General features: G+C 38.0%; 3 protein-coding genes across 3 annotated transcripts; 1 reads left to right on the plus strand and 2 right to left on the minus strand.

The window, feature by feature from the left end:
* Positions 1-11718: 11718 nt before the first annotated feature.
* Positions 11719-71793, minus strand: LOC145984949 (uncharacterized). The gene is made up of 11 exons (XM_083118379.1): positions 71687-71793; positions 69604-69720; positions 64613-64765; positions 63708-63843; positions 61580-61692; positions 59764-59977; positions 42811-42944; positions 31639-31802; positions 28758-28867; positions 16953-18233; positions 11719-12161 (listed from the first exon to the last, which is right to left on the minus strand). Exons 1-11 carry the CDS (start codon positions 71756-71758, stop codon positions 11944-11946), a joined length of 2712 nt encoding a protein of 903 aa, XP_082974505.1. The 5' UTR covers positions 71759-71793; the 3' UTR covers positions 11719-11943.
* A 2501-nt stretch (positions 71794-74294) lies between these two features.
* Positions 74295-102578, minus strand: LOC145985502 (von Willebrand factor A domain-containing protein 5A-like). Its single transcript, XM_083119570.1, has 4 exons — positions 102451-102578; positions 82843-83250; positions 74890-75075; positions 74295-74498 (listed from the first exon to the last, which is right to left on the minus strand). Exons 2-4 carry the CDS (start codon positions 83206-83208, stop codon positions 74295-74297), a joined length of 756 nt encoding a protein of 251 aa, XP_082975696.1. The 5' UTR covers positions 83209-83250; positions 102451-102578.
* An 18862-nt stretch (positions 102579-121440) lies between these two features.
* TfIIB (transcription factor IIB) lies at positions 121441-123271 on the plus strand. The gene has a single exon (XM_083118380.1). It carries the CDS (start codon positions 121536-121538, stop codon positions 122481-122483), a length of 948 nt encoding a protein of 315 aa, XP_082974506.1. The 5' UTR covers positions 121441-121535; the 3' UTR covers positions 122484-123271.
* Positions 123272-144179: the final 20908 nt, after the last annotated feature.

The raw sequence follows: 144179 nt of genomic DNA on the forward strand, positions 1-144179 counted from the left end.
CTTATAATTTGTACAAAATTAAACCCTTTTCTTACACATATAACATTCTTTAAAATTACAAAATTGAAATAAATTTAACTATCAACTATGAACATTTTGTATATAAATTTAAACAGTTATAAATTATCTTTACAACTTTTTTTTACCTATCCATTTACATAATGCTTGAAATTTAAGCAGTTACCTTCCAGGGTAACAGAGGACAAACCAACAATGCCAGAGGGGGAGGGGGGTACATACATTTTCCTATATTTTCCCCAATATGAGTATTACCTTACCCTAAAACACTAAACACCAAAAAAAACTATGAGGGGCCAACCAATCCAAGAAGGAAGGAGGCGGCCACGCAGAGCGGCCAGTGCGAGGGCAGATGCATCCAGATAGTTCCACCAACTGATGCTAGATGGCAGCATGGCTGAGAAGTGAAATGAATATTAACCCTTTCGGCAGGTATGGATATAATTGGAAAGTTCACAGCCAACATATCATTTTTGATCCTTTTGTGAAAATTAATTGCTCTGTTACTATTTGCTATATAGACATGAAATTTTGTACACTGATTCAAAATACTAAGGGATAGAAGTTATCGTACAGAAACGTTATGTATATTTCCTCAAACATCAGTGTTGCCATCCAAAAATATATTTCAAAATCTCAACAAAAAAAAAAATGTTCCTACATATCTCTTTATTTTTCCAAGTATCCAGTGGATTATGGATATTCATTACAGTAAGGTAACATTTTTATTTATTATTTATCAATTACTATTGATTATTAAGTACGGTTACATTGACATCGAACACGTTAAGCAGTTTCAACATCACGAGAAATAGTAAATTTACCATTCATCTGGGAAAAGAAAGATGGCATGAAGCATACATGAAATAAAGTTGACATTGGCATACAAATACATCTTCAGACCATCAATTTTGTGTTTGAATACTAAAGTTTACAAAATAATTTTAAAAAAGTATGAAATTTTCTTCAAGCAGTGTTGCCATCTCATAATAATAAAAATTTCTACAAATTTTCATTATCATTTATTTTTTAAAAATATTCAACCAATGATACATATTCATCCAAATAAGGTAATTTTTTATATTTTTATGTGGTATAATTTCGTCAGTGTTGCAAACCAAAAACAATTACAATATGAGTAAGAAATGTAAAAATCAGCACATCATAAAACAAATACGTGGTATAAAGAAATGAGGAGTTGTTTACTATGGCATCCAAACATATGCAACGTTATAGTTTTTGGAGTCTTGATAACGTGAAATCAAAAGAAGTTCATTTTCGTGTGATAGTCTTCAAAGCATCTCATGAGGCACAAAGTAACTAGTACTTAGGTAAATGATTTGTAAAATTTCAGAAGAAGAGATGTAAATAGTGTAAATTGTCAAAATATTATGTTGGTAAATAGTGGTACCATAGTGTATGAAGTTTCTGATGTCTAATGTAAGTGTCTAGATGTTTGATATACACTAGCGTCTAAAATTAAAGCAACAAACAGAAATCCTTTCCTCGTGAGATTTTTTTTTTATATACATTTGCCAAGTTTAACCTGTTGCTATCGTGATTTTTTTGTTGATAAATCCTGCACATTAAGGTTAGTTTATTTTCTATCTTTAACCAGTTGTCTATGACATCATAAATATTACTATCACCTGATCGTATTGTGTGGTCAAATGGACACACAGGAAAGAATTTCCGTTTATTGCTTTAATTTTGGACATTAGTATGTATTCCGAAAGGTGGTGTACGTATATGTGAATGGGTTCAGCCCTTGTTGGGTGCCATTAGGTGGCATACACTTAAGGCTGATTAGTTTTAGCTGGGTTTTTTTAATGAAAATCACGGCTGTTTTTTTTTCTTTTAATGAAAATCACGCTAGATGTCTCTTTGGCAGAATACCTTTGCTTTGTATCAATCAAATTAAATTTTTTACAATATATCCTCTGTGAACAACCTGGGACAGCATTGTCAGCCATTGTGCAAACTCAACAAAAAGCACAGAACAGGCGTCACTCGTAAACAAATAAGAAAAACAAAGAAACCATACTTGTGCTGAACCTACCGGTCAAGTTATGTACTAAAATATCCAGGCTTTGCAGCGAAACAATCTCCGAGGCACACAGAAACAAGCAAGAATTTTCATAAGCACTCAAAAATGAAGAATGTATATATACGTTATCTGCGATTTGAGCGCAAAAGGGGAAAACTTATATATACATTCTCCACGCTGAAAGGGTTAACCTTTATGAAATATAAAACAAGGACGGAGACAAGTGCCTAATTGGAAAAATGTATATCAATGTGTTCGACAAATAGACAACAGCAAGTGAAATGTAAAGAACCACAGAAGTAAAATATTAAGGTGAGAAACTTTGGCTGTCGTGAACAACCGCCGGCAGAGTCCAGAAAGAAACTGGCTTACAGCATGTACCTAATGGTGGTTCCAGGTGTCGAAAGCACGTTATGTAAAATTACTTAAGTCTTTGAAATTAATAGTATTTAACCATTAAATTGCAATGCGGAAATTGAAATTTCAAAATTTCACGTAAGTCATTTTAAAACTCGTTTACCATATACATCATGAACCTTATGTAAGTTATTGTTGTTCAGCAATATTTTTCTAAGAGAATAAATTTGTTATTTCAGTTAATCAAGTGTTCATTTGTTGTGATAAATCGTGATTTAGCAGTATCAGCCCATTGGGACTACCCTCTGGTGGCCAGTGGAGAAAGATAAATCATATGATATATGCCCCGAGATTAACCCCAAATACCATGAGGCTGAACCCAGATGAGCCTAGCAGTCCATCCAGTGGAGAAGCGTCGAGACGACCGAGGCAAACCATCCACCAGGGAAGAAGCTGCCGAGATGAATGAGCCAAGCAGTACACCAGGGAAAAAGCTGCCGAGATGACCAAACCAAGGAGTCGTATCCTTTTTCTTGCCACCTTACCTTACCTTTGGGATGACCCATACAGTAGACATACTAAAGACAACGAGCAGGTGGCAGCACAACTGAGGATTCATTGTGATTGAAAGACTGTGTGAACTTGAAATGGCCACTCACTAAATTTGTAACATTACAGTAGATACCTACACAGCATGACGGTAAGTAATACTTCTTTTTAAAAAAGGTTTCAATTTAACAAACCTAAATATGTGCAATCCCCATGGGTGTATTTAAGGGGAGGGGGGTTCAATGGGTCCAACCCCTCCCCCTTTCGGTTCAGTAAAGTTACCAGATTACCTGTAATATTAGCTTGTTCATAAAAATTTCTTCGGACTTATTTTATTTTCCTACATTGGAGACGTATAGGACAAAATACAGATGGGAAGGAAATTACGTAATTCCACACCAATGGAATTTTGTTTTTAAAAATGCAGTGCAAAGAAACCAGGGAAACACCGTAACAACCTCAAGTTGTTTGACACAAGATGGACACAAAAGTATCAATACTAAGTAGCGTGACGCGATATTTTATTCACTAATTGTAGAAACTTTACAGAATTTAAAATTTACTAGTAGAAAAGAAATATTGCAGCAACCTGTGGGGAGTTGGAAATATCTCCACTTGTTCTAACCAAATTGTTTTCATGCAGTGCAAGATATGTTGGGCACGTTAAAAGGTGGACTGTTCATTACTGTGAACATGTCAGTATTCTAATAGATATATTTAAAAAAAAACGGAGAGAATTCTGAGAAGTTTAATGAAAATTATTTCAAAGCAGAGGAAGTACAAAGAGACTATGATGAAGCGACCTAGAACACCCAGGCGTCAAATAGGAAAGAACAAATGAATATTTCAAAGTAAACAATTATCGTCCATTTTTTTAACCATTTTGTAGTAGAATTGAATTCACGTTTCTCTTAACACAGTCAACACATTGCAAAATTGCAACAAATTATTCCAAAAATGTGAAATGGCTATATCTGATTCATTGGAACAGTGTGTCAAAATGTTGTATGGCCTGGTTGATAGATTGGATTTTGAAAGCCTGATCATACCTAGGCCTGCTATACATCACAAATTTTCCAGGACAATCCCGGAATGATATAATTCGTTCTGGTGTCCCGAATAGTATCTTCGGGATGCACAAATATCCTGGAATCGGGTGGGAAAGAAGAAATGATTATAACTATACTTTCCTGAACGTTAGCTATTAATATTTAAATGCGTAATATTAAAATGCTCATTTTACTAAACAATCTAACTGTACATTGAACCACTCCCTCGATAATACAAGAGTTATCGAGTTACAAGAATATGATGCAAAGATAGAGGAAGTGTACCAAATGTGGGCCCTATCCTTAAAGCGACCTCCTGCATTTCTGTGTTCTCCAATCAGCTCGTGAGTGATTTTGGGGAAGTGGAAAGTTTTATTACTCCCACGTTCAATTGCTGTACTTCGGTCATTTGAGAGGCAAATGCGTAAACTCTTCTACATACTTAATCCTATGTATAGTAGCTATCTTTGTATGCAATTGGTAAATAATGGATGGCAATACGCGAGAAATAATTATCATGAAAAAATAACCCCTAGTGGTCCTAAAGTGGTCCCCTTGTGTTGTTGTACAACAAGAACAGAATGCATTTTCGCCCACATTCTAATCATGCAATTCTGGTACAGATTCCAAGAAAATAGATGTGACGAGAACAGGGAAGAAACTAAGAACCTGGAATGAAGATAAGATGACCATGTAGATTCTACATGAAGAGAAACGACGATATTTGAAGAAAGCTTGTAATACTGTCTGTTTAACATTTCAGAAAATGTTTTATTTTATTCCACAGTATTTCATGTATCGTATTTAAGCTTATTTCACTATAATTTATGCTGTCGCTGTACTAAATATAAGAGGACCCATTTTAGAAACGTTTTTTTCCAATCTTCAAACTTGCATCTCTTCGAAAAAATAAAATTTTGACAATGCAGCCATTTTTCTCTCACTACGTGAGGAGACATGCTGAATAAGTACATAATGTACTATTTCAGGCTCTAGCATCGCTTATTTTGGATTCATGCTTTCCTTGATATGCGTTGAAAACAAAATGGGGGCCTACATTTGGTACACTTCCTCTATTTGACTTCACGACAGCGCTGCCGCCTGCTAGCAGCACTGAATTTCAGTTGCAAATCTCTTCCATTGTATAGTAAGCTATTTACTGTAAGCAGTCAGTGCTTGGGTGCCCGCACTGTTCAGTCCGCAGTTTTCAAATAAAGTTTGGACATTGTGAGATAGTAGCTTAGTTCATTATGGTACCGAAAAGAAATTGCAAGATTAATGATATACTTCAAAGTAGATTTCTTTTTTTTTTTTTTTTTTTTTAAGAAGTGTAAAGGATATGATAATGGATATGTACGTACATACACACAACTAACTTTAAGCTTTATAATTAAGGCTCAGTCATACATATATTATTTAATTTTTTAGTGCCTAAAATCCTTTAATTTAATGAATGTTTCATTGGACTCTTAAGAAGGTGGAGTGTAACATTGCTTCCTTGTACAGGAAAATCTTGATAATACGAAGTTCAAGGGACCAAAAAATGTCAACTTGGAATTAAGTGACTACGAGTTATCCAAACTTTTGAAGATGGCACCTGTTTTTCAGGTGTAAATAAAGTAGAGTATAAATTACACCCACAATGGATGTTTTATACTTGGTGGTAGCTCAGAAAATAAGCTTTATATGTACTATATAATAATATTGTAAGTTTTAAAGAAAGTGTAAAAAATGTCACACAAAATGAGGACACGGAGTTTATGCAGACACAAAGATTCTAAGGAGATGGTAACACCATTTATCCTGCATAGTTATTCAACCTGTTACGCACAGGATGCATGATGTTGGAAGGAAAATAGAACATTAAATAGTTTTCACCAGTCTTTAAAAAACTGTATTTACATTTTTAATAAGTCTACTTGTCAAATGTATTTCTAATTGTCTTTCGTCTTGCAGTTTCTTCATTTCACAGTTCGACACGTGGTTCATTTAGTATTGTAAAGTGGCTGTTTTTTGTGTAAATTTAGTCTTAAAAATTTTTCTTATTCGGAAAAACACCTTCACCAAATTTTATTATTATGTTGAGCCTGAGGTGTTCTCACTGTGGTGCAAATTTCAGATTTTTCGTCCGTCCCCCATTTGGGGATACAGAGGGTCAAACATTTGATTTTTTTTTCAAATTTTTCAATTTTTGGGAGCTTATAGAAAAAAGGGGGCAACAGGCACCTCATGTATTTAATAATTTTCGGACTTACCTGGCACTGCACAGTAAACAAGAAATATGGTTAAGGTGTTTTGTCCCATTCATGTTTATTTTGTGTCCAAAAGATGAGAAATTATGAAAAAAATTATCCCAGATTTATTGTAGTATAGCATGGAAACTACTAATTTGGAAGCAAAAATTATAATAAACACAAAGAAAGAGCCTTTATTTTTGAAGAAAATGTTTTTTTTTAATCATTACATTTGGAATTACAGAACAGAAGTTACAGCGATTTTTGTAAAGGTCTGAAAATGCTAAAATCACCACACGCCGCTGATTGAAAATGGCTGCCAGATAAAAATGCAAGCATGAAAAAAAATTTCAATGTCAGTTTGAACACATGAAAGATGTCGAAATAAGTGGAGAAAATATTAATAATTTTAAAAATGATGATGCGACATGGATTGGTTGAAATGGTATGGAATGACTCATTCAGAACTGGTTGCTTCATTTTAGATGCCAAGGGAAAGGAGAAGGAATCCACCCTGGCCCGGAAAAAGCCCGTGTATGCACACAAGCAAGAAAATCGTGGCCGAAACAATTAGCATCTACCCCTCCGCCCCCCATGTTTGCTGATAGGAAAAGAGGGAGAAGTCACTCAGCCAACAGAACACCTTTTGGGCAAATTTCATGACCGGTACAGTTGGGAAATGGGAGTTACAACATACGTAAGATCGAGGTAAATTTTTGCAGAAACCTAGATGACAACCCATTAAGCGGGTTGACGATCTTTAGTTGCCTATGTGGCTTTGATTGTCTGTAACAGTTTCCCCTTTTTTATGAAGCCTACAGGGCACAAAAAACTTGTTTTTAATGGAAGTTTTTGCTGGAAGTTGTCAGCTACCAGGCCAAGAGTTGCTCATTCCCGGGAAACTGCTGTATCTCTCCATGCATCTTGTATTTTGGAACATTCCTGCGATCATATATCACATTTCTCATCTGGCACTGGCACTGATGAATATTTCCAAGGTTGTGCATTCAGCGGTGAAAGAGCTTGACCTGCCATGCACATTCACAAAGAATGCAAGTCCAACGGGCATTTCTGGCTGCTTCCCTCGAGTTGGCAGGAGCTCTTAGGAGAAGGATACATCAAGGTCAAGTTATAATAACTTCCAACTCATTCGATCTTCTCTTGTTTACGCAGGTGTCTACTTCAAATTAAGCGAAACCAGTTTTGCCAAAGGGTCTTGTACAACTTCGTATTAAAAATTATCCGTATTTTGATTTATCCATACTGAAATACATTATAAACCCTATATTATCGGCTGGGAAATGGCAGGAACTTCGGATTAAAGGGTAATTCGTATTAACCAATATCATATTAACGAGGTTTTCCTGTAATCAATAGGTCCAGGTTTCAATCCCTGGTGGAGGCATAGTATTTTGGATCCCACTTTAAATTCTAGATCCAGTCCCAATTACATAAAACACAAAGAAAGATCGAAAAATTGCTCAGATTTAAGAATTTTTACCACTAAAGAAACAAAAGTTTTTATTAATCCAGGGCGTGGCAAACTGAGGCAATTTAAATTTGCAAAATCTACATTCCACTTCAGAATAACAATGAAAAAACTCATGTGATGCCTATGTTTATGAAAATAATGTCACTCAAACAAATCTCTGCACAGTAAAGCTTCCTGACCTTCCCCACAGCTTCTGAAGTTTGCATGTTTCATGGATGTCATGGGCATTCTTGTTTGTGGCTGTTGCAGTGGTTCTGTCATTGTGCCCCATCTGTATGGAGATTCTGGCGGTGCAATTTTTAAATTGTATGCATATTTCTGCTGCAGTATTATTATTTATAGGATGAGTTGGGTTACATGGCCCATTTGTAAAGATTTAGAGCAGAGTTGAAAATCAAACTAAACACAGTAGCAATTGTAAAATTGTTCACTGGTGGAGCATTGGCATGGAATAGAGTACTGCAATAACCGTTTTTCTCTTGAGGGGCAAATAGTTTGCACGGTCAATGCTAGATGGCATACAGAATTGATAATTCTTCAGCTCGATTGAAAAATGCTCGAACGAGCGAAATACACTCGAACTCTATTAGTACATGTAATTCATTTGTCTATGGTAGTGAACCCTCAAATATGGATTGCGAAGTAAAAGACGAAGTGTAATTGATAAATAAGTAAACATAGTCATCATCTCCATGCTAAAATGCAGTTCTGAATATCTTTCAGAGATATGTGAAAATGAAATAGATGATTATGGGCTGAAACTACCACGGCTGACATTTTATGTTTCTACGATTATTCTCACATTAAAATGGCGTTTGGTTGAATGTTATAACTGCATTTTAGTATTTCACAGAATATGATTATCCCTTTCGGTAAGTGAACAATGATGTACACGTACTTGTTCTACTGTGATATGATATTTGTAATTGCTTAGGCAGGTCTGTCAGCATGTGTATCCATTTTACGTTTCGGTCTGTAGATATTGCATACTTTCATATATATTGTATTTCAGCCTTACATAATAATATACAGAATTATTATTTAGAATTGTAATTGCATAGTAGTTTCCTTCCCTCAGTGGGCTTTAGATTGACAGTGTTGCTGTCTACGAGTGCAGTATGATTGAGTGGTCCGTCCAATGCAGTACTCTAGAATAGAACATCCAGACCCAGATTCTATCGCTGGTTGGGCCACAATATGTTCAAACTTTCCAGTAAGTTATAATTTGGACTTGGATGACCTTAAAAATTACAAAAAAATATTTTTAATATTAATTTGTAATCTGCAATTTTTTTTTTTCATAATTGGTATGAGTGATGTACTTGACTGCACTGGGATAATTCAACACACTGGATGTTTTGTGGTGTAAACTGTTGAAGCTAAGGGGAAAAATAAATGCAGTTGTATTTCATTTACATCTGCCTACAATGGAAAGTGTTCAATGTATTCCTTTATTTGTTAATGAATTGATAAGACACCTGCTCTTTTATCCTTTGCACTTAAACAGTAATAAATATTTGATTTCCACAGAATTTTAGGGCAAAATTTTAGGAAACTAATTCTTGAAGCTTTCCTAGCAACGAATAATAAAAAGAGTTTCTTGGGATATCAACCAGGTGATTTCTGGAAGGCTTCCATGGTTTCAAGAGCTAATGTCTATCTCATCTTCAGGGATTGCAGTGCAGAGATGCACCAGAGAAGTTTTTATGTATTTTGTGTGGGAGGAGTTTGGTACAGGTGGTGGTCAATCAGGTATCGTCTCTCTGATGTCTGTGCTCCCAGGAAATTTTGAAAATTGGAACTTTCCTGCTGGACCCCTAATTGTAATTGTTGCACATTACGAACAAGTCTTTATTACATACAAAAGTAAAACATATCAACAAAATCTAGTTAAAGAGTAATAGTCCATTTATAAATTCTATTCCATAATACTTGGAAGGAGGGCCTCTCTGGTGGCATAGTGGTTCAGATTCAAACCTTAAACAATAGGTCCAGTACCAATTAGTCTATCTGTGCATAAAAGTGGACTTAAAACCCAATAATAATACTCAGATGGGAAAAACTGACATTTTCAAACTGCATTTGTTAATAATAGTAAGAATGAATATATTGCTAGCCTTAAATTAATGTTAATACAAAAATTACAGAAATTTCTGACCTCAAAGCTGTAATCTATGATTACAAGAGATAAAACTGACAAAACAGTCTGTAATACAAAACTTGTAAACAAGATAAGTATTCACCTGTTCTTTCTACATTGGTAGGAATCTTTCTCAGGTCATCAAATGACCAGTTCTTTCATTTCAGATTTTGATTAATACCCAAAAAATGTACCCCCTTACATAATTACCTTGAAATTTAGAGAGCTGATATAATCCATACTAATTTTAAGAACTACATTTTAGTTTCAAAATTTGAAATGTACAATTAATATCACAGTAAATTGCAAAACACAGTGCATGTTGCAGTTAAATACTGCAAATTACACACGGCTATGAGTGTTAACTACAGTGCCTTGAATACGTAACGTGGAAAACAGCACCGTTCTTGGCTCTCTGGCATGTTTTACTTGAATATGATACTGACGCTGGTGTAGGCCCTGCTACGTGGTATTCGTCTGCTTATAATGGAAGTAAATATAGTTTTCGCTGCAACGTCTGATTCTTTTACATGAAGCATTTCTATGAATGTGATAAATGCTATGATATTTGGTACAGTGGTCGCAAAGACATTAACAAACATTCTAGACAGTTAACCACGTCCTGTTATCGTTACTTTCATTAATAATATGGGAGAAAATATACACGTGGAATGCTCTTGGTAACTTAATTTTTGTATGAATTAGGTTCATTATTATCATTATTATCATCATCATCATAATTGCTTTTAAAGATATACATACTGAAGCATTTGTATCTTTTATATTTACTGTCTTTTCTTCCACTTGAAACTAATCACGGCGATGATGACAATAATGATGATTGCATTAAACGACAAGGGGAAACCCACAAAACGTCCTTAGTGCCATCGACATAAGTGTAAGGAAACTTTCAGACCAATGGGACAAGCGACACGGGAGGTTCACACTGATGTAACTAGTGATACACACACTTCCAGACTGTAAAAATAGCATTCCTTGCGCATGAAGGTCGAAACAGAAAATGACACGTTCATGTGTCGTATTTGAATGCTACTTGTTACTTCGGTCGGGAAGCTCCTTAAAGGAAGGGTGCTCAGACCGAAGCAACGTGATACAGGGGGAGTTCTCAACTAAGTGACAAGCGACATGGCACCTTCAGTCTATTAGCAAGCGTTTGCTGATAATTGTGCGAACAACAGATATAGGCAACACAATAAACCGCACGTTACAACAATAGATCTAGGTGACACGATAAGCCACACGTGTTGCTTTGTTGTTTGCATGTTGCTCAAACTGGGCCATTTCCTCAATAGCTTGTAACGTGTTGCTTTGGTTTGTTGTTTGCGCATGCGCAATACAATGAGTGTCTTGCTTTAAGGAAATTGCGCACCAAAGTGGCACGCGACACTCATAGCTTGAGGATTTCACCAACCGAACGCTGGCCTGTGCTGCTCGTCATGCCGCTACGATGTGAAATGTTGCTCTTAATTGGCTCGTTTCCAAGTGACATGTGATGCATGTCGCTTCTGTATGAAAGTTGACTTGGACAGAAGGACCTGTGTCGCTTTGGTGTGAAATCCTCATATCATTTGTCGCATGTCGCTTTGGTCTAAAATCTCCTTGAGGAAATGGGTTTGTTGCCTTGGTATGAAATATTTCTCAGGGTACTATATTCTAATAACACACAAAAATATAATATAGTACCCAATCCAACACCTGACGTCTGGAATCACATTGCGATTTTTCTTCTTGTGTTACGCATGCTACTTATTTATTAATTTTATTTTATTTTTCTTTCCAAATTAATGTCATTTTGTGACTGCAAATCCACAAATATAACTGTTTTCTGCGATTCACGTACCACCTTTCAAGACAAACAAATCTACACAATATATTCCAAAAACTAGCAATACTAATCGCACTGCCATCTATGTTGTCATCAGTCTTGGGAACCAGTTTCTTGATGTTTTCCACACTACGTGTTCAAGGCACTGTAGTGTTAACCCATTAAAAGTTATCCATATTTCTTTGAAAAGCTAATACTAAACGCTTTTACTTTATCCAGTTTTGGAACAAGAATCATTCAAACATTTCTTCACAAACATATCTGCTTTACACAATACAGCTTCATGATCACCAGTTGATTGCATCCATTTCTTACCCTTCTCTGCAATTAATTCCCATAATTCTTTCTTCTTTGGAAGTTTCACTTCTAAATACATGATGGCTATTGCTGTAGCCCATATATTTTCTTGTATGTTTTCATGAATAGCACCTAGAAAAAAATATTAAACTCAAATAACAGCAAAATTATACAGAGTGATTCAAAAGTTATGCAAAAAATGTGCAATTACAATAGATAAATACATACAAGTACATAAATACACACATACATACATACATACATACATACATGTGGTATCACTATCTGAAAGTATTCACCAATACTGGTGAACACGTTTCAAAGTTTGAGAATTTAAACATCATCCGAAACATTTTTGTGGAGTCTACTTATCCTGGAAATTATGCAAAATTCAAAAGTTTCCTTTAATTCGCACCAGCACTGTCTGAACAATGGATTTTGTGAAGAATGACACCCATTAGAAAATTCTGATACAATTCTTTAATAGTTTGAAACTATAATACTCTCATAAAGTGATGCATGTTAATAAGTATTTGAACAATTTTATTCGTTGCAATTTTCAGGCCTCGGTATTAGTGAGAATCATTATTTGTATTGAAATCTGCTCCCTACCAATTTTAACCCTTAACTACTATGGACTGTCTCTCGGAGCATGATGAATTTATTTTTTACTATATTTTTCGCACTCCTTCAACCACAGAAATTTAAGAATTTGTTGCAATTTTCATCGATTCTCTCCTCCTTGCATAAATTACGTTCAATTTCTTTAGCTAACAATAAAAATGAAAGCTGCTTTACAATAGTCTTCTATAAACATGTCATGTGAAACGCATCAGAAATTAAAAATAGTAAAGCAGATAGTTCACAGGACTAACAGACCCCTCCATAATGTTGTATGATTATTAACGTCTATGGTACTCGAGGGTTAAGTAATTTGAAAAAGTTGAGTAGTGCATTTTCCTACCACATTTTGTCACAAAATAATGCAATAAACTTTTTAAAAATGAAATTCTTAGTTCGTCTGCTAACAACTCTTTCCTTAATTGGATGAGAAGTAGATCTTTAGAAAGGAATGAACTTTATATCTCATACTTTTCACATGCATGATAGAAGATGAATATTATGGATATGTCTGTTAGAATGGAAATGTTTATTTTTTGTAATAAGTACAGTAAAACCTCGTTAATCCAGACTAATGGGGTGGGTAAGTTGACCGGTTTTACGAAAGTCCGGATTAACTGAAATAACCTAAAACAACAGTAGAAAGTGCATTAAAACTCCGTTTATAGCAACAAAACACATTTATTATGGTGTATTTAAAGGGCATAGGCCTAAATACACTATACAGTACAGTAAAATATAAAGCAATACTGTACATACAATGCAGTATATACGGCAAATGCGATTGTTGACTTCTAGCCACATTTAAAACATTACATTCTGCTTTTTTTCTTCTCTCTTTTGCCTGTCCGGATTAAGCAAAGTCCGGCTTATCGCGGTCCAGATTAACAAGGTTTTACTGTATAAAGTTTCCAAAGCAAATTTCAAACTCTGTCCATTTTTGTGCATGCTTTTTCTTTTTTAGTTACCACAAATATGTATGTCTGGTCATATGATATTTATATATTATTAAGATTTTTTCCATAATTCTTTGCAGCAGAATTAGCTTAGCTGTCTTTGTGGTTGGGACTTGCATAAATGTTATTTTCTTACAAGGCACTTTAGCATATCCAACAGTGACTGGCAATTCCCTGGTGAAAATATTTTTCCAGAACTTCCCTAATTTACTGTTGCGAGACTTGTGCCTGGATAGGCAGACATCCCATGAATTAAAATAATATGAATGCTCTTTAGTGTGGTAAGTCAGATGCACTTCTGATGTTTCATTGCCTCACTGGATTTAATTACTATTTCTTATACTAGTTTTAAGATAATTTATTAACTTTCAAAATGAAGACATATGTACATCACAAAACTCAAAATTTGGCAGTTTATAGTTAGACCCAGTACTTGTTCTTCACTCCATATCAAAGCAGGATAAGAACTACTTTTAATTAGTTACATCTGAGAAAGTAGATTTCTGCTTTGATATGTGGTAGTGGAGAGTATTTAGCATCAGAAATTGCCCTTAACACTGCCAATTTTGAGATGCAACCAGACAAGGTAGCAAAAGTTGAAATCGAGATTCCTTACCACATTAAAATATGTAACTATTCTTTTAATTGTTGCTATAAGACTTGTCTGTTGAGAAATTCTCTCATTCTCAAATTTGGTACGCAACATCAAACAGAATAGTCTAGAAATTAGTTGTGATCATATTCAATACACAATAAAATTATTCACCCAACCTTTCATACAATTACATGTTACTTTCTCAGTTTCTAATGAAATAGTTTTTATTAATGTTAGTCAGTGTAATTATTTTCCAAATTATTATTACTGTTGTAAATCAAGCAGAGCGAGTGAGTGTTGAAATAGTGGCAACATGAAAAAGATTCACTTTGGTAGAAGTATATAGGGTTATTCAAAAAAGAAGGAGCAGATTACAGATCATTATTGTGGACACAGGGATGAGAGCCATGGTGGTCTAGTCAGTACGGCATCTGACTACCACGTGGGAGACTCGATTTCCAGGGTGGGTGATCAAAGGTTAGAATTTTTCTGACCTTATCCCTGCATGAGGGGCTCAGCCAGGGGCAAGTCTGGGGAGCAAAGGTTCCCGGAGCATGGTGCTGATCATTTAAATGCACGGGAAACTTTACCTTTAAGCTTTACGCTGTAAAAGATACAGACATGTGCTATGTATCAACACAGAGAGTATACACAGTATACACAGATACATAAACAGTATCTTTTATGTAACACCATAGACAAAAATTGCAGGGGGTGATGTTGGGAGACCTGGGCAGTCACCAACATTGCACAACATCATGGTGTCCACCTCTTTCAATCCAGCATCCGGGAATGCAGGACTTTTCCTTTGGAGTTGCCTTATCACTTTCACCACCTCCAGCGCTGCCATGTGGGATCCAATAATACTTTGATTCTTACTCTCTCCCTTGACACATACACATAGTTGTATCTTTTCCCATGTGTCTGTCCATGATCGAGAATTGCTCATTTGTTAATAATGCTGTATACATGGGGCAATACAAAATTATTTTTAGGTACTCTCACATGGTGCAAGGCTACTCAAAAGTGATGCTGGTGCTCCTAAATTTCATACCTTCTGGGAACTGCACGTGTTTCATATGAATCTTCAACAGTATTGAGTATCATCCTTGTTTGAGCAAGGACTACAGAAAAGGCAATGCTGCTTTCATAACAAGAATACACAGAGTGTAAGAGAACTTTGAGAAGTAGCTTGGCATGGCTTTTGATTTCTTTGCATTCAAAGCTTTCGTAATAACCCTTGAAATCCATGCTGAGAGTCTTTAAATTTGTCTGCAGGTGCATGTACCATATTGGCAATTACGTACATGTGCATGACAAATTGTATCTTATATATTTGCTTTAAAATGAAACTTCAACCGACTTCTCCCCCCCCCCCCCCCAGCTACACCTGTTCTAAGTGCTCCTAAGAGACTAAGTCATTCATAGGTTGCCAGTGGCAATTATATTTGCATGTAACATCAAAAATTGGGAGTAATTTTTCATGTTCATTTAAGGCTTCTTCATTTCTGGAAAGAGGAAGAAGTCGCTGGGTGTGAGGTCCAGGAAATATGGAGGGTAAGGGAGAATTTCGAAACCCAAAATTGCTGCATACGTTACTGTCTCCTAAGCAGAATGGATGGGGTCATTGTTGTGAAGAAGCCAAACTCCTTTTCTCAGCATTCTCATGTTCCTTCTTGATTGCATCCTGTAACTTGGTTAGGAAGTCCCAATAGTACACCTCCCAGTGTGGTTTGCCAGTTGTGGGCGTAATCTCTCAGGATCACACCGCAGCAGTCCCAAAAGACACTCAGCATCACCTTCCCTCACGGTCACGATCTTGACTTTTTGAGGAGTTGGTGACCCGGAGTGCTTCTTCCACTGCTTGCTTTGTCTTCATCTCTGAGTTATAATGGTGCACCCAACACTCATCCACAGTGATCAATCTTCAAAAAAAGGCCACCTGATCGGCACTGCAGAGCTGAAACATTTCCGCTGTGGCCTTCTTTCTGTGCTGTATTTGGACTGGCGTCAGCAAGCGCGGGATCCAGTGGGCAGAAATCTTCGTCATGTGCAGCTCATTGTGTATTATGCTAAATCCTGACTCCTGACTAATAATGTTCACCTCCCTTACAATGTCTGCAATGGTAATACGACGGTCTGCGAGCATGAGGGACTCCACTTTCTTCACAACTCCAGCTTCCTCTGAAAGAGGAGGCTGTACCCGCTGCATGCTTCATCTTGCAGACTTGTTGCACCACACCGAAACCTTCTATGCCACCTTACCAGTGTGTCACATGATGAAGCATTGCCTCCGTACACTGCCACAAGTTCATTGTGGATTTCTTTTGCTATTTTTTACTTTCAAAACCAAAAAGCACATCACACGTCGAACTTCAGCTGACTCCACAGGCTGCGCCATCTTCATTTTCTGGCACACTAGCGGTGTTCCGCAAAACTACTACATGTGTGATGTGTACAGATCTGATAGCTTAAGAATCAAAGGCTTCCCCAGAGTGCAAATTCTTGAAACAAGCATGCAAATAAAAAGGAAAAATTATTACTTTATGAACGTCCCTCGTACATTACACTTCCTTTAAGCAAAATACTACCTTGTAAAAGACAGTACTTCTATCCACCCTTGCGATCATTCTTGTCAAATTTTCTAATAGTGTGTCAAACGAAACTAGTTCATGCCTTAATGCTTATGAAACATTTACCACATGCACATATATATACACACACACACACACAGCGTACATAAATATTTACCTTCTTTAAGCCTTTCCATTTCTATCCCAAGCAGAGAAGCAAGCAAGGGATCTAGATGAAACTGACCATCATACTTCTGCAGATTTATTATTGCACCAAGAATAGAAGACTCATCATTGTTGCTAACTGCCTCCACAGACTCAGTTTTGGCAAAAGCATCAAATCCACAAGCTGGTGACGCAGTTGAAGATCCAAATGTGAATGCACTACACTTGTTACCTGTGGATCTAAATCCACTAGATAGCGGTGTTGCTGGTGTTCCAAATGTAAAACCACCAAATCCACTAGCAGTCGATGCAGTTGAGCCAAATGTGAATGCACTAAGTGTGTTAGCTGTGGATCCAAATCCACTAGATTGTGTTGTTGCAGCTCCACATGAAGAAACACTAGATTCAGTAACAGTGGCACCAAATCCACTAGATTGTGATGCTGCTGGTGCACCAAACGTAAAACCACCATATCCAGCAGTGGAACCAAATCTAGTAGCAGTTGATCCAAATGTGAATGCACTACGTGTGTTAGTTGTGGATCCAAATCCACTAGATTGTGTTGTTGCAGCTCCAAATGAAGGAACACTAGATTTAGTAACTGTCGCATCAAATACACTAGATTGTGATGTTGCTGGTGCTCCAAACGTAAAACTACCAGATCCAGTAGTGGCTCCACATCTACTAGCAGCTGAGCCAAATGTGGATGCATTCAGCTGGTTAGCTGTAGATCCAAATCCTCTTGTTTGTAGTGGATTTGATGCTCCAAATGAAGAACCACTATGCAGGTTATATGGAGATTCAAATTCACTAAATGGCGATGCACTTGGTGCTTCAAATGAAGAACCACTATGCAGGTTATATGGAGATTGAAATTCACTCCGTGGCGATGCACTTGGTGCTCCAAATGAAGAACCACTATGCAGGTTACGTGAAGATTGAAATTCACTCCGTGGCGATGCACTTGGTGCTCCAAATGAAGAACCACTATGCAGGTTATATAAAGATTGAAATTCACTCCGTGGCAATGCACTTGGTGATCCAAATGAAGGACCACCACTATGCAGCTTTTGTGAAGATACGTGTACAAATCCACTCCATGGCGATGCACTTGGTGCTCCAAATGTGAACCGAGGTTTAGCTTTGGCACCAAAGTTATCAAAATATCTCCATGTATTTCGAAAGACAGGGTATGGGCTGGGAATTTCAACTGTTGAAATAGCATATTCTTGACCTGCTTGCTTGTTACTACCTTTGTCCACTGCAACAAATGTTGTATATGTTGACAGTATACCTGAAAACAATGTAAAAAATAATAATAATAAGTTCAATTAATGTAAGGCCATGCATATTTAGTTTGACAGGCACACACAATTTGGTACTATGTACTGCAATGCTAATTTTCAGTAATATGAAAGGGTGAGAATTTTATTTACCTACAATGGTGTGTTATGAAATGTGAAATTACAGTGGAACCTTGATTTTACATTTTTTCTATGAAACTGTGCCTTAGAAATGTGGGAAAATGTATTCATCTGGGTCAAATTACATTGCTTGATTGATCCATGGTAATTCTCATACAAAATTAGTTTTTCCTTTCCTCTACCTAACACTCTATTTTATTTAAAAGTTCAATAGGTGATGTAATAATACAGAGTGTGCCGCACCATGACTGTGTGGCGTTAAGGTGCAAGCTTTGGGCTCCGGCAGCAGGATGAGAACAGGTTTGAGTTTCCGGGGGAAGCGTATCAACTTTTCTCCTGAGATTTCAGTCAGTGGATGGGCATCCACCATTCTGAGGGAATTGGGGATCTACGAATGAGTGGCGTAACCTTGCTATGAAAACCTACGACAACAATTGGGAGTTGATCGTGCTGACCACACATCACCCCGTAACTGGTTGAATGACCTCCCACCTCTGGTGGAAGTGAGGCTAGCAGTCGGTAGTTAGGCACTGGCCCTCACAGACTGTTACACCACTGGTTATTATATTACAAATCAACATAGTGCAATCCTATGGTGGAGTCCATGGTGGAATGACAAACAGGTGGATGCATGCGCATGGCTCTCGGCCATACGTCAGAGCCCTGATGTTAACATAGTGGCCACAGACAGGAGACGGGGTGCTTTTCAGAGGGTGACAAGTGGAGTTTCTGGTTTTGTTCTTTTCTGTAGACCATTGAACTGAGTGTTTCTTTCTTTTTTTGTTGTCTTCGTTTCACTTCTAGTGAGAAGAATCTAGGTGCATTGCGAAAGAAAATATGCATAACTGTGCTATTTACGACTGAAGCAATCATTACAAAAAGACGAAAGGAATGAATATCAAGTATTTTGGATTTCCTGTTAAAGAAGAAGAATTTTGTCACAAATGGGTATTGGCTTGCAGGCAGAAGAACAAAATAAACCTCAGAAATGGTAGTGTTTATCTCTATATTGATGAAGGAATTGGGAGCATAAAAGTCGAAACATTAATTTGCCTCAAACATCGCTCTGAAGCTCGCAAATTGAACGCTCATTCACCCCACATTCCACCGGATGCAGAGCCGAGCAACAAGAATTTTCCACTCGGCTCTGCACAGTCAGCAAGGCAACGGCCCTCGCCAGCGGTGAGTGCACCTCTACTGCAAATTTCCATCTGCATCCAGGGATACCCCAGGTGCATAGTGGAGGTGCAAAGTCCACCAACCTATGACTCAAATCCAATGTATAAAACCGCTGGAGACAGTAAATCGATCTCTCACTTCGCTCCAATATCACCACCAAACTGATCGACGAGAAGAGGACGACGGCCTGCTGAGAGATCGCGACACTACGAGGCGGCAACAAGCGAGAAGTCCACAAGCAGTCCGGATTAAGCCTACTGAAGAATCTGCAAGAATAAAACAAGTCGCCGAATTGCCTGCCGTCTCTTATCGTCATCTTCGATCTCTCCAGCGGACACCTGTCACCATCGCCGATGCCAGAAACCGAGGGCCAGACCAACAGCAAGGAGTGAGTAGCGTTCAACAACACAGGCTCCCAACAATCCTTCATCAGCCTCCTTAAGGGTAGAGGTGGTTAGCCAAGTCAAACTTAAGACCTATTGTATTTATCTGAGCTACGTCCCGGCGTGACTCGATCCCGTACCTTACCCGATGTCACGCTACAATATATACACACACACATATACAGGGTGACCTGTAATTAGATGTATTCCCTGAAAGGGGTTAAAGTAGAGGCAATTTGCAATAAATTTGACCATATGATACCCTGTCTGAAAATTAGCCAGTAACAAACAATCCTCTTTCGCGTAATTGTTATATCAATGGGGGAAATAGACGACGTGATTGGTCACTTGCAGGGTTGCCTTTTCTATCCGCCACAGGAGGCACTCGAAACAGCCAATCAGACGGAGGTATTCTTCAAATCTTCCCGCACTCTTACACCGTTGGGGGCCAGGAATAATGCCGGCCCTGTTTTAACAACGGAATGATTTTGTAGCTAGGTTTCCGGCCCAAAACAGCCTGCATTTTTGATTGGTATGTTGCATCTACGACCCATTTAATTGGCTGGGAAGCACATAATTTAACAACGCAGAACGCCTCATCCAGTCAGTTCACTTGCCTTTTTAATTTCGTGACGCAGGCTGGAAGATGGCTGAAATTTGCACAGACCGCTGACACCACTTGTTGTTTCATTGCATCTTTGCTGCTTGGATTGGTTCTTAAGGGTCGTTCTTAATAAAAGTTATTTTTAAAGTAACACGAAAGGTTTAAAAGGCGTTTTTCAGGTCAAAATAGGGCTTTTAGGCATTTGTATGAACTTACAGTTCATATAGGCATTTTATGTGTCCTGCACAATTTCAGTAGAGGGATGCTGTTTCATGAAACGGAAAGAGCTGTAAAGTGTATATATCTAGAACGTAAAAGAAAAAGGAAAGTGTGTGGATCTAGAAATCTGTTCCCTACTCATGAGTCTATCCTGAAGGTCAACTCTTGCAACAAACTCGAATTTATTTAAATATATCTTGCCTAATTTAGTGATGTATTGTAAGGTAAGCTGCTAATGTAAGTACCATGTATGTTTTGTGTATGGATTTACCTTTTAATGCATTTAGACGTGTTTTGACAAGTATGTTAGTGTTATTTTCATGCAATATCATCAGGAGCAGCGGAATGGTCTTGCACACCAGGCAACCGCCAGGGCGTTGGCCACTGGAGGTCACCACAAATCAAAAATTTTGAATTGGTTATGTAATGACAGCCATGACAAAAAAAAAATCACTTCCCCCTATTAAAAATGGGGGAATGAAATAAAAATTTTCAGTTTCGGCTTGTTGTCAAGGGTCCTAACGTTTTCTTGTACAGAGTGGCGCAAAAAGAACTCATGTTTTTGGAATAAGCTTGAGGTAACCCCACGTAAAGAAGTCGCAGACAGACAAATCTGGGGAGCGTGGAGGCCACGAGACATCGATTGTTGTCATGCTTTTATTTAGAAACTGGGGAGAGAGCCAGGTCTTAAATTTTTGATGAAAAAAAGGAGCAATAATGCTTATATTTTACACAGCAGTTTTGAGATAAACTCTCTTAAAAAACGTGGGTGTCGCCGCCTACCTAAAATAAAGTTAAAATTTCCCCAGTAAGATTTTCTTTAATACTCCCTCCCCAAAACACACACAGCGAGGACATAATTTTCTTATTGGCATTTAAAAAAGAAAAACAGCAATTGTAAACCTTACATATGTTAATTTGACGGCCCCTGTGGCGGAGTGGTTAGCACATCGAGCTAGGAAGCATGCCAGGTTCGAATCCTGGCCTGTGCATGGTTGTTTGTGAGTGTCCATTCATCAATTTCATCTCATCATCACTCATCCCCATCTTCGCCAATTAGCCAAAAGTAGCACAAAAAGCAAAGTAAAATAAAGCAGATCAATCAAAACATATGTTATTTTTCTATTAATATTTTTATTAATATATTGAAAGTTTTTCTGAAATGGGAGGCGACAAAGTGACTCTCTCTGCAGAGTCATTTATCTCCTTCCGCCGCCCCTGAAGATGTTTTATGGACACCAACGTATCAATTTGTATCTTATCTTTAAATATCTCTGTGGTATTTCATTGTAGTCTGTTTTAATTTGTGTTTAATGTATTAATCTAGCATGTCATCAGTGGATATTCAATCAAACATAATCTAGTAAGTATTTCAATAATTTAGAGTGTCCACAATTCATATAATTTGTAGCTATAGTTCAGCGGTACATGCGGTGTCACCATGCCGTGTCAGGTGTTCCGCGAAGGCTTGAAGAAATGTTACTAACTTTCATGTCAGTGGCGAAGGTTCGAGGTGGGCAATTATTAAATTTATCCTAGTTGTGCATAAGACAAGAGCAGAGACAATTTTTCCATTTCTAGATTCCTTTTAAATATCTCGTTTAAAGAAGAACATGTTTTGTTGAACAAAACTCCGCTTTTCAATGTGACTTAGATCTGGGTTTAACCGGCCATTCTGGTTGGGGACTTTTCCTTAGAGATATATAAATTTATTAACTGACGTTCACATAACATCTCGGACTTGAGATAAGGTTCTTGACTTGCGATATTGCCACGGAAGTTACCGGTTTCGAATCCTGAACTGGGTAAGAGTATTTGTGTTTGTCCCTTGATCAAATTTCTCGATATTCATTAGTAACATCACTTAATGCTTATGGTTGGTATACTGCTTAATTTAAAGCAGGTGCATCATTTGGAACAAAAATATATCGAATCCGCATTTCTAACTTCTTATCACAGGAAAATTTTACTTTAACAAGTTAAATTTGCACTGAAGATAAAATCCACGTAATTATTGTTATTGGTTACTAATATAAATATATTTACCCCAAGAAAACAGGGGGCGGGGGGGATGGGTGAGTTCTTTGAAAGAGGAACCGTATTATATTATCTCCCTGAGCTTTACTTTGCGAGGATTACTACACTCTCAATTTTCCATAAAATTCCTGCACTTCATTTGTTCGAACAAGCAGCAAATGTAACAATAACAAATTCTTCTGAAAAATAAATTTATAGGCTTAATTTTCCATTTACATATTGCTTTTGTGTTGTAATTTCTAATACTTTCCTTCGATTCTACTCATGTGGTTGCAATTGTGTACCGAATATTTTGGGGAAGCTGAAGCTGGAGACTCTTTTACCTGTAGGAAATGCTTGTAAAATTATCAAGTACGAATGAATTTCCCCATCCTTTCTCTCTCTTCCTGTGTTTTCTAGCCCTTAGAAAATCAAAACAACTGTAATGGGATTCAATACGCTAATATGAAAGAATTAAAACTACTTTTCAAATGTAAGAGAGGTAGACAGAATTGTGACAGTGTATGGTTAAAACTTGAATTTGCATTTTCCAAAAACGAAGAAGAAGAAATAAAGGTAAGAATATCATGATGATGAGAATTAATTATGATACATGAAATGCACGAGAGAAAACACTGAATGGAGTGCCCAAGTCTGGACTGGATGTCGAAGCCTTGACAAAGTCTGACACTCAACATGCTTGGACACTAAGGTTCTTGTGTGTGTAAGACTAATAGAAAACACAGAAGAAAGCTATGCACTAGGCTCATGCTGACCAGTAAGGCTGAAAAGAGATTTATTACTTAACCACACTTTTTCACAACATTGATATTTGCAAGATACCCACATTCTTAACTATTCCCTTAATTCTTTCTCATTTTTTTGGCTTGTGCATTTGGGGGGGTACAAACCCCAACATGCCCTCCACTTGGTACACTATTATATGGTTATTCCGCCTGTTTTGAAGTTATATTAAGTCTGTAGTTGAAATTTGTTTCACGAAGAACGCTTCACTGTAGAGCGAACGGAATGGCATCGTTAGATCCAGACTGCATAGAGGATTCCGCCTCAGAGTTTGAAGTTAGCGACGATTTTGATGATGCAGATGAATTTGAAGATTTGGAAGGTAGGTTATATTCGTAATAATTATTGTCGACAATATAAACAGTGTTGCAAACTCTAGTATTTTATGAATGAAGTGAGAACAGGTAATTTTTTTGGGTCTACTCATCTTGCCTCTTGCTTGATTCTCCTACATGCACTGATGTATTTTTAGTTTTTACATTTATTATTTTGTATAGTGTATGTCAAATGAAAATTTATTTTATTTATTTAGATTATTTATTTATTTGTTTAATTTTTACAGATGACGCAGAACCAACTGATACATCGTCTGGTCCTGTCCTGCAGCCACTTTTCCATACAAAAGATAATTACTTGTAATTTGTAATTATTTTTTATGTGCACATAAGAAGTATTCTTATGCAAGATTCAAAAGATGTATTGATAGTTTATGTAGTTAATTATTGAAATTTCCACATTACGAACTTAAAATATCTCTATATTAACATTTGTTACAATGTTGTACTTTTTTCTTCTTCACAAAACATTGCTGAAAACAATATTAAAAAACATCTGAAAATGAAAATAAAATTTAACAAATTTTTGTTCATTGAAAAGAGGAAGTTTTGTAGATTTAAGAAAAATGTTATAAATAAAAACAATTAAAAACAAATTAAAAATATTTTTTTCTATGATTTTTTGAAAAGCAACGCAAAATCGCAGACCAGAGGTAACAATGCTGTATTATGAGGCCAGACCCGAATGTGTTAAGTATACTACAGCACCTTGAATAACGTACTGTGGAAAACGACCCAAGAAACTGGTTCCCGCGACCGATGAGAACATAGATGGAAGTGAAATCAGAATCGGTGCTAATTTTCTTATGAAAGTAATGCGGCTTTGTTAGTTTTTGGAATATATTATGTAGATTTGTTTGTCTTGAAAGGCGGTATGTGAATTGATGGAAACAGTTATATTTGTGGAGTGATTTGCAGCCACGAAATGGCATTAATTTGGAAAGAAAAGTAAAATAAAATGAATAAATAAATAGCATGCGTGCGTAACACAAGAAGAAACATCGCAATGTGATTCCGGACGTCAGGTCCTGGACTGTGTATTACTTTATTTTTCTATGTTATTAGAATACAAATAGTATCCTGAGAGATATTTCATACCGAGGCGACAAACCACAAGTGTCGCTTGAAAGCGAGCAGTCGGTAATCAATGCAGCCTTTCGAACCGTAGGGACACAAGCTCTGACTTCACAGTTTCCTCAAGGAGATTTTAGACCAAAGCGACACGTGACAAACAATACAAGGATTTCACATCAAAGCAACACGGGTCCTTTGGTCCAAGGCAACTTTCAGACTGAAGTGACACATGTTGCTTGGAAACGAGCCAATCAGGAGCAACATTTCACATCGTAGCAGCATGACGGGAAGCACAGGCCAGTGTTTGGTTGGTGAAATCCTCAAGCGATAAGTGTTGCGTGCCGCTTGTCGCTTTGGTGCCCAATCTCACTAAAGCAAGACACTCATTGCATCGCGTATGCGCGAACAACAAACCACGGCAACATGTTGCAAGCTATTGAGGATATGGTCCAGTTTGAGCGACGCAGAAGCGACACGTGTGGCTTATCATGTCGCCTAGATCTGTTCTTGTAATGTGCAGTTTATCATGTCGCCTATCTGTTGTTCGCAAGCAACGCTTTGCTAGACTGAAAGCACCATGTTGCTTGTCACTTAGTTGGGAACTCCCCCTCTAGCGCGTCGCTTCGGTCTTAGCACCCTTCCTTTAAGGAGCTTTCCTACCAAAGTAACAAGTAGCATGCGAATACGCCATATGAACGTGTCGTTTACTGTTTGGACCATCATGTGCAACGAATGCTATTTTACAGTCTGGAAGTGTGTGTCGCTAGTGTGATAGTGGGAACATCCCATGTCGCTTGTCCCATTGGTTTGAAAGTTTCCTTACACTCATGTCGATGGCACTAGGAAAGTTTTGTGGGGTTCCCCTTGTCGTTTCATGCAATTATCATTATCATCATCGCCGCGATTAGTGTAAAGTGGAAGAAAAGAGACCGTAAATATCAAAAATACAAATGCTTCAGTGTGTATATCTTTAAAAGAAATGATGATGATGATAATAATAATGAACCTAATTCATACACAAAAATTTAGTTGCCAAGAACATTCCACACGTATTTTTTTTCCCGTATTATTAACGAAAGTATGACGATAACAGGACGTGGTCGACTGTCTAGAATGTTCGTTAATATCTTCGCGACCACTGTACCAAATATCATAGCAATTATCACATTCATAGAAATGCTTCATGTAAAAGAATCAGACTTTGCAGCGAAAACTCCATTTACTTCCATTATAAGCAGACGAATACCAAGCACTGGGTCCAACACCAGCACCTCTAGCGGTATCATTTTCGAGTGGAACCAGCCAGAGAGCGCAGAACTGTGCCGTTTTCCACACTACATTATTCAAGGCGCTTTACCTATACATACGATCTATCTTGATTTTGCTAATTTCAATTAATATTATTTTATTATGCAAACTTTTAAGTTTCGGGTTGACTAGTGATTTTCTTGCTCTCATGGCCTCATATCTCCATGGTTGAAAACAATATGTAACTTATAGGCAATCGAAGTCGTTTGAAAATATTTTGAAGTCACGTGTACCACAAGGATCGAATCTTGGACCACTACTTTTTGTATTGTTTATAAATGATTTACCATTATAAATTGAATATTCTAAATGTCTCATGTATGCTGATGACATAAAGATTTATAAACAAATTAATAATGATGAAGACATTAGGAAACTTCAAAGAGAATTAGATATGGTGTTTGAGTGGAGTATAAACAATGACCTTAAATTTAATATTAAGAAGTGTTCTTTTATGGAGTTATCAAGTGAAATAAACACCTCTAAAATCTTCTATTTTATTTGTGAAGAAGAGCTTGAAAGAATAAACTTTATTAAGGACCTAGGCATTATTATGGATTGTAATATGATGTTTAACAAACATGCATCATACATGGTAAACAATGCATTTAGATCATTAGGTTTTCTTATAAGAAATAAGAGGAATCTAACCAATGTAGACAGTATTTCTCGCTTGTATAATGCATTAGTTAGAAGTAAGCTTGAATATGGTTCTAATGTTTGGTTTACATATTATAAATCCCAGGAGTTCATAATTGAAATAATTCAAAAACAATTTTTAAGATATTTGTATTACAAAAAGTATAATGTACTATCACATTATAATAACTTATCATACAATGACCTACTTAATTAGTTTAATTATGAAAGTCTTATAAATACAGAGGTTGATTCATTTATATTGAGCCGAATTCGAATGTGCCACCTACCTAGGGTGTTCGATCTGCAGGCCACCACTAATGACTATTGCCTGGCATCGGAGTTTCCATTGCAGGAGACTGCGTTGCACCTCTACCATGAGTATTGCATCCCACTCCTCGTTACAGGCTTTCCACAGGCCGGAGATGGTGCGGACTCGGCGATGGGTCAGGCACCGCTTGAGGAGTCCGAAAGCACAATAGTCCATTGGGCTGGCATCTGGACTCTTGACAGGGATGTCAGAGAAGGGAATTGCAGAAATTCCAGTTTCCTCTTCCACTTCCACCGATCACCTGCTAGATGACGTTCATACAGCCTCCTGCAGTTCCTTTTTGGCTCAGCCACTTGACATGGTTTCAGGGAGTGCACACTGCTCTTGCGAACGACCTTGAGGCGTATATACCTGTGAATGGCACGGTTGACTGTCGCCTGCGATGTGCGGCACTTGCTGGCCATCGCACGCTGTGTGGGGGGATTTTCGGAGGTCGCCATACGCCGAACAACACGCAATAGCGGCGGTGTCCTCTTCATGGGAGGCCGGTTTCTAGCTGCTCGCGTCGGTGTGGTGGGCCCAGAACTCTGTGCGGCATATTTCCATATAATACGAATCACAGTGGTACGACCTACATGAAAATTATGCACTTTACACATTTCTACGATGCAAGACGCAGTGAACTTACCGTCGGAAAGGGCAACAATGTACCCCTCCCAGAATCTGTTCAGTTTCGGCAGCATCAGACTACGCTCGACCACACTGCTCTACTGCATGACTAAGGAGATACTGTTGCTTGCCTCGGGGCAATCTCACGGTGATGCGTTGCACATGCAGGATACAGTAGCAGATTGAATTCGGCTCAATATAAAGGAATCAGCCTCTGTAGAAGGGAAATAACACAACAAATATTTCTGTACAAAAGAATGACTGGCATCACAGATAACCCTACTTTTCTTCAAAAGATATGTTTCAAAGCAAGGAAATGTGGCTTCAGGCTGCGACAATTGATGTCTTATGATATTCCTAAAACAGAATGATTCAAGAATTCACCATTATTTAGAATGTCCTTTGTGTACAACAATATATCTATATTGCAATCTAATCTTGATTTTAGTATATCAATCAATGAGTACAAAAGAATATTAAGACAAGTATTTACAACATAAATTATCAGATTTAGTGATATACTTTACTGCATATGAATAAAAATGACATCTTGTTTTGTATTGTTTTGGGTGAAGCACTTCTAAATTGCTAATTGGGTGTTATATTTTTCTATAGTATAGTTTAGTCATTTATATTGCATTATATTTGTGTGTGTGTTCTACCTGTGTTATGTCTCACTGTATTATATTATGCGATTCTTTTGATTTTGTTTGGCAACCTTCTGTAAAAGGAGATAATTTCTCTGTTGAAGGAAATAAAAATAAATTAATAAACACATTTCTGCATGAAGATGGTTTCAATCTATGAAGATTTCTAACATGTTCTTGATCACAAATTCACGATTTTGTAACTTTTTACCTTGATATTATGTACTACAACTACTTAATACATACCATATTTACATCCCAGATTAATTATTTCATTCTTGGATTCTTCTTTGGATAAGGTTCCTAATGAGCTGATGTCACATTCCAGGTCATCAATTAATTTTTTTGCTGCCATCCTAAAACAGAATTCAATCAGCAAACATGAAGCAGAAAGGACAAAATGTCATTGTTTATGTGGTGGTGGTCAAAAGTCCCACAGGCACAACCACCAGAAATTCACATTTTCACCAGTATAGTCATTTCAGGTTCATAATAACAAGAATAATCATCTACACTCCACTCAATTTACATAATTTCACTTTGGATCAGTATCGGCTCAGCCCTATTGGTAATGTACATGACAACCCCTTATCAAAATTTAAATCTGACTTAAGACTCGGCTGGACCTTTGGCTGATGCCAGGGTTGCTGTTTTCGAATTTTCCTCTCCTTTCAAAAAATTATTAAGATACAGTCAACTCTCAATTCTACGACTCTGGGTATAACGACCCTCTCGAAGTAACGACCCTTTTCACAGGAACCGTGAAAAATTTGGAAAAAAGTTGAAAAATTGAAGGAAATCGGCCGAGAAAAGTTTTTTTTTTCCCACTCATTCCCTTCACGAGCGCTCTACCGCTCACAATTGGGTCTGAACTAAAAATAGGCACCACCACACCATGCTTGAGTGATATCCAATAGCACTTGACCTCTGCGCTCCCCTCCCTCAAGTGTACCAATGTTACCTTACACCCGATGGCCGCTACCCAACGTGCCAGGCTTGTTTTGCCATGCTTGCTCTTGGATACGCAAGAAGAGAAGATCAAATGTGCTTGGATATTATTATGGATCGACCTCGACTTGTTTCCTTGTCCTAAGAGCTGCTGAAAACTCTCAGGGGAGGGAGGGGGGAGCAGCCCAAAATGACTGCTGGACTTGCAGTCTTTGCCAATGTGTATGGCAGGTCAAGCTCTTTCATTGATAAATACACCACCTTGAGAGATAAGATCGCAGGAATGTTCCAAAATACAGATGTGTGGCGCCTGGAAGTCTGGCCAATCTGTCCAGCCCTGACCTAGAGTTTAGCATGTTCCCGTGAGTGAGCAACTCTTGGCGTTGTAGCCGACAACTTCAGGTAACCGCTTTCATTCAAAACATGTTCTTTGTTCCCTGTAACACTTCATAAAAAAGCGAAAGTGTTAGAGATAATCAAAACCACATAGGCCAACTAAAGATTGTCAACCCGCTTAATGCGTTGTCATCCAGGTTTCCACAAAGTTTACTTCGATCTTAAGTGCATCATAACTCCCGTTTCCCACTTCATACGTTTTCCTAATTGTGTCGATGTCATAATATCTGCCAAAAAAGTGTTCTGCTGGCTGACTGACTTCTCCCTCTTTTCCTATCAGCAAACGTGGGAGAGTGGTGATGCCGATTGTTTCAGCCACGATATTCTTGCTCGTGTGTGCACACGGGCTGATTACAGGTGAGGGTGGAAGTGGACCCACCCCTCTTTATTTCCTTTGACGTCTAAAATGAGGCTACCAGTTCTGGATATATTCTTGAAAACGAACAAAAAACCACAGAACAAGTAAAAAAGTGTCCCTTCCCCCTTTCCAAACCTGAATGATTATTGACTGTGACACTGTTTAATGACGTGTCCTAGAATATGCATTGGGTGAAAACAGATCGCAAGTTGCGCATTTCCTTTTTCACGCTGGATTACAATGCAATTCAAGGAAGGAGTTTGGACTGCTCCCTTGAATGGGGGAGGGGGGGGGGTGAATGAAGTTGGTTGAAGCAAAGAAAACATGACTTTTTTTTACGATGTATTTTACACAGCCGAAAGAGAACGAAATTTACAGCCCCTTCTTTTTTTTATCTGGTGCCTACAAAGGTTGTGTTGTTTCTCCCGAGAGCTTACCAGTTAATCTTGTAACAGACAATGCTCCAGTAGACCGGTATAAAATTCAACATTCATTCTGCCCGATTAGCTCCTCAGTCTGACTGGTGTCAAGATTCTTCGAGTTTCGCTTGCAACAAACGAGAAATTGTTTTTCTTTCCATAGGTCTCAGTGCAAACGGGTTTCTCATGAACTAGAATTGTAAGAATTCCTGGGAAGAGCAACGACTGTGCACAATTGAAAGAAAGTAACATTAATTTAAATCCTTTTTTGTGAAAACGTTTTCATGTTCTATTTTCCTTCTCACAATACGCGTCCTGTGCATAACAGGTTGTAACCAGGATAAATGGTGTTACCATCTCCTAGGCATCTTTGTGTCCATTTGTGTTTAAGCTGAAAATTGCTGCAAATTCCAATAACGACCCTTTTCCCAGGAACTGTGAAAGGTCATTGTATCGAGTTGACTGTACTCCAAAATCTGAAAAATTACATATTTTTAGAATTCCTTCTAGAACATTCACGTGAATCTTCATGTGGTTTGCTTTTTCTGTTGCCCAGATATTCTCAATAGTTTCATGTCTACGTAACACTATTAAACTATTAATAATATCTAGATAACAGCGACATGCAAACCACACGAGAATGTTCTAGAAAGAATTCTAAGTGTATGTATTTTTTTCAAATTTTCAAATATCATAACCTTTTTTTGAAAGGAGAAGAATTTGAAAACAACTGGCCTGGTGTCAGCCAATAGTCCAGCCGAGCCTTAACATGAAGTGATTCATCATCATCCTTTAAGACTTTTAAAACAATGACAAGAATTCGTACCTGTGCTCCAAAATGATTAAGCACTTTTTCAACAATATATTCTATGCATATTAGAACAATGCACGTAATCAGCATGTTCTGACAGTATCTATACTAGATACTATTGATAGCAATAGTCACTATTTCCATAACTGATCACTTTGAACATTTATTCTAATAAACAACAGAACTGTATATTACCGATGAATGATGTTTCCCTTGTAAATTTCCTCTTCACATATGTTCAGTGACACTGACAGTGGGCCATCTGGTGATTCAGCAATCAATGTAACTTCCTTCGGAATATTTTCCTTCTCTAGGATGCAATAAACAAGTGTTCTTGTACCACTGAACACTGGGGGAATCTACAGATAAAAAAAAAACAAGATCTTGACTACAAAAAACATATCTGTACAAAATACAACAATAATAATATAATACAATTCCACATAGTGAGTGACTTGATACCTTCAGTGCGTGCAGTGGCTCTGCCTTTTTTCCATTAACAGCAAGTCTTTTACTATACCTCTGAAACATGCAGGATTGTTTGTGTGTGCAATGTTCACAGACAATGCATTCCATGCTTTGGGAGCCAAAAAGGAGAAAAATGATTTGGCAATGGTTTGCACCCACTGCATTGTGGGACTGGAGGGATCCAGAAAGGCTAAGAGAGTTCGAACCCTGACAGAAAACAAGGGTGTACTTGAGAACCCACAGGTGGCAGCCCCACCACTCAGGTGTAGGGTGTGATAGGCCAGATTAGCCGACAGCCGAAAACAAAAAAATCGAGTTAAGGAAGAAGGAAGCCGGACTGGAAATTGGAGACAACACGGGCTACGAATAGGGACATTGAATATTGGAACACTGACAGGAAGGACTGAAGAAATTATAGATCTAATGGAGAGAAGAGGAGAAATGAAATTGAGGAAATACTATAAACTGTACTGGGCAGGAACTGAAGAGGGCAGACGAAGTGGGGTTGGATTTGTAGTCGGACGTGGAATAAGTGAGGAAGTAGAAAGGGTAAATGACAGAATTATAAAACTAAAAATGAATGTAAGAGGGAAAGTAATAGAAATAATTCAAGTATATGCCCCACAAACAAGATGTACAAGGGAGGAGAAAGAAGAATTTGAAGAAGACTTGGAAGAACACGGAGGAAAGGAATGGCAAATTGTGATGGGTGATTTTAATGCACAAGTGGGAAGAGACAGGAAAGGGTATACAGAAGTACTTGGAGCAGATGGAGGAGGGAAGGAGGCTACTGGACTTTTGTAAGAGAAACGGACTGTTAGTAGCTGGTTTAAGAAGAAATACGACAGCCATAAGATTACAAGATACAGTTGGAATCACGAACAAAAGTCTGTAATAGATTATATATTGGTAAACAAGGAAGTAAAGAAGAAAATGAACAACATTAAAGTAATACCCAGGGAGAACTTAGACAGTGACCACAGGCTACTAGTAGGAGATGTGAGGAGATGGAAAGTAAAAGATAGAAGGGACGAACAAGAGAGAAGGATAAGAATGTGGAAATTGAAGTATAAGATGATAAAAGAGAAATATCAAGAAATATTGTGAACAGAAGTGCCAAGAGATCAAGGGCTGATTAAAGGGGAAGGGGGGGGGGCGGAGGGGCAATCGCCCTCTGCGAGACCCTTAAGGGGGCATCATGGACGACTTCCACTGCGGACGAATTTCCTTTTTTCATACATTGATAAATACTTTACACAATTGGAAAGAAATATAACACACATAGTGTCAATTAAAAAGCACACAAGAGTGGCAGCCAACTACCTGAGGACTTTAAAGGGGAAGGGCGACAGATCCTCAAGGGTCTTATTTCATTTCTACAATAATTTGCAGTTAAAATGCAATAAAGGAAATATTGTGGCATTTTACAAAGAACCACAATTATGGGAAAACAGGAAGCTTAATGGTGAGTGCAACGAAATACTAAAATAGGGGTGGCGAAAGTTAGGGGGCAACAAGAAATAGGTGGTGACGAAAGATAGGGGGCGATGAAAGATAAGGGGTGACGAAAAATAGGAGGCGACGAATGATAAGGGGGTGGCAAAAGATAGAAGGCGACGAATTATGAGGGGGTGATGAAAGATGAAGGGGCGATGAAACAGAAATAAAGGAGAGACGAATAATGAAGGGTGATGAAAGATAGGAAACAAAAGATAGGGGGCGATGAAAGATAGGAGGTGACTAATGATAAGGGGATGATGAAACATAATGGCAACAAATTATGAAGGACGATGAAAGATAGGAGGAGACAAACGAAGTGGGCAATGAAATAGGAGATAATGAAAGATAAGGGCGACAAAATGTATATTGTGATAAATAATAAGGAGTCGAGAGGGGGAAAAAATGTTAGGAAGCAATGAATATTAGGGGCGACGAAAGAAAGGGGGCAGCAGAAGATTAGAGGGCGACAAAAGATATGTGACAAGAGACAAAGATGAGGATGTCGAAGTATGGGGGCTATGAAAGATAGGAGGCAATGACTGACTGGGGTGAACAAAGATAAGGATGCCGAAGGATTTGGTTGGGGGGCGACGAAAGATACTTAAGGTGAAGGACTAGTATAATATTACAAGGGTAAATCAAAGGATTCGTGAGGTGACCGCCCCTTCTCGGAGGATCTAGAATGTATTTCCACCACTTCTGCCGCCTCACTCATTTTATTCACTCGCAATCACTATAGAAAGGCCATAGCCAGGGAGTGAGAGCAGCTGACTCGGACATGTATCCCAAGGCCACTTGGGCAAAGATGAAAAAAACAACAAAAAAACAGGCAAACTACAACCATCAATTTTATTAGCTTGCTGCAAGAGCAATTTAAAGGTTTGAGGGTGTGATCATTCTTCTCCTGCGCTCCTCACAAGGGCTTCATTTTTATTATTTTTAGTTATTTATAAATTTGCAAAAGCTGTAATGAAATACATCAAACATTGTGACATTTTATGACATACCCCTAGAGCTAAAAATTAGCAACCATGGGAGGTAACACAGCAGTGTTTTTCTTGCCTGTTGGGACAAGACATAGGTTAAGCTGCTCCATTCTGATATCGTCACTGTTCCCGACAGTCACATCGATTGTAATGAAAAATCAATTTATTGTGATAATCTGTTATAATCTTTATTTTATTGAAGTTAAACATCTTAGAATGACTGGTGTGTTCAACAAACGTTGTAGCATTTTATACAGCACTCTAAAAACAGGAAGTGCAAGCGATGCTTGAAGGTCTGGGGCCAAGCGCCCCCATCCAGCTTTTTCTTTTCTTTCTAACTTAAGGCCGAATCAGACGGAACTGGCTATCCAGTTACTTGGCACTGAACTGGCTACCTGCCCGGATGTGATGGCTGCCTGCTTGACTGGTTTCGAGGAATAGGACATGTTCTAATTGCTGCTGGCTTTCCTCGGCTGGATTCTGTGAAACAGCCAATCAGAGCAAAGTTTGGCAATGTGAAGATAATCTGTGAGTTTGCAAAGGGGAGTTTCTTGTCTGTGGTTTCAGTGTGTTAGCTGTTTTTGTTAGTTTCTCGATTTGAAAAAAAAAATAGGAAAGAGATGACGTGCAGTGCATTCGTCTTCAGTTCATTAATATTTAGGTATTTGCAAGGGGTCCTGGGTTCGATACCTGGTGGAGGCACATGGCACAGTGGTTCGGATCCCACTCTAAACCATAGGTCCAGTCCCAATTAGCCTTACTGTGCATAACGAGGACTTAAAACACCAACTCAAACCAAATCAAAATATTAAGATGTGTACGTGACAAATATGATTAGCAGAAAATGAAAATCCTTATTATTACAAGTGTATTAAATTAAATGTCCGAATTTTTTAAAATTTGTTAATGAATCCTGCGAATCTCATGTATGAATGAATATGCTTATCCAAGTTAATTGAAAAGATTGTTCGGTACACATTGATTTCCATATTTTTTCGAGCCAATCTCTAGTCCATACATTTCTTTTTTAATTTTTAATAAAAGCACAAAGCAGTAATTCTCCTACAACATTCTTCAAATTGCTCGTCCATCGTTACAGATTGTCTGCTCTGCACAATGTCTTATGGGAACAAACGTCTATCGACAAGTACGGTAATAAGTATCGTGTGAGGCGAAAACTAGCAAATGGGTAGCCAGCCAGTCCAGCGCCAACTAGGGCATTCCTGCTGGAAATCCAGTTCCGTGTGATTCAGGCTTTAGAATGAATATTCCTTTCTATTGTTGTGCTACAGTTAAATAAAGATGAAATTGGAGAAAATGATAATATGTAACTTATCACTTATTAAGTAACGAGGCCGCAAGATATAATAGATGCTTTGCGAGCTTTTAACAAAATCATTTCTTTTTGCTTTGGTGCTCCTTGATTTATCAGAAGACAAACCTGAAAAGTGTACTAGCGATGTTAGTTATAATCTCGTATAAGGGGGGGGGGGGGCAAAATCATGTAACTCATCCCTGGGCCTCCAACGTTTTAGTTATAACAATGATTTTATGACATACAAGGTAGTTTGGGACGGAAGTATGCTAGGTGCCGAAAGTTCGGGGGAGAGGGGGCATCGTAATGGGTGTCCGCCTCCTCCGAGAGAACGTCTTTAATCCGCCACTGCAAGAGATGAACCCAAAGGAGTAGAAACAGAATGGACAAAAAACAGAATTAGTAGAGACAACCGAATATATATGTGGAAGGACAAGCAAGAAAAGAAAGAAGAAAGAAACACCATGGTGGAATGAAAGAACTAGAGAGGCAGTGAAAAACAAAAATGATGCATTTAGAAAATGTTTTAAAGTTAAATCACAAAATTCACGAAAAGAGTATGTGGAAAAGAAGAAAGAGGCAAGAACAGTTGTAAAGGAGGAAACAAAAAAGTAGATGGAAGAATGGACCAAAGTGCTGGAAGATGTAGATGGGAACAAGAAAGTATTCTATGGATTAGTGAGAGAAAGGAGAAGAGAAAGAGGAGACAGCTGTAAGCTAAGGGATGAAAGGGAAAACATTGTAGAAGAGGATGAAGAAATAAGGAGAATGTGGAGAAATCATTTCGAGAAACTGCTGAATGTGAAAAAAGGAAACGAAGGAAAAAGTGAATCTCACATGGAAAGAAGTGGAGGAAGCTCTGAAGAGAATGAAGAGAGGTAGAGCACCTGGAGTAGATGAAGTGCCAGTGGAAATGATACTAGGATCAGGAGTGATTGGTGTGCAGTGGCTGTACAGTGTTGAAAACAGTGTGGCAAGAGAGAGAAGTGCCAAGAGATTGGACAAAGGGACTAATAGTTCCCATATTCAAGAAGGGTGACAGAAAGGAATGTAAAAACTACAGAGGAATAGCACTTATGTGCCACTCAGCAAAGGTGTATGAGAAAATATTAGAGAAAAGAATAAGAAAAGAAACAGAGCTGAACATGAGAGAGGAACAGTATGGATTTAGAAGAGGCAGATCAACAGTAGATCTGATATTCACCATAAGGCAAATGCACGAAAGGCACTAGGGGTATGGAAATGATTTGATCTGATGAAATGATCTGTCAGGCTACATAAACTCCCAGAACATGCGACACTGGTCAGGTGACAATTCACACATGTTCATGGAGGTTCCACAGCATACCCAGAAACTCGGGTGTCTGGTGTGCCGTGTCGTCATGCCGCATCATCCACGTGTTCCTCCATGAGACTGTGAACTCGGCTCGTTACATCAGTAACATATTCAACGTTTTTGTTGAACAACTGACTGAGGATGAGCGAAGGAACGCTTACTTTCAGCAGGATGGAGCCACGGTGCATACAGCATGTGCAATGATCACACGCATTGAGTCAGTGTTCCCACCTGATCACGTCATCAGCCGTGGCACGAACCAACCTTCGCCACCTCCTTCAAGATTTATCACCCTGTGATTTCTTGTTGTGGGGAGCTCTAAAGGAACAGGTGTATAGCAACAACTCTCACACTCGAAGAACTCCAGAACAACATTATCACAGCTATCCAGGCCATCCCGCAGGATGTCCTTGTTCGTGCTTTTCAGAACATGTGGTATCGTCTGCACACGTGCCTCGAGGTCAACAGAGAACATTTCCAGCACCTCCTCTAGGTAGGTTGTTGTCGTCACACTGTACTGTATTTACAGTAGAGATGTTTCATTAATTTACGTTTATGTCAAGCTGTCTAAACTGCTTGGCACCGATATCCTGAGCTGTTCTCTACCCTGCTCTTCTCTTCGGTGTACCAGGGTTGCCTACATGCAAGGAGCACATTTTCCACGAGGCCTCTTTTAACAAACTCACCCAGTACAAGGCTCAGCAGAACTGTGAGAAGACACCAGTGGGAAGAACGGAGTGGTTCAGTATAAGTAATGGACAAAAAACAGGGAAGTGCTCTTTTCCCACTGCTCTTCATAATTACAATTGATGCAATTAACAAAGAGGTGGGGAAGAAAACAGGAGAGGAAGAGATGACTGCCCTGTTGTTTGCTGATGACTTAGTAATATGGGGGAACAGGGAAGAAGTAGTACAGAGACAGCTTGATGTTGGTTGGAATTAGGAAATCAGAAGAGCAGGAATGAAATTCAGTGCAGAAAAGTGTGAGGTGCTAATAACAACAAGAAACAGACCCAGAAATGAACCAAGAATAAAGATGGACACAGAAGAGTTGAGGGTAGTGGAGAGCTTCAAATATCTAGGAAGCATAATTGAGAGTAGTGGAAGAATAGATGAGGAGGTAAACAGAAGAGGACAAATGGGTGGTGGACTATATCAAAGTGTTCAAAGATTAATATGAAATAGGGATGTACAAGGGTCGTTCAAGGTTGACCGGGATTTTCGTACGTAAAAAATCGATGAATAGCCGGATCATGATGAAACGTGCGGGTGACGTAATGTATTCCTTCGCGAGTAACTAGCGCCCGGCATGACGTATTTCGCGCATGTGCAGCAGTTGCAGCGAACATGGCGGCAAGCAGTGTGTCTGTGGCTGTGGAGCAGCGGTATGTAATCAAATTTCTCGTGAAGGAGAAAGTGAAACCAGCTGAGATTTTCAGACGATTGCAAGCACAGTATGGTGAACAAACGATGTCGCGGACAAGAGTGTACGAATGGTGTGAGCAGTTTCGCGAAGGACAGGAGCTGGTGACAAATGAAGCGCATGGACACATTCGCCCGACTGCAGTCACACCAGTGAATATCGCACGTGTTGAACAAATGATTCTTGAGAACCGGCAAGTAACAGTGCGGGATATTGCTGCCGAGGTGAATATCAGTGTCGGGAGTGTTGAGACAATCATTCACGACCACTTACGCTTCTGCAAAATCTGTGCAAGGTGGGTTCCCCGCCAGCTGACATTCCATCAGAAGTGGACACGCAGGACGGTCTGTGAACAGCTTCTGAATCGGTTTCGAGCAGAAGGTGATGAATTGTTGCAATCCATCATCACGTGTGATGAAACATGGTTGCACAATTCAACCCCAGAGACCAAAAGATGCAGCATGGAGTGGCGGCATAAAGGTTCCCCACCCCCCAAGAAAAGCAAAACGCAACCGTCCGCTGGAAAGATCATGGCAAGTGTCTTCTTGGACATGAGGGGGGTTTTCCATGTGGATTTTCTGGACAAAGGGAGCACGATTAATGCCCAGTATTACTCCACATTGTTGAGTGGTGCTGTACGAAAGTCCATTCGCAAGAAAAGACCTGGGATGTTGTCTGGAAATGTCATTCTTCTCCATGACAATGCCCGCCCTCACACGGCCAATGTGACAACAACAACTCTGGCCGACATGCGCTGGGAAGTTCTGCCCCATCCCCCCTACAGTCCGGATTTAGCCCCCAGTGATTATCATTTGTTTGCACCCCTTAATGACCATCTGGGAGGGAAGAAATTCACGACAGACGAAGCACTGCGGAGCGATGTCCTCCAGTGGCTACGACAACATCCAAGTTCTTTCTACACCAAAGGAATTCGGGAGCTGCCAGAACGATGGCAACGGTGCCTCGGCGCGCACGGAGAATACTTTGAAAAACTGACTTAGTTTGGTGTTTCTTCTGCTACCTATTTCCTCTGCAGAAATAAAAGTCCCGGTCAACCTTGAACGACCCTTGTACCTATGAAATGCAAGAAGGTAATATACAACACATACTATGTGCCAATAATTATGTATGGAGCAGAGACTTGGACAATGACAGAGAGAGACAAAAGAAAGGTACACGCAGTGGAGATGAAATTGTTAAGGACTATATTGGGGAAGACTAGAAGGGATAGAATAAGGAATGAGAAGATCCGACAGACAGTGGGTGTGGTGAAGCTTCAGGACAGGATAGATCAAGCACAGATGAGGTGGTTCAGAAACATGAAGATGGTGGATGCAGAAAGACTATCAGTAAGAGCTTACCATGCACAAGGAGTGGGAATAAGGGCAAGGAGGAACAAAGATGTTGGTGGATAGTGGAGAGTGTTAGGAGAAGGGGACAAGATTGGAACACCATGGAAAGAACACCTGGTAGAAGACCAGGACAAAATGGAGAGGCTTGACTTCTATGCTGACCCAGCCTGAGGCAGGAAAGGATATGATGACAGGTAACATAGTCATGGATATCCTTATGAGAATGCATTATTTTGAACAAGTACTGAGGTTTACTTTCCGTCAGTATATTGTGGATGAAACAGAGGTAGTGCAACTTCCTTCTACTTGTCATATTAAGAACTTGGTTTTTTAAAAATGGAAGAATATGATCAGACCTTTTTAGTTGAAAAAGTATCTGATGCATGCATACTATCACAATACTTGAACAATGCGCAGTGATCCAGAATGCTAAAACAGTCAGCAAAAAAGAAATTTTCACTTTTTCGTAAGGAAATAAAACAACTAAATGGGACATACGACTGCACGACAAATTTATCTCCAAATCTATTATTCGTTCTTGTTTTCAGGTTGCAAAATGGTAGTTCGTGAAAATATAATTTTCGTACTATATTCTGTAATTATTTCTAGACTTGTAACAATTATTCTTTTACCTGGCAATATAATTGTGATAGGTATGCTCACAACTTCTCACTAGTGCACAGAAAGCGATCATATATTTCAATTATAATAAAATATAATGTTTTTATTTTTGACTTGCAAATATAAAAGTTATCTTGGCTTAAAATAGCTTTTGCTGCTATTTCCCGCGACGAATTCTGAAGTATTGTGAAACTGGTATGGGAGAAAAATTTTGCTATATTTGACAAATTTAGCTCGTATGTGAACATGTGCTCTGATGTTAATGGGTCAGATGGCAATCCCGAATCAAATGTGATGACGTGTGCACACACACAGTGGAATGGGCATCTTTATTGTATATCACAATTGATAAAAATGAAAGAAAAAAATAACATGTGGAAATACCAAACTGAAACATAACAATGCATGTATGGATGAAATTTGCACAGGTGATGTTTCTACAACACTGTGAACAAAACTAACAGCCTCACAGCTAATTCAAGGTCATGACATTGGGAAGGGTTCACTGGAAAGGTACTGAGAAGGTTGTCCTCAGCCATTCATAGGAAAGGATGAAAAAATAACTTCAAAATCTCTTGGCTAATATTTATTCATTCACTTGTCCTTACAGGTTAATGGAGGTGCATCATAGAAATCCACAAGACATTCTTCATGAAAAATTTGGCGAAGATAGGAAAGATCAAATTAAACATTTGTCTCATTCATGTTAGATATTGGTAATATCACTGAAGATTAGTGTTTTAAAAATATGAAATTGTCGCCAAATTGAAGATATATTATCACTTAAAAATCTTACACATTTACATTGATTTAAGGTCCAAAAAGCGAGCTCCTAATGTTTGCTGATTTTTTTGCCATTCTGGATCACTGTGTAATGGTTAGATTAATGCTTGGATGAATCTTAGTTTGCACTTCACAGGGAGGAAGTCACAGAAACGATTCAGATTCCCGAGTGTTCCATAAGCTTTCCTACATTGCATTTTTATGTGTTTTGTCCAATACAATATTTCGTCAAAAATCAGACCAAGATTTTTAGCAGTGTTGTTCCTGACAATAGACAGATTGTTTATTTTAAGCTTGATCTTAATATTTTTTTAATGGCCTTGCATAATTAGAACACTGATCATGAAAGTGGACTTTTCTGGATTTATTTTAAAACTGTTGGATACACACCAGTTATTATTGATGTGCAAATCAGAGTTTAGTGACTGAAGCTTATGTTTCAATGAAGCGTAATGACCTGAGAAATGTCCTATGCGTAAAAATGTGGAGAAAAGTATTTTATGACTTGTTGCAAATCTGCAGTGTAAATGAAGAATGGGTGGGGGTTGGGACTAATATCAATCAATCCTTGTGGTTATGACTGCTTTTAGCGTTATAGGCTGAGACACATGAGATGGTGAATTATGTAATGCAACTCTTTGTCATATGTTAAACAGCTATGATCGAAACCAGTTTAATGTTGAAGGAAAAAACTTGTAATGTTTTAAGTTTTACTATTAATAAATCATGCTGCACCATGTCAAAAACCTTACTGAGATCCAGAATTACTAACATAGTGACTTGCTGTTAATTGGTGGCATAGGTGCTGTGTTTCTCACCAAAACCGGATTGCAGCAGGGGCAGTAAGTTATTCATGTCAATATAGTTTAACAACTGTGAATGCACCATTTTCTCGAGAACTTTTAGATAACACAGGCAAAAAAGATTGAGGCCTAAAGTCATTGTCACTGTCACTGCTTTTCCTGAAGTGGCAGAATTTGTGCTCCTTTCCACATTTCAGGAAAGACACCACTGGAATGAGATGCGTTAATGACGTGTGTTAGCAGAGACAGTACATACGCCAAAGCAAGTTTGAGCATTCTAGTGCCAATACCATTTACTCTCAAACTATTTGAGCATATGCTATAAATAGTTTTATGTACATCTTGTTCAATTACCTCAGTAAAGTTACCTCACACAGATTAATTGGTTCTACTTTAAAGTGGAAGTCTAGTCCCAATTAGCTATACAACACTTTTGAAGTGTCTAATAATCCTGAATATTATGCAAAATTCGAAGTTTATTTCTTATTTTGCGCCAGTTTTGAGTGAAAAAACTTGATTTTGTGATTACATAATGTGTGTTTTTATATTCTGTGTTAACTCTTGGTAAATTAATGCACATAATTGGAGTGAAACACTTACACAGTAACATTAATCAATATTTTTAAACAACTTTTAATTATTACAAATTTCAAGCATCGGTATTGGTGTGATTTTTTAAGAGTATCAGCACCGTATTGGTTCAAAGCGGTATCAGCTTAGCCTAGAAATTTTCATGTCATATTCTATAAAAAAAATGCACAAGAATTCTTCATAACTTACCTTAAAGGGGGCTTGTTTTATGATGTTCTGTTGTGGTGTAACCTTGGGCAATCCATAGCCGAGTAAGGTTTTCTCAGTGATCACTTCTACAAGTGGAGGCTTCACTTCCATGTCTCCCCACTTCACAGATACTTCTGCAAAAACATTTTTTTTTGAAAAATCTTCCGTTGAAACATTACACACTTACATTGCTGACTAGCTTTGACAAACATAGCGACTTCTGACTAAATGACATTTATTCTTGCCAATATTTTGTGATAATTTTTACACTATCTGTAATAAGCAATGTAATTTTTTTATGAAATAACCAATATTCTAAAAATTCAATATAAAACTGCAAACGTTCTGTGAAGAAACTGAATGGCTATGAAATAAACCTTTTATTCATAAAAATAACAATAAAATGGCAGACCTTTGCACTAGGTTGCAGGTTAAAATAATACCAGTTTGTTACAATTATCATCAATTATGATAATAAACCAATGTGACTACATGAGTTACAGTTACATGTTTAAGAAAGCAACTCAGTTACAGTTACCATTACATCTATAAGTTAGTTACTTTATTCTATAGTCGTTTTCACGTTCAGAAGACACAATGGGCTCTTATGGGCAATGCTTTTCTTATGGGAAATACGAGCGCGCTGTTGTGAAATTTCTGGATTTACAAATTTAGCTTAAGTAAAATCGGTACCTGTAGTTTTGCAGGAAATTTTGTAGAGAATACGATGGTGAACACAAAAACTGGTAACTTGCTTACATAATTTTAGATAAATTAAAAATGCAAATTTTCTGTGAAAACACAATTTTTACATTGTTTTCATTCCTAACGTTGAAACATGCCGTAAAATTGAAGCATTCATTATTAAAAAAATTGACATTGTTTTTTAATTGTCATAGGTGACGGTGGTACTCAGAATTTATCAATACTTAGAAGCATATTTGCATTAAAAAATATTCAAATAAAGTATGTGGAGATTTTTTATATTCGTGCAATAAAAAATGTCGTCGCTGGCCATTTTTTGTTCTGTAATTCCAAGTAAAAACTTCCAGCGACAAAGTTGTGGAGAAAATAATGAAATTATTTTTTATAACCACTCAAAGGTTCCCAGAAATATTACTTCTATGCATTTGGAGTTTCTTTTTAACCCGAACCGCGCGCGAAGTAAGGAGACGTTGTCTGGCCATCTTGAGCTGACTCACCGCAGCATTCCGGCTATCACCACCAAGTTTTCGAGTTGTTATTTTATTTCCATTCATTAAAAATATTAACTTCATGCAGTTTGTTATAATAGAATTGAAATTACTTAAATTTAAAAATTGACAATTACAGTCAACTCTCGATTCTACGACCCCGGGTATAACGACCCTCTCGAAGTAACGACCCTTTTCCCGGGAACCGTGAAAAATTTAGAAAAGGATAGAAAAATTTGAAAAAAAAAGTTGAAAAATTGAAGGAAATCGGCCGAAAAATGCGTTGTTTTTTTTCCCACTCATTTTCTTCACGAGCGCTCTACCGCTCACAATTGGGTCTGAACTAAAAATAGACACCACCACACCATGCTTGAGTGATATCCAATAGCACTTGACCTCTGCCCTCCCCTCCCTCAAGCGCACCAATGTTACCCCGCACCCGCCGGCCGCTACCCAACGCGCCAGGCTTGTTTTGCCACGCTTTCTCTTGGATACGCGAGAAGAGAAGATCGAATGTGCTTGGATGTTATTTTAAATCGACCTTGACTTGTTTCCTTGTCCTAAGAGCTGCTGAAAACTCGCGGGGGAGGGTGGGAGCAGCCTGAAATGACTGCTGGACTTGCAGTCTTTGCCAATGTGTATGGCAGGTCAAGCTCTTTCATCGATAAATACACCACCTTGAGAGATAAGATCGCAGGAATGTTCGAAAATACAGATGCGTGGCGCCTGGAAGTCTGGCCCATCTGTCCAGCTCTGACCTAGAGTTCAGCAGGTTCCCGTGAGTGAGCAACTCTCGGCCTTGTAGCCGACAACTTCCGGTAACCGCTTTCATTCAAAACGTGTTCTTTGTTCCCTGCAACACTTCATAAAAAAGCGAAACTGTTAGAGATAATCAAAACCACAAAGGTGAACTAAAGATCGTCAACCCGCTTAATGCGTTGTCATCCAGGTTTCCACAAAAGTTTACTTCGATCTTACGTGCATCATAACTCCCGTTTCCCACTTCATATGTTTTCCTAATTGCGTCGATGTCGTAATATCTGCCAAAAAAGTGTTCGTTGGCTTACTGACTTCTCCCTCTTTTCCTGTCAGGAAACGTAAGGGGGGGGGGGGGGGGGGTACGATGCAGATTGTTTCAGCCACAATTTTCTTGCTGATGCGGGCTGATTACAGGCGAGGGTGGAAAAGGACCCATCCCTCTTCCTTTCCTTTGAGGTCTAAAATGAGGCAACCAGTTCTGGATATATTCTTGAAAACGAACAAAAACCATAGAACAAGTAAAAAAAAAGAAGTGACCCCCCCTTTCCCCAGCTCATTCTCCGCCACTGGTGTGCACGACTGCACGGCAATGTTGATAATTGCAGAATTCAGTTGTTTTTTTTTAAATTTATTTATTATATATTTTTTTTAATGCTGTTGTCTGCATAGGAAATATTGCCCGTATTATTGTCTGTTGCGTGGTAAAACGTAAACCAAGGGTCATTTCTTTCTTCTTTACACTGCTGTTAAAAGTTCCGTCTTCTTCCGCCACCTGTTGCTCGAACTTCCAGCCGGTCTCCTTGTTTTTACGATGCAGCTGGCGCCAGTGTTTTGTCTAACGTCTGCAAAGCTCTTGCTTGCTGATAACAGCGATGACTCATCCAGCGCGAAGAAAAAAGTTATTGTTTTGAATCTCTCAAAGCTGTTTTGATTTGACGATAACGAAATTCGATCTCCAGAAAGCAAAACAAGAGTTAAAATAACTTCAAGTTCTGCGCCTTCTGATAAGCAAAACTGTAAATTTAATTTACCTTTCTTCAGAACCATTCATGTGGAGGAAAAAAAAAGTGTGTTCAATGTAGGAATGGTCGCTGAGACTGATTAAAAAGACATTATTCAAGGCGAAAACGTTTGGAGGGGTGGGTGTTTGACATCGAGAATACTCCTAAATCCAACATTAAATCGTCCATTAACGTGAGAGTAAATAACGATCTACCATTTTGATGTGTGAAAATGCGGTTTCATAAAGCTTGTTTTCAGTTCATTTTATGCTGATGGGCTAATCGGGACTAAATATACAGTTTAAAGTGAAATTCAATTCCAAACCCGAATGATTATCGACTGCCACGTTGTTTAATGACCTGTCCTACAATACGCATTGGGTGAAAATAGATCGCAAGTTGCGCATTTCCTTTTTCACGCTGGATTACAATGCAAGTCAAGGAAGGTGTTTGGACTGCTCCCTTGAATGGGGAAGGAGGGTGAATGAAGTTGGTTGAAGCAAAGAAAAGTGACTTTTTTTTTACGATGTATTTTACACAGCCGAACCAGAATGAAAATTACAGCCCTGCCTTTATTTTTTTTTTGTCTGGTACCTAGAGAGGTTGTGTTGTTTCTCCCGAGAGATCTAATCTTACCAGTTAATCTTGTAACAGACAATGCTCCAGTAAACCCGTATAAAATCCAACATTCATTCTGCCCGATTATCTCCCGACTTTTGCTGGCACCAGTCTGACTGGTGTCAAGATTCTTCGAGTTTCGCTTGCAATAAGCGAGAGATTGTTTTTCTTTCCATAGGTCTCAGTGGAAACGGGTTTCTCATGAACTAGAATTGTAAGAATTTCCTGGAAAAGCAACGACTGTGCACAATTGAAACAAAGTAACATTATTTTAAATTCTGTTTTGTGAAAACTTTTTCATGTTCTATTTTCCTTCTCACAACACGCATCCTGTGCATAACAGGTTGTATAACTACCAGGATAAATGGTGTTACCATCTCCTAGGCATCTTTGTGTCCGTTTGAGCTCCCTTTAAGCTAAAAATTGGTTCAAATTCCAATAACGACCCCTTCGAAATAACGACCCTTTTCCCGGGAACTGTGAAAGGTCGTTGAATCGAGAGTTGACTGTATTTCCAATGCTGCCGTTGTGAGCAACATTAGTGCTGTCGCAAATACACGTTGTTTTTGTTTACATTACTGTCGACATTAATACTGAAATGAAGATCACCTTTCAGTTTCCAATGTACACATAAATTCATAGACACCATATTAACCTTTGAAAGGCTTTCCAACACGTGACAAAATATGGGGCTTCAAGATAGAAATATGACATGCCTTGCTTGAGTCATTCACGTCTTATCAGTTCACGTGGGCCATAACTCATTTGTTTGTTTGGGTTGCAACTTGAATCTAACCCATGTGCCAGGTTCCCCTTACTTGAGTGAGAGATCTGCTTTGGTCTGTTTAGAATTTTTCCCTCTCTCGAAAAAGTGTTTTCAGTTGTGTGAGCGCTCAGTGATTTTTACTTTTTTAAGTGATTTCTGAAGTGTCATATTCGTGCATTACACTCGCGTGTGTAGTGATCGCAATGGATCATAGTAAAAAAGGGTAACTGTAACGTTCACAGTATAATATTAATGTTAATAATTACATATAATTATCATTATATATACAAAATATGTAACACCTTCATTGTGAAGGAAGGTCATCATTTCCCGGCGACATGAGCTAGCGCTGTATTGGCAACACTGTGCGGTTTCTCCATAAGCGCTGTTGTGTCTTCTGAACGTGAAAACGACTCTAGATACGATAAAATTAAAGCTAAGAAAGAAAGCATGGGTTGAAATTTTATCTTTGATACCAGCCGATACTTTCCCAGAGTCTCTCGAGTGTCTGCAAAAATACCATGCAACACTTTTGCAGCGCCTAATTAACTCAGAAATTATGCAAAATGCATAAACAAAATTGTGGGAGATGGAGTTTGTGATTAAATGATTATCTCATGTGCAAATATGAGTAAATTTAAGGATAGGTTTCTATGATACAGTTCCAATAGAACATTTATATACAGAGTGGAACCCCGATTTTATGTTCAGTCATCCAGGTCCCGGTAAAAAGCTGTGTTAATTAATAGGATGCTTACCCTGATCTTATGTTTGAACTAACTCCCGTTTCCCCCTTCACATGTTTTCCAAGCAGTGTCAGTCATAAAATTTGCCAAAAGGTTGTTCTGTTGGCCATGCAACTTCTCCCTCCTTTTTCTTGCTTTCACAGCTGTTTCATTCACAACACGACCTGCGAGAGGACAAAGCAAAGAGGCATGGCTGAAGGGTTGGGGGGGGGGGGACAAGTTGCATTTGTCACACCTACCTTGAAGTATTTAACTAAGTCCTCTTCCACACAATGCCTGACAAGTGAGTCCCTTTTACGTCTATCACTTCCATCTCACTAAAGTCGTTTTCACGTTCAGAAGACACAATGGGCTCTTATGGGCAATGCTTTTCTTATGGGAAAATACTAGCACGCTGTTGTGAAATTTCTCGATTTACAAATTCAACTTACGTAAAATCGGTACCCGCAGTTTTGCAGGAAATTTTGCAGAGAATACGATGGTGAACACAAAAAACTGGTAACTTGTTTACATATTTTTAGATAAATTAAAAATGCAAATTTTCTTCTGTAAAAACAAAATTTTTACGTTGTTTTCATTCCTAACATTGAAACATTCATTATGAAAAAAATTGACACTGTTTTTTAATTGTCATGGTGCTCAGAATTTATCAATACTTAAAAGCATATTTGCATTAAAAAATATTCAAATAAAGTATGTGGAGATTTTTTATATTCGTGCAGTAGAAAATGTTTTCGCTGGCCATTTTTTTGTTCTGTAATTAAAAGTAAAAACTTTCAGCGACAAAGTTGTGCAGGAAATAATGAAATTATTTTTTATAACCACTCAAAGGTTCCCAGAAATATTACTTCCATGCATTTGGAGTTTCTTTTTAACCCGAACCGCGCGCGAAGTAAGGAGGCGTTGTCTGGCCATCTTGAGCCGACTCACCGCAGCATTCTGGCTATCACCACCAAGTTTTCCAGTTGTTATTTTATTTCCATTCAGTAAAAATATGAACTTCATGCAGTTTGTTATAATAGAATTGAAATTACTTAAATTTAATAATTGGCAATTATTTCCAATGCTGCTGTTGTGAGTAACATTAGTGCTGTCCCAAATACACATTGTTTTTGTTTACATTACTGTGGACATTAATACTGAAATGAAGATCACCTTTCAGTTTCCAATGTACACATAAATTCATAGCCATATTAACCCTTGAAAGGCTTTCCAACACGTGACAAAATATGGGGCTTCAAGATAGAAATATGACATGCCTCGCTTGAGTCATTGACGTCTTATCAGTTCAAGTGGGAAATAACTCATTTGTTTGTTTGGGTTGCAATTTGAATCTAACCCATGTGCCAGGTTCCCCTTACTTGAGTGAGAGATCTGCTTTGGTCTGTTTCGACTTTTTTTCCTCTCGAAAAAGTGTTTTCAGTTGTGTGAGCGCTCGGTGATTTTTACTTTTTTAAGTGATTTCTGAAGTGTCCTTGTTATAGACAACGTGTCTTTATTTTGTGCATTACACTCGCGCGTGTAGTGATCGCAATGGATCGAAGGAAAAAGGGTAAGATAATTAAAAGTGGCGAGAGAACAGCAGTCTTACGTTTGTTCACCTACTTGAAGGAAAAGAACCTCGGATGTAGCCAATCGTTTATTGTTACGACTGGTGTCAGTAAAAGCCCCTTCTTTGGATTAAGAAAGGAAAGTGGCCAGTCACTATACCGCGAAAAAGATAAGGTGGGCTTCAATATAAAACCAGCAGGTAAATGAAGTATAATGACTTCGTATGTGGTGCTATACGGCGGAAATTTCACACATTTCTGTTTCAAAATGCTCCCCATACAATTAGGGCCGTAATGAAGGAAGTTAATGACGACAATGATTTGCCCAATTTCACTTATTCAATGTTTTACCGTTTGGTAAAAGAAATGGGGTTTGAATTCGAAAAGCGAGGAAATAAAGCACTAATGATTAAAAGAAACGATATTATATTGTGGTGACATTCATATTTATGGAAAATGAGACAATTTAGGAATGAGGGAAGGGATATTGTGTACTTAGATGAAAGTTGGGTAAATGTAGGGCATACTGTGCCAAAGATTTGGAACAACAAAACAATAAAAACTCCTAAAGAAGCTTTTTTGGCTGGATTATCCATGGGTCTTAAAGGCCCTACTGCTCAGGGTCCACGATTTGTTTTGCTGCATGCCAGTGGTAAGATGTGGTTTGTAGATGGAGCCTAAACATGTTTTTTTAGCAAAAAAAATGTTGCTGACTACCATGACGAAATGGACAGTGTTCGGTTTGAACGGTCGTTCAAGGAGCAATTGCTGCCCAATATTCAGCCAGGGACGGTCATTGTTATGGACAACCCGTCTTACCACTGTAGAAAATTAGAAACTATGCCGAGTGTGTACGCCTTACGTGTGCATCCATCATCCTCCGCCAACATGCCCAACCTACTGGCAAACATAAACCGACAGTGCATAGTAAACTAAGGAACACAACACAGGAATTTCGGAAGTGGCTACAGGACAACAAATATTGGTGCATAAAATCGGACAAAGGTAATCAATATGTCATAATAGGAAAAGGCCAATACAGTGACAAAATGCATGCGAAACTAAACTCTGAAGGCTGCAAAAAAACTGAAACATGACCCACAAGCAGATACAATACAGCCATCCGCCAAGCCATACAGAACTTTGCCCTCTTCCAAGAAAGTGAAAGGAAGAAATTAATCAACACCCACCCCAGCATTCCCTGTGCATGTGGCATACCCAAAACTCATAAACCGGAAACTCCTCTAAGAATCAAAGTGGCCAGCTTCAATCAGCCCAGTGTTCACCTGGGAAAATGGCTCCTCCAGAAACTGAACACTCACAATGATAAACTTACCTACTGTCTAAAGAACAGCCTTGAGGCAAAGAAAATTGTCACCTCCTTCGTCAAAGCCAACAACTACGAAGTAGCCAGCATAGATGTAGTGGCTATGTACTTTTCCATTCCAATCAGCCTTGCACTTGACTCTACCAGAACATGGCTCTTCAGCAACGGCACCGGCATGCCCCCCATTTGTAGCAGATGAAATCTGCAACCTCCTACAAGCCTCCCTCATCCACAATTATTTCCAGTTCGAAGACAGTTTCTTCCACCAGACAGGAGGCATAGCGATGGGCAACCTCCTTTCTGCACCCCTACCAAACATTGTACTGGATGTGGCTGAGAAGTCAATACTCACCAAACCAGTGTTTGCACATATAAGATACAGGAGATATGCTGATGACACCCTAGTCATTTACAAACAAGAAGAGGAATTAAACTATCTCCTAACTGCCCTCAACGACATACATCCTAACATAAATTTCACCAATGAAAGGGAAGAAAATGGCTGCCTCAACTTTCTCAACCTGAGCATCCAACGACACCAAGACAAATTCATCACGTCCGTATACAGGAAACTAGGTTCGGCACCCAGTACATCCATGCCAAATCCAACAACCCACCAAAACAGAAAGTTGAAGTATGGATGAACTTCTACAGAAGAGCTCTCACACACAGAGCTGCACAGAAGATGACCTCCATGATGAAATAACATGCGCAACTGAAATAGGACTGAACAATGGTTACAGCGATCGCCAGCTATCCATGTGGTGGGCAAAAGCAGAAGCCCAGCTCAGACACCCACGAGACAGAGATATCCCGAACCAAAATCCCAAATGGATCGGTTTTCCATACCACCCTACATCAGACAAATTCGCCAAGATCCTCAAACCCTTCAACATCAGACTGGCACACAAACCCATATCCCAAATCGGAAGAGCACTACCCAATTTCAAGAGATACTACCTACTCAAACTTGCATCCCCTGGTGTCTACAAGGCCACATGCCAATGTCACAACACCTACCTAGGTACATTGGCAGAACCATTCGCACTGTCCAAGAATGGATTAATGAACACATAAAAGATGCCAAAAAAGACACACCAAAATCAGACCTTTCTCAACACCACCACTCCACGAACCACACCATCTCCTCCATATCCATTCTTCACCCAACCAACTCTGTCATAGAAAACACTGTCAAAGAAACCCATGCTATCATCCAACAGAATGCAGCACTGAACCTGACAATGGACAGGCACACCCAACTTGGTACCACATCCTCAAAAAGATCCCTGACCAGAAAAAGAAAAGATGTGGTGCACACTCTCGACCCCCATCCAGCCACGTGGAACTGCACCACACCGAGCAGCACGGCCCAGCCCCCCAACCACCACCTGGCAGCACCACCTGACAACAGGAAGCAGACGACACAAACCAGGATATACACGCTAGTGCTGTAGAACGGAAGAAATTTCAGCTACCACCACCTGGGAACAAAGCAGTGATGTGGTACCATCTCCTTTCCAGACACGGTACCCTTAGTGAATAAAGACAGTGGATCTTCAAAATTAATAGGATTTAACCATTAAATTGTGCAACGTGGATATACGAAATTTCTAAATTTCATATGTAATTCTTCCTTATGTTCTTAAATATTATCTTCAGACAAGGTCCATGTCTGTTAATCTTTTGTAGATCTTCTTCTTGTCATTTAGATCTTTCTGACGTAATGTAGAATTCCCTTCTATTTATCAAAGTAGGTCCTACCTCGTAGTAGTTTATGTCTTGTTTTACATTTTTTTCACTATTTATTCTTAAGAGTACTTCTCGGACTTACTTCTCTTCTTATGTCGGTCGTCTAATCACTCCTTTGTTCCAGTTGTTCCTCTTCGATACTTACTATTTGATTATTGTGTGTATGTTGGAGGTAATCCTGTTCCTCCATATCTGATATTAGTCGTGCTAAATTGTTTAGCACATCATATTGCTTCCTTCTTCCGAGAACTCCATTTATATTTGTAGGGTTTTGGTTTCTTCTCAAGTTACTTACTTGTGATGTATTATGTTTGGTACACTCTAGAACAGAGTGTTCCAGAAGATCTATATTATTGCATGTTAGAGAATTTTCACTCTTCTTTAAATTGAAGCGGCGAAGATAACTCCTGTAGAGACCATGTCCGGCTATGAAGTGCACTAGTCCTTTGGGTGGATTAAGGTACTTCCACTTCAATCTGAAATTTACATGGGGTATGACTTTTTTGTTTGTGCGATCCTCCAGTTTCCCCATTCTTCTTGCCACTTGTGGGCAAAGTGTCTCTTAATTTCATAAATTGAATGTACCTCAACTCTATATTTTGCTTTTAGTAATTCCATTTGATTTCTTTTACACCAATAAGTAGGTGCAGTTTTTAATAGGTGTAGACCCAATTGGGAGGACTCCTGCGATTGCTATCAAGGATAACGTGGGAGAATTTTTGAAGGCTCCCAGAATGCGTAACAGTACATTTCTTTGTGCTGATTGTAATTTGGTTCTAACTCCCTTTTATTGAGCTAGGTGTGCCCAGATGCTTGCGCCATAACACACAATCAGAAGGAAAACAGCATTGTAGTATATCATCGCTGTTGTCACTGGTAGTTTACAGTTTGCACCACCCATGTTCAGAGTTTTATGAAGTGCACTCTTAGCTTTATTTAGGATGTATTCAATACGACTTCTGAAGCCCAATCAATATATATATTCCTAAATATTTAATGTACTTAGATTTACTTATTGTTTTCTCATTGAATTTGAAGCATGGTGCTCTCATGAGCTTGTCCTTTAATAGGATGTGGTAAGTTTTATTTGTTGCAATTTCTAACTTGGATATGTTACACCAATCACATACGTGTTTCAAGACATTAATTGTCAAGGATAGGAGGAAAAAAGATTGGATGTCTCTGCAGACCTGGGAAAGGATTAATGAGCGAAAAGTAATTAAGGAGGCAATGAACTCAAGCAGGACAAGGGCAAGGAAGGCAGAATTGCAAACAAAGTATACAGAGAAGGACCGAGAAGTAAAGAGTAGTGTTCGTAGGGATCAAAGAAATTGGGTAGACAATCTGTCTCAGCAGGCGGAGGAAGCAGCAAAAAAGAGGAATCTTAAAGAACTATACAACATCACAAAAGTTCTGTCAAGGAAACAGATGCAGAGAAATCGACCAGTGAGAATTAAAGATGGTACCCTCCTTACGAATACCGAGGACCAACTGAATCGTTGGAAGGAGCACTTCTCTGCAACCCTTAATCGCTCTGTGGATGCTCAGATAGACCAGGGGGAAGAGGAAGATGATAATGATGGTGATGTTGGCCCCAGTGTAAGAATTAGGACGGATGTTCCAACAGTAGGAGAGATTAAACAGGCTCTGAGAGAGGTACGTAATTGTAAAGCAGCTGGTGTCGACAACATACCACCGGAAGTGCTGAAAAGTGATATAAACACCACAGCAAATATGTTGCAGCCCTTATTTGAGAAGATATGGATAGAGGGAGTGATGCCTAAGGACTGGAGGAGTGGCCTGTTGGTGAAGCTACCGAAAAAAGGGGATACATCAAAGTGTGACAACTGGAGAGGTATAGCACTTCTGTCCATTCCGAGTAAGATCTTCACTAGAGTTATCCTAAACAGAATTAAGGAGCATGTTAACTCGAGACTCAGAAGAGAACAGGCAGGGTTTCGACCAAATCGCTCCTGTATTGATCAAATTAACACCTTGCGGATAATTTTGGAACAATGTATAGAATGGTCATCTCGTCTCTATACAGTTTTCGTTGACTTCGAGAAAGCATTTGACTCGGTCAACAGAAATGCAATGTGGAAGGAAGTGAAACGATATGGAGTGCCCACAAAAATTCTTGATCTTATCCGAGAAACTTATCGTGATTATACATGTAGAGTTATACATGAAGGCCGTGTATCTGAACCAATAGATGTGCAGTCTGGAGTGAGGCAAGGTTGTATATTATCACCTACAATGTTCCTGATCGTGATCGATGCGAAATGTAATAGGAGGGAAAAGACGTGGTATCCAATGGGGATTGAATAACAGACTAGAAGACCTTGATTTTGCAGACGATTTGTGCTTCTTATCTGAAGCACATGGTGATATGCAAACAAAACTAGCAGATCTGATAGAAAGTGCAAAAAAAGCAGGACTTGTGATTAACTCCAAGAAGACCAAGGCACTGAGGATTAACTCCACAAAAACAGACCTGTTTAATATTGGTGAAGAGATTATTGAAAATGTGGATAGCTTTACTTACTTGGGTAGTGTGGTGGCAAAAGACGGAGGGGCGGCACAGGATGTTTCTCAACGAATCCAAAAAGCAAATGGCACCTTTGTGAGGCTCTATCCAGTATGGAAAAACAAGAAGATATCTATGAAGACCAAACTTCGTATTTTTCGAAGTAATGTTAAGTCTGTACTGTTGTATGGGTCTGAGACATGGAAAGTAACAAAAACGATTACCTCTAAATTACAGACCTTCATCAATCGCTGCCTGAGAAAAATTTTGAATATCTTTTGGCCAGAAGTGATTCAAAACCAAGAACTTTGGAGAAAATCTGGAGAAACCGAGGTGTCCATACAAATAAAGCGGCGAAAATGGAATTGGATAGGGCATACGTTGAGGAAGGAAAATGAGGCTGTCGAGAGAGAGGCACTAGACTGGAACCCGCAGGGAAGAAGGAAAAGAGGGAGGCCTAGACAGACGTGGCGAAGATCTGTTCACGCTGAGGCCTTGGAGGAAGGAAAGAGCTGGAATGCAGTGAAGAGAATTGCCGTCAGTAGGACCAGGTGGAGATGCTTTGTTGATGCCCTATGTTCCACAGGGAACAACAGAAATTAAGTCAAGTCAATTCCATTTGATTTCTTTTACACCAATAAGTAGGTGCAGTTTTTAATAGGTGTAGACCCAATTGGGAGGACTCCTGCGATTGCTATCAAGGATAACGTGGGAGAATTTTTGAAGGCTCCCAGAATGCGTAACAGTACATTTCTTTGTGCTGATTGTAATTTGGTTCTAACTCCCTTTTATTGAGCTAGGTGTGCCCAGATGCTTGCGCCATAACACACAATCAGAAGGAAAACAGCATTGTAGTATATCATCGCTGTTGTCACTGGTAGTTTACAGTTTGCACCACCCATGTTCAGAGTTTTATGAAGTGCACTTTTAGCTTTATTTAGGATGTATTCAATACGACTTCTGAAGCCCAATCAATATATATATTCCTAAATATTTAATGTACTTAGATTTACTTATTGTTTTCTCATTGAATTTGAAGCATGGTGCTCTCATGAGCTTGTCCTTTAATAGGATGTGGTAAGTTTTATTTGTTGCAATTTCTAACTTGGATATGTTACACCAATCACATACGTGTTTCAAGACATTAATTGTCTTGATTTCTAATTTTGATCTACTATTTTCTCCTACAATAATCATTATATTGACTGCATATGCTATGATGTCTATTGCATCGGGATTATTACCGACTTGCTGTAATAAAGGATTCAAGGTTATGTTCCACAAGGTCGGTCCTAACACCGATCCCTGTGGACATCCTTTATTTGCTTCTCTTGAAAGTAATTCACAATTAATCTAGAGAGATGAGTGGGGAGTTCCAGTCCTATAAGGATGTGTATTGTGTATGGCCATCATACGTTGTCGAATGCTCCCTTAATGTCTATGGTAACCCCAGTTATGTATTTGTAAGTACTTTGTTCTACTGTTTTCATTAGTCGGTTTATGGCATCCTCAGTTGTCAGTCTTAGGTACAGCAATGTTCTATCGTCACACTGATGTAGATCGTCTACTTCAGTGTGTGGATTGGGGCTCCATTTCATCCGCCTCGATAATGTCATGCCCTGGTCAACAGCACATAACAGGAATCGTGAACTGCAGCAGCATGCGTCACTTCTCGTACCTCGAACTAGGAAAAACAGCTTCTAGTCGGAAACTTCAGATGTCGACGTATACTCCATTTGGACCATGTACCTCCACATATCCTTCTTAATGCTTGTTGATAATGTTGAAAACTGGTACACATTCGACTACCCGTTGAAAACTTGTGTCTTGCTCCTCTTGGTGTGCGATAAGGCGTACACTAGGTAAAGTTGATGATCAATGCATATCAGTCTGTCTCAGTGCTTCTGACTCGAGGTGATAAGGCATGGTGCCTCACATACATGTCCTGCCTTGAAAGTCGCTTCGCATGCACATTGAGCATGCAATTATATATGACGAACTATGCTCTCCTGAGCAAGTACAATGTGAGTCTGTCTGTTAGAATGCTTGAGCGAAGTTGCGTAGATCACTTGCACAGGCGCAGGTGGTGGGAGAGCCATCTATTGTTGTGAAATGTAAACTCATAACAAATGAAGAGCTGAATTCGCAAATAACCCAGGGGTTATTTCACCGATGCTCAGTAAATAAAGGTAATTTGTCGTCAGCGGAGGAAAATAGTCATAAAAACAATATATCATTTGTTTATCAGAATGAAGCTGAAAACGCACATGCTAAAGCTTTTCTGCTTTTCTATGGGCGATATTTGCTCACTGATGGAAAAACATTCTTGTCAAAACAATTGTTGGGGGGAGATGGCCATTTGCCCTCCTCACACCCCCTCTGGTAAGATCACTAGTCTTGCAATTACAAAAAAGGTCTAAGTGTTTCAGCCCCAATTTTCTTGCTCGTGTGAACCAATTGGCATAAGGACAAAAAGTAATTGTCCATCCTCCTTTTCTTTGACGTCTAAAATTAAGCAGTCATTCCTGGATACACACATTCAATAAACACAGCATGCCGCAAGTAAAAAAAAAAAAAAGAAGTCCCCTACCTTCCACCACATTAGCTCATTAATCTGCCACTGGTGTGTGTGCAGCTAAGCAATAATTGTTTGATTCAGCATCTGTTTTATTTCATTTTTTAATGCACGTGTCTGCATCGGAAATCTTGTTCATATGTGCATAGCACTGACAGCATGGAAAAGCATAAAGCAGTTATCTTTTGTTTCTTCTTTCTTTCTGCAACTTGCACTGGGGATTAGCACACTTCCGATAAAACTTGCTCAACAACTGCATTGGCGCCGAGGACCTTCCGCTCAAACAGCCATTCCTCAAAACTTGACCTTCCGCTCAAAGAGCCATTCCTCAAAACTTCCCCTCTCCACGCTTCCAAGTGTCTGGGGACTGCAGTTGGTGCCGGTGTTTTTTCTTGTTTTTCCAAAGCAAATGACTCATCCATCGTAAAGGAGAAAAATGGCATTATTTGGAATCTGTAGCCTGGAAGAACTGTTTTACTTTGATGATTACAAAATACGAGCACCAGACACAAAGCAAAGTGTTAAAAGACAAACTAATTTCTTCCCTTGTACTGCCATTTGATAAACAAAACCATAGCTCTATCTTGCAACTAACACAAGAATAAACATCTTGAACGCTCGGATCAGTGCATGAAGAAAATGCACACAATGCCAAGTAAAATATAATTGTTGCTTTTCTTTGAAACTATTCACATGCTGAAAATAAATCACACAATGTTCTATTTAGGAATGGGCACCAGGACCGATGAAAAAATATGGTTATTTATGGGGAAACTATTGGTGGAAATAGTGTTTGCCCTCCACAAAACTGCTGAATCTAACAGTAAATCATCGATTATCATGGGCATAGATAAAAATCCTCCCAAGATGTGACATCTAAAATGCGCAAGTTTGACAAAGCTTTTTTTGAGTTCTCTTTATGCTGTGGGGCTAATTGGGATTGGATACATATGCTGTTTAAAGTGGAACTGAAACACTCTACATGTCTCCACCACAAACTGAATCCAGGACACTTTGATTACAGTATATAAAGATGATCACCGCTTGATGTGCAACTATAAACGATCAGCCCCCTTCAAATTACCTGAGACATCTAAAACTAGCAACTAATTACCAATTTACAGAGTAAACAGAAATCCCACACAAACACATAAACTGAACCTAATAGGCAGCAATAAGAAGCAGTCATCCACCATCCCTACCCACGAAAGTGGGCCATGTTAATATGCCACTAATTTTCACAGCATGTCTTGCTTTTTTCCCTTAGGATTCATAATCATACTTCTTTCCTATTGTTAAATTATTTTTGACACATAATACCCCACAAAATTTGATTATGTCGTTGCTTCTTACCGATCCTCTCTTATGCTTTCCCTCTTTTTACATTTCCCACATACTGTATTACGTTTTTCATTTATGGACAGCTGAAAAACGTAAAATCGGGGTTTCACTGTATATATTCTGAACTATTTTGAATACATAGAACTTTAAAGTAAGTACATCATCAGTGGGAATCAGTAATGAGTACATGGAACGTGGCAACACCGTAAGCATTGACTCGCAGCACGAGCCCGTAGTTTTCACGGTTCAATGGACATCGCTGTGTGCCGTGTTGCCACGTTCCAGGTTTACTCTGCTAAATAAAAATCTGTATAAAATCGGTTTTGCAATGTGAATTGACAACGATAATGCATTTTAAAAACAGATGAAAAGACCTTCAAAACAAGACAAATCTTGTATTTATAGGACTACTGAATACTAAGAAAAAATTGTTTCACAAAATTGAAGAAAACTAAATATCCTGGAGATTATGCAAATTTCACAAGCTATATTTATTTTGCACCAGTATTAAGAGTACAAAACATAATTTTATTAAATGACAGCCATTTTAATATTCTAATAATCTCATACGTGAACCTGTAATTATGTCACAATAAAACTCGGATAGATTGATATGGTATATCTGCAATAGAATACTCATGTATTAACATTTATTTATAAATATTGTAGATGCTTGTTTTACGCAGACTAAAACTTTAGAATGAGGGACTTGAAATGAATTAAAATACAACCAAGGTAGAAGTAACATGCTTAAGCAGCTATTTCCACATACACACTCAGTTTTAACTTGATACTTACTTGTCAATGCAGGCTGAAGTGCACGTTTCAATTGTTTCATAACCTTCCATTGAAAATCTTCCTCGTATGTTACAAATTCTGCAGTTCCATTGCCAGCCTTTGCAATTCCATGGACCAGCTCATGGGAAGCACTATTGCCAATGCCAAGGGCAAATACTCTTGACATGTGAACATTTTGACGAACAAATCGGATCACATCCTTAGTATTTGTTACCTAAAGAATGAGGAAAGATTTAGCTTTTTAGTATTATAACTAGTTACATATTTATGGTGAATAAAAGATTAAGATCTTCATATAAAAGCTGGGCACATTTTGAGATCAAAAGTGATACATAAACTGGCATTTCGTTGTTGAAATGGGGACTATAACCCTTAAATTGATTTTAAAAACTAGGCTTAGTACACAAAATAAACATTTCTTCTAATAGTACATTCATGTAGCTATCAGAGCATGAAGTTTACTCCTGTGTAATGGAGTCCATTTTTACTTCTCAAATGTTTACAGCAGAATTAATCAATTTTCCGTGATAACTCACAGGATAATTCTGACCAGGAAGTGCTGTGTTGATAAATAACTTCCAAATTTTGTGTTTAAGAGTTTATTTCACATTTTGTAGTTTGTTTCGCATCGTTTTGTGACAAAACATGGTAGGAAAATGCATCTCACACCTTTTACATTTACAAAAAATGTAAAATTCCTGCTTATTTTGCCAAAAATAAATGTTTTGACTTTTCCAGTCTTGTCAGGTATTTTCAAATGCATCTCAATCTGCTTCAGCAGCCAATCATGTTGAGTGGCCAACTCACAATCTTGCCACCAAATGTTCTGAATGAATTAATGAATTTTTGTTTTAAGTCCACTTTACGTTCACTTGGTTAACTGGGACTGGTTTAAAGTGGGATCCGAACTGCTGTCAATGCACCTCCACCTGGGACCGAACCTGGGATACCTTGATTACATGGCATCATTATTAGCACTATGACATCAGACAGAACCACCAAATGTTCTGGCATGAAGTCTCAATATTGACACGTATATTCCAGTATGCTTCTTCATCATTTTTATGGCATCACTCAACCTCATTGACATAATTAGTTCAAAGAGGCATAAAGTGATGCTAAGGAAATTATAATAATAGTAATAATAAAAACTTTCCAGGTTGGTTTAAATCATAAAATTTTAACTTAATTTAACATTGATTACGATATTAGGCAAGTCAGTTCTGAGCTTTCAAGAGCAAATATCAGTCTCCTCTTCAGGGTGATCTTGAAAGAATCTCATCATCATTTGCTGTTAGGAAAGCATCAAGAATGATTAACTTTCCGATAGTATAATTTTAAGTACACAACAGCTGTAGTCAGCGTAATCAGTCATAGTAAACACCAAATTTCTAAGTAGTATTTCTTTTTACCTATGACTATTTCAAAATATAATCCCTATTTGGTACATATTTTTTTAGACTTTTCCAGGTTTCTGACTACTCTTAGGAAATTCTGACTTTTTAGCTACAGATCAGTTTTCCTGATATTTCTACATTTTCCACATCAGTGGGAATCTTACTAACAGTAATGTACAGAACATCATTTTAAAAAACAAAGTAACAAAAATGATGATGCTTTAGCTAAATATAATTTTACTTTAACTTTTTTCAATGAAACTTCCTTGCATTGTTCTCATCCTGTTGTTTTTTATTGCCCAATTTGGTACGTTGCCAGCATTAATTGCTTGTTCCATTTGAAATGAATTAGTGATTTTTGGATAAGCTCTACTAATTATTTATTTCTCTTATTTTAAAATTCTTAAAAACATAAGTACCTGTCCATCAGTCAAAACAAAAACCTGTCGGATGTACCCTTCAATCGGTTTCCATGACAACACATCTTGTAAAGGTCTGAGAATCTCAGTACCTCCTAAATTTGCATCCAAAGCTGAAATAGACATAGTTATTTACTTACATATTTATCTATTAATTAACATGTCATTTCCTTTCACTGACCAATAATATTCTGTTAGAATGAACTGCCAAAACACGATATGGCCATATTGAAACTTAATTAGGGAGCTTTCAGACTGAAATGACACCACCACCACAAACCGCATACACTTGAAGATGAACTTTCTCCTCCAGTCTGTAACAAAGAATCCCCTGTGCATGTTCAACCAACAGGCGGAGGCAACAAAATGCATGGTATTGAGAAAAGGGGCTAGTATGAGCGACACACAAGCACCGAGCAACATGTGCAGATTGTCAAGTCGCTTAGGTACAAAAATGTTGCATTTAATTGTGAAGGTACATTTTCAAGTGTAGTGATGTGACGAAGCTGAAAATTTACCGATGCCTTCAGAAACACGAGTTCTTGAAGCACTTCTGAAAGTAACCTACTTCTTCTCTTATCGCAAATCTATCCAGCAACACTGAACACTCGTTCACTGAATACTGATGCAGTAGCCATGCCCAAGTATTTTATCAGCACTTGCTTCTGGTTTGGGTACAGAGAATGAGAGTTTGCAATAATTTTATCACAAAAACTTCATAGTTATGAAGATCCATAATCTAATTTTCAATAGATCTTACAAAATTAAAATATAAAATTTATTAGAAGATAAAACTCTAGTATTATCAGTACCGATTTAAATATCGGATTTTTGCCGATGCCGGTATGTCAATGTCTGCTGATTTTCATACATCAGTAATCAGCTTCGGCACATCCTTATTTAAGTGAAATAATATTGCTTGTCACTGTCATAGCCTTGAATTTTTTGATGATTTTGGGGTATCACCTTTATTAAATACGATTTTAATTTTCAATAGTAGCTAACAACTGGAACATAACTGTTCCAGTGTTATTTGACTACAACTTGATTATCTCCAAAAAAACTCTTAACCATTCATTCTTCTATTCTTTTTTTGTTTGTACAAATAATAAATGTATGGCATATTTTTTTTAAAACAAGTGTTCAAACAATTGGATTTTCTTTAAAAAAGTGTGCTTTTTTCAAACATGCAGGCTTGTACAAAAATGTTCAAAATTTCTATGACCGATATTAGGTAAAAAAAATATATATATAAAGTATTTATCTGCTAATACATGGAGGTAAGTAGCTGGCTGGGAGCAGATAGGATATTATTAGATTTACCTGGCTGATAGGTCATCGCTTTGATAGGAGGCCATGGACCAGTAGCATGGCAGAGCAGTTAAGTAGAAAACAAATTAAGCTTGCTCCTGTAGTTAGGTGAAATTCAATTTAATTAAGATGCAATGTTAAGTTAGTCTTTCAGCACTTATACTTGAAGTTCCTGATACATGATACAGCTCACATGTATACTTTCACTTTTGATTATTTGATGGGCATGCATTGAAAAACAAACGTATGAAGATTTGCATTATAAACTAATTACAATTTAATTACTGTTAATCACGGTTTAACACGTTGTTCCTGTAATATACAGTGGAACCATGGTTCTACATTTATTTTCTTGCATTACATATTCAATCTTGATGTTCCCAATAAAGCAAAATGCCAAAAACAATTTCCATAGTTATATTTTAAGTTTTTCACCTTAGTGCCCTGAAAAACATAAAATCAAGGTTCCACTGTACTAAATTGGTACTATAAAGTTACTGTTAATCATTTTTGAGATTTTGAGTTTAGTTTCTTTATTTGAGTATCTCATCATAATTGAATACCCTTCTTGGTGGGTTCATAGTTTGTCTCTTTAAGTCTCATTGCTCTACTGACAAAAATAGCGAGGACTAAAATCTGTCACTTCAATCTGAAAGCTCCCTAGTGCGATTCCAATGACCTGAACTTACTTTCCTTACTCCATTCTGACAGACAAGAAAAACTTGAGTAATTAGTAACTGTGATAACTTTGGAAAATTACCACAGGAAATTTTATTTTTGAATCTAACAAAATAAAAAGTTCATATTCAATACTTACTATAAGCATAGGATAAGCATGTTCTCAATACTGTATCATTGTATTTCTGACTCCCATCCATAAACAATGCACAGTGAGATCTTCCAAATCCAACAATATTTATGTAACAATCCACAGGTAAAGAATGCAGGAACAACTAAACATGAAGTAACAAATAAAATATCAATAAGGGATGATCCTGTATAAAATTTTTGATATGGTAAGGTATTGATATAAAAGTTACAGGTATTGATAAACGATCTCGTCTAAAATTACCAATGTTCCACGTTAAACCTAAATGATTCATTCACTTCCCAAATTATAGTGTCACTAGATGACTGAAACAGAATTTGCTTTGAAAAATAAATTGTCTACTTAGATATTTACATTACAAAACAAGGGTTTTTGGATTACTTCTTTACATTAAAAAAAAATAATAACAAAATGGTATAATTTTGCAATCAAAGCATGTGTCCATATTCATATTCTGCTGCAATATGGAGGAAAGCCTCCATACGTCAACTTCATTATTTTTGCAAAGAATGCCAATTATATTCGTAGTGGTGCACATGGAAAATAACATATCATGACGTGATATCTTTTCTCCTAATTAATACAAAAATACACACATGCTCAAATTCTAGTCTTCATTTATTTTAGCAAGAAACACTCCAATTTCACAATTTTTTGACCACCAGCCTGATGAATTCTGGGAAGCGCAGGCACCTCAGACTTCTGTTTGTATGTTGTATGGGGATTGTGATTGTACTATCTTTGCATCACCTGGTAGACGAGCAAATTAAGGTTTGCAAGGAAATGACCTTAAAAAGCTTCATATGATATATGGAGAAGTTTGTGAAGCATCACCAATTATACTATGACACTATAGTGTTTATAGTTATACATAACAAATAAAAAAAAGTTACCGTAAGAGCATCCTTTGCTCTGTTAATACTTTCTCCGTGCATGGATCCTGAACGATCTATTACAAAAATAAGTTCCACCTTCTGATCTTTAAGTTGAAATCTTGGCACAATGGTTAACATAGCTGCTGCCGATGACTCCTCATCACAACTAGTCTGCAAAGGAACAATACATCAATCAAGTTTTATTTTGTTACCTTCAAAAATAGTATTTAACAGAACCATCACGCCATGCATACTTACCATTGGTATGTGATCATTCTCATGATAAAGGTGATTGATTGATTTAGTTTATTTTACTTCGCATTTTGTACCCCTTGGCTAATTTGCGAAGATGGGGATGAGTGATGAAATGATGAAATTGATGAATGGACATTCACAAACAATCAAGCCCGAGCGAGATTTGAACCCGAGACCCTTGGCGTCACAGCACGATGTGCTAAGAACTCGGAAAACAGGGTTCAGCGTGATAAAGGTAAAGGTGAGAGAGAGATTACCTCTTGTACAAGGTCATTACTCTTGTAAAAGAGCCAGACCCTGTGGCAGAGTTGTTAGCACATCGCGCTGCGACGCCAAGGGTCTCGGGTTCAAAACCTGCTCGGGCTTGTTTGTTTGTGAATGTCCATTCATCAATTTCATCATTTCATCACTCATCCCCATCTTCGCAAATTAGCCAAGAGGTACAAAACGCGAAGTAAAATAAACTAAATCAATCAATGAATCAATCTTGTACAAGACACTTCACATGCAGGGTGAAATAAATTAAACTACCTAGTCTGGCCATAAATACTGTTACAAACTTTGGGCTTGGACTGTACATCCGGTAGTTAGGCTCATGAACCATGCTTGTGCTGAAGTTCACCCCTGACCGTTGTGTGTTCAGCTGTGAAAGAGCAAGTGTGTATCTTCTTGTGCTTAGCATGGAATGGGGCGAATATGAAAACAGAGTAGCCATAATTGCTCTGCATATAGTTGGGAAGTCACTCACTGAGATTTTCCAGCTCCTAAAAATCCCGAATATCAGCAAAAGGTTTGTGTATCAGACAATCCAGAGATTCACTGATACTGGTAGCATGAAAGATCACCCAAGAGCTGGTCGACTTCACACCGTATGAACAGCTGCGGCTGTTAAAGCAGTGATGCCTCGCATCCGCCGAAATCCCATTTGGAAGCAAGTGATAATGGCACAGGAGCTGAACATTTCACAACAATCAATGTTCAGGGTACTTAATGAAGACCTTGGAATTGGAGCTTACCCGTGGAGTACTGGAAATTTTCTGACGACACAAGTGAATAAGCAGAGGGAACTGAAATCAAGACAGCTCCTGCAGCGGTACGTTGCCAATGGGCATTGCAGGATTCTCTTCACTCATAAGAAATTGTTCACCACTGAATAAAGTTTTAACCGCCAAAATGGAAGGGTGTATGCTTCAAACTCTCGAGAAGTTTGTGAGAGAGTTCCCAAATATCAGAGATGCCACAAGCCCTCCTCAGTCATGGTTTGGTGGGGAATGAGATGAGAGTTTCACAAGGCCTCATTTTTGAGAAAAGGGCTTAAAAGCCGTGCGTGCGACAAAGTGTATGTGGAAAGTGTCCTGGACCCTCTCGTGACACTGTTGAACCACACAATGTTTCACAATGAATCCTGGATGTTCAAGAAATATTCTGCCCCAGCTCATAAGGCAAGGATGAGATGACTGTGGCTGGAGTCCAGTGTACTCGATTTCATCTTCACTTTTGATGGCCATCTGATAGCCATGATCTCAGTACGACTACAAACTGTGCCCAGAGCTAGGGGGGACTGTCTGCAAGAATAGGCACCCTATAATTGAAAGTTAAAAGCCCTCCTTGATAGCAGCAAGGACGGACTTTCCCATCAAGACCATCCGTGCTGCAATAGATGCCTGGCCAGGGAGACTTTGAGCCTGTGTGAGGGTGAAAAGTGGACATTTTGAAAACTGATTGCTGCTATTTGTGTGTAATATATGTAAGTGTAACATACTAAGAGAACATTTAAAAATCTGAAACCACATTAAATTTATTCACAAAATAGTGTGTAACAGTATTTATGGCTAGACTAGGTATATAATGAAATGAATACTATAACTGACTTTCTAATTTTATAATAAAATGAACTGGTAATGAGGTCCAGTTATAAACTAGATAAAGGAAGCAAACAAAAATCAGGTTTATCAAAGCATTTATTTCAATACAAAAAACGGAGACTTAAAGAAACACAAATTTATAAAAAGTGCAAGAGGACAAATTGAACTCAAATGTAAGAGAGTCATTTGCAATCTTAAAAACATCTGAAAACTTAAATGAACATGCAGGACCATTGGTGTAAATTATGCCTTATCTGAACTGGAAATGTTTCAGTTCATCTCACATAAGAGACCATATGCAAGGTAACAACAATTTTTCTAACAATAAGTGTCACAATGAAACTACTGAAAAGCAGTTAAAGTGACAAATTTCACGCTTCTGTCATCTATGCCTCCTGTTTCACAACTTGCTTGTGGATATGGACTTCACACAATTTTAAGGCATCCTTCTGTCCTAGTGCCACATGTGAAATACTGGTATTCATGTTATTTCACTAAAACTACTGTCAATATTGCATTCCTGTTTTCCTTTTTCATTTATGTATATACATGAAGGTATGGTATACTTGAATTACAATGCAAAACTTGTATTGTAGATTTGTCAAAGAGCCTGTTTAAACCTTAAACTATGGCTTGATCCATAATGTAACCACAGGTATTTCTGTTAACTACGGCTTGTTCCATAATGGAACAAGGACCTTTCTCTCGTAGTATGCGACTTTTATGACATACTGTAACTCCGATAATGACCGGAGATACATTATTGAGTTCTGCATAATTAGTAGGAGCATGCATATTTCATTCTTGATGAAATAAAGGAATGTGAAATAACACATTGTAATCATAATTTTTATGTTTTTGAAAAGTGTGAGGTGCATTTTGCTACCATGTCTTATCATGAAACGATGCACAAAATGTGAAATAAACTCTTAAATATGAAATTTAGTGTTTATTTACCATCACGACACCTTCTGAGGTCAAAATTATCCTGTGAGTTATGCAATTTACAGAAAATTGCTTATATCTGCTCTAAATATTTGAGAAGCAAAAATGGACTCCTTTACACAGAAATAAACTTAATCCTCTGATAACTATAAAAATGTGCTATTAGAAGTGAAATATTAATTTTGTGTAATAAATATGATTTTTAAATCAAATTTAGGTTTTTATTCACCATTTTAACACCGGAATGCCAATTTATATACTGCTTTTGGTCCCAAGATATGTCCAGTTTTTGAACTAAAATCTTTATATTTTTTCGCCATAAATATGTGGCTCTAGTAATTAGCAATTAGTAAAGTTTAATTTCATTCTTGCTATATTTGGAGGGGAGGAGGGAGTGCTGTCCTGAAAATTACGTGCAATTTTTTGGTCTCATTTTTATTGATTTTGACATGGCTATTTTCTCAATTCTGGTGTTTGGAAACACAATTATACCAAGGAAAATGCACTGAAAGAATATTTTTTTCATTTCACACAACAGTGCCAATGGACTGGGATGGGGTAGATTGTGCCTGCATGAAGGACGTAAAATGAATTTCAAATTTTGTAAAAAAAATAGTTTTTTCTTTCTTCTTCTTCCAACCGATTACAGAAAATTTATTTTTTACCACAGGCTTATAGCCCAATGTGTACTGAACAAAAATAAGTATAATTTGTAACTCTAGCATTCTTAGTTCCAGAGATATAAAATTTTATTTAATTCCTGAAGTTTAATTTCTTGCTTAAAACACGTCTGCAGTTCACGGGTTCACCAGCAAACATGCTCTGTTGTTTAAGGGCTAAAAGAACCGATTTGAATATTAAAGTGTGTGTAGATAAGTACAAAAAAGTTTCAGAACTATTTGCCACAGAAAGATGAAGTTATTTAATTTAGAATGGAAGCCTTGAGTTTTCAACGGAAACCTCCTACTTGCAACAAGTGCAGTTAGGAAGAGGAGAACAAATTGTGGAATTTTACACATGCCCTGTGGCCCTTATAATAAACCAAAGTGAGTAAAAAAAATATAGCATGAACCACTACTAAGTACCTACAACTGTGCAAAGTCTAGTTGAAAATCGTTCAAGCATTGAGTGACAAATAATAATAGTTTAATAGGCTTACGTATCTACAAAATTACTGTGAATATCTAGACAACAATGAAAGCAAACCACATGAAGATTCATGTGAATGCTCTAGAAGGAATTCTAGGCATATGTAATTTTTCCGATTTTGGATTATTATACCGGTTTTTCAAAAGGAGAGGAAATTTCGAAAACATCTTTGCTGGTGTCGGCCAAAGATTCAGCTGAGCTTTAAGCATAGAATGCATGCTAACAGAGGATATGTGGACAAAGATATGACAAGAAATTGATTACTGTGTGGATATCTGCCAGTTACATTTTGCTATATCAAACATTGTTACATGAAATCAAAGTTGGAGAAATTAAAAATGATATACATATGAAAGTTATATGATGTGTGATTCTCATACAATAAATCAAAGAAAGTATTACTTGACTTTAAATTAATCCTGTATTATGCCTAGGAACAGCAATACAAGGTTGACATGAACCAATTATGTTATTAGACATACAGGAGCATCAGATCAAAGTCACAAGCGATAAGACCACAAACTCTATGAACTGGAATAGGTACTTCCCCTCCAGTCTATAGAAAAGCATTCACTATACACGTACATATGCGACCAACAAACAAAAATCATACAATGCACACTGTTCATAAAAAGGCCCAATCCAAGTGACATATGGAGCTTGTCATTCCACTCTGGTACAAAGGGATGCATTTATTTCTGAAGGTTTATTTCAAAGTGACATTATTTCTGAAGGTTTATTTCAAAGTGACATATGTCGCTTGTCATTTCGGTCTGGAAACTCCCTAAGACTTACCTCAAGGCACACACGGGGTGAATGGGGATCCTCTGTGTGGATAAGAACTACAAAATCTTTGTTCATATGAGTAGTTTCTCCTGCAAGTGATGCTTTGCCTCCATACATTTTGCGAGTCTAGAAAAAGAAAAAAACGTAACATTATGATAATACACAGCAAATTTTTACTGATAAGAAAAGGAAAATAAAACAAATTTACATTAAGTAATTGTACAAATAACTATTTTTCTTCACTAAATTGTTGAAAAGTTAGCAAATAAAATAATGCTAAAAATTAAGGATGGTTGATATGAGTACATTAGTGCATTGAAAAAAATTTAGGAATGAGCCATGTATCAGTATTGGTTGATATCAATTGCATCAGTATCAGAAAGTATTGATTAGAATTTATTTACTGATATGAGCCAATACTTTCCTAGCTTTTACAGAGTCCACAAAACTGCTGTGCATCTCTTTCAAACTTTAATTATCCAGGAAATTATGTGAAATTCAGTTTCCATTTATTATGCACCAGTAAAGAGCTGGGGTGGTCCAGTCGATAGTGTGTCTGACTGCTACATAGGAGACCAGAGTTTGATTCCCGGTGTGGAGCATGTAAGGTCGGAATTTTTCCAGCCTTGTCCCTGCATAAAAATTACTCTGGGTCTCACCTGGCCTCAAATCAATGGATACAGTCGGGCAGCCCTGGGGGATAAAGGCAGCCCGAGTATGGTGCTGATCACATCAACTCCAAAATGACCGAGATAAAGAATATGTACAACCCCCCCCCCATCCCCTAAATGTGCCTTCATGGCATGGTGCTATATGTATGGGGAACATTACCTTTATGTACCAGTATTGTCTGAAAAACTAAATTTTGTGATTACAGTTCCTCTAAGGTGCTGTCATTGAATGTTTAACTGTAAGCGAGCTGAGGGAGCGTAGATGATGCAATCAGCTGTTTACCATGTAATTCTCCTTATGCATTGTCAAAATGTATGGCATTATTCAACACATCATCGTTGTCTTCAGTCAGTGCCAAGTGTTTGTATCAGCATGAAGGGGAAAACCATAAACGCAAAAGGAGAAACATAACACTTAGCGTTGTTGAAGTTTTGACAACGGATTAAAGTTTGACTTATGTGTATTTGGAATACACTACAAGATTTGCATAAACATTTTTTATTCTTGATAATTCACGCTTACAGCTTCGAAACGTGATGCATTAAAATACACGGAACACAAAACGTCATCATCTCCCGACGAAAAGTGGAGTTACGACAAAACAGTATTCAGTCAGTGACATGGCAACACAGATGCTTTGGGCACAAGGAAAGGGGAAGCAAGAGGAGAAAACAAATAACTATCTCCTTATTTCTCAAGTCTGCCATGATTTTAGGAACATGTAATCTAACTTGTCACTAAAAACATAGGGTTTTCTCAGTAAATGCAGGTAAGAAGTGCCTAAGGACAGTGGGGAGCATAAATACTACCAGGCAGACTGTCAATCAGTATTCTTCACTTTTCTCATATATCCTGTCTATTTTTAAGGAATGGAATTGTACTGATGCAAGTGCAGAGAGGTTGTCATTTGTATTGTTGGAATTTTGTTTCCACTCTCGAACCTCACACTGCATCAAAGTGAATGAATGTGAAGATTGACAATTTTTAAGGCAATACTTATGCAACCTACATTAAGTATAATATCATACAAAATCTTAATAAAACCATTCTGACTTGTGCAATTACTTACTTCATTGAAATTCTTGTGCTGGATAAATTGGAATTGAAATGTACTTTAAAATATCTGTACAGAAAACAAGGTTTTAAAATGCAACAAAATGAGTTACTTGAAACTTTCATGGTTTACCTGACTTTTGAAACATTCCATATGAATCCTCTACTCGTACGTACATGTTGCTTACATTGTAGTTTATGCCTGTTACAAGAATTTAAACATGTATTTTGATGACATAACTGTTACTGTTACTGTAACTATATATAAGGGAGTGCATGTTCCCACAAAACATTACATCAAAAAATATGTTTAAATGCTTGTAACAACCATGAACTACAAGAGAATCAGACCACATGAACTACTTACATTTTCATCCTTTTCTACTGAAGTCACAATCTCATGAGTTGGAGACAAAATCTTTGTTATTCTTGACTTCATTTCAAACGTTACATCAATCTTCAAAGGAGCTGTTGAAAAACTTTAAAGGAAATTTTTTTAAAAATATGTAGCTCTAAACACCACCTAAATTACAAATTATGAACTTATTCCATGACACAGTTAACAAATTAGTGGAACTATGTTAATTTTATGCCACAAATATTTATTAGTAAATAGAGCAGTATATAAATTCAAAGTTTGCTGGTATAAAAATAAATAGAAGAATCATGAAAAATTCCACAATATTGCCCTACAAAATAGGTAAAACAAATTCCAACCTTTTCTATGTTGTTTCAAATAAAATACCAGACCATTCCTTAGCATTTTAACTTCTTTAACATACTTTACGATGATTAATTTTTTAGGGATGGGACAGATAAATTGGTTCTACATTGGTATCAGCTTATATAGGCATATTGGTATATTGGGAAAATTACTGTTAATCTTACCACACTGATATATCTATAAATAGCCTGTAATTGGGTGAAAATTTTGTAGTGACTGAACCACTCTGGAATATGTAAAAAAATAAAAAAATCTGTTTTCATAGCATGTGTAAAATAATTATTTAATATTCCCTGACTATCGATATTTCTAATATCCTCACAACATTTCTTGCCCTTTCCATAACTTTAATAGTCTTAGGTTGATTCCCATGATTTTTCAAGACTTCTAGGATTATCTAGGTCAGTGGAACCCTGTACCAAAGCCCAAAACTGTTCCAATTATAAGCCTCTTGCGAATGGCATCAAAGAAAAAGAGTAAGTAGAATATATGTAAATATATTTGGAAAACTTAGAAGTTAGCAGCATCGTCTTAATATTATACCCCCTTAACTGAGGAATAATCCCACTTTTATTATTATACACACAACTATACCTATAAAATATTTAATTAAACATAAGGTATGCCCAAATGAAAAGGAGACTATGGTTATACGAGGGTGAATCAAATATGAACGAGCCTTGATTGGCTAAGCGTCGGAATGGGTAGCAGGGTGTGATTGGGCATGTGCGGCCAGTTGGTTGGGCTGTCGTGAGTCAAGAACCAGAACAGCCAGCGTGTTGCTTGCTTCGTTTAGTAGCTCTCACGATGAGTGAGCAGTGTGTGCCAGTGTCTGTTGCGCAACGCATAATCATCAAGTTCCTCACCCAGGAAAACGTCAAACCGGCCGAAATTTACCGGAGACTGCAGGCCCAGTTTGGGAATGGTACCCTCTCGTGGGCAAGAGTGAAGGTGTGGTGTAAGGAATTCCAGCAAGGCCGTGAACGTGTTGCAAATGAAGTGCACCCCTGTCGTCCTCGCACCAGTGTGACGAATGACAACATGGCTCGTGTTCGTGAGCTTGTTGAACAGGATCGCCAAGTCACTGTGAAGCAAATTGTGGCAGAACTTGGTGTGAGCTATGGAAGTGTCCAATCAATCATCACAAAGCACTTGGGCTTCCGCAAAATCACAGCTCGGTGGGTTCCCAAGCTGCTGAATGTTGCTCAAAAAGATGACCAAGTTCGCATTGCTCGCCAGCTTCACACTTGTTTTGACGTGGAAGGGGAAGCATTTTTGCATCACATCATTACCTGTGACGAGACATGGGTGCATCATTACACCCCAGCATCCAAGCATGCCAGCATGGAGTGGAGGAGGAAAGGCGAAGGAAACCCCGTGAAGGCCAAAGTTCGGTTGTCTGTGGGGAAGGTGTTGGCCACGGTGTTTTGGGACTGAAGGGGGATCCTACTGGTGGATTTCTTACACGAACGTCGGACCATCAACGCACCCTACTACTGTGGCCTCCTGGATCAAGTTAAGGTGCAGTATCGACGCAAACGACGAGGCTGTCCCATCCGCCAGGTCTTGTTCCTCCATGACAACGCCAGACCCCATACAGCAGGTGCTACGTGGCAGAAACTGGTGGAAATGCACTGCGAACCGCTTCTGCATCCACCGTACAGCCCAGACCTTTCACCATGTGATTTTTACCTGTTCGGACCCTTCAAAGAAGCACTTGGGGGTGAGCGATTTGCGACCAATGATCAGGTGGAAACCTTTGTGCGCAACTGGTTGGCTACCCGCCCAGCTTCATTCTACGAGAACGGCATCAAGAACCTACCACAACGTTGGGAAAAATGTATCACTAAGGGTGGAGACTATGTAGAAAAATAGGATGTGGCAATGTCTCTGTTTCCTTCAATAAATTTTGTTTTTCCGCACAAGGCTCTTTCATATTTGATTCACCCTCGTATCTAAAGAATATTATATTACAGAATATTTGCATTACATATGTGAATTACAGTTAATGTGTAACATGATACCTACACATAATTGCCATTGATATTGATGCACTGATCCCAGCACGTAGGGAGTGGATGGCTTGAGTGTAGAAATGCCTGGGTTGCTTACGGATCCAGTTTTTAACAGTGTTGTGCACTTCCTTGTCACAGGTGAACCGTTGACCTTTCAGTAATTGTTTTAAGGGGCAGAAGATATAGGAGTCACATGGGGAAATATCAGGGCTGCAACGAGGATGTGTGAAGACTTCTCATTGAAATGTTCTCAGCAGGTCGAGGGTCTTCTTGGCCACATGTGGCCTAGCGTTGTCCTGGAGCAGCACTATCCCCTCCGAGAGCTTACCTCTGCGCTTGTTTTTGGTGGGCTGTTTAAACATCAACAACGTGTTGCAGTACCGTTCAGAGTTCACTGTTTCACCCCGTTGCAGCCAGTCGATGAGTAGAGGTCCTTCATCCTGCGATAAATTTGTGAAGCATTATCGCCTTCTGTGTGAAGAAATTGGATTACAGCTTTCTGCGCTGATCTGGAGGAATCTATAATGTACCCGTCAACGCAAAACAACTCTCGCCAACTGAGGAAATAGCAGGCAAAGCTGTTCGCTACACCTGCAAACTGGGACAAACACCGTGCCATCTATCGGCAAACATATTTACCTTCTTCGATTAGATACAACGCCGCTACAGCAAAGGTCTCCTTTTCATTTGGGCATACCTTATACCATGTTATTTATAAAATTTCTTCAACCAATGGAATATGCAATAATGCTAAAAATTATTCACAAATTGCCTAACGTACTCTAAAGAATTTTAATAGATGAACATGCCACACAAGATCAACACAAATACTAACCCAACATATGATATATTTGCAATATCCTGCGAGTTGTTACTAACATCGGCTGCAGGACGATACCTTGGAGCTATAGTTGTTGGAATGTAGAAACGAACTGCTGATTCCTCAGGTGGTAGCTCAGAGTAGTATGCTAATGTTATTACGGCTTCTTTTCCTGGAGGTATGTTGCCTACACGAGCCTTAAATAATAATAAAATAATATGCATGTAGTATAACCTAGATCCTTTATACATGTAACTTCATGTTACCTATCTACGTATTTTCCTTCAATATTTTTTTCCTATTATGTGAACATACGAGTATGTATTTCTTACCTTGTATTTTGTATCTTATATCTTACTAACCTGTAATATGTTGCACCGCACTGTACGCTGTATGCCAAAAGTAGTTGTGAATGTTGGCTAGTTAAGTACACATTGATGTTAACGTGTCAGTAATTCATTAACTAACCTCACTGTAGTATCACCAAATGAAATTATACCGGAAAACCAGAACATCACGATATCAAAATAAACTTATGGATGTATTTGTGTGAGCACACACACATACAAAATGTTAATGTTCAGTTAATTAATTAACTAATCTCACTGGTCATAGCTAGCAGTGCCTATTGGAATATATATATATATATCCTCATTACACATTACTATTTTACTATTCATTTACTATGCTTGCATACACAGTTCTGTATTGTATACATCATGTTTACAAATCACATTTTGTAATTACAATAACACATGCATTAAATGCAAAACACAAAACAAAATATAAACCAAAATTGTACCACAGAACCGGAACAATCAAGGGATCAAACATAATTGCTGGTATGTATGTAAAAACAATTTCTTTTTTTACTTTCTTTGGAAATGAAGGGCTCGGGTGTAAAACATGGCAAGTGACATTTTGGTCATTTTGAAGTTACAAAGTGCATCGTGTAGTCCAACGTAAATGGAGTCAAATCGTACTCAAAGTGTTTCATTTCGTCAACAGATGAGAGAACTAGACATGTTGAAAGTTATGGTATCTACCAGTTGTTTCATGTAAAGTATGGTAAGTAGCAAAGATGGCGGCGAAACAGCTGTTACTGAATTGCAACGTGTCTCAGAAAGTTTGAGAGTATTGAGGCAACAGCAAAGAATGAGTTAGAAAGTGTATATGATTCCTACAATGACCCGGAATATGTACCACTTACTAAGAATGAGGAGAATGAAGAGGTTGCCAATCAAAAATGCAACTAAAACTGTGCATAGCCACGTACATTCTATTTCATGTAAAACATGGTATCTACTGACTGTAGATACCATTGTTTATATCCAGCAGTGCTCATAATGGCAGTTTCGAATTAAATTTTACTCTCGTACCTGGATGTGAACTGCAATCTAGAAGCACATACTTTTCTTTACTAGATATTAGGGATGGGCCGATATGAAAATTTGGCCGATACCGATAAATTACCGATATAAAATTTACCGATACCGATATTCTACCGATCCGATATAAAATTAGAAATAGTCCTTGAAGAACCTGAAAGGTTCACTGACCTCTTTAATAAATGTGTGTTTCAAGGTGACTGCAGTGCAAGAGAAATTGCATATTTAGACATTTACTTATTTAGAAAGTAGGGCATGTATATTATCCATAAAAATTACAACAAAATGGCAGAATTTTGCACTAAATTATCAGAAAATAATCGATATATCGGATCGGTAAAATAATCGGTAATTTTACCGATAAACCGATACATCGATATGCCTATATCGGCCGATACCGATAGAGTACCGATTAATCAGTCCCATCCCTACTTGATATAAATAACTGTAGTCACAAAGAAATTTGTTTGATTTTTAATTGGGTATGCACATTTAAGGATCCTTTAAGATACCATGCCTTACAAGCATACCATGCTTTACAAGCAATGTCAAAAATGTATTACAATTAAGGAATATGTAATTTGATCTGAATCATATCAATTATTTGGAACAGCTTAGTTTTTTTATACAATATTTCTTTCATAAATCTGTAATGTGCCTTTTAAAAGTTATAATATATTTATGGTGGACCTAATAACCTATTTGTAATTTAATTCACTTTCGTATTTATGATATGTGTGTGTGACTTTGATGATTGATTGATTGAGTCTTTTATGTCCACTTTATACACAGTACGGCTAATCGAGACTGGACCTACAGCCTAAAGTGGGATCCGAACCACTATGTGCCTCCACCTGGTATCGAACCCGGGACCGTTGGTTACAAGATAATGACGCTACCACTGCGCCATCGGGGAGGCCCGACATAAATGAAAGGAAATTATTTTATTGTTGATATTGCAAATATGTCTTCTTCTTGGTTCGAAATTATAAGTATTTTAATCCATCAGAGCTAAATATTAGTGGAAACTCTTAAAAACTTAAGCCCTGTGTACATTTGAAATCATTCTTTACAAACATGTCAAGTAAAAGAAAAATACAACAAAACGTTACAAGGTCATAATTGTGTCTCCATTGATTTGCTTTATTTTACTTCGCGTCTTGCGTCACTTTTAGCTTATTTGTGAAGATGGAGATGAGTGATGATATGATGAAATTGATGAATAAGCACTCAAAGACATCCATACCAAGGCCGGGATTCAAACCCGGGACTCCTGGCATCGTAGCATGATTTCATAACCACTCCACTACGGGGATCAGTAATTGTTATCTTGAACATAGAGATTTAAACTAGGGATGGCCTTTTCGAAAAAAAAAACATCATCATGGTGGTTGCGGTAAACGCGGTTTAAAATTACTTACGTGAAATTTAGAAGATTTCGTACTTCCGCGTTGCACAATTTAATAGTTCAATCCTATTAATTTCGAAGATCCACTGTCTTCATTCACAAAAGGGTACGGCGTTTGAAGCGGAGATGGTATCGCGTCACTACATTGTTTGTTCCCGGGCGGCGGTGGTTGCGATTTTTCCCGTTCGGCAGCACTGGCGCGCGCATCTTGGTTTGCGTCGTCTGCTTCCTGTTGTCCGGTGGCGTTGTCAGTTGGGGGTTGGGGGGCTGGGCCGTGTTGCCCGGTAATGTGCCGTTCCTGTTCCCCACATGGCTGGAGGGGGGTCGAGTATGTGCATAGCATCTTTTCTTTTTCAGGTCGGGGATCTTTCTGAGGACAGGGTGCCAAGTTGGGTGCGCTTGTCCATTGTCTAGGTTTAGTGCTGGTTTCTGCTGGATGATGGCATGGGTTTCTTTGATGGTGTTTTCTATGACAGAGCCGGTTGGGTGAAGTATGGATACGGAGGAGATGGTGTGGTTAGTGGAGTGGAGGTGTTGGGAGAGGCCTGATTTAGGTGTGTCGTTTTTGGCATCTTTTACATGCTCGTTAATCCGTTCTTGGACGGTGCGGATGGTTCTGCCAATGTAGGTGTTGTGGCATTGGCATGTGGTCTTGTAGACACCGGGGGATGCAAGTTTGGGTAGGTAGTATCACTACCCAACTTCAAGAGATACTACCTACCCAAACTTGCATCCCCCGGTGTCTACAAGACCACATGCCAATGCCACAACACCTACATTGGCAGAACCATCCGCACCGTCCAAGAACGGATTAACGAGCATGTAAAAGATGCCAAAAACGACACACCTAAATCAGGCCTCTCCCAACACCTCCACTCCACTAACCACACCATCTCCTCCGTATCCATACTTCACCCAACCGGCTCTGTCATAGAAAACACCATCAAAGAAACCCATGCCATCATCCAGCAGAAACCAGCACTAAACCTAGACAATGGACAAGCGCACCCAACTTGGCACCCTGTCCTCAGAAAGATCCCCGACCTGAAAAAGAAAAGATGCTATGCACATACTCGACCCCCCTCCAGCCATGTGGGGAACAGGAACGGCACATTACCGGGCAACACGGCCCAGCCCCCCAACCCCCAACTGACAACGCCACCGGACAACAGGAAGCAGACGACGCAAACCAAGATGCGCGCGCCAGTGCTGCCGAACGGGAAAAATCGCAACCACCGCCGCCCGGGAACAAACAATGTAGTGACGCGATACCATCTCCGCTTCAAACGCCGTACCCTTTTGTGAATGAAGACAGTGGATCTTCGAAATTAATAGGATTGAACTATTAAATTGTGCAACGCGGAAGTACGAAATCTTCTAAATTTCACGTAAGTAAAACATCATCATTTTTCGTTTTTTTGTTTATCAAAAAAAATCGTTTTTCGCTTTCTCGTTTTTCAAAAAATAAATTAAAAAAAAATCACTTAGTTTTTCAAAAAAAAATTGTACTTTCTCTTTTCATTTTTGAAAAAATGATTTTTAGATTTTCAATTTTTTTTTAAAAAAAAGAGGCCCCTATTTTATGTATAAATTGATTATTGAATCACAAAAATCTAGTATTGCCATTGTATGCAATTTGGATAACACAGCTTTGTATCAAGAGAGGCTTGTGAATCGCATTCTGCTTGGCATGCTGAGGTAATAAATAGAGCCTTTGTGTGTGTGTAGTAGATATCTGAAGCTGAAAAACCGCTCATATATAGACTTTTTTTTACGAATATTGATCTCCATATAGATATAAGGAAGTTATTTTTAATCACAAGCATCACAATTCTACTTTTCTAATGATGTTCATTTCAGTCATAGACACAGGAAAGCAAAAACATGTTACAACAAGTAGCTCAGGTTATTGTTTATTGAATAAAATTATTATTAAAGGCTTTCATTTTTGTGTTACAAATTGTTGGGGTTGCTATAAAAAGTCTAATGTCAAAATATTATCATTCAAATGACATCAGAAGTTAGCTTGAATAAAGTGGTATCTGATCACTCATTTTGACAATATCGTTGCATGTAATTATGACACCTGTGAGATTGTTCTGTTTGATTGATTCATTGATTTTGTTTATTTTACTTCGCTTTTCTTTTGACTAATTGCAAAGATGAGGTTGAATGATGATTTGATGAAACTGATGATGGACACTTACAAGAACATCCATGTCCAGGCTGGGACATGAACCTGGCGTTGTAGCATGTTGTGCTAACCACTCCAACACGGCTCTGTTCGAGGAAATGCCTGGGACCAAGGAACTGTTTAAGATGCAGGAACACGTGAAAATCACTTGGCTCTAAGTCTGGGCTGTACGAGGGAGGTGATTATATTATTCCCTGCCAAATCTCATGACAACGTCTTGACCACACATTAGAATAATGCATCAACACAAGCTGCTTCTCTCACAATGGCATCAGCAGGAAACCACATCACTTATACACATGTGAATGGCACAACATGCAGCAACATTCTATGATGAGGGGATACAGAAAGGGGAGGTCAGTTCTGCAATAATGGTGGAATCCATGTAGCAGGTAGTTGCAGGTGTACAGAGCATCCCCTGATGTTATTAGAATAATTAAATCAAGAAAACTTCAGTGGGGAGGGGATAGAAAAGTCTACAGGATCAAAGACCTGCAGGAAGACCAAGACGAAGATGAAAAGGACCTGAAGGAAAATGATAAGAATGGTCAAGAGTCAACCGATCTTAAGTTGTTATGACAATAAACCTTTGGGTTTAGGAATGCTAGACAGTTAGTAGTTGACTGATTGATTTAATTTATATTGCTATTCTGCCACTTTTGGCTAATCACAATGATAGGGATGAATGGCCACAAAATGGATTAAAGGGAATATCACAAACACATATGAATGACACAACACAAAACCTAGCCAAGAGCTACATCGACTGTGGGCCCAGGCACCAGAACTTCGTTGACCTACAACATTGCAGTTACAGTATGTGTTACATGAAATTGAGGCCATCTTCACTTACCAACTAGTACAGAACAATAACACCCCCCTTTTATTATCCTGCCGACAATTGATAGCCATGCGAACACTATTGAGGAAAAACATTATCTGTAATCACCGGACAGGAAGTAAACAAGTTTCAATTGTTCTCATTTATTTACCTTTTTTTCCGCATCTCACAAGTCAAAAATTAAAAAATTACATTCAATATATTCCCTACTCTATCGGCAATTGAGTACGGGAGTTTCAAGATCAGCTGTCCTTTGAGCCAGGCATGTATCAGTGTGTAACATTGTGAGTGAATAGAATGCCATGAAAAGGAATTTCTGTGGCAAGATTATAAGTGCATTGTGTAACGGAAAACAACTTAGCATAACTGTTCTGACAAAAAATTTGTAAGCTGTTTTTCAAATTCTATGTACTTAAAGTTTCCCTAAAATGTTGTTTGTGTATTGATTACTGCCACAAGATGACATGTGCATTGTGGAACAAAAATAACATTGAGTGTAACATGTTCTGACAACAATTTTGTAGGTTGTTTTTCAGATTCTACATAGTTTATATCTGCATAAAAAGGATGTGTTTATGTATTGATTGGTAGCGAGCTGCCAATTATGCTTTACTTTCCACAAAGGTGTAAACTTCAAATAACAGTAAATGAAACTTAGGATAATTGCAGTGAATCTCCCAATATTTTCAGTATTTTCTCACTACATTCTTCCGTTAAAGGGAATCTGACTTCATTTAGTACCCCACTCTCACCCTAGTCGATTTTCTTGGAAGATACTCATTTCCCATATAATGAGAAATTCAAAAGTATTGTTGTGCATAGTTTTAGCTTTACTGGGAATATTTCTGCATTTTTTCTGACATATTTTTACTTTTTTATGACATAATTATCTACATATTTTACAGTTTCATAGAGCATAAAGTCCCAGGACCTTGTTATAAGCTAAAAGTGGCAGAAAAACAAAGTAAAATAAACGCAATAAATCAATTTGATTGCTTGCAGAGCACCAACAACAAGTCACACAAGCCTTCTGTAAAAAAAAAACCTTCACACACCTAGGTGTCATGTGAAGCTTCTTGCGAAAAAAGTTGCATTTATATCTTAAGGTTTGTTTCTACGGGACGAGTGTCACTTGTCACTTCAATCTGAAAGCTCCATGAAATAATGCATTTTTTTAAGTACACTTCATACACAGGGGACTGGACCTACAGTTTAAAAGTGGGATTCAAACCACTATGTTCCTCTGCAACATCCGACCCGGGATTGCTCCAGTGGCAGAGTGGTTAGAACATTGCGCTATGATGCAAGGGGTCCCGGGTTCGAATCCTGGCCTGGGCATGGATGTTTGTGAGTGTCCATTCATCAATTTCATCATATCATCACTCATCCCCATTTTCGCAAATTAGCCAAAAGTGGCACAAAAAGCAAAGTAAAATAAAGCAAATCAATCACATCAGACCCGGGACTCTGGGGTAGAAAAAACAAACTAATCCAGGCACTTCTCAGGAGCCGGCTCTATTTTTCTCTTGGCAAATATGGTATATGAAAGCCATGAATCCAATTAAGATAAAGTTACACATTTTGTATGATCTTGAAACATTTATTAATTAATACAAGATTTGATGAAAATTAATTAATCCTTGTGCGAGAGTGACATTTCTAAAGATGGCTCAACTGGTAACAGCATGACTAATCGTCTGCAGATTTTAAAATTCAGCTAGCAACAACGAAAAAATTATAATGGCATATTTATTATTCTGATTTAATGACACACGTTACACAGAAAACACACAAACATTTAAAAATGTACTCTCTCCTAATGGAAATTTTCATAAGCAAACTTGAAATATTAAAATATATATTTTTTTGCATTGAATTTGAAAATTCAGGTGCCAGGTGAAAATTTTCAGGTCCCTTGGTGACCGGGCACCCTGTACTTTTCTACCCCTTCCGGGACCCCTTATTACAAGGCAACAATGCTACCACTGTGCCATCGGGGAGACCCTCCGACAGAATATCAAAGAACCAACTTTTATTACTGGTTGACTCACAGTGTTCACAACCACAGCAAATCATAGTAACGAGATTTACCTCACAATAACACAATGGTCACAGCTAAATGTAGCAACTCACCTTAAAAATTTCTGTTCTTAGCTGCTCTAGCATAACAGCAGATCGACCCGACTTCAGTGCTGCATCATATTCAGCACGGGCTTCTTCTTTCTCCTTCACTACTCCTACAAGCTGTCTTCCATCAATATCTGCTTCAAATTTATGCACTACAGCTTCATGATGGAGTGGAAATACATAAATAGCCTGGATATGATGAGGGCTTTCGTTCTTATATTTCTGTTCAATTTGAACCTGTGCTACAAAATCTACCACTTTGGAACTTACATTCACTTCTTTTAATGGTAGTGGAATAGGAGCTTTTTCATTTAGACTTAATTCTTGAAACAAGCCACACATACAAAAGGCATCTTCTGAATAAGGAGGCATTGCTTTTGTTCTAACTATATGTATGGACTAGTTATTATATGCCTGAAACAAATAAAAATATAATTCAGTTTTGAAAAAAAAAAAAACAGTTTCTCATGACAAAACAAATTTTAGATAAAAAAAAAGGAACACGACATTAGTATTTGCATAATGTTAATATTTCTCCTCAACAGTATCCACTATAAAAAAAAAACTAATAAAAATACATTACAAAACTGCCAAGGTCCTGGTTAGATTTGTATTATACATAAAGGTAAACAGAAGAAACATGAACTATTAATTTGTTTCTTTCTTTTTCTTTAATTATTATTTACTTTTCATTCATTTCATATTAGGCACACTGATCATGAGTCCAAATTAAAGAAAGAGAGTTCTTCAAATAACAGCGAAGTCTAATTTCAAAATGCTCTTCACACTAGGACAAAACAATTTAACATTCGAAAAGCATAACCTCTATAGGTATGTTCACAAACTGTTGCATCGTGGCTTTGAGCAGCCATAACTGAGGCCAATTCTTCAAAGCATACGGAATTCAAGCAAGCAGGTGGGAGATATTAACACAAGCATTCATGATTTTAAACAAATGTGCAGCTGGTGCAGATGTAACGAATGCTACGTGCTATATATTTCCTTGCAAACGACAAATAAAATTGTCCGCACACACCGCAGCCGTCACATGAAACCCATATTAAACTACTTTATTTAGACAAGTAGGGCAGCAAACAATCTGAAACTAGCAAAATTGGAATCTCAAACAATTATTGGGATTTCCCAGAAAGAACGATGATTTGTTGTGCACTGTACAGTGTGTTCATTTTGACTTGGGGGCCAGGATAGCACATGCCTGCAGAGCAGGGAGGCATGGCACAGATGCCAGCATTTTCGTCCCATACCATCCAGCTTATTTTTACATGCATATCTTTAGCATAGAGAGATTTATATATGTATACACCGCGTGAGGCACCTAAAAGTACCACCTGAAATAGCGAAGAAACCAGAAACAGTAGCGATGTGAGGTTTGCGGGAAACAATAATATCAAATAATATATTATTGTTTCCCGCAAACCTCACATCGCTACTGTTTCTGGTTTCTTCGCTATTTCAGGTGGTACTTTTAGGTGCCTCAAGCGGGGTATATATATATATACAGGGTGATTCTAAAGGTATAGTACAAACGAAAACCACAGATACCTCCCATGAAATAGAGACGAAAGTTCCCCTTTCCAATTTGCCGAGAGATGCCTCCGTGAGGAGCTAGACAACGCCGGAAACGTGTGAAAATGAACTTCACACCTCTGTACAGCCAGTACCAGTGAAGATAGAAAGGCGGAACAAACGAAGTCAAAAGGAACACCAAAGTCGCCCATCCGAAAAACACTAGGCGGCAGCTGCGCAACGCATGCGCATGGGGTTCCACAAAGGAAATAGGAGTGTCCCGCAAGACAAGTGAAGGGAAAGGGTAGCGATCGACAACGGTAGGGAGAAAAGAAGCTATGAAGCATGAAGTAACACTTGCACAGCGGGAAACAAACACCATGACTGAAGCAGTGCAGTCGAGAAAAGTAGTGCGGGGTTGCAGAACCACGGAAGGACGACGTAGGATGTAAAAACACACCGAGAATGCAAGCAAAGTGGTCCGTGACACTCGACAGGCAACAAACGCGTACATGGTTCGGGGCAGAAATGGCGGCGCTGGCAGTGCAGCTCAAGGGGAGTCCCCAAAACACAGTGGGGAGACACCACAGCAAGAACAAAGCACGGTGCAACAAAAGAGAAAGAGGACCGGACGGGGAATGGTACCTGCCAAGGAGACAACAAATGCGGGACGAGGGATTCCCCGTAGCAGCACCGAGGGGATGTCACACAGAGGTCGTGCACCAGCAGGACAAACACAGCAACTACGGGCACAGGAGGTTATTGCTAATGAAAGGTGCACGTACAGACAGGACCACGTACCCCATACTGACGTAACAAACGTCGTGATGGGGCCCAATCAGCCTCTTAGAAATGAAGCCGGAGGCACATCGCTGGGTGGGAGCGGGCGAAAGGCTGCTGGAGTGTCGTACGGACCCCACCACTCCATACGGTGGACGACACTAATGGACGAGGTCGGAATGTTTCCATCCCGATCACCAGGTCCACCGTTCCCAGACCTGACGTGGCTGCTTGCTTCCGAGCGCAACCCCAGCCGAACAACTCGAGTCCCTCCTTGGCCGCAGCCTTCCGCTCCGAAACCAAGCGTGGCCTCACACCACCGCAGCCGCACACTGCCGCGTGGGTGTGAGACCGGGCCGAGCAAGGCTGGACAGATAAACTGCGTGGGACAATCGTGTAATGAAGCTACGTGGGGGTATGCACGTCTGTTCAACTGCTGGGGTACCCCACATTGGTGTACACAAACACCACACGATCGTATGTAGTGCTCCCCGTCGGCTCGAGCAAGATGGACGAAGTACGTGTTGTGGGTGAATGGGGCAAGAATGAAGGACGCTACATGTGTTCCACGATGACAAGGCCCCAGAGTACATGGCCCCACCTGACGGCAGTGGTCAGGTAGTGAAGAGCACAGGCACGGGTGGCTCAGGAACGTCAGCTGATTGTACCACAGCGCCGTGCGGACGTGTGGGCTGATTGGAAGTGCAGCGTCAGGGAGCGTGTCAGTGAAAGAGCCGGTGCGGTGGTGGTGTGCATGACGTACGACAATTGAGTACGTTGTTTCGAAGCCGTTGTGACCAGTGTGTGTGTGTGCCACCTGTGCACTGCAGTACAGTATTCCATAATTGGCACTATCCTCACCGTACCATGGAACACTACACATTTGTAGAACTGAGGGACATGCATTTTGTCTACGGCCTTGCAGATGGCAATGGACGAGCAGCTGCACGCCTTTATCGCGGACGGTATCCGGAGAGGCGACAACCCGACAGCAGGTTGTTTTCGAACGTGCACCGTACCCTTGGTGAATCGGGTGTGTTACGTGCAGGCCATCATGTCGGTCACCCAAGACATGTGCGCATCGCGGCGGTCGAGGAGGACGTACTTGCTCGCGTGGACGACACACCGTCCACTAGCACCCGTAGCATTGCACGTGCAGTGGGAGTATCACAGTCGACAGTGTGGCGTGTCCTTCATGATGATCTGCTGTATCCCTATCATCCACAGCGAGTCCACGCGTTGCAGGCTGGGGATTACCCACGACGTGTGAAATTCTGTCAATGACTGTTGCAGTTTTGTACTGACGATCCCCGTTTTTTACGCCATGTGCTTTTCACGGACGAGGCAACATTCACCCGTGAGGGCATCTTCAATTGCCGAAACAGCCATGTGTGGGATTATGAAAATCCACATGCAGCAGTCGAGGTGCACCATCAGACCCAGTTTGCAGTGAATATCTGGGCAGGTATCATCGATGAACAGATTATCGGTCCATACCTGCTGCCACCACGTTTAAATGGCCGCCTCTATCGCACCTTTCTTGCATCAGTCCTTCCAGAGCTGCTAGAAGATGTACCCCTCAACGTGCGACATCGTATGTGGTTTCAATTGGATGGAGCGCCTGCACATTTTGATGGCACAGTGCGAACCCTTTTGCACCATACCTACCCACAGCGCTGGATCGGCAGAGAGGGCCCCGTTCCCTGGCCCGCCCGTTCGCCTGACCTCACACCAATGGATTTCTTCTTGTGGGTCCATGTGAAAACACTCGTCTACGAGACCCCGGTGCCTGACAAGGAAACATTGGTAGCGCGGATACTTGCAGCATCGGCCGAGGTGTGTACCATGCCAGGGATTTTTGATAGGGTTCGCCAGAATTTCCTGCGATGCTGCAATGCCTGCATTGAATGTGGTGGTCGTCAATTTGAGCAACTTTTGTAACAACGTCAGTCCGGGGTACGACTACGTACTACGTACTATTCCTATCTGTAAGTACACCTTTGCGTGGCAATAAACCTCCTGTGCCCGTAGTTGCTGTGTTTGTCCTGCTGGCGCACGACCTCTGTGTGACATCCCCTCGGTGCTGCTACGGGGAATCCCTGTCCTGCATTTGTTGTCTCCTTGACAGGTACCATTCCCCGTCCGGTCCTCTTTCTCTTTTGTTGAACCGTGCTTTGTTCTTGCTGCGCTGTCTCCCCACTGTGTTTGGGGACTCCCCACACGCTGCATGTGTTTGTTTCCCGCTGTGCAATTGTTACTTCATGCTTCATTGCTTCTTTTGTCCCTACCGTTGTCGATCGCTTTCGTCTCTATTTCATGGGAGGTATCTGTGGTTTTCGTTTGTACTATACCTTTAGAATCACCCTGTATATATATATATATATATATATATATATATATACACACACACACACACACACACACACACACACACACACACACACATTAACCTGTGTTATAAGAGTTGTTCAAAGTGAAAGTGGTGGCTAACTGCATTCAGACATTCCCGTCATCTTATGAAATTTTGATTGACATATTTGTTCTGTTTACAAGTTGTTTTCTTGCTATTGTTAAACACTACTGTCAGATAAAATTATGGATACTACAGTTTGGACTCCAATTAAAAATTAACCAGTAGGCCTACACAAAAACGAGTAACATCAAAATTTAGCTTATTCAATTGTGTGTTAATCTATGCTAACCATTTTTTTTCCGAGTACGCCAACTCTTTATTGTCGTCAGAACAAAAGAAAAGTGTCATTTTTTTATAGTAAATTTTGATGTAAATCATTTTTATGTAGGTCTACTGGTTAATTTTTAATTGGCGTCCGAACTCTTGTATACATAATTTTTAATCCAACAGTAGTGGTTTACAATGACAAGAAAACAACTTGCAAACAGAACAAATATGTCAATCAAAATTTGATCAAAAGATGCCGAGAATGTGTGAATGCAATTGGCCCCCACTTTGAACAACTCTTATAACTAGACCTCGGATTTTAGGTTTTAACCTATTTTTTTCTTTGCAGGTAAATAAGAAATAAAAAGTTATGTCAGCTTTCATTTAAAAAAGCAACAACTGACAAAGTTTTATAGTGCCTAAAATAACCTATTTTGCTTGTTACAACCTATTTTAGGTTTATGTGCCTAAATTTAACCTCTTCTTGGTTCTTTTTATATATTTTTTTTAACACTTTTTCATATCTCTTACAGGTATTTACTCAGTTTGGTAATGAAACAATTCAATAACTAGTGTATTTGAAACATGTTTTCTGTCGATCCCCGCCCCTCCAAATCTATGATGTTTTTCAAAGCTCTAAACAAAACAAAATGTCTGATGCCACTGTTACCTGCACACAGTGGCAGCAATTAAAGGGGAGCAGTCCCGCCCTACTTTTTGCCTCCCTTACCATGGACCCTTAATTCTAAGACTTGTCTAAGAGAAGGTAAACTATCCTTGCCCCCTCCCCTTCGAAGTTTTGGCACCCAATCGCCTCTACTGCCTGCACAATCCAAAGTGCAAACTTCTAATTCATGTGGTCTTGCTCACTTTCATGTCAGTTCGGTCCTTTCATTTCATTCATGCCTTGCGAAGTAAAGTTTCAGCATCCAAATTTGCACCACTGACAAAGTTTCAGTTGAAAATTAATTAAAAAATAAAGATAAAATAAAACATTTGCTTGTACCTTTTTTCATGATTTACGAAAATTCACGCATAATTCCCTGAGCCAATAATTCATGCAAAATTCCCAGAATTCAAAGAATTCCACATGAGTAGCCACTTTGATATTGTGCAGCAAATTATATATATGTAATTCATTTTTCATACCAAGAAGTAACTTTTGCTAACAGCACAAGTATAGTAATACAATAATTTGTGAATAATTTTAAAAATGATGCATACAAATGAAAATTTTGTTACATAATTAACATTTGGTTGTCATATATACCTACGGTTCTTGTGAATTTTGTTAACGATTCTATCTAATTAATAATTTTCAGTAATTTTGTACCACTTAAGTTTTTTGGAACTACTTCCAATAGTGTGTATTCCCGAACTACTTTAGGATTTTCGAGCCTAATTTAATATTTTTAGAACCTATTTCAGAATTTTTAGAACCAATTTTAGGATTTTCAGAAACTATTTCAGGAACCTAGAAGCACAGTTATTAGAACAAAAAAAATCTGAAGTCTACTCATAACACAGGTTAGTACTCGTAATGCCTCCTCTTCCTCCTCCTATGGTGCTGCAGCCCGATATCGAGCCCTGGCCTCCATAATAGAGCCTCTCCATGCGTCTCTGTCCAATGCTTTCCTCCTCCAATTTCTCAACATTCCTTTCACATCTTCCTCCACTGCCTCCATCCATCTTCTCCTGGGTTTCCCTACAGATCTTCTACCTCCTATTGTACTATAAGCCACTACGATGTGTATGCGATGTGCATCCATTCTTTGGACATGTCCTGCCCACTCTAGTCTTTTAAATTTGATAAAGTGGGATATACATAATTCTTTGTATAGATGGTACAATTCATTGTTATATCTTAGTCCCCATCCATCTCTGTCTCTTACTGGTCCACATATTCTTCTCATAATTTTCCTTTCAAAAGCATCCAGGTCCATGTCGGATTTCTTATTGAACGTCCAGCTCTCACTTCCATAGTACAATGTTGGTCTGATTATAGATTTATATAGTTTAACCTTAGTTACTCTGTGTACTTCCCTGGTTTTGAATATCGGCAATAGGGAAAAATAAACTTTGTTTCCCTGATTTATTCTCGTAATGCAATACAAATATAATTGTCTCTGCGCTAAATACTGTGCGTCCAATTCCTTGCGAGGTCAAGAGATCGGGAGAAGTGTGGCGGGCGGTGCTAGCGGAGATGCAGACATTTTCGACCAGTAACATCCCACTTAAGTTTACCCTCGAAAGCATTTTGCTTTGCTCGGAATCGTTTGGAGGTTTCGAATGTGCAACACTGTATCAAGATTAGAGTTGGAAGTGGTCGAAAAAAACCTGGCATTTTTGGGAAAAAAATGGAGTATTTTTCCTTGACTTTTTTGTTTAAGCTTTTTTTGGCTTTCTTCACGAAAGTGTCTTAAATCAATGAAAATACAGGAGTTGTCAGTATTTTTTCAGTTCCATGGTTTTCGTTTATCCCCTACTGTAAAATAGACACTCATTTCTAAATATAAAATACAATTTACAATATGAAATTCATAGCTAGACAAAAACATTGTTTTAAAAAAAGCTGGCTTTTTTGAATGGGCGGTTCTTTCCGAGTGTTACCTTCATATTTTGGTAGGCTTATTAGATATATCTATGTAGTATAAACATATTCACATAACTACAGTAGTTTTGTGTTTTTTTTTAATAGAACCTAATAGTATGATATGATTTTCAATGTTTGAATTTGTTATATGAACATGTACATGAAGCAAAAAAGAACATACTGCTCTACCTTTTGAAAATCTAGTATCAAATATCCTTACATTAAATTTTGTGTTCAGTAAAATATATTTGTATTCTGGCTTTCCAGTACATCATGTATAATTTGGTCAAATGACCGCTACACCTGGTCACGGAGCAACTAGGGATGTATTTTGGCTGTTTGTTGCAGTGGTTCTCAACTTTTGTGAGACCACAGCCCAGTAAATTTATTTGTTACAAGTCAATGCCTTGAACCCAAAAATTTCACTCATAAGTACTTTTTGATCTTCCAAGTTTATATGAAAATGAATATGCACCCTTAATTAATATTAATATATCAACTATGGTATAATCATAGTTCAATTACGTATAGACTTGCTGTCTATACGTAAAATTGCTGTCTATATAAAATTATATCTAAATTAGTCATCTACCCCTGGGTGCAACAGACTTTTTTCAGGCCCAGCTGTTGAAAAACACTGGCACTACAACTGAAGCAGAAGCACATACGACTAGCCGCAAATGGAAAAAAATCTATTTAAGAAATCTGGACTGGACCTACAGTTTGAAATGAGATCTGAAGCACTCTACCTCGACTGAGGATTGAACCTCAGACCCCTTCTTATTACAAGGCAACAGCATTACTTTATTCCACTCCAGAGGCCTATTCATGATTATGAAAGGAATGTCTATATAATAATAAAAAAATAAAAAAAATAAAAAGTGGCCTTTTTCCAACAACAGTACTTGCATTTTGTTCTCTGTGATTTAGAGGTTAAATTAAATCTTAATCTCTAATGAAGTAGCAAACAATATTGTCAAATATAGAGAACATACAGATCGAAGCAACACATGACAGTGCAGGGTCACATTGAAGTGATAAGGTTCCCTTCATTAACAAGACCGTGGGGACATGATGCATGCCATTGTAGGAGCTTTCAGACTGAAGTCATAGATGACAAGTGACACAGTCTCCTTCAGTATAAAGCAAAATATTCACCGTGCAAGCAAGAATAACAGACCAAAGTGGCACGATACACACCACTGAGAAAACAGTATAGTCTGAGGAACAGGCAAGCGACATGTTTAGCAATTGTCGCACTTCAGTTCAAAAGGTTGAATGGATTACTAAGGGTCTGCTTCCAAGTGACACATGTCACTTGTTGCTTCGATCTGAAAGTTCACTGAGAAAACTGTACAGGCCAAGTAACACTTGCAGCTTATGTTGCTTCGGTTCGAAGGGTTGCATTTACTTCTAAGGGTTGGTTTCCAAGAGCCACGTGTCGCTTCCATCTCAAAGCTGTTACCCAGACTATATACACAAATTCACGTAATATGTATACTTCTGCATATGTGTTGTGAACAGTAAAGATTTTTAATTGTCCCGAAACATCGAATATTTTGATATTAACATTTGTTTCATATTTTATGACATCAACATTTAAATTGAGACACAAACATGTAAAAGCTTGTGTTAAGTCCATCTGATGGTCAGATATGCTCATCAGGACTATACATTTAGTTTTAACCCTAGCTTACCCGTGCCATATGAGAAACTTACATACCGGGGGCGATTCACAGGCCCACAATTTTTTTACCATTAAAATTCAACAAACCATTATATTATTGAATCACTGCTTCCTGCAGTTATTTATTAATTATAATAATTACAAAAAATATGACCAATAACAAAAATTAATGACCAATTATTGCATGAGTGTGTCACACATATTTTATAATTCACTAAAACTCACAAAATCCATAATAATAATTTTTTATTAATGCTTTTTTCTGTAGTGATGCAGTTGTTTATTAAATATAATAATTACAATAATTACCATCATTACCAAGCAATTGTACAGTCACTGGCATGAGTGTCTCGAACGAGACACATTCAAAGATGGCGCCTGATATGCCCACCACATGCATTTTGTCTCCTAATTACATTACATTTATGCTTTTATGAACAAAAGTAATACAGAAATATTGGAAACATCACAGGGAACAATGTAATTTATTTTCAAATTTGGATCAATTTTTAGTGATTTAAAGAATAAGTTACCTTAGGGATAACAGCGTAATAACAGAAGACAAATAAAAAAATAGATGTGCTGGGCCTGCAAGTCCTCTCCCTCTCCCCCCTCGGTAAGCTAGGGTTAAAATTGTATCTGAACCACTATGCAATATGTGTCCACTGGGATTGGCCAATATCTGTCTCTTGGCTGCTACATCATGTAAATTTTTTTACCTAGTTGTAAAATATGTCACTACAAACCTGTAAACTCGTAACAGTAACTTCAAGTGAAATAGGCTAGCTGAAATTGGTAAAAAGCTAAAATTTCAGTTTATTTTTTTAAAAAATCTGGCTTTTTTGCAACTCTAATCAAGATTACATTGCAGACTAAACAGTTAAAAGTCATACGTTGCAGACTAAACCGTTAAAAGTCAATGGTTTCCATGGGCATTGTTTGCAATCTGAAAGCTCCAAGTTGAGTTGTTCTTTCCTTTGTGACTACAGGTGCCCTGGACAGAGGTGCGAATGGAGTGAGGAACAGACCTTGAACTAAGAGTGTGAGTGTGTTAATTTCGTAATGTGTAAAAGAGTGTGGATTTTGGTTACTTGCCGTGCTACTTCTTTGTGTAATTGCAGTGTGTGTGTGGTGTGTGTAAGTGAGTCGACTGAAGTGCCAGCCACAAAGTTCACATTAGAACAAATAATTTTTATGTATGACACTTACGTGAAAACAGACTCATGTCAAGACGTGTGTAGGCATTTCACCTCCAGGTGGAGAGACAGTTAACTTGTCCTTACATTACAAGAAACTGATCATTAAATATTAGAACCCCTAAGCAAAGACGACGGATTGCGTGTGAATCAGATGCAAGGAATGTGTGAATGTAGGTTTTGAACAACTCTTATAACACAGGTTAGTGCTCCTTTTGCAATATTAATATAAATATCTGCATGCTAAAGATATGTCCATAAAAATAAGCGGGTCGTTACTGGCAGGGATGGCGCTACAGGGGGCCTGGGGGGGGGGTGGTCTCAGCCCCTCCAGTAGCCCCCCTAGATTTTTGTAATACAGTAGATGCATTTCGATCAAGAAGTGAAAAAGTACATTTTTCATTATAAAACTTCCATTGGGGCAAGTACAATGTTCAAATACATTTTCTAGTTCGGTTAGATCGCAAGGTTAGCTTATTTATGATGTGTTGTAAAATTAAATAGGGGAAGAACAGCTGCAGATATGCCTGAATAACAGTGGCTACTGATTATTTATTTGATACTAATTGGCCAATCGAGTCGCCAAACTTGCTACGAAATCTGGTGACTGCCTGGTAGGTGAACGTATCCAGTGACTGTGAGATTGTTCATTGATTGTTGCCATATACAGTTTCTGAATAGGTCTAGCAGGTGTGACAAATGCATTTTACGAATAAGTAGGACAACGTTCAAAATCTAAAGAAGCGTTCTGTTTCTCTTCTATTTACCGACAATTGCATGAGTGTTCGCGATGTTCTCTCATTAATTTTGTGGTTATATATATTCTTATCGCTGCGAATGTTCGAGAGGGACAAATATGATGATAAAGAATCCAAGAGTACACAAACTACCTGATTCTTAAAAGCTAACAATAAAATTGGGCTCCCAGACCCGATCGTGTAGCGATAAACCTGATATCAAGGTATTCCAGGTTCCATCCCCAGTGGAGGTAACATTTCATTAAGTGGTTCGGATTTCATTAGATACTGAAGCTCTCATCCATACTGTAGTTTTCTGTGCATATTGTGAACCTTAATACAAATCCAATCAACTAATCATTGCAATACTGTGAGAAAATCATCAAGCTTGGGCAATTTTATTGCTCGAAGTCTTAGTCCTACATCTTAATTAATTATCATCATTTGTGAGGTTAGAAAGCAATTTCTGCAGTACCGTTTTACTGGTATCCGTGCAGGAGAATCAATCTTTGATCAAATTCGGATCAGTATTTATGCATAATATATTCTGAAATAAATTTATAATCTTCAGCAGTTATTTGCACTAATCAAAATGTTAAAATGTTCAGTGCAAGGGTTGCTACTCTATTAATTGCTTTTTATATGTGTCTCCTAATGGAGGTGAATTTGCAGTGAAAATGTTTGTTCCTTGAGAGTGGCACCTTACTATGTTGACGGTATTTCTCGTATCCTCCCCATTTTTAGCCCTAAGTTATGAATTCCAGTCATTGAACAAGAAAACTAAGATATTTCATCATGACAGCAGAGAAAATAATATCATTAACACATTTTCTATTCAAGAGTGGTGTTGATTATTTCATGCCTATTTTATTACATTAGTGCCACTTTCCTGAAGCACGAAAAGCTACAATCTTTTGCCGCTCCCTTTTGTTCTGATTTGGACAATTTAGAGTTATGGCACACTATGAGGTAGAAAGGAACAAAAATTAAAGACCTTTCATCACCTGCCTTGCAATGGTTGAAACATAAAAAACTGATTCCGTGGACGAGACGCACGTGGGCGAAGCGCACAAGGGAAGTTCGGTGAGCGAAGTGCACAAAGGGAATTCGGTGGGTCAGGTCGTGTACAACCAACTTGTACAAGCAGCCTGGTGGCCTTGTCAATTGGCATGCTATAGACTTAAAATTATTGCTACTGGGATAGAAGTATTGTTCATCCAACCTAACCTACCCTAACCTCCCCCATCCTAAAAAGCCGGTACCGATATCCATCCAGTATGAGGCAAGGTTTGTCGTTTCTAGTCTCGATAACTTCCATTACACTTGACTAAATCATACGAGATTCACTCTTCTAACACACTCCTATGACTGACAACTCCTACAACCCTCCACTCTACTATCTCAGTCATACGACCGGTTCCGCGAAGTCAGGTGCGCTTCGACCACGGCACCTAAAACTGCCTTTTACAAACTTTACAAGCTTTGTGTTATTGAAATGTGCATACCCCCATCAATGGCTGTTTGCAGCAAATCAGGTGTTATCTTCGTAATCGAATTGGTAATGAGAGGTTGAGTGCTCCATCTATTCTCTCTTTGAGAAAGAGCTTGCAAAATCTTTGGATTTAAATAAGGTTGCAGCTGTTCATGAAAATATACATATCTTATCGCATTTCTTCATGTGGTTTATTTTCTCATTTTAGCAACAAAAAAAATTCTCAAACTCTGTACATAGAAATAGTATGTTTATATTTAATATACGTATATCCGTAGCTTTTATGATGTATTTTGTACTGTTTATATGAATAGTAATTAGTAAGTTTGTGATATTATTCCACTCAAAAATGGCTTTGGAAGAGACAACAATAGATTTATTGCATTTTACTTGACATGAAAGATCCGTGCTAAAAATACTTTTGTGTGTGATGGAACATAATGCAGTGACTTATCTTTGGATCTAACTGTAAAATATATCACTGGTTAAAATATACCGTAGTAAAGTTTTATGTTAATACCTTTTAGCTGGTATAAGTTAGCCCCCGAGAATTTGACTCTGAAATCTTTAAACACCCCCCCCCCCCCACACACACACTTATTTCAGGCTGGTGCAATCACTGCTTACTGGACGAAAATGTTGGCATCTGCGCTAGCACCGCCTGCCACACTTCTCCCGATCTCTCGGCCTCACAAGGAATTGGATGCACTGTATATGTAAGTAAAAATAAGCAAGATGTTATGGGACGAAAATGCCGGCATCTGCACCATGCCTTGCCCTTCAGCAGTCACGTGTTATCTTGCCCAGATCCAAAATACAAGCACTGTAGTTAAACACAATAACAGGAAGCCTAACTCAAAGTTAGGTTAATCTACATCCCACACTTAAAATAATGAAGTCTTATCTTTTTCTTTTTTAAAGTTGGGTTAAAAAAGCCTCAGAAAATATAGTAACATAAGGTGTTAAGACTTGACTTACCAGAAATTGAAATTACAAAGTATGAAAATTGAAAATCTGCAAAAAGGTTCGATTTATTTGGTATCCACGTCCAGTTGGTATTGTCGGCTACAAAACTGAGTTTCCCCCCTATTTTCATAAATATACCAGTGCATGCAGCATAAGATAGACAGTGGCATGCCCAGGAATTTCGAAAGGGAGGGGAGGGGGTTATGTATACTTTTTTAGTGTACAGCCCTGTTTTTGCCACATTATCCTGCCTTTAAGGTAATTGTTCATGGAATACTGGGCCAAAGGTAGGGGGGTTATAACCCTCACCAACCCCTCCTTGGGCACTCCACTGAAAGTAGGCTATTTATTTTGGAGGGTCAAAGCTGGTAGAAGATATTATTTTTGTTTCTTTTATAGGCCTATTAGACAAGAATAAATTGCATAAGAATATGAAGATTTTTCAATGCCAGGTCTGTTTTTATGGTAACAGTGGCAGTAGTTACAATGATCTTGTTAGATGCTAGTAAAAGTAAATCTAAATGAAAATGAAACGGAGCAGGTGGGGGGGAGGGGATTATTGCCCTACAATTGATTAATGGTGTACTCTCTAATTGGTTTATATTTTCAGTCAAAAAAATATTCTCATAAGATTTGATACATTCCTTATTACATTACTGCTTTTATTTCTTTACCTATATGAATAATAAACCCACTAGGGGTTCAGCATGCCTGGACAATATATTTACAAACATAAAAACATCTGGTATAACATGTGATGTAACTGTATTTGCATTCTCAGATCATGATTCTCCTTGGCTAAAAATACGTAACTTAAAACTGTGTGATTGTAACTGTAAGGAATCCAAAATAGTGATTTCAAGACCAATAACGGATGATAAAATATTAAACTTCAGGAACTTGCTCTGTAATATAAACTGGCTAGATAGATCTATTAAGTAAACCTCAGTCCTTGGATACAGAACACACATTGGCTGATGTAACATTTTGAAAAGTTTTTAATAGTATTTTTAGATATTTATGATAGGAGTATTCCCCAGAAAAAGTGTAAAGTTAGTCTCAAAGTTAATAAGAAGAAAATACAAAAAAAAAATGGTGATTGGTAAACTCCTAACTTAGCCGGTATGAAATGTAGGGTTTGATAATACTTAGATTTATTTAAGAGGGATAAGACAGATCTGGCTAAATCAATCTACCTGAGGGCAAGAAAGGAATACAAATGGGCTATAAATGAATCCAGGAAATTGTATAATCTAGGGGAGAGTGGGGGAATAAGACACACATGGAGTAATAAGAAACATGACAAATTAATATAGCCAACGATTTTAAATTTCTAGTATTGATAATTTTTTCTTGCATAGTTGGTAACCCAATGTACCCAGAAAATAACGAGCAATCAAAAATATTAAAATAATTGACAATTTTTTTTCACCTTGTAACCCCAATACGTTCTATCTATTACACTAGCTGGAGTAAAAAGATACTCAACATGTGTATCTTATTTATGCATAAAATTTTGGTGCATATCTTTTTATAATATTTTTTACTACAAAGGAATGAAAATGCTAGAAAATAAATGTAATGGCAAAAGTTTTGATACAGCTCTATATTTTCAAAGCAAAAGCAACTGACATCTTCAAATGCTTATTTCTAATAGGTTTTATGGTAAATTAACAAAGAAAATCATATTTGTGACTGTCCTTTTTCTTCTTTGCATATAGTGCTTTGATTCTAACTAGGTCTGAGCGGCTTAAAGTAAATGGTGTACTTTCATTTAAAGATATAGGCCACACAAGATAAAGTCTTTATGTACACTTTGTATGTCATCATAAGAAGTCCAATTAAAAGTACCCAAAGATTATTTGAGGAACTTGATTATGCAGCTGTCTTCTTGCACTTTAGTAATTCGTCCCACATACCAGCTGATGTCATAGTAAATGGCATAGTATCGTTCTGGCATAATAGTATCTGTTTCACTATCTAATTGATCTTCATGAGATGACTTCTGCTTGCCATGATGAGAAATCAGTGTTGTTGATTATTGCCCAAAGCAAGGGGTAACAGACATCAGTATCTTATTACCCCATTTGCTTTTCATATTTGGGGTAATAAGATACATGACAATAATCACTCTCTATTTTTGTGACAGAAAATTAACAAAATAGGACCAGAAAGTCCTATCTTCTGTCTACAGAATCACCTAAAAAATATCAAGAGTATATAATCTGTATTTACTATAAAAATAATATTAGTGTGAAAACGCTACTTTCCAATGGAAAAGTTTCACACAAGCATAAACAAATGATGGAATAATCTTAAACATAACTAGTGCTCAAAATTTTTTCTTCAAAGCTAGGTGCCAGCTCTGAAAATCAGGCGGCAGGAAATCGCCTACTAGCAATTGTGCATACTACAGTATGTTTCAAAAGTCGTGCAATCCAAACTTTGAAAATGTATATCATGAAAATTGTAAGATATATTTACATCGGGTTTCCTGCACTAAACTAACCCTGTAGGCTATCACTGGGTTCATAAATTTATGTTAGCATTTATCTAAATAAAAGCAATTTCATTATTTTTAAAAAATTGCTAATTTTCTGAAAACATCTGAGATCTGATTTAAAAAAAAAAAAATACCAACTGTTAAACAATTTGTGGGACCATTTGTTGGTGTTTGACTGGTTGTAAAACATTTGCTTTCTGAGGTAGAGCAGAAGCAGCAAATTTTTATGGTAAAACCTCTTGCAAATGAGTGTAAGAATGAGTACTAAAATACTATTCAGCAATGCACATGCACTGCTCCAATGAATACACCATGCTGAATCAATTAAAAAAACAGGCACAGTAGCGGCGAAAGTGAGCGAAGAGAATTCAATGTAACAGGGGCAGCCTAGGATTCTCTCTCAAGAGACCAATTTCGGCACAAAATCTTGATTTACGATTCTTCACGTAAATGTGTAGCCAATACTTAGACACATGTTGCATGCGACTGTTGGCAATATTTTGACCTGCTAGTGTTGCCATATACGTAGATATGTCCCAAAAATCGTCACTCAAAAATTCATCAAATGTTGCACATGACCATGGCTCGAAAAATCCCAGTTGCCAGGTCGCCATGGGGACTAAAAGATTCAGCCTGGCGACTGTGATCTTTGCTGTAATATTGTTTTTGTTTTTTTAGTTTGCGTGTATGAAATTTTGAAGATTGTAAGTTCAAATTGCAGTACAGCGTAAGTTAGCAAATGATTTTTTTTATCAACGTTGTGAACATTTCATAGAATTAGTACCTTACTATTTGTCCCCCAACCCCTAATTTTCTGCATTCTCACATGATTTAGCAATGTTTTGAATACGGTGATGCTCAACTTCATATAGTTTGCACAATTGCTAGTAGGTGGTTTCCTGGCGCCTGATTTTCAGAGCTGGCACCTAGCTGTGAAGAATATTTTTCGAGCACTGCACATGACCAATATTGGTCGCAAATGACAGACTGCCATGGCATCAGTCATCAAATGTCTAATTATGACCCTTCGATAATTTCTTACATATTTTTCTTACTCAGAAGTTCATTTCTGGAAAAATTTGAATGCTACTCTCCATCATCTATTAATTTATATAATTTTCTGTACAGAGTGAACTGATAATTTTAAGCATTGAAAAAATATCTCGATGAATGAGGCTTTATAATGCAGAAAACACGGTGTAAATATATCTTATGGTTTTCATGATATACACTTCCAAAGTTTGTGTTGTGGGACTTTTGAAACACTCTGTATAAGATGCTGAGCATCACGGTATTCAAAACATCGCTAAATTATTTGAGAAAGCAGGAAATAGGGTGTGAGGGGAAAAAGGGTAAGAAATTGTTACTGACAGTATGGAATGTTCACAACGTTGATAAAAAAAATCATTTGCTAACTTACGCTATGCTGCAATTTGAACTTAGAATCATCAAAATTTCGTACATATTACAGCAAAAGATCACAGTTGCCAGGCTGAAATTTTTAGTCACCATCGTGACCTGGCGACCGAAATTTTTCGAGCCCTGAATATAACCACAATCTTCTCTAATTTTTTTTAGTGATAGACAATTAATGAGGCTAGCTTGTGATTTTTTTTCAAATTTTTACTTTCACAAATAATGAAAATAAAAAATAAGTTTCTTATTACCCCTGTTTCTTATTCTCCCACTCTCCCCTAACTAATATTGAGGCATCCAGGAATAAATGCAAGACTGCAGGGAAATTAATTAATTCGATTGCCAAATAGAGCAAAAAAGATGTTATAGAAATCTCCCCTATTGACTTTAATAATTTTTGTATTAATTCTGTTGAGGAAATCCATAACAACATTGTTCGACCTCTGAAACAGTTTCCAACTTACTTGAACAGTATAGCGTAAGACATTCTGAAATAAAATTTGGGTACTAATTTACTATGCTTCGGACACATTTCTCCATTTTTACAGAAGAAACTACTTACCGTAATAAGTACCTGTAGCATTGTCTAACATCGGGAAGGTGTTTTGTGTGATGTGGGAATGTTTCATAGTGGAAATTCATGTTCTTTGTATTAAATTAATTCTCCGCCGGACAATAGCCTTTGGAGCGCACACCTTCGTACATCATCAAGTGTCGTGATTGTGTTTTGTTCATGTTCATTGGGTATCCAGTGTTTCGAACTGTCTGTGTTTGCAATGGAAGTTAGAAACATGACGTATCATGGATGTGTGGTGAAATTCGTACTGGGTGTGGAAGATCCAGTGGATTTTTTAATTTAATTGAACACGGTCGTGAAGGAAGGAAAGGAATGTCGAAAATGTGGCAGTGAATCTAAGCTACTCGTTAGAAGGAATGGGCTGTGGGTATATGCCTAATATGACGTGTCGTGGATGTGTGGTGAAATTCAAGTAAGTTTTCGTTATCCTGGAAACGGATTTCTTCAAATTTAAAACTTTGGGGCTCATTTGGGGGCAGGTGACTCCAGCCAATTTCTAACATGCCTTTAACAGGGACTCTATAGAGAAAGCCGGGGAGCCGGAGTGGAGGTGGGGCCGTGGTAGTGGTAGGGGTCTGTAGGTCAATCAACCCAGGGGCGGAGCCCGGAATCGGTGGGAAATTTGGACTGAAATATTTCAGACTAAAATATTTTTTTTAGTTTAAATTTCCCACCGATTCCGGGATGGATAGCCTCAAAAACCATTCACGGATAGCACCACGAAACATTTCAATTTTCTTCGTAAAACAATGCGAAAAAAAATGTACTCGTAATGTAAAAAATTGCAATTACTTTGATCAAAAAAACGTCCATACACCTTAAGGAATGTTCCACGAAGCAGATAGGTAAGTACGAATGTAAAAAATTGACGAAACGAAGAAGTTATAGGTGTCCGACGGATAGTAAATTATTACCAAAATTTGTTTTTTCTGAAATAACTCCAGAAATAATCATAGATGTTGTGAAAAAGCTGAAACCATCAGATAGTGTAGATATCTATGATTTATAATAAAACATCTGAATACCAGTGGCTATCACCTTCAATGTAACAGAAAAGCAGAAAGCGTAAATAGAAGCATTGCTAATATGCTTAGTACATATACCGCTAAACATCAGAAGAACTGGGCATCTTACCTGAATTTTGCCTTATATGCCTATAACTGTAGTCCCTTAGAAGGATTATCAGGATTATCTCCCTACAAAATAATGCATGGTCGTAAACCCAATTTTCCATTAGAGATAGGATTGAACTCAAACCCTGTAGACCCATTCTCTGAAAATTTTTGGAAACATGCACAAAGTGATATAGCCAAAGAACTGCAGAGTAAACGGCACCAGAACTCAAAAAATCGGTACAACAGTAACCGTCAAGAACCATCATTGGTTGTCGGTGACCTTGTTAGGGTTTACAAAGGGCATTTTATATTTGTAATTTCGCTAAGGAGAAACAACGGTATTACCTGGTTCTATTTTTTTTTCCTTTCTATGTCTACAGTGGGTATTTCTAGGGCTATCGTCACACAGGAGAAGAAAGAAGGAATGAGCGATCCCAATTGCCTAGACAAATAACATATGCACGCAAATCGCCTCCTGACAACTTCCTCGTTCGGTGGCAGTAGGCTCTTATCGTAGGCTCCGCGTGTTATCTATCAACCGAGTTGTCGTCTGCTTCTTATCTTATCTCTGTCAGAAAGACCATAACAAGTCAATTTCCTTATTAAACTCCCAGAATAAATTACCATGAAATTGTTTCATTAGACATGTGCATTATTCGGTTATAACAGCCAAATGCATTTTATAATTAATGCCACACGCATTATAGTAACAAAAATAATTTTTTTTTTTCAGTTGCCATAGTTAAAAGACTTTCTTAGAAAGGTAGGAAAACTGTTCCATTTTATGCGTGCAATTTTTGCCTTTACGCTATGCCTTTAAAAGGCACAAGAGCACGCCAGTTCGTTAATCATCAAGCTTATGATGTCTTCTTCTTATTATTTTTTTTTGCCCCTAACCATTATTGTTACAATTTTTTTAACTACACTGCTTTTCAATTATTTTTTTTAAAATTATAATTATCTATGTCTAGCGGTTACCTGGGAAAAATTGTCATAGAAGGATTGGAATTAGTAATTACTAATGCTGGGCCCCAATTCCAGTCCATCACTCAAGGAATAGCTTCACAGCTAAACATTTATCCATTGCGAGTTCTTGAACCAGTTAAGATAGAACAAATTAACAAATATCTTTTAGTGTTGTTTAAAACTCAGTCGGCTGACAAATTCTTCACAGACTGCACTGAAATTGCCTGTAATTTTATACGCATTCATATGAAAGCTGGTATTTATAGGAATTTTCCACTTAACATTGGCGATAAAAATAACCAAGAAGTGTTGCAACTTTTGCAGCAGTTGGATACACTCTTTGATACGGAGGCGCCAAAGGACATCCCCCCCGCCTTGGGATAACTGCCGCTCTAGGAAATTACCTAGACATTCATACAATAATGATATATAAGGCATTTTGACAACAGCTTGTTAATATATAACAGTTCTTATTACATCATACAAATAAATCGTCATCTACATTTAGTTGTACTGGTAGTATATATTATTTTCGTACCTATAGTTAAAAGAACATAATTTTTTTGGTACAAAGGATTAACCACATTATCAGTTTTCTTTTGTGTTTATGATGCAGTATGGCAATTAATGTTGACCATTGGTTATTTCGATTGAGCACGGAAATTTTCGAAATTCCAAGTATAGGAAATATTAGGGACTCCGTGTGTGAGCAAGTAGTTTTTTCAGAGTTATTGTTATTTGTAAAGTTTGTAAATGCTTGCGCAGTTCAAGTTGAGAGAAAGGATGCCTTCCTTGAGGATTCCTTATCACAGATTCAAACATTCATTTATAGGTGTTACCAACTTTATCAATTGTAATTTCACTTCGATTTTGAGTTCAACGTTTCCTTGCAAACACTGGATTTATATGCATACTAATATGAGTTCTGATACCGTTCCCATTCACATTGACGAGAGCAGTAAAGACTCTATTTCTAGCCTTTCGACTGTTCTTGTACATAACTTTCCTGATGACATGTCCATCTCCGATGATTCGATGGATGCTATACCAATTATTGTGGGTGACTTTGAATTTGAACATGGCATACTTCCCGAAGTTCCCAACTTACCTTTGTATTTACATTCACCAACCATGATGGATATTCAAGATGCATTTATACCGACAATCCATGATGAGGAAATTGAATTATTAATTTTTACCTTTATGCATGTTGATTTTGTACAGGCTTTTGTGACAAGAGGAAAATGTACACATAGATGCGGGCATTGACATTCTGCTCGCAGTCCTACCACAGGACTCTGCAGCTTTTATTTATGTTATTCATGATCTTACCACATTTCTACATGAGGGTCTACGTAGACTGTTGACTTCAGAGTCATGCACAACCTGGCTCGAAGAGCGAGCTACAGAGCTATGAAATTTCATTGGGTCAATCGCTCAGGAAGCAGGAGATCTATGGACTCTTCATACCTGCCTGGATACTGACAATGGGTCACTACACTACTGGCCTGTTTACTTTGAGGCTAGAGTGGGCTTCTATGATCTGTAGTTCATATAGTGTATGTATATGTAGTGTATATATATATACATATGGGTATTTTGTACATATAGTTATATTCCCAGTCTATATTCGACCTGGCTTACGTACTCTCTATTATTAATTTTTTTTATTGTTTTTCTTGGCAAGTTATTACTGTGAATATTTACCCTTTGCCAATATTGTAATGTATTGTACCAATATCATCATATATACTTATGAGCATTATTTTTTTTTGTTTCCTTTGTTTTGCAACTAGGTGTAGTTTCAAATTAATTTACAACTTTTATTATCATTTTTCCTTTACTTCTGTTCAACAATCCATTTCTGGCTATGATTTGGGTCACAATTTCTATTTAGTCTTTTACTTGCTTCGGGTCGAAGCAATATTCCCGGGAGGAAATATATAAGTGTATTGTATACACATTTATGCTATCTCTAGTTTCAGATATTCAAGATGCTTTTGGCATACCTAATTTTATTTTTCGATGATGCTTGGACCATCCCGACTATTAGGCTCATGACTGGAGCTTACTGGCGCCAACTACCCAAGGTCATCCTCTATGAAGGAAACGTTCCCGTTTGAATAATACACACGTTGAATTTCCCACACCTCCTGAAGAGTATCCCAGAGCTAAACGTGGACTTGGACTAAACTTCATTGGAAATTTTGCTAACTGGTGCTGTGGTATTTTGAGTGAGAACCAGTTCCATGAACTTCTAGTGAATGAACACACTCTTAACGCCGAAATACATAAAGTCACGTCTAGTCTTAAAAATGAACATCAGAAAGTACACCTACTGAAAACACAAATTCGTGATTTAATTCAACAGACTAACGATACGCTAGTTACCGTTGAAACTCAAGTAAATTTACTAAAAACTAGTTTTGGTAACGAACTTTCCGAATTGGCCAAAATCACCAATAAGATGACTTAAAATTTGAATATAATGGCTTTAAGATCTCTATTATTGCATCAACTCTTGTTAGGCACTATGATTAATTCCGAGATACGAGAATTAAGAACATCATGTTTCGCAAATAAAATTCATTATATTTAATGAGACCTCAAACATTAAAACGAGACTTGAAACAACTAAAATTTACCTTAGCCGTAAATGGATATCAGCTAGCTATACATACTACTAATCTAATGAAATATTACACAGTCCCTTTAGAACATTGTTTGTTCTCACCTAAACAAGTAGTCCTCACGTTAAAAATTCTAATCACGAAAATAGGCGAAAATCCTATTCTAGAAGAATTTCTAACGGTTCCATTCCGTTGGCTAAATAGCACTTGCAACATTATCCATCCACCATTATACTCGACTACGACCCCAACTTCGGTTTGACTCTTGTCAGGTACCTTTTTGGCCACCTGCGACCCACACAATTCACCAATGTGTTACTTACCCCGTTTCGGTCATGATGCCACTTTAGGCTCTTCTTGTGCTCAAAAGATACGTCAAGGTGCGAATATTCGCGAGTTAGCTGGACATTGCATGTATCAATGTTATGAAAGAAGTAACGTAATCGTGACGGAAGTATCGCAGGATCATTATGTAATCACCAACCCACCGCAAAAGATTAAAGGAGAATGCAAAGGTAAAGATATCATCATTGACACTTACGAAACTGAACCCGGAGCTTTGGAAGTTACTCTACCATGCAATTGTTCGTTGTTAATAACCGACGAAACCCATATCCCAAGAACTTTTCCCTGCTCTAGTCACACGAGCGACAAGCTGCATAGTTATCATATTCTGCCGTCCTCGTGGGGTAAAATACCGACAATGAAAATAGATGTTTTATTTTCTGGTAATAAAGCAGCCGAGTTTAAACATTTCAACGACTGTTCAGACGCTAATCGGCCCACGAAAATACCATTTTTAAAGATAACAACTCAGACAGAACCGCTTGAGGAAAATGATGATTTAATTGACGATTTAGACGACTTAGACACCAAAATCTTTAAGGGAAACCTTTCCAAATTTTCATTAAATCTAATTTGGAATGTATCTCTCACTCTAACCACAGCATGATGATATATAAATATTGCTTACTGACCACACAATTAATTGCTCTTAAACAAGTCCAACACAGAAGCACTGGAACCCTCACAGGAAGTATTCCATACAGTCATAGATTACTCAATAGTTATAATAATTTTGATATTAGTTCTCGTGTTTATAATGTGGTTAATCAAGAGATATAAGGAATGTTGTTGCCAACGCAAACCTACTCCGAAAACCCCAACTGCTTCTACCAGTGTAATGTTTCATAATGACAAGGTGCAAATGACTCCTGAAACGCCAAACACACCACGACCAACCAATGCCACGTACATTCATCTACATTAATTAACGGCTTATCAATGAAAACCTTTGTCTCTCCGGGAATTTATATGACAGATCCCCCTATCTTATATACAACTTCTGTTCCTCTGTTGTACCGCTTACAGTACAACGCAGCCTTTACTGAGATTGTTGATTGGGAAAATTTACCTATTCTTTAGGAAATACCACGATTGCTACTGATCCAGCTTTACAGGGATGGAGTTATTTTCTTGCTTCCAAAACTCACATTTGCTCACTTTTTCTGAAAGATCCAGATATCAACAGAATCCAAACCAGAATACGGCAATATCCTGCCGGTGATTGGATAGATATTAAAGAGCTCGCACTAAGCACCAAACTCCAAATTCTAAATATATTAATTTCCGCTTGTCAGAATAGGAAGATTCATCCTGCTCTATTACCATTTCACATTCAGTTACAACATATTCAAGCTCTCACCAATAAATTACGGAATTATAACTATACTCTTGCCATATCTTCTGATAATCTCGGACAGTACTATAACACACCTATACTTGAATGCACCACTGGACCACATATGCACTCATTGCATTGAAAATACCCTTAATACAACGACGTTCCAGAATTAGGATCTTTGATCTAAAACCCCTGCCCTTCCAGTATAACAATCAAATATGTCAAGTGCAAATAGTGAAAGATGCCGTTATCTTCGATGAAATCGATCAAACCTATTTAGACCATTTATGTTCTTTAACCACAGACACGTTAAGCTTTATTTCTCAGATTCAGAATGGAGTTACTGCAGAACACCAATGCGTTAAATCAATTTTTAACCAGAACGTTCCTTCTGTTGTACGAAACTGTCCCCTACACTGTCATACTGATTCAATGGTTAATTTACCTGTGTTACTAAATGTTTCCACCTATTTAGTACCCTCTCCAATGGACATTGTAATCAACGTGAAGTGTGAAAGCATCTTATTTAGCTCCAAGAGGAATTCTCCCTATGGCACAAGTTGTACAACTTGGTTGTCAATGTACACTCTGCGTTCTTTCTAAGTGTTATCAAGCACAATTTCCTTGCATACTACCCAATCAGACAAGGGCCCAAATCTCTCATTTTATTCCTATCAGATACAACACTCGAATGAGGACCCAATATCATTAGTCCCTATTCATGCATGGTTGAGCATTATGACAGGCCTAGTCTTCCTTATCATACCATGGATACTATACAAAGTTCATTGCAGAAAATCGAAGCCATCGAGAACTACTTCCGTTCCGGTGGGCATGAAAGCAAATACCCTGAGAGCTCCATCTTATGAAGCACCGAAAAGCCCCATTTATGAATGTATTCTCGAATAAACTTCACTTTACTAATGACACACTGGTTTCAGAGTAAGGACATCTTTATGACCAGGGCCTGGGACAAGTCACCCTTGAGAAGACTCTACTAACTCTCCAAGAATCCTCAAACTTAATGGAATCAACTTCAGTGAGGCACTTCTTCAATACAACTGGTAACATCGGCTGTGTCCTGTGTACACCGCCAAGATACCCTACGTGCAAGAACTTTCATAAGTGAAAAGTGATGCCTACATAAAAGAGAATAATAGCCAGATAATAGGCCAAATTTATTAGTGTAATTATATCGTATGTAAACTAGTACTTCAAAGGCCATATCCATGAAACTATATACAGGTGATGGACAAAAATATGGAAACACCTGCAGAAATGCACATTACCTTTATTAATATCGAGTAGGACCACCTTTGGCATGCAGAACGGCTTGCAGTCGACGTAGAATGGACAAATGGCCACGTATGGTTGTCAAAGGGATGTTGTACCATTCTTCCTCCAAAGCAGCTGCAAGTTGTTGTAGAGATGGTGGTGGTGGGTAGCGGGCTCGCACCTTTGTCTCCAAAACTGACCCCAGAGGCTCAATAATATTGAGGTCTGGCGATTGTGGAGGCCATGGCAGATGTGACACTTCATCTTTGTACTCATCAAACCAGTCCTGGACGATGAGAGCTGTATGAACAGGGGCTCTGTCATCTTGAAACACGGCATCACCATCCGGGAACAAAGTTTGCACCATGCAGCTGGTCACTCAAAATGGTTACATAGTCCCTGGCAGTGACATGTTTATGCAGGGTGATGATGGGTCCGGCAGAATACCAGGAGATGGCTGCCCCAATCACTGAACCACCGCCATGTTTCACTCTCGGTAACAGACAGTCTGTATCGTACACTTGTGCTGGCGTTCTCCACACGTACACTCGGCCAGCAGTTGGAAACAATGTAAAGGATGACTCATCCGATCAGATTACAGTCTTCCACTGCTCCATTGTCCAGATTTTATGGGCGTTGCACCACTGTCTCCGATCTAGCAGCATGGTCAACGATCACGAGTAGTAGGGATATTGCAGATCTGTCATGAATACCCTACTTGTGGAGTTATCTTCTGACTGTTTTGACGCGAACAGGGTTTGTAAGCACTGTATTCAGCTCAACAGTGACTTTTGGAGCCGTGGTGATCTTCTGCTTGGTCACAATCCTACCCAATGTGCATCTGTCTCTGTCACGCAATACACACTTGCGTCCATGCTGGTGATTCGCTGATGCGGATTTCCGGAAGTCTCATAGGCAGTCATGATCTTCGAGACTGTGTCTCTTGATAGAACAAACATTTCTGCTACTTTCGTCACTGAAGCTCCCACCATACGCGCACCCACAATTTGCCCTCTTTGAAACTCTGTCAGCTCAGACATGATTCACGATAACCTGCATGGACCGGTCGCTGAACTGTAACTGGCCCATCTGTCACGTTGGCCAGAGTGTATACCTCGCAGGAAGTGCCAGTGACCACAGCGGCACGTACCATTCAGACGCAAATCGTGTTTGAAATGGCTACCTGTTTTATACCAGGTGTTTCCATATTTTTGTCCATCCCCTGTATATATTCTTAATTTTAACTCCGACTGCCACATACATTTTATATACAGGGCATGTCAATAATTAGCTTAGATGGAGGCCATCTAAGATAAGGAGGGACGTTATGTAACACACAGCTCATTGTGTTGCAAAACGGCGTAGCCTCCAAGGAAGTATTAACACACAAACAGGAAGTAAGGACTTACGTCACATACACTTGTCTCACCCTCAACACATGTGATTGAGACAAGGCCCTTCCCTCCCTCCTTCTTAGTCAAGGGCAAGGTTACCGACAAGGCGACCAACAGGATGTTGAGGTGGCTTAGTAAAAAGACCTTGGCCCTGACGATAGACCAGAAGATCTCCTAACCACAAAAACCTCCACCAGGGCCAGGAAGGCCAAATGGACAGTACTAAAATAGCCACAAGGTTGGTAGCACTAAGAGCTGTGTTGAGCATGAAGACAAGGTCGTATTGTGAATATATACTTCCTGCACACAACCGGGTGTGTGTGTGTGTGTCCTGCGAGCTGGTGAGACAACGAGAGGCCGCCCTGACTAAAGCCGCTGCTGTCTTAGAGGGTAAGACCCATTTTATCTAAGTGGACTTTCCATTTGGAACTTGCTTTCTAGTTAATAGTTAAACGATTGGCCATGAAGTTAGTAATTAGTACTTAGGTACTATGATGTTAAGATTTTGAACAATAAATAATTATTATGTCTTGGAACATTGCTTTTAAATGAAGTCTTAGTATTAAGTATATCATATATAGTACCTTACGCAATAGCGTTACAGGGAATTCGGTGGGTCAGGTCGTGTACAACCAACTTGTACAAGCGGCCTGGTGGTCTTGTCAATTGGCATGCTATAGACTTAAAATTATTGCTACTGGGATAGAAGTATTGTCCATCCAACCTATCTTAACCTAACCTTGCCCATCCTAAAAAGCCGGTCCAGATATCCACCCACTATAAGGGAAGGTTTGCCGTTTCTAGTCTCGATAACTTCCATTACACACTTGACTAAATCATACGAGATTCACTCTTCTAACACACTCCTACTACTGACAACTCCTACAACCCTCCACTCTACTATCTCAGTCATACGACCGGTTCCGCGAGTTAGGTGCAGTCAAGGCCACGAAGTCTGGTGCGCTTCGACCACGCCCCATCAACGGCTGTTTGCAACAAATCAGGTGTTATCTTCTTAATCGAATTGGTATCGAGAAGTTGAGTGCTCCATCTAATCTCTCTTTGAGAAAGAGCTTGCAAAATCTTTGGATTTAAATAAGGTTGTAGCTGCTCATGAAAATATACGTATGTTATCGCATTTCTTCATGTGGTTTATTTTCTCATTTTAGCAACAACAAAAAAATTCTCAAACTCTGTACATAGAAATAGTATGCTTATATTTAATATACATATATCCGTAGCTTTTATGATGTATTTTGTACTGTTTATATGAATAAAGTAAAGTGCTCCCCTGTGCATAGCACCATGCCATGAAGGCGTATAGGGGGTGTGGGGGTAATGCCCCACACTTTCTTGATCCGGTCGTGAGTGGGGGTGATGTGATCATCATCATGCCCCTGACCACCTATACACCCCCAGGGTTTCCCCCAGGTACCCATGTTATTCGACGCTGGGTGGGTGCCAGGGCCGCTTCCATCGTTAGAAAAGTTCCCGGATTTGAACCAGCCGGGGATCAAACCTGGGACCTTTAGCATGGTAGTCAGACGCGTTACCGACTGAGCCACCGCGGCCATTATATGAATAGTAATTAGTAAGTTTGTGATATTATTCCACTCAAAAATGGCTTTGGAAGAGACAATAATATATTTATTGTATTTTACTTGACATGAAAGATCCGTGCCTAAAAATAATTTTGTGTGTGATGGAGCAAAATGCAGTGACTTATCTTTGGATCTAACTGTAAAATATGTCACTGGTTAAAATATACCGTAGTAAAGTTTTACGTCAATACCTTTTAGCTGGTATAAGTTAGCCCTCTGAGAATTTGACTCTGAAATCTTTAGCCCCCCCCCCCCACACTTATTTCAGGCTGGTGCAATCACTGGTTACTGGACGAAAATGTTGGCATCTCCGCTAGCACCACCTGCCACACTTCTCCTGATCTCTTGGCCTCGCAAGAAATTTTATGCACTGTATATGTAATTAAAAATAAGCAGTATGTTATGGGACGAAATGCTGGCATCTACAACATGCCTTGCCGTTCCGCAGTCACTAGTTATCTCACCCAGATCCAAAATACAAGCACTGTAGTTAAACACAATAACAGGAAGCCTAACTCAAAGTTAGGTTAATCTACATCCCATACTTAGCACAATGAAGTCTTTTCTTTTTCTTTTTTAAAGAAAATATAGTAACATAAGGTTTTAAGACTTGACTTACCAGAAATTGAAATTGCAAGGTATGAAAATTGAAAATCTGCAAAAGGTTTGATTTATTTGGTATCCACATCCAGTTGGTATTGTCAGCTCCAAAACTGAGTTTCCCCCCATATTTTCATAAATGTACCAGTGCATTCAGCTTAACATTGGCTGATGTAACATTTCAAAAGTTTCTAATGGTATTTTTAGATATTTATGATAGCAGTATTCCCCAGAAAAAGTGTAAAGTTAGTCTCAAAGTTAATAAGAAGAAAATACCAAAAAAGAATGCAGATTGGTACACTCCTAAGTTAGCCAGTATGAAATGTAGGGTTTGATAATACTTAGATTTATTTACGAGGGATAAGACAGATATGGCTAATCAATCTACCCGAGGGCAAGAAAGGAATACAAATGGGCTATAAATGAATCAAAGATATTGTATAATCTAGGGGAGAGTGGGGGAATAAGAAACACATGGAGTTAACATAGGCAACAATTTTAAATTTCTAGCATTGATAATTTTTCTTTTGCATAGTTGGTAACCCAATGTACCCAGAAAAAAATAATGAGCTCAATTGTGCAATAACGAGCACACAAAAATTGTAAAATAATTGACATTTTTTTTTCACCTTATTACCCCAATGGGGGTAAAAAGCTGTGTGTTTTAATGCATTCTATCTATTAAACTGGCTGGAGTAAAAAGATACACTCAACATGTGTATCTAATTTAGTTTAGTTTAGTTTATTTGCGTCCAAGGACTACCGGTATGTACAAATTACAGTACATGGTACAAGGGCCACTATTTATATTTTGAGCCTATAAATGAAAAAACAGGAATTTGGCATTGAAAACTGCTTTATTGTTTTTCGAAGTATTCTTCTTTACGGTCAATACACTTTTGCATTCGTTCGAACCATTTGTCAAAGCAGTTTCTCCAATCTTCTTGAGACACCTCCATAATATGGTTTTTGAACGCATCATCGGCGTCTTCCGCCGACGAAAATCGTTGTCCACGCAATTTATTCTTGACATTCGGGAACAAGAAGAAGTCATTGGGTGCCAAATCAGGACTGTACGGCGGATGACCCATCAATTCGATTTTTTGACTGTTCATAAAGTCGGTTGTTAGACGAGATGTGTGACAGCTGGCATTGTCTTGATGAAGAATGATCCAACGGCGTTTGTTTGTTTTCCGTATTTGACCAAAGACCTCTGGCAAACAAATTGTTGTGTACCATTCAGAGTTGACCGTTCTACATTCCTCTAAAGGCACAGTTGCCACATGACCAGTTTTCCCGAAAAAACAGGCGACCATTTGTTTCGATGTGCTTCGAGCGCGAACAACTTTTGTTGGATTGGGTTCATCTTGAAACACCCATACAGTCGACTGCTGTTTACGTTCCGGCTCAAATGCATATATCCATGATTCGTCACCTGTTACAATCTTATATACGTCTTTTGAAGCAACACGATTGTATTTATTGAGCATTTGTTTGCACCAATTGACACGAGCGTCTTTTTGAGTTTTTGTCAAATTGTGTGGGATCCAACGAGAACATACCTCTCTCACAGCTAAATGTTCATGTAATATTTTATATATGCTGGTGGAACTAATGCCAATGCCAATCTTGCAGTATTAGGTTTTGCACAGCATCAATGTTTTCTTGAACAACAACTGATTTTGGACGACCTTCGCGAATCTCGTCGGTGAGTGAATGGCGGCCACGATTAAATTCGTTATACCAGCGTTTCACAGTGGCAAAGGATGGGGCTTCATCGCCAAATGTGGAAGTAAGTTGATCAATGCACTCTTGTCTTGATAATCCACGTCGAAAATCGTAAAAAATCATCGCATGAAAATGTTCACGAGTTAATTCCATTTTATTATTGTCGCGAAATCTCCAAGGCAACATAAACAACACAAATGAAGCTATTGACAAAACATTTGAAGTACTTTATGGTCAATAATGCGAGACGATTCCGTGCAAACGTCAAATCGCGCCTAACTTCAATCAGTGTTGCCAAGGCTCAAAATATAAATAGTGGCCCTCGTAATATAGGACATGTCAATACTTACATTACAATACAATACTGCATTAATAGATTTTACAAATACAAAATATATAGCCAAAAAATTGTAAAAAATTGGGTCTTACTCTGGTATTATATCAAAATCACAAATAAATATAACATGAGAAGATATAGAACATTACAGCCTACTTAAAGGTGATCTTATTTACCCATAAAATTTTGGTGCATATTTTTTACTACAAAGGAATGAAAATGCTAGAAAATAAATGTAATGGCAAAAGTTTTGATACAGCTCTATATTTTCAAAGCAAAAGCAACTGACATCTTCAAATGCTTATTTCTAACAGGTTTCATGGTAAATTAACAAAGAAAATCATATTTGTGACTGTCCTTTTTTTTCTTTGCATATAGTGCTTTGATTCTAACTAAGTCTGAGCGGCTTAAAGTAAATGGTCCATTTTAGTTTAAAGATATAGGCCACACAAGATAAAGTCTTTATGTACACTTTGTATGTCGTCATAAGAAGGCCAATTAAAAGTACCCAAAGATTATTTGAGGAACTTGATTATGCAGCTGTCTTCTTGCACTTTAGTAATTCGTCCCACATACCAGCTGATGTCATAGTAAATGGCATAGTATCGTTCTGGCATAATAGTATCTGTTTCACTATCTAATTGATCTTCATGAGATGACTTCTGCTTGCCATGATGAGAAATCAAAGTGTTATTGATTATTGCCCAAAGCAAGGGGTAATAGACATCAGTATCTTATTACCCCATTTGCTTTTCATATTTGGGGTAATAAGATACATGACAATAATCACTCTCAATTTTTGTGACAGAAAATTAAGAAAATAGTACCAGAAAGTCCTATCTTCTGCCTACAGAATCACATAAAAAATATCAAGAGTATATAATCTGTATTTACTATAGAAAATAATATTAGTGTGAAAACGCTACTTTCCGATGGAAAAGTTTCACACAAACATAAACAAATGATGGAATAATCTTAAACATAACTAGTGTTCGAAAATTTTTCTTCAAAGCTAGGCGCCAGTTCTGAAAATCAGGTGCCATGAAACCGCCTACTAGCAATTCGTGATTAAAATTATCAGATATGCCATCTGGTGAGATTTTCAGGAACCACTCCACGAAGGACACCTCGCTGCGCTTCGCCGTGTTGAAGCATGGGGAACATGCGAAAAAGTAGCGTATACTGTTTAGCTTTTTGCTCTAAATTGTTTTGTGGTTCAGGAGAAGTGAAAAGCTTACATGTGTTTTCCACCCCGTGGAATCAACAAAATGAAATGTTTAAATAAATCAGGGAAAACAGAACTGATTTACAAGATTGGAATAACTGAAATGCGGCAAGGAAATTACGAAGAATGTACGAGTCTGTTCACTCTATTTTCTGAAATAATCTTTCGAAAAATGATTTTATTGCCATGAAAGTAAGTTTTAAATTGTTCTTTATGAATATAACATTTCTTTCAAAAACAACGTATTATGTATGTAATTTGGAACAGGTGCAAGTCGATTAAGTGCAAAGATGAAAATAGTTTGAGAATTAATTAATGTCCGTAATCATAAAGGTAAGTCAGAAAAACATAATTGACATGCTAATGTTGCTGTTTCATTGAGTATGTCAATTTTCAGTGAAGAGAAGACTGAAAATAGCCTCAATGAAATTGTTGTTATTGATATTATTATTATCATTATCCGGTGTTGTTATTAAACCAGCTTGCCTCTTTGGGGGAAAAAAACTGCAACAGCATGTTTTCCCCAAGCTTTGCAATACAGGTGAATTGCTTTATTTTCAAATCATTTCTGAGAGCCCAGTTAGGCAGTTACAATCGAGGTGCAGGGCAGATGGAACAGCACCGCTTTGAAAAACCAGTGTGTATACATTAGTTTCATATGCGTTTCCCGTGTTATTTTCATTATCATAATTAAATGCTTCGCTCTCAGCACAGCTTCACCTTCGTTATAGTTCCTGGAATTCACATCGCAATCGCAATATTTAAATATAACGCGTAATTTAAACATTTCTTCCATACCAGCAATGACAACACGCTGCTATTACGTAATACTACTAATGTAAACAAAGATCTATCCTATGTAGAGCGGCCATATTGGAAGCGACACTAGCGCTCAGGTGGTAATTTTAATCGCGAATTGTGTATACTACAGTATGTTTCAAAAGTCGCGCAATCCAAACTCTGAAAATATGTATCATGAAAATCATAAGAGATATTTACATCAGGTTTTCTGCACTAAACTAATTTTGCAGGCTATCACTGGGTTCATAAATTTATGTTAGCATTTATCTAAATAAAAGCAATTACATTATTTTAAAAAAACATTGTTAATTTGCTGAAAACATCTGAGAACTGATTTTCAACAATAAATACCAACTGTTGGGGTGTAAAGGGTGCTCCTTCCACGTATGTACACCCTGGACTGCAGACTAACGAGGATCTGGCGACTGGCTCCATGGCCAGTATAATTTTGTTTGTGTTTTGCGTTTTGTCCTTATCTATGCTGAGTGCTCCTTTACAGCCTCAGCTTTTAACGAAAGTCAGAATATTTTAATATTTTAGTTATGCAACGTTAGAGTTGTTATGTGTAACGATAAGGGGCTGGCTCCCGTATAATGTGACAGGTGCAAAATAGCCTTAGTGCTGATGCATCCTAAATTATAAATTCAAATTCAAATACCAACTGTTAAACAATTTGTGGGATCGTTGTAAAACAGTTGCTTTGTGAGGTACAGCAGCAGCAGCAGCGAATTTTTATTGGAAAACCTCTTGCACATGAGTGTAAGAATGAGTAGTAAAATACTCTTCAGCAATGCACAGGCATTGCTCCAATGAATACGCCATGCTGAATCAAGTTAAAAAAAACAGGCACAGTAGCGGCGAGAATTCAATGTAACCAGGGGCAACCTAGGATTGTCTCAAGAGTTCAATTTCGGCACAAAATCTTGATTTACGATTTTTCACGTAAATGTATAGCCAATACTTAGACACATGTTGCATACGACTGTTGGCAATATTTCGACCTGCTAGTGTTCCATATATACAGAGATATGTCCCAAAAATGGCACTCAACCCATAAAATCGTCAGTCAAAAATTCATCAAATGTTGCACATGACCAATATTGGTCGCAAATGACAGACTGACGTGGCATCAGTCATCAAATGTCTAATTATGATCCTTCGATAATTTCTTACTCAGAAGTTCATTTCTGGAAAAATTTGAATGCTGCTTTCCGCAGGTTATTAATTTATATAATTTTCTGTACAGAGTGAACTGATAATTTTAAGCATTGAAAAATATCTTGATGGATGAGGCTTTATAATGCAGAAAACCCGGTGTAAATATCTCTTATGGTTTTCATGACATACATTTCCAAAGTTTGTGTTGTGCGACTTTTGAAACCCTCTGTATAAGAAGTGGAGCATCACAGTATTCAAAACATCGCTAAATTATTTGAGAAATGGGGTGTTGGGGGGACAAAGGGTAAGAAATTGTTACTGGCACTATGGAATGTTCACATCATTGATAAAAAAAAATCATTTGCTAACTTACCTTGTGCTGCAATTTGAACTTAGAATCATCAAAATTTCATACATATTACAGCAAAAGATCACAGTCGCCATGGCAACCTGGCGACCGAGATTTGTCGAGCCCTGAACATAACCACAATATTCTTGATTTTTTTTTTTTTACAGTGAAAGACAATTAATGAGACTAGCTTGTGAATTTTTTCAAATTTTTACTTTCACAAATAATGAAAATAAAAAATAAGTTTCTTATTCCCCCACTCTCCCCTAACTAATATTGAGGCATCCAGGAATAAATGCAAAACTGCCGGGAAATTAATTAATTCGAATGCCAAATACAGCAAAAAAGATGTTATAGAAATCTCCCCTAATGACTTTAATAATTTTTGTATTAATTCTCTTGAGGAAATCCATAACAACATTGTTCGACCCTCTGAAACAGTTTCAGACTTACTTGAACAGTAGAGCATAAGACATTCTGAAATAGAATTTGTTTTTTCTGAAATAATTCCAGAGATAATTAAAGATGTTGTGAAAAAGCTGAAATCATCAGATAGTATAGATATCTATGATTTATTCAGTAATCTTGTGAAAAAAATCATACACTGTATAATTCTTCCACTGACCTTTTGTATAAATATATGTCTTAGGGAAGGAACTTTTTCCAAATGTATTGAAATTATCAAGGGTTATACCAATTTATAAAAAAGGTGAGAAAATTGGTTTAGCCAGCTACCGTCCCATCTCACTGACTCCAGTTTTTTCAAAAGTTTTAGAATCAATTATGCAATTACTTGGACCATAATAACTTAATTTGCAAATCACAGTTTGGTTTCAGGAAGAGTAAGTCAACAGTTGTTGCCATGAACTCTTTAGTCAAAAATGTACTTAAGGCTTCCGAAACTAAGGACTTTGCTCATGCCTCTTTCTGTGACCTGAGCAGGGCTTTTGATTGTGTAGAACTATGGCATTGGTGGTACAGATCTTAAACTATTTCATTCATACCTTAAGAACCGTAAACAAATTGTCTGCATAGGAATGGAGAGGTCAAATGCAGTGTACCTGAAGGTTCGGTCCTTGGACCTTTATTGTTTGCTCTCATGATGAATTATTTACCATTTTGCGTCACTGCTCACACAATACTGTATGCAGATGATACTACCTTCTTTAATGCTAGCTCTGACTTTAACACTCTTAAAGCCATAACTGATAATACCCTGAATCAATCTTCTTTATGGTTCAGAGCTAATGGTTTTTTGCTGAATTAAAGTAAAACCCAGCATATGTTTTTCAGTCTTAGAGACGTCCCAATCGATAATAGCTCAGACAATGTGAAATTTCTAGGTATTGTCATTGATAATAAATTATCATGGGAGCCACATATTAAATGCATAACTGCCAAGCGCTCCACGGTTATATATTTGTTAAGGAACTTAAAAAGTAATGTACCTGAAGATTACGTAAGATCAGCTTACTTTGCTTTCAATCAAAGCATTATTTCATATGGAATTTTACATTGGGGGAACTACAGTTATGTACAGGAAATTTTAAGGCCCAAGTTCCTTTTGATTTATTGTGATTTCATCATGCTACGAATGCAATTTTAACATGGTTCGATTTGGATTTACTTCTGTTAACACATACTGCAGATTTTTAGCGATTACTTAAGATTTTGTTTAATATATGTTTTCATAGTTAGGTTAGGCAGGCCAGGTTTGGTTCTCTTCATTAAAATAAAATAAAGTCCCTAAATGCATTCTACTAAGGTTCCGAATTACTTCTACATTAAACGATACTTACAGTCGTTTGTCAACGGAATATACATTGTCCATGTGAAACGAGCATGCTTGCGTAAGGTAATTTTTAAGTTGTTTTTTCTTTCAACATGAATAACTTCTTTACTAAATCCAAACAGTGCTCATTACTTTAAGGAAGGTTCAAATTTCGTGACAATGATTACCAAAATTCTACGATAATAATTGGTCTTCGTGCAAGGAGAATTTAAAAAACATCATAAAACAATCGGAACCGTTACATTCATTAAGTTAAAGTTTATGACTGTGATAAATCTATATATTTACACAAGTGATGTTGTATGTAAAGAAAAAGGTAACACTTTACTATACCGGAGACGGATTTGTTCAAATTTACAGGAGAAAGTACTTACGCAAATCATTTTCTGTAGTGTTCTTGATGTTCGGGAATGATCCATTTTAATGTGAATGCATGTGGTTTTCTACGAAAATCTATTTCCGATGCGCTATTGCTGCTGCCGCCATGATGTTGTCCGTATATGCTAAATTGAACGAAAGGAGTGCTAATGGAACCTAACCTAACAAGCCTAACCTAACCTAGTAGGCATACCTCGTCCCCGTGATGGTTCGTGGGGCTATCGTGAATTTTTGGGCTAACGTCAATGGTTTTTGAGGCTACCCGTGGATGGTTTGTGGGAAATAAGGAACAACAGTAAGTACTCGTTAATGTAAGAAATATACATTATTTTCGTTATAAATTCATTATTTCACCTAAAGAAATGTTCCGCAATGGAGAAGAATACGTTAGCAATGTAAAAAATTGCGAAATAAATCATTGATAAGTGTCTCCGGTATAGTAAAGTAGTACCAAGAAAAATTCTCCACAACTACAAAGTATACTGTACTACAAGAAACAGCAGGCGTATAAATATACCCTATCATAGACTCTCAAAATCCCTGAATATTTATGAAGCTCTAGGATTAAGACTAATTATTATTAATTGTGAAGTGGTCGAACTCTGTAGGTTTTAGCACGTGAAAATAGAAATCGAACCATGTTGAAATTGCATTCGTAGCATGATGAAATCGCAATAAAAGAAAAAGAAATTGGGGCCGTTATTATCTTATAACTTAATGGTCAGTGACAAGGAAAATAACAAAATCCCTCCTATGAAGCCACTACATCTGTCAACAGTACTGCGAGGTGATTTTCTCAATAGCAACTTACTGTTTCACTTCTTCTCACTGAGTAAGGAATAGGGGGACTTCCTATGTTTCCTTTTTGAATGAGATGACCTCAATATGTTCATGAAACAAAAGCAAAATTTCGAATTTTCGGTGTACGCAAAGAAGACGTACTACCAATAACTTTGTTTTCATTGCGTGTGTACATATAGTGTTGACTAAACTTACCTTTGTTGAACTGGAAAATATCTTGATGTACAGATATATATAATTATATATGTTAATTCTCCATATGAAACAAATTTTATGTGTAATATCTCGGTGCCAGGAGTTCTATAAAACCAATATTTGTAGGACGCATATGGACAATTCGTAATAGTATTTCAAGGTACAAAGGAAAAGTATTTTGAGATTTGTCCATCATCGCATGGCGATCCCAATAAATATACCGTAATTGCATTTAACCTATTTGAACGTAACTTTCGTCACCTCGGACTTTTTTCAAATATCATTTCAGTCACAAACACATAATTCTCATAGTACTAATGAATCAAATACTTCATGGAAATTGACGCTCTCGTACATGATGTTTTAAAATATCAGAGCCATCTCTCTTGACAACTGCGCCATCTGCATTCTGCAATGAGCATTGGTTGAGCAGCTTGTGTCGTAATCAAACGTAAATGTCGTGTATGTGTAGTGGACTGGCGAAGTAGGACGGAAGTAAGATTATACTACAAAACAATGGCAGCAGCTGTACGAGGAGACACAAACAAAGTGTGTTGCTATTCCCATCCAGATGCACCACTAATTGAAGATTATCGTGCAGGTGACCAGATTTGCTCAGAATGTGGACTTGTTGTGGGAGATCGAGTTATAGACGTCGGTTCCGAATGGAGAACCTTCAGCAACGAAAAAGGAGGAACTGACCCATCTCGAGTTGGAGGGCCCGAAAATCCACTTCTAAATGGATCTGACTTAACTACTGTAATAGGACCTGGGCGAGGGGATTCTTCCTTTGATGAATTTGGCGTGGCAAAATATCAAAATAGACGGAGTATGAGTAGCTCTGATCGAGCACTCATTAACGCTATAAGAGAAATCAACAACATGGCGGATCGCATTAACCTGCCAAAAACTATTGTTGATCGGGCAAATAACTTGTTCAAGCAAGTACATGACGGTAAGAACCTTAAGGGACGAAGCAATGATGCTATCGCTTCTGCTTGTTTGTATATTGCTTGTCGACAGGAAGGAGTGCCAAGGACATTCAAAGAAATATGTGCAGTAAGTAAAATTAGTAAAAAGGAAATTGGACGATGTTTCAAGTTGATCCTTAAAGCTCTGGAAACCAGTGTAGATCTTATTACGACAGGTGACTTCATGTCTCGGTTTTGTTCTAATTTGGGATTGCCCAATATGGTACAGCGTGCTGCTACCCATATTGCAAGAAAGGCTGTAGAGTTGGACATTGTACCAGGACGGTCGCCCATATCGGTTGCTGCAGCAGCTATTTACATGGCATCACAAGCTTCCGATGACAAGAGGACCCAGAAAGAAATTGGAGACATTGCAGGAGTTGCAGACGTTACAATTCGACAGTCTTACAAGCTAATGTACCCACATGCTGCTAAGCTCTTTCCAGAGGACTTTAAGTTTGCAACTCCAATTGAACAGTTACCACAAATGTAATTTTTTTATGCAATTGCAATTTTTTTTATCTATATATATATAAAAATAAATTCACAGTGCGCTAGAGACAGTTGGCTTGGCCAGTTGAATTATACAGGTTGTTCCCACTGGCATGTATTTGGTTCTTGAAAATTTCCTAAAGCATTTTCGAATGTGTGATTTACACAATTCTTTTCAGGGAAATTCAGTGAGCAAATGAGTAATTATGCCTGTGATTCAAACCTCCATCAAATCCAGTGTTATGTAATATAGGATTTTATCTACCTTATTCTTCTGGCTGTAAGGTGTACTTTTTGTTGTGCAATGTGTCACAAGATATTTGCAAATTTATACGATCCTATAACATTGTGTTGGTTCTGTTTATAGGCGAAAGAAAATATCGCTTGCACTTGCTGCAAGATATTCATAAATTTTGAATGTTTGAAATAAGTGAAGCAGTGCAACTGAAGCAAGAAGTGACTTTTTTTTTGTTTTGTTGGAAGAAGTTGATCTTACAAAGCCCTTGTGTAAATTATAAATGGGCCAGTTGGTAAAACACCAAAATTTATTCTTCCAAGTGAACATGAATGTCTTGTAAAATGATGGAAAAATTTGGAAGTGTGGTTAATTTTGACATTTTTTTTTTCTCTTTAGGTGGAAGGACTATATTCATTTATTCTTTTATAATTCCACAAATCAAAATGCTATTTATTGCATAAATATTAATGTTCTCAGATATGAAGATAGTTCGGTTTGATTTTTCCACCTTGACTCTTGTCAGGTGCAGTAAATCAAGTATATAAAGAGTAGTGTTACTTGAAGTTTTATTTAATTTGAGACAACAAAGAACTAAATTGTTACTGGCAATGATGTCAGGGTAAAATTTAAGTATCCCCGAAACGTATTTCTTCAATTTTACAGGAGAAAGTACTTAACGAAGAGAGTTTCTGTATACTCTACAAAGGTCTCGGAAGTGTTTTTGGAACGAGTTTACAATACCGGACCAGTCTCCAATTTCTATGAAATTTCGCCTACTCACTAATTGTGAACTCCTAATCACGAATCTGCATGTAATAATTGGCGGTCAAGTATGAAAATTGAGAAAAAAATGAAATAAACTATGTTTTCTTAACGTAACGTAACCCTACCATAAGAACAATAGCTCCACGGAATTGCAAAAGAAAGATGGTTCGGAGTTGCTGTGTGTGGACAATCACTGTGGTAAATTGCAGCATTATTTTACAAGTTCTTCACGTAAATGTTAAATTATAACAAGTGACTGCCAAATATGAACTACAGATACGTCATCAGGACACCGAAATTAGTAAGTAGACGAAATTTTATAGAAATTGGAGAGTGGTCCGGTATTGTAAACTCATGCAGTGTTTTTTCCCCTCGCCGAATGAATTTTTGGGGAAAACCATCTATATAACTGTGGGGCTATTTATGAATGGTTCATGGGGCTATCTGTGAATGGTTCGTGGGGCTATCCGTGAATGGTTCGTGGGGCTATCCGTGAATGGTTCATGAGGTTTTCGAACCTGGAAAAAAATAAAATCGGTAACACGAAGCTAGGTATTTTTCGATGAAGGTTGCAACACTGCATAACCACTGTTCATCGTCATCGACAACGCTGGTCAAGATTTGTCTGCCATATTGCGTGTAACGCTAGCAGAAACGAACAAACAAGAATTACTCAATATGTCGAAAATTGAGTTTATTTGCGTGAAAAAAACAAAATGACCCCATCAAGAATCCTTAGGAATGCAGAATACGTAAGTACCAATGTGAAAAAGAAGAAAATGAATGAATTCCATGAGTTTCGGGGATACTTAACATTTAATCCAATATGTACCACCATGTACAAACTGGCAAGAAAAATCTCTGATTCGTGTATAATAATTGTCTTTGCTTGAGAACCACTCCCCGTTAGTTACCATTGGAAATGGGAGTTAATTTTATATTAAGGAACACATTTTCAAAATGTATTCCCTATGTTTTGTCTTAATTTCATGAGGAAGGACAAAGATCCTTGATAAGAGTTCTTACAATTTAAGGTTAAATAATTAGTGGTACATTCTGTATTCCACTTCAGTAGGTTGACTGGTTTAAACTAAACGCACTGCCATGAAATTAGGTTAGTGGCAGAAGTTCGCACACAACCCTGTGTGTTCGGATTTTTAAGAGATTGAAAGATCTCGTAGAATTGGTATTTGTGATCCATGTGATGTAAACTGACAGTATTTGCTCGAAAGGTCAGGGATGAACAAGTGCCTCGGATAGAGGTCAGTCTGATGCTCGAACTAGGCAATGCAGCCTGGTTGATATTTTCACATAGTGCATGGAAACCATCGACTTTTGTCCCGCTCTTGATTTACTTTTCTCATGTGTGACACCAGTGCAATTCTGCCCAGCTGCCTCTTTTCATGGCCATGGTTTAATGTTGTTGAATCCAGTTGTTTGGAAATTGAATGATGATGAGGGAAGTGGCATCTATAAAAGTTCGTTTTCTGTTTTAATAACAGTTTCAAAATTTATGGCTGATTTTCAGAAAAAATCTCTTGTGTACTCACTTATCGCTACTTCCAAGTTGGTTATTCTACAACATGCAAATACAGAGCGATCGATTGAAGTGTAAATCGCTGCGTCGGTGTTTGCACCTTTTGGCAAGTGAGGCTCTTGCAGCTGTTGTCGGCATCGTAAAGTGTTGATGAAGCAACCACACAATAGTTTCCGTAATTATTTTGGAAAGGTGATTTACTTACCAGATTTATAAAAAGAGGTGTTGAAACTAGTCACGATGCGCACACATTTTTTTATACATTATACGGCGCATGCTTTTAGAAGGAACATGAGTTCGGCCAATACCCAACCAGTGCTACTGCGCTGTTGCCAAACTAACTGCTAGCGCAAGGGAAGGACAGAATAATGCATGCACAGTATATATGAGTACAGTGAAATAATATAGTGAATATTTCTACACAGGATTATAATATCATATCACTGTAGCATATACGAGAAACCCATACCTGAAAGAAGCTTGAAGTATTTATTTATTCATCACTGCTCTCGTCGTCTTTCTCGGTGTCCGTGTCACTGATTTCACTCATTTCCGAGTCACTCTCCTAGAGGATAATGATTAGAATTTGCACCCTTGGTGCCTGTACTACTGGTGCTAAGTTTTGAGTGACATTATTTAAAATAGAAAGAACACACGGAACACGCACTATCGCACGAAAGGGCTGTATTTAATCTTTTCACAAACTGTTCTTTGTGTCGCACGAGGGATCGATAAGCGAATAATTTTACACCGGCCTTGCTACGAAAACGCTTAACTCAAACTGACCCAGACTTTCAATGTTCGAGAACGCCCAGAACAATGAAGGGTCATTGTTTATATCGAGGCGAATTTAACACCCACAGTTTTCCCTAGACACAACAACTCTGCTGCGTCAACACGGTGGCAACGAAAAAAAAAAAAACAGGCTGAAGGAAATGAAAGGTGTTGTTTCCCTTGTTTCTTCAAGGAGCGATAACTCCGGCTGTAGGCGACGGAAATTCATGGGACTTGGACAGTCAGGTTCAAAATGTCTTTCCCCATCTTATGATGAACCTTAAAGTGACGTGTTTTATGAAAACTTCTTGCGCGTAAGAAAAATCCAGAACACGGCTTTTTACTTCCGCGCCGCAGTCTCCTAACTGTACAACGTTGCACTCCTGCCATTGGTTGATCGCCACGCACACCCTCTGCGTGGCCCCACCCGATATCGCTTCTAAAAGCGTGCGTCGTATAGGTGCTTGTTACGTATTGTATTTTTTCTAGTGTATTCAACTGCAAATTGTGTTATGGGTTAGCAAATGTTTTCTGCTGCACAGTGTATATTTATTTATATTTCATGTGTGTGTGAACTCATCGGCACGTGAAGTTCAAAGATTATTTGAAACATGTTTCCCGGTTGAAAGTTCCATGTCTTCGAACAATCCACGCCCTGTATACTAAATTTCAGGAGACTGTAGGTGTTCAATGCTGTATACAGGTCAAATCAACACACCCTGGAAGAACCGAAACATAACATCCTCCAAGAAATTACCAACATTAATCAACAGGAACTGCAGCGAGTTATGGGTAACTTCATCAAAAGGTGTCAAGAATGTGTGGACAATGAAGGTGCCCAGTTTCAGCACCTTTTTTCATAAAGTGTTAAGTAAATAAATCACACAACTATTTACGGAGACTTGTGCACTTGATTCACGGACAATCCACAGTGCTGACATACCACGAGTGCCTCGCTTGCCGATAGTGCAACCACCAACGTGGCAGTCTACACTTGAGTTAATCACTGTAGTTTTTTAAACAGTTGGCAGAGGTAGAAGTTTTACCTGGTCATTGGCATATTGTTTTTTGTGATGATTTGGCATGTGTGTAAAACTTGTTCTAAATATGATTTATTAATAGAAGCAGTACAAATCCAACTAATTTTATTTCATAAGCCTTTCGGAACATACTCCAAGCTTCATTTTGGGGGGGGGGGGGGTGAAGCATGATAACTGCTCTGCCTTATAGTGATAATGCAAAGTGAGACATTGACACACACACACACAAAGCATTGTATACATAACAAGAATTTTTCCTGACCATCAGTGCAAAGGAATCTTATGAAAACCTTTTAAATGGAATATCTTAAATAGTGTACTTTACCATATTGATAGAGCACTTACTTCGGGAGAAATGAGATAAGGTCAGATGGTGTTTTACTGTTTACTGTGCTAAACCAATAAGAGTAGGAGGAGAAGGGTAGGTGGATGAGGGATGCGCCAGCACTTACCTCTGCTTCCTGGGGGTGGCACTGGCTGCTACTATCAATGATCCACCAACTAATTACAACTGAAATAAGGCCTGGTGACAGGTCAACCTTTGCTTAAATAGTAGCCAGTTCCGCTGTACTTTGCAACCTCCTTTTCCTGTGGAATTCTTCTCTGCAAGTCTGAGCATTCCAGGAGAAGGAGGAAAGCAGACTTGTAGTAAACCAGGAAGCAAACTTTCTGCACCCGCATCCCCAGCCATCTACAATATACATATATTTTGAACTTCGAAGTCAGTAGCGTCACTACTGTAGCTAACTACAAAATTTATAGCTGTAACGGTGCTACATTTTGATAATTGTAGCTGTAGATATAGCAAAGCTACAAAATATCTGTCATCGTAATGAAACTTTTGTTACAGCTACATTTCTTCTCAGCATTTTGAGGTAAATTTTGAATGGCAACAGCATAAAGAAAAAAATTGAAAATAATCCTTACTTTTGCAGGAGTTTCATAAAGACGAAGTCTATTACGTGGAAATACAGATAATCTAGATTATAAATATCTTGATATCGCAAATTATATAATCTCCGCATAATTTATTTCAGTACTATTTGAATAATTCTCGATATCCAGATAACTAACTGACTTATATGAATATATTATGGCTAACATCTTTTTTGAACTGCATCGTTATTTTGGCAAGAATCGTGTGTGACATCCCTGGGAAAAAAAGATACATCGTTTGCATCACTCCAGGAACAACCTGTGGCTATCTATCCATGGTGTAAAAGAGAGCAAGATGTGAATAATTACTGTGTAAAACAACTTGCAGTGCAAAAATGAGTGATTCGTTTTCCACTACAATGACAAAGCAATAGTGCCAGCAATCAATGTCTGTGTTTAGGACCTTACGAGCAAGAAAGTATTGTTACAAAAACAATAGGCATTCAATTTCTGGAATTACAATTATTTTGTCAGTATTTGTTCCCAAATTTTAAAATTACATTACGGTTAGAACACACTGGTTTACACGGCAGTTTTCTCAATATATTTTATAATATTGTAAAAAGTACTTAAGAGTTACCGTATTTACACATGTATAATGCGCCCCCTGGTTTTTGATAGGGAACATTGACAAACAATTATATCTCGTATATAATGCACAGTACAATCCAGGTTCAAGAAATGGCTTTCTTACTTGTAGATCGTGAAGCTGTTGCTATGCTGATCAGCAGTGAATGACATCATTCCTATTCAATGGATCGCCTGTTGCTATGTGGACCAAGAGGAGAACATTACATTACAAAGTGAAAAATTGTGGCACATGGCCTTTAAACTTTTATAAGTGGTTTAGCTCATTTCCTCTTTACTTTTTCTAAAAAACTTTTAAATATATACTTTTTCTAACGAAACATTTATAGGAGGACATTCAGGACACTCAAACTAGCGGTTAGCAGCACAAGATTTTTTTCCATTAAGGCATTTACACACTCCATATATGTCATATTATTAGGCCAGTAATACATTTCAATTATTTTCTTTTTCCTTTTTTTTTTTCATACAAAGAACCATAAAAAACAGAACGTTCCTTCATTTTGTAATGAGCTTATTTCAACCACATTGCAAACAAATGTTTCCATCGTGAATGGAATATTGTTGCCATATTCAGAAATTGTAGTATTCAAGCTTTACAATGAAATATAACATGATAGGGTTTTGTAAACATTAAAAAAATTATTCCGTGCATAATACACACCACACTTTTTGGGGGCAAAATTTTGGAAAAAAGTGCGTATTAAACATGAGTAAATACGGTATTGACTTTCCGGCAGAAACTATTTTCTTTATTTAATATATAGTTCCAAATGTATGTATTCTCTTATCTCGTACATTCACTTTCTGCCACTTTTGGCTAATAGTGTGAATGAGGAAGATTGAAGAATGATTATGAATAATATGAGGAATGAAGGAGCAGAATGATTCCATTCTCTCAACTTGAAAGTATTTCCTAGTTTTTGTTATGAGTTCACTTTATACACAGATAGGCTAATTGAGACTGGATCCGAACCACTATGTACCTCCCTCCTGTATCGAACCTGGGACCCTTTGATTACACGGTGACAAAATTCACTGTGTCTTCAGAGAAGCATTCTCAACAGGAAAACTTACGTAAAGCATTGCTGCACCCATTTCTCATTTACGCGAAGGAAGCATCTGGCAGTATTCCCAAGTATCTCTGCCCCCCCCCCCTCCTCTTGCCATTCCCTGCCAACTATTATTCCGTTGAACTGCTAAGAAAATAAAATTGATAAATATTACAATTATTTTTTTAAAATCAGTCTGTAACAAATATTTTTGATATGACTTTATGAGAACAATGCGCACACGTGTAAGGCCTCATTAAAATATATGAGTTTCGGTAAAGAAACATAGATGGCAGAACAAGGTGAGAGAATATAAATAAATTGTTACGAGGATAAGTATCAATTTAGTGAGAGTAGAAATATGATAAAAAGGTGTGGATGAGAGTTATGCATAAAAAATACATAATGGATGGAAAGGAAAATGAAACTGCTTTTCATCATTCAACAAGTTATTGTCTATAGTCAATTAGTAGGCAAGCATTAAGAAGTACATAACCTTTACCTGCCACCTTATCTATGGTACATAATCGTTAACAGTTACATCCATCGGAGAGACATTTCTTCATTTTTACAGAAGAAACTACTTACGGAAATTAGTTTCTCTAAGGTTTCCAATGGTAGTCGAGGTATTTTCTTTCATTGTGGTATCTATTTGACCAGGAAATCATGTCAGTGTTTCCAACCCCCTTTTTTTTAAATTATGCTTGCCTAACCTAACCTTATCGGAATGGTTCGTGAGGCTATTCGTCAGCTACCTGTGCATAATGTACAATTTGCACACGTGACTAACATGATAGTAGGTATTTTTCGGTGAAGAAGGTTGGAAACACTGATACTCGAAAACAAAAGAAGCGATATCATTCACAAAGTAAGCGTTACGTGCGTTCGGTAGCACTTAGAAAAATGTGTTATTTTAGTACAAAAAGTGTTTGTTTTTGTGTAAAAAGCATAAGGGCACCTTGCACTATGTTCCGCAATACACAATTGGTAAGTACGGACCAAGCGAAACACAAAATATCCGATTTTAATGTGTCTCCGATCTATGAAACTGGTACCAATAATTCAAATATTTTTAAATAATCCTGATATGTCATTCACTGATGACAGAAATTGCTAGCCTCAACTTTAACTATTGACCTGGATACCAGACCTCATACATCAAAATGTTGCTCTCGTGTATTTTTCAGCATTCGATATTTAACACCCAGGAGGGTGACAAACTCACTGGATTAAAATGAATTTTCAATGCTACTGGTATAGCCTGACAAGTTAAGTCCGGATATGCGCAGATCGCTGCGGAGCACTTCCTATTACGTCATCCTCCCCACCACTCTTCTACGTACTGGTCTGGTCTTGAGACTACGAGTGGTGCCAACTCAGCAAAATTAAGCTAAAACAAATATGACAAACTATTTTTACTGTATAGATTGTCGGTGTCGGCTCATATCAGTTTATTAGTGGTTCATTTGATTTAATCTGGTCTTTGAAAATGTGTGCGGTCCGTGGATCGTAAACTGTAGTATTACGCACACATGTTAACGTTTATAACGAAGAGAAACTACTGGCCGAATGACTTCATTTTCTGAATGCGACATCGAGCAGTGGCCATTTTTTTTTTTTTTTTTTTTTTTTTTAAAGCAGAGTGTTTATTGTACAACAGTCATTATGAGAAGGCAATCTGATAACACGCTTGCCTGTGATTTTTTTTGAAGCACTGAAATGTTCTTGCTCTTTACTCTTGGCTGCATATTTTTGAAATGCAAAAATCAAATCATGCCGGGTCCAATGAAATCCACAATCTGCTCTGGAAAGCCCCTTAGAGGACAGTCCAGAGAAATTGTTTACAATGTTGCAACATATTTGTGAAATCAATTAAGAAGGAGTTACATAAACTTAAGTATAATGTTGTCAAGTCCACAAGCGCCGCCACGGGAGTATCTAAATGGATGGTTTCTCAAGTTTTAAAAGAATTGAATTGGATTGATTTGTTGTTTTAAGTCCACTTTATGCACAGTAAGGCTAATCGGGACTGGACGTACAGTTTAAAGTGGGATCTGAACCACTATGTGGCTCCACCGGGAATCGAACCCGGGATCTATTGATTACAAGGCGACGACGCTACCACTGCGCCATCGGGGAGTTCAAGTTTTAAAAGAAGGAAATGAGTTGTTGGCGAAAGGTGAGCTGAAGTTCTGTACTCCGACAGGTAGAAAACAGCCCAGGATAAAGTGAATACAAATTTTGTTGAAAATCCTCAGACCATTCTGCTCCCTCCAGGTTGCAACACTGCAAACCAAGGTCGCTGCGGAGAATGGAGTGGGGAAATGTGGTGTAGCTGCACAACAGCTATTTGCAGCTTCTTGTTTTTAAACTTGTCAAGTTATAGCTCTTGTAGTCATTGAACTTTTCTTTGCCAATGTAATTCTACTATCAAATAACTATAGTAAGTATCCTAATTTCCTTTATTGTGCCTTTGCCTATTGACAATTTTTTTTATTTTACTTTGTTTTCTTTATCCTTTTGTTAAATATTTACAAAGCCACAAGAAAACTGGTTGTGACACACCCCTTGTCCCATTCTCCTAATGGTGCCTCCCTGATAGCAGGAATGTCCACTGTGTAAAGGGGTCCCTGGTTTTGATAACCGGTGTAGAGACAGTGGTTTATATCCTGAGTAGCCAGTTCGTGTATGTAGACTTAAAGCAAACTGATTCTCCTAATGTATTTTTGGAGAATTGCCCATAGGTTAGCCTCAAAATCTCAATGTGCAGGAAAAATTGCGAGAACACATTATAGTCTTGGAGAAATGGCGATAACAAAAATTTTTATCCTGGTACATTACCAATTACCATTATGTGAGATTAATATTGTGGCTTTTAGAAATGGACACAATGTATTCTGAAAATGCTAATATACATTGTGGTTGAAGATAAGACTATATCAGATATTAGACAATTTTTAGCCAGTTGTAAGATGTGTGATATGATGAACCTTTTATAAACTGGTAATTTTTTGTCAAAATATATGTAATTTAGGTTTAATTAAGAATGATGGCAGTGTATCCATATTGAATATTTAAAGATGCTATGATGTTCAAAATAATATTTGAATAGTCTAAATTTATGACAAAGCTGTGTGATAAATTTATATTGTACATTTCCAATGCATTCATTCTTACAGTATATTAAATGCTCATTGAACTTCAAACCCCTATCAAATATTATGTCAAGATCTTGTATGGAATCCACATGCATCATCAGGTTGTTTTCAATCTGGTTATTATCAAATTGAAAATTTTCGTTCTTAATAATTGTTATTCCATATGACTTCATTGGGTTAATTTCCAACTGATTCTCCTAAAGCGAATTTATTTACTGAAGAAACCAGGTTGCAAATTAACTGGGCCTACCAGGACCTCCACCCCACTAAATTGAAGTAAGTTATCATTGAATTGTAGGATTGTAATAGGTTAAGGTATAATCTCCATTGCAGTACAGCATTCCATTCTAATGTTCGATTGACATGTCTGATATCACAGCATATATGTGCAAACATGTGATCCATGAATGGAAAGAAATCAATTAATTTATTCTGGCAACAGACGTAAATTTACATTCCTGCCAGGGATGATTTTGCCCCCCCCCCCCCCACCCACCATGCCCTTTTACAATAAAAAAGTTATATTTCCATTTGATTTTAAAATGCAAATTGTTTATGAAGCTGGTATTGCTTTGTGGTTTCAAATCCACTATATTTCAGGGCTTGTAGGTTTGTCATTCTCATTAAATCTTTGAACAAGAAGGTGGAGTTGGTGTGGTATTCAGTAGTTCATATACATCAAGATTAAACAAATGTTAATTTAATTAAAATATTGGTTCCAGATAAAACATCTTAACTATATTAAAATAAGAGGAAATGACTTATATACCACTTATGCAATATTTATTAGTAAGATTGAAAACTCGTTAGCACAAACATGGAATGCCTGAGAATATATTGGTAGACTTCATTGGATAGATATAGAGCGACCACAAGGAAAAGAACCTTCGGTGAAAAGTCTCTGTGGTACTTCCCTTTCTTCCGTCCACTCTGCCCCTCTCCTCCATGCGGGAGTAAGGTGCAAAGGAGCAGTGGGTCTATGCAGGTTTTTTTGCTTTTGATTCCACTAAAGTTCATTCATTATGTAGCTTTGTTTCATTTTCTTCTTGCTATTGTTTCTACTACTACCAATATTGGTAGCAACACTGCATTTATATCGTCTTCACAAAAAAAAAAATCATTGCAAATATACATGTACACTTTATACCAGCAATGTATAGTATTTTCCTCTCCCTTCCAATGGCAAAAACTGCATTTTTCTAGCTCGGTTATTCATGAGCTGATAAGATATGTGAACCCTTTGAAAGGTTCAAACTGTCTCGCATCAGGTTATTCTTATAAATGAAAATGGGCATGGTGCATTTTGATATCCTCGTAATGTCAGCATACATTGTGTTTGATTTCTTTAACAGCTGTGAATTTTGTATTTGGCACTTTGTAATGTGCCTGAATGAATTGTGCCTCGTTAAAAGCAGTCAGGATTCTAAAATTTCGTGTTGTTGCTGTTTCTCTAGAACCACACAGTCCTGGTTGTTTTTCTGTGTATTGAGCATTTTCAGTTATGCCTAACACACAAAAGGAACAAACAAACAAGCACACGCACACACACACACACACACACACAGATATATATATATACATACATATATACATATTAGGGAAAGCTTGGCAAACGGCTATCTTGCATCCTCAGAACATGTTGATTCTACTTGTATTTAAAAACTGATATTTTAAAATTTCTTCCATTTATTTAGAATTTCTTTATTTCTAAGTTTGTCTTGTAAGGTTAATCCACTTAAAGACTGCAAAATTCTCATTTGTGATCAATTTGGTCTAGTTTTATCATGTTGATGATGAGTCCAGCATTCACTACAACCAGTGGCGGATTAAGCTTCCTCGCCACCCCTAGGCACAAATTAATGTGCGCCCTTTTCAAAAGAAAAGTAGTAATTTATTTGCAGTATTTTGACAGGCTAATATAAAAATTAGTGAACATACTGAAATAAAAAACAAAGGATAAAAATCAATAACAAACAATTCATTTTCTGTATGTGCTATACCTAAAATTATGTAATGTATTGAGAAATTAAATTCACCACTTACCAGTCATAAATGAAGCCGCTTCTGCCTCACTTTGGTTGCTGGAAACTCGTGTATAAGTTCTACGACAGCGAAAACTCTACTCAAGACACTGACCCAGTACGTAAGTTCCGTCTGAATATGTGATCGAAAATGGTTTTCCAAGGTCCCAACAGATTTCTGCCTTGTTAAGAGTGCCAACTCGCACTTTTTGTGTTCTTCAGAATTTTCGTGTGATGCTAGAATATTTGAAATGCTTTTCCAGTCTGAAATGCCGTGAGTTGCGATGTTTGTCTTGCCCTTGAACAACCTGCATGATGCACAATAAATGGCACCAGTGCTGCACGAATATACCAAATAATTCTGCAAAATTGATTCGCCATTTACAAGTTTACGAAAAAAAACACTATTATTTAAGAATCTTGTCTTACCTGCTATGAGTCTTTGCGATTTAGAAAACTCGTTTTCAGCATTCTGATTAATTCCACATCTTAGAAGACTGTCAATTGTAGACTCATTCAGACACCACTTAGCAGGATCGCCAATAACGAAATTTGCACTCTCACTGTCACAATCAGGAACTCCTACGAACTGAGAGGACACTACCTCAGGTGCATCTTCTTCCTCCACGAAACCCACAATATTTTCGACATTTTGCGTTTCATAGAGTTCACTCGATGTAGCCACTTCCACTTCAATTTTTGAACTGCTTTCGAAAATCACTTGTTCCTTTTGCCTAAAAACGTGTCCACTGTACCAAGCTTTTTCTTTAAGGTTGCTTCTCTTTCACGCTTTTCGTTTGCAAGTTTACTTAACTTTGTTCGCTTCATGCTGCCTGCTGCATAAAAAAACACCAAATCGCAAACGCACTAGCAACAAACTGAATGCACCAGCCAGAGAATACAGTAAGACAAAAACTAGTTGCGGTCCACGCGAAAGCTGCACTCACTCAATCACTCACTTATCAGCAGTGTTTATGTGTTTATTTTTTTTTAAGACTGGCATTGTTACAGATGCGAGTTTCAAACAATCAGTCTTCTTTCCTGCCTAGCCATTAACAAACACTTAGTGGAAGATCGAGTAGTATGTATTTACAAAAACAAACCAACAAAGGCTGGGTGGCTTGCATTGTCATTGTAAGCGATTGATTAGCGCCTGAGGAGGCAGATCAGACGAAACATTTCTTGATAACACATAGGAAATCCGATACATCAAGGTTTCTTTCGTATGAAACGAAAGTGTTGAAAACCGTTGATTTGAAACATTGGTTTCATAGGTCTACATTGTCACTGTGTACGTAAGACACTTTTTATTATTCTTGATATTCTGGAAAAAAGATTTGCCGCCTCCAAGAGTTGACGCCCCTAGGCACGTACATAGTGGGCCTATTTGGTAATCCACCACTGACTACAACATAGAAGAGCCGGTTTTGAAATTATGTTATGGTATCTAATTTGAATTTGTTTTCCAAAATTCCATTTAATCTATTATATTTGATTAAAATTTTCTCAATGTCTTCTTGGTGTTTGAACTGTGAAATATGGCTTCCCAAGTATACAAAGTCTATATACATTTTTTTTTATCAGCATTAACTACGTCCTTTAGGGTGTACCTTGGATGTATCTAAGAAAAGTTGGATAAAGTCAAAAATATTTTTTTTGAAAAATAGAATTTAAAAAATTGAAAGCATTTGATGATCCACATGCAGAGAAGGTTTCCACATTCATGCATGTGCATCTTCATTGATGTGGTTAGACCATGAGGTAGAAAAGGGACGTAAGATAAGCATAACGGAAGTGGATAGAAATAGCTGAATAAACTATAGATTTCTTTGAATGTCAAAAAACAAGTTAGTTTCAATTGAATAGAAAATACTGTATTGGCTTGGGGAAGTGGTATTGACAGGAAATCAAGCCTTGCAATTGCAAGTATGACAAAGTTTGTTTAAAACTAACTAACTCCCTAGTCTTCTTAAACCCGAAGGTTCATGGCTGCAGCAACACAGGCCTTCCATCTTTTCCTATCTTGAGCAAGTTCTATATACTCTTTTTCCATCCCTACCGATTTCCCTTAGGTCCATCTCAACGTTGTTCCTCCATCTTCGTCTTGGCCTTCCTACAGGTCTCTTACCATCAGGTTTCCCAACAAGAATCCTGTAAACTCCTCTTTTCTCTCCCATTCGTGCCACATGGCCTGCCCACCTAAGTCTTCTTGATTTAATTATTCTAATAATATCTGGACATGAATACAAATTATGTACTTCTAAATTATGTAACCTCCTCCACTCACCTGTCTCCTCATCCCTTTTAGGTCCAAATATTTTCCTAAGGATCTAATTTTCAAATACTCTCAATTCATGTTCCTCTTTCAATGTAAGGGACCAAGTTTCACATCCATATAATACTACAGGCAAAATTACTGTTTTGTATATTTTAACTTTTAGTTTCTTAGATATTAAACGAGAAGACAAAAGTTTATGAAGAGAGAAGTAACATGCATTTCCTGAATTAAGCCTACTTTTTATTTCCTCTTTAATATAATTTTCATTTGTTAATATTACTCCTAAGTATTTGAATTTGGAAACTGGTTCAAACGAGTTGTTATCAATAATTAGATTTTGATTATTACCTAACACTTGGTTTCGGCCTGTAAGCATATATTAAGTTTTCTCTTTGTTAACTTCCAAACCTATCTCTTTAGCAGTTTCGAAAAATATTTTAGCATTATTCTTAATTGTATTCACATCATCCCCCAGTAAGTCTACATCATCTGCATGTGCTAACAACTGAGTCACACCATTTAATTTTAGTCCTTCTTTAGTTTCTTTTACCTTTCTTACAGCATATTCTAAGGCAAAATTAAAGAGCAATGGAGATAATGCATCTCCTTGTTTTAACCCATCATGAATTGTAAATTTGTCAGACATATTAATACCCACACGAATTTTACTTTTTACTTTACAAAGTTTGTTTAAAGTCAATTTTATGCACATACAGGCTAATCGAGACTGGGCCTACAGTTTAAAGTGTGATCTGAACCTGGAACACCTTGATTAAAAGGCAGCAGCATTTCCAGTATACCATTGGGGAAGACCCAATCCCAACCACTAACATGAGTCATCTTGATCAAACAAGCAGCTGTGGCTGCTGCTTAGGTGGCAAAATTGCACTACCACCACATATTTCTGGACTTAACATAGATAATTATTAAACTTATTTTGTAAGAGAATAATAGTTAGATAATGTAATCATGAGGGGAAATCTCTTCCTGAGCATTTTCTGATGTGTGCCTAGAGATATGATCGAGACCTCTCATCTTTCCACACGGTGGTTGGTGTACTTCTGGCACTTAAAAGAGGGTTCTCTTTTCCTTGTTTCTTTCTCTCTCTCTCTCTCTCTCTTCTCTCTCTCTCTCTCTCTCTCTCGCTTCTTTCTTTCTCTTTCTAAAGCTTCTTTTTCTTTCTTCTTTTAAAGGAGATTAGAAGAAAGAAACAAGGAAGGCATTGGAGACTTACCTATCCTTTTACACATATTTTGAGTGCTCTACCTACCTTTGCCAGTGTACGAGTACCTGGTGCCAATTGCAACTGTTCAGAGGTTGGCCAGAGTTGCCAACCTCAGAATGTCAAAACCTTCATGCATGTGAGTGTGATCTTGCCTCCTGGACCATACACTCGTGCAGAAAAAAATATTTATCTGTGGTAAGCTAACATTTAACAATTTGTGTAACATAAGGTAGCTAAATAACAGGAGGCTTCATGGTGGAGTTCGAATTGTTAAGTGCTGTGAAGCCAGATGGCCCAACTTTGAACTCTGATCAAAGCATAGATGTATCATCGTACTTGTCCAATTCATCCTTTCATTGTCATTGTCATGATTAGACCATGAGGTAGGAAAGGTACATAAAATAAAAACAACAGAAGTAGATAGAAATAGCTGAATAAACAATAGGCTTCTTTCAATATAAAAAAACAAACAAGTTTCAACTTGTGGAGCATGGTTTGATGTTATCCGAACACACTTTTTTTTTTTTTTTTTCTTCTGAATGTTGTAGTTTGTGTTTATGGGCAGACCAACAGCTATTTTTTACTTTACCTCCCGTGTACCTATTTATTTGAGGCTGGCTGAACCCCAGAACCACTTTATGCAGAAACAAGGTTGGACAAAATTCTGACCTTAGTTCACCCACCCTCACAATCGAACCTGGGTATCCTGCATGGCAGTCAGATTCCCTCCCGATTAGAGCACCACAGCTTCAAGATATAGATAAGTGTCCAGTATTTTGCAAAGAAAGCGGGAAAACAGTAGTGCCGCTAAAGGAGGACCAAAGCATTTTTTTATGTTGTTATCTGTATTTACGGAGATCCAGCATAGCCAAAAGTTAGCACTCTTGCCTTTGGTGCTCTCCCTGGCGGTAGCTCCAAGTTTCCTTGCTTTTCCAGAATCTATGCAAAACCAGTTTTATACAGATTTTTATACAATGGAGTAAAAATGCAAAATTTTGCAAAATGAATTGACAATGATAATGCGCTTTAAAATCAGCCGCAAAGAGCTTCAAACAAGACCAAAATTGTGTTTGTACAACCACTCAATACTAAGAAAAAGGTTGTTTCAGAAAATTGATAAGCACCTTTTTTTCCGCCAATTTAAAAATCTGGAAATTAAGAATTGTTTTTAAAAGCTATCTACCTTCACTGTACTTGAATTTCATAACAATCGAACTACAAGTTTTTTTATGTATAGAGTTTCAAAGAGAGCGGTCATTTGGAAAGCACTGAAGAATGGCATTTTTTGTACTCATGATGATAAAAGAATTGAAGGTATACTGAAAAAAGGTGGTTACCATAGCTTAACGCAGAATTGAATAAGCTAAATTTTCATGTAACTCGTTTTTATGTAGGTTTACTTGTTAATTTTTAATTGGAGTTCAAACTCGAGTATCCATAATTTTTAATTGGATAGTAATTTACTCTTCATATTTCTGGCAATTTTTGTAAATAAGGGCAAGAAATTCACAAACAGTATATTCAAGACTAACTAACTAACTAACTCCCTAGCCTTCTTAAACCCGAAGGTTCATGGCTGCAGCGACACAGGCCGTCCATCTTTCCCTATCTTGAGCAAGTTCTATATACTCTTTTCCATCCCTACCGATTTCCCTCAGGTCCATCTCAACGTTGTCCCTCCATCTTCGTCTTGGCCTTCCTACAGGTCTCTTACCATCAGGTTTCCCAACAAGAATCCTGTAAACTCCTCTTTTCTCTCCCATTCGTGCCACATGACCTGCCCACCTAAGTCTTCTTGATTTAATTATTCTAATAATATCTGGACATGAATACAAATTATGTACTTCTAAATTATGTAACCTTCTCCACTCACCTGTCTCCTCATCCCTTTTAGGTCCAAATATTTTCCTAAGGATCTTATTTTCAAATACTCTCAATTTATGTTCCTCTTTCAATGTAGGGGACCAAGTTTCACATCCATATAATACTACAGGCAAAATTACTGTTTTGCATGTTTTAACTTTTAGTTTCTTAGATATTAAACGAGAAGACAAAAGTTTATGAAGAGAGAAGTAACATGCATTTCCTGAATTAAGCCTACTTTTTATTTCCTCTTTAATATAATTTTCATTTGTTAATATTACTCCTAAGTATTTGAATTTGGAAACTGGTTCAAACGAGTTGTTATCAATAATTAGATTTTGATTATTACCTAACGCTTGGTTTCGGCCTGTAAGCATATATTTAGTTTTCTCTTTGTTAACTTCCAAACCTATCTCTTTATATTCAAGACTACAGATGAGAAAATGTATGTATTTGGTTAATTTTGGGATTGCACTAATGTTTTGACTTAGTTGATCACAATCTTTTGCTAAAAAGATGGAGGACTACCAAAAAGACAGTGTGCATTACATTTGAGTTACAGCTGGCAATATGTTGAAGTAAACAAAACTCCACCAATAATAGTCATGCTAGGGAAGGTGACGTGTTGACCCTGTACTTTTTGCAGATGATACAAACATAATTATGGTTAATCAGTAACATGTCCTCCTATGTGATCATGTGGTCTAAGGTGCTGTGCTTTGGACTCCGACTGCAGAATGGCATAGGTTCAAGTTCACCTGGGTTGAGTCTGGGTTCTCTGCCTGTGTATAGGACAAGTGGCAACCCACCATCGTGAGGAAATTTGGGGGCTACGAGTGAGTAGCATAAGTATAACGGCTGAGGATTTGACGTGCTGACCCCCATGTCACTCCATTACTGGTTGTAGATCTCCACCTGGGCATAGGTAGGGGCTAGGGGGGGCTAAGCCATTCATTTAATTAATAAATTCAACTGTTTTAAGAGGCGAAATAATTCTATTATTTATGAAAAAGCCTGTTCCAAAATTATGATTTTCAGTACCACCATAGAAAAAAGTATAATTTTTAGTTTTACAATTCCCTTCTCCTGGCCACCTAACTTCCTGGACAGCTACTATATCTAATTTATATTTAACTATCTCATTAACTGTACATTGAAATGCCCCAGGCCGGTAAAGGCTCAGAACATTCCAAGTGCCTAATTTAATATCCTTATTCCTAATGTAGATCTTATCCTTAGTCCAGGGACCTCCCAAAGTAGTCCCCACCCAGAGATCCGAACGGGGGACTATTTTACCTCCGGAATATTTTACCTTGGGAACATCCATGGCCTTATATTGCTGTTTCTTGACATGTCTTTTTACAGTGCAGAGTTGTCAGCTCTACGCCTAACCCCCAATATGAATGGAGGAACTACTACACAAGACAAACACAAACACATTAGACAGCACAATTACTACACAAGACGAACACAAACACATTAGACTGCACAACTTCTACACAAGACACACACAAACACATCACAACTATAACACAGTATAGTTTAAATATTCGTATAGTGAACAAGCACAGAAAATATAGGAGAGAGAAGAAAACTGAGGAGCATTCTCACCGGTTGAGGAGAATTTTTTTCTTCTGTGGTCAACAAGAGCTACTACATCAAGGTGACAATGACAGTGGCCTAATAAGGGAGATTTCACACCGTGTCGCCTGAGGATTTCACAAGTCGAAATGAGGTTTGGGCGGCCTTTTGTGTCGCTACGGTGTGAAACGTTGCTGTTGATTGGCCCATTCCAATCGACATGTATTGCGTGTCCTTCGGTCTGAAACCTTCCTAAGTCTTGAAAATCCAAGTCACAAGGATGGAAAATTAGGGTCTTGTTAAGGTTAGGTGTGAAGGCAGGCATGCGACAGCACCCTAAAGGATCATATCCAAACAATAATCTAGATTATAAATATCTCAATATCGCGCATTATAGATATTTGCATAATTTAATTAATATCTTAATATTTCTAACATCCAGATAACTAAAAGACATATCTGAATATATTCAGGTTAACAGCTACTTTTTTTGGAGCTGCATCGCTCAACATGCCTTGTTTGCGACACCTCCGGAACAAATCCTGTGGATATCCATAGTGTAAGAGACAGCAAAATGACCTTAATTATTGTGTGAAACACAACTTGCAGTGCAAAAGTGAGAAACCATTCTCCACTACAATAACAAAGTAATAGTGCCAGCAATCAATGTGCTCAGTACGTCGCTTTTCTGTAACTTTCGCTAATCATAAAAATGGGGATGAATGAAAATCACAAAAGAAAGTGACCGGACCTTGCAGTTCGGGTGGAGAACTAAATGCCCCCCTTATATGGTTGGTTTTGCATTGCAGTCATTGAGGAATCTTTGTTCCATAATGTAAAGAGGATACAAAATTCCCCTTTATGCAAATTAATGTGAAACATTAGTGACACTGTAATTGAAGAAACCATTCAATAATCAATGGATTCCTATTTGTCGAGTATCAAACAACTGTTTTTGACTCAAAAGTTCAGACAATTTTAAAAATGTACACAGTAGTCTGCAGAATTTCTTACATAAACAGTATAATATCTGTAGTGGTGCAAGAGTCTTCCTTTATAGCAAGTAGAGTCAGAGCCAAGACAAAAAAAGTCAGGACATGAATTAAAAGGAATGGACTGTCTGATAGCCTTGCATCAATGGTTATAAAATTAAAATTGACAAATATTGCAGACTGTATACTTCTGGAACCTATCTCTTCCCAGAAACAAGCCATTCATTTGTGCAAGCACAAAATCGAAATACTTGCAAAATTTAAAAAGTCGTCAACGATATTTTCCTAGATTTTTGTAGGTTCAAATTAAAATGTTTCGTAACTCAAGGAAAGCAGAGGGCATGGCCCGTCCCTTGGGTACGGTCCTGCCACATGGTTATTTCAAGTTTCTTATGCAGAAGTAGCGGAAAAGTAGCGAAGTAGCGAACAGGAGTAGCGTAGTGAGCTATTTTCTGGTAAATGTAGTTGTAGCTGTAGCGAAGCTACATTTTGGAAGAGTAGCTGTAGCTGTAGCGAAGCTACTTTTAAAATGTAGTGTTCTGATCACTGTACATAAACATAGACATATAATACATAATATATACTACATACATTTTGGTGACAGAACAGGTTTACCACCAGGGACGGCGACAGGGGTGGGCACGGGTGGGCAAGCACCCACCCAAAAATTCCTGTGCCCACCCAATCAAATTCACTAAGTACATATACTTCGAGATATGTGAAGTAAATGTTGCAATAAATAAGTGTATTGTGGTGTTCATTACATGTATATTTTACTAATGAATATTATATTGCTAGAGATCTTGAAACAAGAAAACTGTGACCAATTTAATACTTCTATGACTAGAAGCAGCTAGTGAGCTTAGGAGGCGCAAAATTATGCAGGGTATGGTCAAAATTAGATCAGGATTCAGGGTGAGCTTCAGGGCTGCAGCTCCGGGCCTTCACTGGGGAAGGAACTGCTTTGAAGAGTACCACATAAAGAAAACTTAGGTAGTTTGGATGTGATGTAAAAATGTAGAAATACGTATAACTAACCAAACCGACTAAACCTACAGTTTAAAGTGGAGTCCGAACCAGTGTGCATTGTACTTCCACCAGGGGAGGGGGCAGTAGAAACCAGAACCTCTTCATTATAAGACGACAACGTTATGCCATTGGAGAAAAAATGTACAGAAAGAACCCACAAGGATCATGTCATTTTATCACCATAAAAGAGGGTGTATTGCCAGAGAAAAATATTTGAGACTTTTGGAAAACAACGTTATTGTTCACGGAGTTAGCTGCCTTGATCCAACAATGAAACACTGTGAAATTGAAACTACCACCTCAACTTTTGAAATGGTATGAACTAATGAAACTCCACTTTTAGAAGAGCAAGTTGTTGCTGATTCGACTGATTTGTTCTATGTGAAGTCACTTTTGTGCAAATTTTGGCTAATGGCGACAATGAGGTCCAATAGTGATTAGATGAAAGTGACGAAAGGGAGGGGGGCAAATACACAGACATTCAAAATACAACCCCCACACAAATTATTATTTTGACTTTGGTTCCAGGCGCCAGAGACTCGTTCGCTTGCAAGATTAAAGTTTCCAGGGTGTACTGCGCAGGATAGAGGTTGACATTTGAGTGCTTTCGAAAAGGTCAC

Source organism: Lepisma saccharinum, chromosome 3 (genome assembly GCF_977018435.1).
Source record: "Lepisma saccharinum chromosome 3, izLepSacc3.1, whole genome shotgun sequence".
NCBI classification, from domain to species: Eukaryota; Metazoa; Arthropoda; class Insecta; order Zygentoma; family Lepismatidae; genus Lepisma; species Lepisma saccharinum.

What these genes read in the sequence shown, in the direction of transcription:
- LOC145984949 (XM_083118379.1), bottom strand. Translation starts at nt 71,758, where the DNA reads ATGAAGTCAAGAATAACAAAGATTTTGTCTCCAACTCATGAGATTGTG. An exon ending in CAGTAGAAAAGGATGAAAAT is followed by an intron (nt 69,721 to 71,686) that starts GTAAGTAGTTCA and finishes TTCTTTTTCTAG; the next exon opens with ACTCGCAAAATGTATGGAGG. An exon ending in ACTTCAGCCTGCATTGACAA is followed by an intron (nt 42,945 to 59,763) that starts GTAAGTATCAAG and finishes ATGTTTTTGCAG; the next exon opens with AAGTATCTGTGAAGTGGGGA.
- LOC145985502 (XM_083119570.1), bottom strand. Translation starts at nt 83,208, where the DNA reads ATGCCTCCTTATTCAGAAGATGCCTTTTGTATGTGTGGCTTGTTTCAA. An exon ending in TAAGAACAGAAATTTTTAAG is followed by an intron (nt 75,076 to 82,842) that starts GTGAGTTGCTAC and finishes TTATTATTTAAG; the next exon opens with GCTCGTGTAGGCAACATACC. An exon ending in ATATATCATATGTTGGGTTA is followed by an intron (nt 74,499 to 74,889) that starts GTATTTGTGTTG and finishes AATTTATCGCAG; the next exon opens with GATGAAGGACCTCTACTCAT.
- TfIIB (XM_083118380.1), top strand. Translation starts at nt 121,536, where the DNA reads ATGGCAGCAGCTGTACGAGGAGACACAAACAAAGTGTGTTGCTATTCC.